The sequence below is a fragment of the Ctenopharyngodon idella genome, chromosome 7, assembly GCF_019924925.1.
Source record: "Ctenopharyngodon idella isolate HZGC_01 chromosome 7, HZGC01, whole genome shotgun sequence".
NCBI lineage: Eukaryota > Metazoa > Chordata > Actinopteri > Cypriniformes > Xenocyprididae > Ctenopharyngodon > Ctenopharyngodon idella.
In genome coordinates, this window is record NC_067226.1 from 15,819,637 (window position 1) to 15,941,532 (window position 121,896).

At 37.1% G+C, this 121,896-nt stretch overlaps 1 long non-coding RNA gene across 2 annotated transcripts; it reads right to left on the bottom strand.

Annotated features, from left to right (window-relative positions):
• Positions 1–60,972: 60,972 nt before the first annotated feature.
• On the bottom strand, positions 60,973–121,583 carry LOC127515721 (uncharacterized). Of its 2 annotated transcripts, XR_007930854.1 has the most exons (4): positions 121,485–121,583; positions 119,192–119,321; positions 104,440–104,477; positions 60,973–62,164 (listed from the first exon to the last, which is right to left on the bottom strand). It is a non-coding gene; the product is annotated as an uncharacterized LOC127515721 (long non-coding RNA). The 2 variants fall into 2 exon arrangements; XR_007930855.1 differs by lacking the exons at positions 60,973–62,164; positions 104,440–104,477 and adding an exon at positions 118,889–119,112.
• Positions 121,584–121,896: the final 313 nt, after the last annotated feature.

Here is a 121,896-nt window from a genome sequence, read left to right on the forward strand (position 1 = left end):
TTGTATCCTGACCACGATTCTGCCTGTCCCTGCTGTTCCTGTTTGCCCCTGCTTTGACCCTGCCTGTACGACCACGCTCACTTTTAATAAAGCTTGCAAATGGATCTCTGCCTGAGTCCCGCGTCGTTACAGTATTGTTCAAAAAGTTTGGGGTCTTTTTTTAAATAAATGAATACTTTTTTTTTTTTTTTCTCAAGCATGTTAATTTTATCTAAAGTACAGTATAGCATAGTGCATTTTACATTTTACACTCCTATTATTTAGTTGTTTTAAACTAAATGATTAGCCTATTATTGTACTGTATTTCTGATCAAGTAAATGCAGCCTTGGTGAGCATAAGAGATTTCTTTCAAAAACATTTAAAAAAATCCTACTGACCCCAAATGTTTGAACTTTAGTTTAACTCTATTTTTACCAGATTTTTTCAACACTATAGGGTTTTTTTTAAATATTTCGGACCAGCAACAAAGATATGATGTCATGTTCTAGGCATTCTAATTAATTAGAAACACAGTATTAAATACTTCACTTCCCCACAGCACTGCAAAGTGTGCAGCAAGTTTGTTCCTGATGCCAAAATAGGGACTACAGATATCAGAAGTCGGAGGGGATGGAATAATATTCTGACCATATAAAGTGTTCAGAACAAAAATAACAATTTAGTCTGCCTAGACTGATGCAAAACAACACTAGAGTGATCCCAATAAAATCAGCCAGAATGTCTCCATGTCTACAAGCTGAGAAAAGGGCCTTGTTGTGCTTCCCTTCCATCACAAATCAACATATGACCTTTAGAAAAGAGAAAAGATTTACATTATGCAGTCCATATCGATTCACATAAGCCTTTTTATTTATTCCCTTTAGCATATTTTATATTAATTGTTAAAAGGTCTCACTAGAACTGCCACAACTAGAGCTTATTTGCATGCAAGTGGAGTAAGAAATGAAAAGGGAGGTGAGAACATTGCTCTGCATCAAACACACCAATCTGACTGATCTCATGTACTTATGTCATCACGGCTCAGCGCAGACTACATCATGGCAGGTCCAATTAAAATCAAAAACCTCTGTGGAAATTCTCACAAGCGCAAATATTATTCTCAATGGGATCTCAATCACAGAAAAATCATCTCAGCTAATGGTAGATGACATAAAACGGAGGCAGTATGATTTTGCTCTGAATGCCAGACACAGTACTTTTTGTTTCTGCAGCACATCATTTCTGCTGAATTTTTATTCGCACATCTATTCCTTCGGTCTGAGTTTCAGTTAGTCAGCATGCAATCTCAAATGCCAATGTTTTACCTACTGTAACTGCTGCAGCATGGAAAAGATATTAACATGACATTCATATTCACAAGTAATTGCTTATTTTACACGTCTGTTTGGAGTTGTTAGAAAAATCATGTATTGCGGTCGACTGTAGTCACTTCAGACCACTGAACTAGATACTGTAAGATGTGGGTTAAGAGCTGGAGTGGGACAAATGCCTCTGAGTCTTACATGACCTCTGTCTCATCTTCAAAAGGGGAACTGAAGTCAGTGAAATTTACACATGTAAAGGAGAGACCTCAAGGGTTTATACACTTGTCTCAGTAATGGGCTAAAAAGTACATTTGGCACTCAGTCCAGATCTTATACTCTACACTCTTGCTTATAGGGATTCCATTGAAAATCACCAGGCATGGCGAAAAAATTGATTCCCTCCCAAACCACAGGCCTTTTCTTCTCCTTCAAGCTTGAATCCATCCTGAAACTCTCAGTGAGTATTGAGAGGTGTGACATTAGCATTTTCAGCATTTTCATTGGTCGACTCATTGAAAAATGGGCATCACATATTAATGATGTTGAAAGTAAAGTAATCTTTTTCAAGCAATGCACAGCATATGACATCGGATATGGCTTAAAATCTGAAACAAATTTTAGTTTGTTTTTGACAATAGGCGTACACCTGAATATTTTTAATATTTAATATCTTTATCAGTTTGTATCACAATGATGAATATGAAATCAATCAATTATATTCAAGTTAAAGAGCATTGCTACATCAGTAGGTACATTACAGCTTATATACTGTATATATATATATATATATATATATATATATATAGTATAGTATATTATATAATGATGCCAGACTGTTTGGTCCACTCAATGCTTGTTAAATCTCATGAAAACAAATTATAAAAATAGACAAATTGGCCTCTGTTGGCTCAGCATGTTCATAAAGTCATTATTTCTGAAATTCTGTGTAGTGTTACTTAAATTAACTTAGCCCTAAACAAACATTTCTTACTGGTTCAGTTCATATATTTAAATTTATGAGGTTACAAAACAAATAATAAATGAAAATGACCTACACACAAACACACACCTATGAGAAGACATTGAAACATTCCAATATATTCAAATCCTAAAATGTTTATTGTAGGGTTGTGGCCAAAGATAACAAGATAAAATGCATACTGAACATCACAACAGCTACACTGGGACAAGAATGGGCTACAAAACAATTAACACTCCTATTCTCTACATATTCACATACATATCTCTGCATTCAAGCATCAATAGTATAGAAGTGGCAATCCTGACTACAAAAGGGAAGCAACTCTCAAATGAAATTAATGGAGAAACTTATTCCATTAAATTTGCTGTGTAAATGCTACAGACCAAATTGATTAAATCATTGCATCAACTCAAAGGTTTTAAACCTTGTCAGATTTAAAAGGTAACCATCTGACTAATATATATATATATATATATATATATATATATGCATATACATATGACTACATGATGAATCAGCTTTATCAGCTTTAATACAGAACACCATAATGTTAATAATAATGCAATAAACATTAATTTGGAAATGTCAATTTACAATTTTTCACTGTAAATTATAAGATTACTACTGTTTTTTACCGTATGGAGAATTTAACCGATTAACAGGTTTTTACTGTAGCATTTTTATAGTCTTTTATTGTTAAAATTGTTCATTTTTGTGACATATGTACTCATGAAATAAGAAAAAAAAACTGATTACAAGCATCACTAGATATGCATTACAGTTTTTTTTGTGTTTTTTACAATTTTTTTTTTTTTTTACAAAAGCGTTTACCAATACTTAAAGTACTTTTCTAAACTCTTAACAAAGCAACACACCTACATCACACAATTACCAAAATAGTTAATTTTCTGCCCCAAACCATATTTTGTTAAATAAATAAAAACTCTACATTTCAAAACACCAAAAACATTTTTCTACATATACTAACTCTATCAAAACACAGCAAACCTGACTCAAAATCGAGTCGTTCTGTCAAAACACTAGCATTAATTTTCTATCAAGATGAAAATATAGTCAATCAAAGAACAATGACTGCCAAAATACTAACAGTTGATGGCATTACGAAAACTGCATTACTTGTCATGTTTCAGTTCTACCTGCAGAAAATATGAAATCCATTGTTTTTATAATTAAGTTTTTATAATTAATGCTTACATGTAAGCCATTCTACATTTTTGGTTGAGTGTTGAATGTGTGCATTCTTGACAACATACTATCTACAGTAAAAGTGAACGAGTCATTACTTTATAGAATGTCCAGTAGAAAAAAAGAAGAAGAAAGTAACAGAATTGCCCAGGGCATCTACTGGTTAAATGGGTCCACTATGCAGAACTTCAGTTGCCCCCTTAGTTGAAATCTCTTTCTGGGGGTGGTGTGGTGTTGATGGTGCCCCCATAGAGGGTGGGATGGTGTCCCCTTGGTAGTTAGTGCCCTACGCGGACCACATATTCTGTGTCTATGGAACAGTGGTACTGGAATTGCTGTAGTAAAAGCTTTACATGAATCTTTCACTGAAATGAAAACATGAAATTGCTGCCATTGATCAACAACAAATCCAACATACATGGCCTTTGGTTACTATGGAAGCTTTTTTCCCGCACAGAATAAAAAAGTATAAAAGGTAATTATGATTTTTTTATCTCAAAATTCTATATTTTTTTTTTTCTTGCAATTGTGAGTTTACATCTACATCAGAATTGTGAGATATAAACTATGAATTGTGAGATAAAAAGTCACAATTACCTTTTTTTTTTTTTTATTGAACTGAACAAATCCAATTCAAACCAAAATTTGTATGTCCATATAATGCAAAGAACTTCAACACCTGATTATGCCTCCAACTGAGATTGGAATCTGCTATTTTTTAATATTTCAATAATCTGTTAATTAAAAATGCTTATCAATTGTTTCAGTATTTTTATTTATTTTTCTGCTGCTGTTGCAGAAGTATAGGTTTTATACTATATTTAAAGATTGGAACATTAGGTCTTCATTTCTGACTTGCTGTGTTTAAGCATTTGTAAATAAAATCAAAAAGATCCATGACTTTGATATTGGGTAAGCATTATATGATATAGAATTTAAGCATTTTAGAAATCTGTTAATTGACTGCATATTGTTTGAAAACAACAAGAATTGTGTTAATGGTACGGTCACAACAGTGCTAATTGTGTTAAGAGTTTTGAAAATGTGACTACAGATTGGACAAAAATATGTTAGCAGTTGAAAAAAAACTGTAATAAGGTGTAAATGTCAATATGTCTCAGCAGACCACTTGTTATCAGATCATCCGTGATAGATGTTAACACTAGGTGTAAACAAGACCTGAGGGAGCTTTGCTGAGACCCAGCATTTACAACCAATCTTGTTGATTGCTTCTAATCAGTCGGGAAAATGGAGATGATCAGTGTGCGTTCATTTATTTGTTTGCTTGTTTATCCAATTACTTGATACAACACCTTGGTTATCCCAATGTCATTATGATGCAAATTATCCATCTGTCTATCTTTTACCTTACTGACCAACTAAACTGTATGGCTTTACCCAGACCTTTATAATGAAGTTTTGGGTTTGCTTTTGTCATCCTTGAACAATATGCTCCAAAGCTCCAAAACACTTTCCCAATTGTTTATCTTGTAGCAGCCAGAACACAGCATGCAAAGGGATTTTATTTATATTTTTTTCCCCCATTTCTCCTGTGTGGCAGCACTAGAAAGAGATCTCCTCTCTCATCCCTTCATGTCACTTGCATGTTCTTTCATCTCTCTTTCACTTTTTCCTCTGGATTACTCACATGGCCAGCTGTGTCGAATCAAAATGCTCACTGGGCATATGCCCTGAACATCATCAATGTCCCTTGCAGATTTTATATGGCACTCATTGGGCTCATCAACTGTGACATGCAAGCCATGCCAATAGACAGCCAATGAAAGAGGAAGCAGCATGCAAGGAGAGCCAGGAGTGCTTAATCCAACCCTCACTCCTTTACTTTATCACCTCTTTCAAATGCATCAGCACAGTCTATTAGCTCACATGTTAAAACCACTACACTCTACAAACAAGCTGTGAAAATTCTTGAAAAAAAAAACAAAAAAAAACATCATTGCAGTGTTTTTAAAATATAAGTACAATGTAAAAACATGTACGTACACAATAAGTGCATTGTATCAAATGCCCATTTATGTGGCATTGTATATGTACCCATTTATTTAAATATGATTTGATATGTGATTTATGTTTAAATAAATCCATGATCTTTCAGCACCATCTCTTCAACAATGTATGACCTTCTGTAGGGCTAACATTAGGGAAACCAGGGTATTAGTTAGAGGTGACTGTTTTGGGCAATGAGGCTCTCTCTCTCTCTCTCTCTCTCTCTCTCTCTCTCTCTCTATCTCTCTCTCTCTCTCAAATTCAAATTCAAATTCAAAGTGTGCTTTATTGGGCATGACAATTGTTACAAAGTATTGCCAAAGCAAAATAATCAAAATACATGTACATATACACACATAAAAAAATAAAATAAAAAAGTAAGTAGAATTAAAGCTGCAAGCAGCATTTACCGGGGTTCAAGCATTTAAGGCCTTTAATCACATAAAAAGGTATTATATTTTATTCAGCAAGCATGTAAACACTTAGATTATAGATGGAAAAGACTATTACAGCCAATAGAGGCAATTTAATAAGGAAAAATATGTTTTTAAAATGTTTTTTGACAGTTATAGCGCCACCTATTGCCTGATCACCACCACTTTTTTTGGGTGTCCTCAGAGCGTGTTCATACATATGTGTGTTAATTTTGCTGACAATATCTAATTTCGTTTTGAAGTTATAGATATTTATATATACAGCAAAAAAAATAACCCTAGAATGTCTTTGATTGGATTTTTTTGCCATTTCCTATAAAAATTTTGACATTTGGGCTTTTACATTTAGTTAATCAACTTAGGTTTCATGTTTCCTACGCTGGTTTTCGTCTTGATCGGATTAACGGTTTCGAAGATATTCGCAAAAGTTTTTTAAGCGCTAAATCACAACGTTGCACAAACCATAAGCCGAAAACTGGCAAGTCTGGTATCGTTGGACTCGGCAAGGTTTCAGGAGCCTAAGGACGTGACTCCCGTGAAAATAAGTTGACCACACCCACAGTTATATACATTTTCAGCCAAAACCATTAAAAACATATGTTTTTTAAACGTTTTTAACAGTTATAGAGCCACCTATGTTTAGGTTTTATAGGCTTTTGGGTATATTTAGCCACGCCCACTTTCTAAATGACCCTGTTGTAGCGATCCAAAGGGTAAAGTTAAACTTTTTTTTAATAATTATTGATCTAGAGAGTCCAGAGAATTGTCCTGCACTAGTTTCGTTCCGATCGGGCGAAAAACCTAGGACTAGTTCGCAAAAGTAGGTTTTTCACATATTCGCAAATAATTAATGAACGGTTTGATTGACAGCATTGGTTCTTGAGGCAAAGTTGTTCAACATGACGAGATGCATCTTGCATGGATCTGTGTGGATCTGTGAAGCACCATGTGATTAATGAGGCATAAAACGCGTTAACGTGTTGACTTAACGAGTCAAACATGCCCACTGAGTTTCGTTCCGATCGACCTCTGTTAACCTTGTCTAATAGGTGCTCAAATTTCATTGGCAAATGGCGGCCATGTTTTTTGAGATACGCCAATGTCCTTATAGACTATCATGTCCCCTTGGACCAAGACACAGCATACCAAATTTCAAGTCAATCGGACTAACGGTTGCATAGTTACAGCTGTTTTCAGGGTTTTTTTTGAAGTTATAGCGCCAGCTAGAGTCCAATCGACACAATTTTTTTATCGTGACCAAAGATTGAGCCCCTACATATGTGTACCGAGTTTGGTGCAAATATCTCATTTCGTTCTCGAGTTATAGCCATTTTAGTAAAAGTGGCTACGCCCTCATCGTACGTTTTGGCGCCCCTTAGCGACCGTGAATCAAAATTTAAACTTTTTTTTGATAACTTTTGATATTCAGACTCCAGAGAACATTTCCGCACTGGTTTGGTTCCGATCGGGCGAAAAACCTAGGACTAGTTCGCAAAAGTAGGTTTTGGACAAAATTCAAAATGGCGGAAAAATCTGCATACCGGAAATAAAATGTATACGGAGATATATGTTTTGTTCGTCCTGGGCTCAGCTTTCCAATGATATAAGACACTTGAGTCTGGGACAAACGGTTTAGGAGTTATGAGCCATTTCGCACTTTTGATCGCTGTAGCGCCACCTATTGGCCGATTGGGGTCATACTCTGTCAACCTCTCCTTGATTTCTGTCCTATCATCTGACAACGCTTCAAGTCTCCAGCACTTATGGTTTGGGTTGCACGATTCGTTTTACGGCACGAGAAAAATAATAAAAATCCTAACAATTACAATAGGGTTTCAGCACTACGTGCTTGAACCCCTAACAATCAATCAACATTTTAGAGTAAGTGAGTGTGTGTGTGTGTGTGTGTGTGTGTGTGTGTGTGTGTGTGTGTGTGTGTGTGTGTGTGAGCACATTACTGATTAGTCGAATCCCTCTTTTTGTGGCAGGTATCAATGTATCTTGCTGCTAGTAGGATACAATCTCTTTTTTCACCTAATAAATGTTGAATTTGTGTTTTATTGTTTAATTTTATGAAGTTAGGGCAAAGTATTTCAAATTTTGGATAAAATGTCTTTCTGATTTCCTCATAGTTAGGGCAGCTAGTGAGGAAGTGTTGCTCTGTCTCCGCTTCTCCCTGGTCACAGTACGGGCAGATGCGGCTCTCTCTGGGCAGCCAGTTCTGTCTGTATCTGCCTGTCTTTATAGTCAGCGTGTGATTGCTCAGTCTGTACCTCGTCATTATTCTTCTTAATTTACAGTCTTTCACTGTACTCAGATATTCTGCTGTGGTGTAGTCTCTGTTTAGGGCCAAATAATATTCAAGTTTGCTTTGTTTTTCTGTTGTTTCAGTCCAGTAGGTCAGGTAATTTTCTTTTTGTGCTTTTATAATTTGGTTGGGCCGAATTCTTTGGATGAGGGTGTCCTGAGGCTGGCTGTTGTTAGTCGTGTTAGTTTGTTTTTGCAGCCTCAGGACCATCTGAATCAGGGGGCTTTTATCAATGTTCACTTCATGATCTTTAAAATGATAAGAGTTGGGGTCACTCGTTTTTAGATGTTTCCAAAATTTGATGGCTCGTTTCTCAATGTGGATTAATAGAGGGTATTGGCCTAATTTTGCCCTGCACGCGTTGTTCGGTGTGTTCCTCTGTACTCTCAGGATACTCTTACAGAACTCGGCATGCAGGGCTTCTGCTGGGTTTTTGTCCCATTTGTCAAATTCGTGGTTTAGGAGAGGACCCCACATTTTACTGCCATATAGTGCAATCGGTTCTATGGCTGATTGAATATTTTGAGCCGGATTCTGATTGGTATTTCAATTTGGATTGATTTTTTGATGGCATAGAAGGACCTTCTTGCTTTCTCTTTCAGTTTATTCACGGCCAAATTTAGCTTTCCAGTTGCACTTATTTTCAGCCCAAGGTATGTGTAGCTTGTGGCATGATCAATTTTGGTCATACCAAAGGTGAAATTGTGTCTCTTTCCCTGACATCTGGGTCTTTTTTGAAACGTCAGTACTTTAGTTTTGTTACAGTTAATAGTCAGGGCCCAGGTCTGTCAGAACCGATGCAGGATGTCCAGGTTCTGCTGTAGACCCTCTTCTGTTGGAGACAGCAGGACCAAATCATCTGCATAAAGGAGGAACTTAATGTTGGAGTCATGTAGTGTGAGACCAGGTGCTGCTGATTGTTCTAGTTGTTTCGCCAATTCATTAATGTAAATATTGAAGAGGGTCGTTGATAGTGGGCAGCCCTGTCTTACACCCCGCGTTCTCTCTCTCTCTCTCTCTCTCTCTCCAGTCAGGGCAGCAGAAAAACAAAATTATTTTAGTACCTGATCACATTAGAGAATGCACAACATTTAGTCTTTTTAAAACCTGTTTTAACTTGGTTTTCTTATTTTGATCCAAAACAGAAAATGATACCAATAATCCTGGTTTTCTTAGCATTCACAATCTCATTTTTAACACTGAACCCAAAAATAAAAAAAAAAGACATATTTATGACATATTTTGCAACAGAATTGACCATATATGCAAAATAATGCAGGCTAAATGCATTTGTTTTGTGTACATATGATGGTATTTTTACCTGCTAAGAACTCATGAAGAGCTTATAAAATATGTAAAGGAGTCAAAACAACACCAGAAATTCCTCTGTTTTACACACAGATGAAGATCTGCTGCAAGGAGACAGCAGTTCTGAGACCTGTACCGAACTGTAATGGGCGATATAGCTCCTATGATGAGAAAAACCAGCTATGAAGGTGCTCAACAAGAAAGTGAAGCCAAGCGCTTGAGCATTCTGTCCTTTTTACGGTCGTATCTTCCACGTTCCGTTTAAATGTTTGTTTAGATCTCTTTGGTCTGTGTTCGTTTGGAAGCGGAGTAACTTTTTCAAGGTGTTTGGTGCGCACCAGGGTTTGGATGGCAGCGTTCACACTTATTTAAATGCCAGTTGTCTTAAGATAAATCAATTATGTGATCGCTGATCTGTACGTTTATATGGAATATGGATATATACGTTATTTTATTTTTATATTATTATTATTTTGTAAATTGTATTGTTTTTTTTGTTTTTTGTTGTAGTGTACTGCTGCACTTTTTATATAGCAACATTCTACCCAGGGCCTGCAAATGCAAATTAGCTTTATAGCTAACTTTGTGTTGTGCATGGTCCATGTTCAATAAACAAAACAAAACAAAACAAAACAAAACACATGTGCTATTTTTCAAGGGAGACTCCATTATGAGCTCAAGCGTGAAGAGGGTCAGTCGTACAGGCATAGCAATGGGTGCGTGATGCTTTTGATATGCTCTCGTCTCCACACAGGCTTCCCTGTTTGGAATACACATTCTCAGCACGCTAGCTCACACACCACAGCTGGACTGCTTGTTAAGTCTGCTTCGACTTTTACAGTTATGTTTTTAAACTGCTCTGGGAGCAAGTGGCAGTACGAAAAGATAGAGGCTAATTGATGAGAATGTGTACTGGCAGTCTGCAGAGCACACAACGGTACAAACAAGCAGGTATGACAGGTAATTTGACAGCTTCTGTGTTTTAACTTCCCTTAACTCTGCAGATACTCTCACAACAAACCACATGAAACAGTGTGCTGCTGTGAGACAGGTATCTCAAAGCCCTCAAAGACTTCACATATATCCTGCATTACCCAAACGTGTTTGCTCTCTCAGCATCAAAGCCTGTGACAACTGATGGGAGAAAAAAAGAGACCGTAGGTGGATGAAATGCCCCTGGAGTGTGTTAAGTCACCCAGTCTAAATGTATAACACGTACTGAGCATATTGATATTCCTCTAGCTCACTCCTGCAAACTGAAAAGACAATAAAAGGGAGGAACAATGGAGTTATGGTGGGAGAGCTCTGATATAGATGGGTCAATGATGTATGAGAGTGTTTTCAAAAGAAAACAAATCTTAAAAATCTACTATAAAACAAATGTGCCAAGTGCTTACAAATCTACTCTTTGTATTCAAGTTGGTTTCATAGAGTTTTGATAACTATATTTGAGTTTTCATAAACTTTTAATATACTTACACGTTGAATTCATACGATGTAAAAAGTTTTTTACATATATTTTTCAAGGTAAAAAGTTTTTTTTTTTTTTTTTTTTTTTTTACAAATATCATGAAATAATCGTTCATAAATATAACTATGTTTTGGGTCACACAACATAACACCTAAATTAACCATGACAAAGGTCAAATCATCAAATGTTGATCATGATAGTCTCCAGGGGTCCTCTAGGATATCATATCTGTTTCATGTTTTACTCTGCATATTTCTACTTATTGGTTGGACCATATAAATTTGATTTTGGGGGCAAAAATTTATGGGCAAAAATATTAAAATATCTAAAGGAATATTAAGTTCACTTTCAAATGAAAAGTACCCCAAGCTTTACACACCCTTAAGCCATCCTAGGTGTATATGACTTTCTTCTTTCTGATGAACACAATCTGAGAAATATTAATAAATATCCTGACGCATCCAAGCTTTATAATGGCAGTAAGCATTACCAAACAAGTATGAGCTGAAGAAAGTGTCTCCATCCACATCCATCCATCATAAACATATTCCACAAGGCTCCTGGGGTTTAATAAATGCCTTCTGAAGCGAAACAATACGTTTGTGTAAAAAAAATCCATATTTAAAAAGTTATGAAGTAAAATATCTAGCATCCGCCAAACCACCTTCCGTATTCAACCTACGAAGAAAGTGTAAAATTCTAGCAGTTCAAAAAGCTTACGCCACGTCCTATGCCTTCCCTGTTCAACTTACTGAACTGACGTGACGCCAGTTTACACTTTCTTCATAACTTAAATACGGAAGGTGTTGTCTGGCAGAAGCTAGATATTTGACTTCATAACTTGTTAAATATGGATATTTATTTTACACAAACTCATCGTTTCGCTTCAGAAGGCCTTTATTAACCACCTGGAGCCGTGTGGAGTATGTTTATGATGGATGGATGTGGAAGGAGACACTTTCTTCAGCTCATACTCGTGAACCCTGTTCACTGCCATTATAAAGCCCGGATGCGTCAGGATATTTTTTAATATTTCTCAGATTGTGTTCAACAGGAAGAAGAAAGTCATATACACCTAGGATGGCTTGAGGGTGAGTAAAGCTTGGGGTAATTTTCATTTGAAAGTGAACTAATCCTTTAACACCGAAATTAAGAATTTGCTCTTCACAGAAGAGGTGTATTCAAGTCATTGTATCCATCAAATGCATTTTGAATAAATTACTAGACAGGACAAAGCAAATTAGTGTCACGTCAGACGTCGCTCACCCAGATGCTACTTCTAGAACGGTTAAGAAAGCTAGCGGTGAATACAGTGTTCACCTTCTTTTCCTGAACAAAGCTAAGGCCAATGGTGTCTGATAGATGAGAGAATACTTACTCATGCAAATCCAAAGCGAGCGCAGCTAGCCATGCCAAGCTACACGCCCAACTCACTGCTCAGTCAGGGGTAACCAGATTCAGTGGACAGATCATGCTGCGAGAAAGGGGAGAGAGGATGAAGTGAAGGATATCGAGAGAGGGGAGGGAGAGGGAGGGAGCCAAACTCACCTGGTCCTGGCCGCTTCTCTGCCAGCTGAACAGCTCGGCCTGCTCTGTGCCATCTGAGGCTAGTGAGCTATGACGCTGGCCAGGCCATCCTGCCTCTAATGATCTGCATTGTAGGCAAAGAGTCTGGGCTCTCTCCCTATCACTCTCCCTTGTCCACTCATACACTCTCACACCAGAAGCCTAAGCTGCTATCAGCAAACCCCCACTACCTCGAAGCAATCTGCTCGGCTATTACTGTACATCACCATGGATATTTTTCTCTCCCATTCCCATCAGCAAACCGGCTGTAAATTAACACAGGGAAACAGGGCATTTCCTGTTCTGCTAGCAAGTTGTTTAATGATCTATGTGCTGCTTTTATCTATCTGATGCCATAATCAAGGCTTCGGGTTGGCGATACACATCCCTGTTTTTTCGTTTTCTTCCCATCACCAGCTAATTGGCCAAGATGTGAGAGAGGGTTTGAATGATTTGAGGTTAGTCCATGTTATTTTGTCTCTGTCTCTCTGGGCTCAGTGTTACATGGACACATTTTTGACTATCAACAAAAAATGATCCTGTATTCTTCTGGCAATAAGATGAGCACAAAATGTTGTCCCTGGGTTGACTGAGAAAATTATACAACATAAAGAGCAAGGCAACATTATGAACACAACCAGCACAAAAACCTTGTGAACTACTAGAGGAAACTAAATTACCCTGCTCCGTGCTTGCTTGAGAGCAGAATAATTTTCAATTACATCACTGTACAATAATCAAAGGAGGTAATCTGAAATTAAATGCATGCATATAAATATCTCATCATTTTCTATTATATAATTAATGCTATAAGTCAGTGCTGAGACCACATTAGATGTACAATTTGCATGGTAAACACACATGTAATAAACAGAAATATGCATTTAAATGAGATAAGCCTGGATTCTTTGAATACATGAATTGGAGTCAGGTTTTTTTTTTTTTTTTTTTTTTTTCAGTTTCCATTTTGTTTTGATGAAAATGACACAATATAAAAAAGAGAATGTACTCTTAAGCTGTGTGGAAAAACATGGACTGACTGTATAAGTAGTGGAATTGAAGGTGTTGGAATAAACATGAAAGGTTCCCGTCAATGTTCCCAGAGTTCCTTAATGATTACAGCTAATTTCGGTCATCATCAGGCATGTGTCAGAGCTCGTGCAGGCGATTGGCCTCGCTTTGTTCCTGCTGTATATTGATGACGCATAATCAAGCTACAGGTTTTTTTTTTGTTTTTTTTTTAGTCTGCATCTTTCTGTCCATGTATACATGACACAATGTGTAATTTAATATTTGAAGGTTTAAATGTACATCATGTGTCTTCTGAAGCAAGCGCACAATGCTGAGGCTAAGGCCGCATTTACATTACAGTTCAATTATTTCCTCCCATGATATGACCCAAGAACATGTAAATAGGAAAAAAGCAAATTAATTCTGATATTCTCAGATCGGTTTTTAGGCCTCATTCATATGTGGAAATAAATCCGATATGAATCAGATGCTTGCATTTGAGTCTGCCATTTAAGCAGACAGACAGATATTCCCCTGTCAATGCGAGTCGCACGTCATTGAAAAAGTGACGGTGGTGAATGACGTCAACTTAGGTGGACACCTACCGTGATCATATGACTCTTTTGTTTTTTGTCAATGTTTTGCTGAACTTTAAAAATGGTGCGAAAAACTAAAGCTTGCATTATCATTTCTTCTGTCTCCATTGCAAATTGTGCCGTTTTTACTTCCTTTTCAGTCTATAAGCATTTCCGGGTCGGTATGTCTACCTTGGGTTGTTTCGCCAAGACGTTTAGTGTTAATGCAGATATTGGATATGGGGCAACTTTAAAAGACGTGGTAAGAAAAAATGGATATAGTCAACAAATCTAAATTGCAGTGTAAATGCAGCCTAATTGTAGTCACAATTCTGCCTCTTTTTCTCTCCCAATTTCTAGTTCATATCTCACAATTCTAAGAAAAAAAAAGTCAGAATTGTGAGATAAAAAGTCACAATTACCTTTTATACGTTTTTTATTCTGTGATGAAAAAAAGCTTCCATAATAACCAAAGGCCATATATGTTGGATTTGTTGTTGATCAGTGGCAACAAATTCATGTTTTCATTTCAGTAAAAGCTTCATGTAAAGCTTTTACAACAACGATTCCAGTACCACTGTTCCATATACGTAGAATGTGCAGTCGGCATAGGGCACTAACTACCAAGGGGGCACAATCTCACCATCTATGGGGGCACCATCCACACCCCCACCCCCCAGAAAGCAATTTCAACCAAGGGGGCAACTGAAGTTCTGGGTAGCGGGCCCATTTGACCAGTGGCTGCCCTGTGCAATTCTGTTACTTTCTATTTTTTCACTTTTAGAGAGTATGTTTCCAAGAATGCACACATTCAACACTCAACTAAAAATGTAGAATGGCTTACAGCTAAAGGAAACTGAATTATAAGAAACAAACAAACCAACAATGGGTTTCATATTGTCTATATGCAGGCAAAACTGAATCATGACAAGTAATGGCGTTTTTGTAATGCCATCAACTGTTAGTATTTTGACAGTCATTGCGGTTTGATTGACTATTATGTTCATGTTGGATAGTAAACTAGTGCTAGTGTTTTGACAGAATGATTCAATTTTGAATTGGGTTTGCTGTGTTTTGATAGAGTTAGTATATGTAGAAAAAGGTTTTTAGCATTTTGAAATGTAGAGTTTGTATTTATTTAACAAAATATAGTTTTAGGCAGAAAACTATTTGTGTGATGTAGGTGTGTTGCTGTGTTAAGAGTTTAGAAAAAAGTACTTTAAGTATTGGTAAACAGCAATTGTGTAAAAAAAAAAAAAAAAAAAAAAAACCTGTAAGATCTTCAGGAGCACAACAGGTGTGTTGGATCTGAACTCTGCAGGTAGGTCTCCGGGAAGAGGGTTAGGCACCCTTGTGCTATATAAAATATAAAAACTATGAAGTAAAGTACACTGAAATGGCATTATTTGCAAGCTGCCTTGAGGTCCAATGTAGTTTCTAAAAACATGTAGTTCCTTCAATAACAGCCTCTTTGTAAAGCCTGAATTACATTGTGACAGATTCACAAAACAACCCGCTCTCAAACATGCTACACAAACTGTGAAGGTCGGACTGAAATTATTGTAGACCTTGTTAAAAGCCACTCATCTCTACCACTGCAATCTTCCAGAAGGAAAAAGCAGATGATACAGCCAAGAACAGCACAAGGTACACAATCATGATGACATGTATTCTTCTTCAGTGTACAAGAAAATCGACAATAAATCGGCCTTTAAATAAATAAATCTATCCAGAATGAGAAATTATATATTATAATTATGTATAATGCCTCACTGTGAAGAGGCAAATTTTCCATTTACATTCTTGGTAATAAATTGGGATCTCAGTCTCATAACAGCGAGCAGTAGGGGTGTGTTGGGATTTGATGAGTACAGGCCAGCATATGGTCCAGTTTGTTGTTCTGGGAGCTGTTGTGAGCCCGAGTGCTCCTGTAAGCAGCGCTATTTGTGTCACTCTCTACTAGAAGAAATGGGGCTCTTAAAATTCTTGACCCTCCTACAGATAAAACTCGACTCTTTGGGTGATCAAAAGCCTTGCCAGAGCATATCTGGACTGAAGCCAAGCCTGGCACAGCTCTTTCACCTGTATTTATTGAATGGCTGATTAACCAATATATCCTCTGTAGAGCAGCAACGGGCTGAGTGATGGGGGGAATCCACAATGGATACCATTATCACTTTACGGACAGATTAAAGCAACATCCTTAAAGAAAGCCCTATATTTTATAGCAATTAAGGCACATTAAATTTCAAATAAAGTTATAGTAAAATTATATTTTTATTGTTGTTCTTATATGCTAAAGCCACAGCAAAAGCTGTTTAGTCAAAATAACCTTTCAAATGTGAAATACTCTCCTAGGAAATATGGTTCCTATAATGATGAGTGTTTGTACTTTTAATATTTTACATTTGAAATTGTATAGATGGCAACATTTGGTTTACTAGGCAGAAACACATTAAACTACTCCCTTATTCTCTCTAATGGTGTGTTAAATTTGCTGGGGCTGCAGTCAAACAATGGAACAAAGTCATTTAAAAAGCTTATGTATCTGAATGATGAGATTTCCCTGCATTTGGACAGTAGAAAAAAAAGAAATAATAATAAATAATAGTAATATAAACAATAATCAGTGACTCCTGTCTTTTTATACATGGGCTATATCACTGTTCTGGCAAGGAAACTGAGGCAAGACAACAAAAGAAGACTTTGACTCTGATCAAACTTCAATCAACAGGCCTGACGATACCATACATCTGACTTCCCTCAGTTATTTCAAAGACACAAACAAACAAACGGATGCGACCAGATGATAATCAGTCCAAAACAAATTGTTTTATTATTCAAACTTTCCTGAGTCAGCTAAAGCTTCTACAAGATTAACTTATTAATCAATCAGAACTCATGCAAGGTTGTTTATGACATAAGAGGTTTTGCAGCCACACTGATGTTGTTCTGTACAATATCATATCAAGCTACAGCCAAAGCAGTTTTGTTATCGTTAACTGAATCTAAAACCATTAAAAAATCGTTTTCAGTAATTGAAATAATATTAGATGTAAAACTTCAACTTAAACAAACTGAAGCTGCAGTACTAAAATTACTAAAACTGTAATAAAAAAATAAAGCTAAATAGAAGCATTAAAAATGAATAAAAAATATGACAAAAATATCACATTTACATATCAAAATTAAAAGAAAAAAAAATTAAACTAATAATGCTGAAAATATAATAATACCAGCTAATTCAAAATATTAATAAATACTAAATAACACTGGTCCAAAGTACTATTTTCTGATCGGTGAGAGTTTCCATTATTATTGTTATTATAATATGGTAGTATCATCATTGTTATTATAATACGGTAGAATTAATAGAAACAAGAGTCTGGTATGACTCTCAAGACTCTGGTTCTCTGATATGTGCTTCAGTAACTCTGAATACATTATAAGCTTATATCAGCTTGGAAGCTGAAAAATGCTGGTGAATAAAAATGTATATAATATACTCGACTGGCTCAAGAACTCTCCAATTTATTAAGTATTCAAATAAGCGAAACACCAGAGGTGATGCATAATGACTTGAATACTAATCACTGAGTCTAAATCATGTGTCACATCATTAATTGCTGAATATTATAATTAATCAAACTATGCTAATTATAAAAGCAGATGTGTCATGAAAAAGAATATAACTCAAAATTTGATTACATTCAGAAAGACCCCAGAATCAATTACATTAACCACAGCCTTCAATAAGGAATTCATGTCAAAGCACTCAACTGAACTACTTATTAACAGAAAAACCATCACAAGAAACAAGAGAATGTTTCACTTTTCTAAAATTTTAAATGGGGTTACATCTGGTCAATCTTGGGCTTTGGGATACTTTGCAGAAAAAAAAGAAATATTTTGAAAAAGAAAACTTTACATCAAGAGATACACCCATCTCTTAGCTAAACCTGAGATGTTTGTTGCAGCTTAGTGTGCTGAGGGTCACACCACCCACCAATACTTCATCTCTGCTTGTTTGTTCACCTCTGATTTCCCTCTACTAAAGCTGGCTTGTGTTCATCCAGCCATCAAAGCCTCTGCCACCTTATCCAGCTGTGATGGGAGAATCAGCCACTCGACCCAAACCTCCACAGACCTCTCCAAAGAGATCAGATGACCACTATAAAACAGCTACAACAACGAAACCTTTCCACATAAGAAATCTCATATGTGGGAAAAGAGTGGGTGTCCTTTGAAGTGCAATAAAGGCACTAGTCCCAATGAAACAGAGGGTTGCCTTCTAAAAAAAAGAACCTTTTTAGTAGCTTACAAATCATGTCCCCAGTATTCAAGTTCAAAGACTAATTAATTTGGTTTTAAAGGGTTTTGTTAATTGACGACTACGGTGGTACACACATTGTTAGTGACATTTAAGATGTAGTGTTGAATGAGAGCACCTTAGCCATTACTAATTAGCACTTCACAGGAGCTAATGTCAACAGCACTTTATGGCAAGAGGTTTTATTACACGTCTTATGTTTTGCTTATAAAGGTTTGTCTTTCCTTGCCATTGCTGCTATCACAGATGATTAGTGTCCTCAAGAAATGATCTGGCTCATCATTGTTTTGCAAATACCACTTGCTGCTCTTGATTTAAATGACAGAACGATGGAATATAGTATAAGCTTCATGGGACCTCTCAAGCTGAAAATGTTCTTACTACAACATGTAATAAGCCGACATACAGTAAGATGTGGGGCTGCTTGATTATGGTAAAAATCATAATATTTTTGGTCAATACTGAAATCATGATTATTTAGCGATTATTGGTGGGCGACATGCAAGTCTTATTTCACAATATGAGTAATTTTAAATATCAGTGGAATTTCACAATTGTCGATACATCAGCAAAATTGTAATAAATGTAAGAAAAAGGTCCTCAAAATAATTACATAATACAAGTAAACAGTCAGCAATACTAATAAACTAATTAAGCTTCGGAGCGTTATGAATCAGCGTATCGAATCATGATTTGGATCATGTGTCAAACCGCCAAACTGCTGAAATCACGTGACTTTGGCGCTCTGAACCGCTGATTCGACACGCTGATTCAGAACGCTCCGAAGCTTCCTGACACAGTGTTTTGAAATCGGCCATCACTATATAAGTCGTTTTTTTTTTTTTTGGCGCACCAAAAATATTCTCGACGCTTTATAATATTAATATTGAACCACTGTACACACATGAACTGATTTAAATATGTTTTTAGTACATTAATGGATCTTGAGAGAGGAAATGTCATTGCTGGCTATGGAGGCCTCATTGAGCCATCGGATTTAATCAAAAATATTTTAATTTGTGTTCCGAAGATTAACGAAGGTCTTACGGGTGAGTAATAAATTACATTATTTTCATTTTTGGGTGAACTAACCCTTTAACTATGCTGTGAAGCAGGGGGATCTCAAGAGAAGCCAGGTTATCCTGCTATATTTTTCTGTTGATATGAAAAATCAGGTACATTTATAGCAAAATAGCAGGTGAATTGTGTATATGATGTATATTACGATGTTATGATGACCTACATGCCTTTCTCCGCTGATGTTCTAAGTTGTTCAAAGTGTTTCTATGGAAATATCCTGATATTTACATTAGAAGGCAGACTGAGATGGCGAACGGAAACATGGTTTGTGTAACATTAACAACATATTATAAGGCATTTGATAACGTAGTCTAGCAAAAGGCTAATCATATTAATTACCGTTATGTGTACGATGTTGAGAGCGCTACATAAAATGCATTACCATTCTGATACATCAACTTGTAGACGAACCTGTATAATTCACTGTTCCACTTCTTCTGAATCGGTTTTTGGTTCAAACATATATGGCTGAATTAAACCAGTATTTCCATTTGCCAGTGGATTGTTCTGAGCTTGTGTGATTGAGTGGAGACTAATTTGCATATTCATAGATCCATATATACTAAACGAAGCAAAGGTGTGGAGTAACATTCAAGATATTTTAAGGCATGACAAAAAAATTTTCACAGGAAAAAAAAACAAAAAAACATTTAAATATGTAATTTTGGTGATCAAAGATGAGTTTTAAGGGATACCATTATTGACTACAGGGTAGCCGAAATCGAAAATCAATTACGATTAATCGCACAGCCCTACTAAGATGGATAAAATATAAACTGAAAAGTGAATCACATCAAAAGTATTCACACCTTAGCACATTTTTATGTAGTACATAATCACACAGAAAAGTAGAAACTGAAAAGACGTAACCATGACACAAATGCCACCATGCCATGCAATATCAATCAACCCTCTTAGGAGAAAAGGTTCTTATAGAACTTTTAAGGGTTCTATCAGTACAAAATAAACACACTCAAAACGGGACTGAGAATGTAATAATGTAACGCGCTGGTTGTGTAATCACACACGAAGATGAAGATGAGCATAAACAGGTAATCTTTAATAATCCCAACAGGTACGATCCAACAGAGAAGCAAGCAACACAACCATATACGAAATGAGACCAGACAAAGACACATCAACTGAACTGAACTTATATACACAGACGATTAACTCAAATAACAAACAGCTGTGATGATTAGTGCAGTGTCCATGGTGACGGATTGTGGCAGGAAAACAGAACAAAGGAACACATGTGACTTATGAAAACAAACAAACTGAAAGTCCATGCGGTGTGAGTGTGTGGCAGAGCACCCCTCCCGGAAAGTGTGTCCTCGCGCTGTAGAGAGGAGGTGATGAGAACGAAGAGATGGTGAAACGGGCAGATGATGCAGGAGGCGGTTCTGGAGGTGGACGGCCGACCGGGAGGTGGCGGAACACAAGAGTCCAGGGTGGTGCAGATGGTGGTGAAAGCCAAGGTGGAGCCTTGAGCAGAGGAAGATGGTTGCTGACCCATGCCACAGCTGAGACTGCGCCCCATGGCAGCGTCACAGGAGGGAGGAGCCATGGCAATGTAGTCACTGACGCCACCATGGAGACGACCGGAGGCGACCATGACGTGGAGGAAGGAGCCCACCGCACAGCCAGAGAGCCGATGTATAGAAGGGACTCCAAAGATCTAGATGTAGCCACAGTGACGACCTTAACCAGTGGCAACGAAGACAACTTGGAACTAGACTGAACCAGCATAGACTTAGATAACTTGGAGCTGGACGGTAATAAGTCCTCATCCAGTATTAATTCCTTTGAGATTTAGCTTTGTTTATCCACCTTAGCGACAGGAGTGTGGGTGGGGCTCCAATCCATGCAGACGAACTCCACTGATCTGCTCTCAATGACGGCCGCTGACGCTGGCTCACACACCTGAATAGACTTTTTGTGGCAGGCTTGGCCTCCGGCTTGTCATGCGTGGCAGGCATGGCTGAAGGCGGGCTAGGCTCTGGATTAATAGTGGGGCTGGCAACGTCCCTGCCACGATGCAAACAGTGAGTGGGGAACGACATTGTACCAGCACTCACTCCACATATTCGCCGAATGACCCTCGAGGACCATCTCCAAGCAGGGGAGCCTTGGTACGCTTATTCAGGCTGACTTTGAAAAATACACAGAGGGAGCGATCTGTGAAATGGGTAAAGCACACAAAAGTGATTTTATATATATATATATATATATATATATATATATATAAATCACTTTTGATGTATATATACAGATTATATTACATCATATTCTATAACCATTAAATGTTCTGAGCAGTTCATGGTCAAAAAAAAAGAAAAAAAAGTAAAAACTCCTTTCAGAGACTGTGATTGTTTGACCATACCACTGCCTGGAGTTTGTTTTTTGTCTGTCCTTACCCAGCGCTCCCTTCAGATAGAGTGTATATGATATCAGTGGGGGAGAGGATAGAGGTTACATCCATGGACTGAACTACACAGTAGTGTTTGTTTTCCGAGTCAGATCTGTGTCCATCAGCGGTCAACTCCCACAGAGAGAGCTCTGGGTCCCAGGCCACCCCTTTCCCCTGCCGCCTTTGCTGTCACCTTTCTGCTTGGCTGCACCCCTTTGGTAAATATACCTCCAGAGTCATGCTCTGCCAATATTTCACACAGCCAGGTTGTACATCAGCTACCACCCTTACCACTTTTTATTTGTCTTCCCTCCCTCAATGCCAGGCCTGTGTCCTCAGTGCTGGGCTTCGGAACAAAAGAGACACTGGTGTTATTGATGTGTTGGACTCCAGGCTTCGCAGGGGGCCTTCAGTGCCTGTAAGACCGCTGTCAGTACAGAGCACTATAAGGGCTCCTCTGGGTCTCAACATCAGGTGCAGGTGACAGGAGCCATCTTTTATTCCACATGAACAGGCCATGTTCAGTCCTTACTGCTCCACACTGTACCCAACTGAGCGTTATAAACAACTTCCTCTAAAATGACTAATGAACCATAAAAGCTTATCACCTAAATGCAATAAACCTGTGTGAAATTGCTTTTCCTCTTGTTATGAGTCATGTATGTTTTGTGTAGGCTGTTCTTGAATACAAATTCTTTCACCAAATACATGCCATTTGAGATTTGATCAGTGAATGTCAATAAATATACAGCCATGTATAATAAAATAATTGAAATAAATATGTAAAATTACTTAAAAAATAGAAATAAAATAGACCACAGACTACCTACTGAGTACTCAAGAGACAGTTTGACGGAGACAGTGTGTTTCTGTGTGATTAGCATCCTGCCATACAGTCTCTCCAAATGTGCTCAGGATGATTTTAACCTTGCCTGAGGTGAAAAAAAAAAAAAACATTTTATTTTAAAAAATTGATTTTTTTTTTTCTATTTATGATGCGCCCCTGGCATCACAGCTTGCCAACCTACACTAAATCTTGCTGAGAAATAGTGTCAGCAATGATAAAACATGGTTGTGAGCAAGACAAAACTTGATGTAAGATTTTTCAGGATTATACTAGTAGTTACTGAGCAGCCAATCTTTCACAGCATTTGACTTATCAGTTCATTTTAGTTCATTATTGATCTGCTTGTGTAAAACAAGGCCCAAAGGGTAGATAGTTAAGACTTCTGGCATAACTTTGCTGAAATTCATAATCCCATCTGGTTATTAAAAAACTGTTTTGAAAGGTATTCATCCAGTTGCAACAAATCCATTTATGATATCTTAAGGTATAAAAATCTAAGAGAGTATCATTGCTAAGAGTCCATTAATATAAAGGATCTATTAACGATTGACAAACAAAATCATTAATTGGGTCTGTAAGATTTTTTGGTACAGGGAACACATATAAACTATTAACTACGACTTTTCCCTCAATAAACTCCTAATTTACTGCTTATTAATAGTTAGTAAGGTAGTTGTTAAGTTTAGGTATTGGGTAGGATTAAGAATGTAGAATAAGGTCATGCAGAATAAGGCATTTATATGTGCTTAATAAGTACTAATAAATAGCCAATATTCTAGTAATATGCATGCTAATAAGCAACTAGTTAAAAGACCCTAAAATAAAGTGTTACCGATTTTTTTCTTAAAGAAATTAATACTTAATCAGCAAGGACGCATTGAATTGAATGAAAGCCTTGGTGGCCATAATAGACTTCTTTCTAAATCATTTTTAAAAAATTTACTGACCCAAAAATGTAGTGTATGCAATTTAAGAACTTACCTTATTCCATATTTTTAAGCAACACTGTATAATATATCATATAAATTGCTTACAGAGCAAATGTTTTGCTTGCTTAATGATCAATCATTTTTAAAGCTGTTTTTGATGAGATGAGCAATTTGAAAATCATCATCGATAAGTTCACTCTCTCTTTCTGTAGACACCAGCACACATGACAGTATATCAAAGTAATACTTTCTGTGTAGCTGGCCTTGATGGGGCTTTCGTATTCATCATCAGTTTGGGATGTACATAATTCAGGAGCCAGCATGCATCTTGGGGACGATGGTGTATGCAAGAAACACAAATGGATGAATATTACAAGACTTTTGGTGCAGACAGAGGTTCCAGCTGAATAAATACAGACAGCGAATCTGGCCCTGTCCCACTTTATGCTTTCTGCCTGGCACTGCTATCAGAAGAAAGAACTTAATGCGACTGTTGTGCTGCCAAACTGGTTAGTCTAAGTGTTCAGTTAGTCCCTGTCCTCAAAAATAATGTTGTTCCAATCATGCTCTAATTTTCAGTATGTGTTTACATAGATGGAGTTTATAAAGCCCCCTATGTACCATTCTAAGAAAATGTCTCATGTCACCATACGCAGCCAACACTTTGTAAATAGCATGTTGCTTCTATTTTCATTCTGGGAAAAATATCAACATATGACTATTTGCATGTATTGTAAAGTGTTCATCAAACCTGATTAAACATGATTTTGTACAATTTTCACTTTTGTGCAAAGAGCATGTTGCCATTTACACCACCCAATTATTTATTTAAATGTGCGTTTTTGTTCATTCAAGGGAAAGAAAAATACTCATCATCATGTTGTTTCCAATTCTCTTTTCCATGCAATTACGGGGAAGCACAAATGCATCAACTTATTATACAGTCCGTGTGTCTATGACGCAGAGATTTGTGTGAGAAACAGACTAAAATTTAGGTTCTGATATCTGAATATCTGATATCTGCCAAGTTCATTAGAGAAGTAATGATATTTGTGATGTTTTGTGAATGAATGATTCTTTTGACTCAGATCATTTTAATCATTCAGTTTAACCAGTTCACAAATCAGAATGATTTGGTACTTGACAACCTGCTGATTCATTGGCAGCGTTTAACACAAAATTTTGGGATGATCATCATCACACAAAGCTGACTTCAAAAGACTTGCAACTCACAAGTCATATATACATTTGTGGTGCTTGATCTGTTTCCTTTCTGTTTTAAACCTTGAATGCTTCCTCTCCCAATCATTTTAACTGGATAGAAAAGGCAACAAAGACAGTCTTTAGATTTTCTCCTTTTGTGTTTCACGAAAGAACGTAAGTTATGAGTAAATGAAAATTTTCATTTGGGGATGAAGTGTCCCTTTAATGTTTATGCATTTATTCATGTATTGATTTATTTCAATCTCGATTATTAGCCTCCATAACATGTCAGTTTTGAAGCAGAGCTCCCATGTGATTCATACTAGCAGAATTCTTCCTCTCAGGCTGAAGTCTGCTGATAACTGAAGAAGAGGTGAATCACTGATAGAGGTCACTAACTGCTTCACAAACTGAAATAGTATCAGCCTGCAATGGCAGGCTGGATACTTTAACCACTTCAAAGAGAGCAAAGGCGTTTCTGGAGATAACGTGGCTTTTAAGAGAAAGATGCCGGAGTGTGACGGAACAACTGAGATATAAGCGACAGACAGAAAGACAGAGGTTAGTTTCATTGCCGAGAATGTAGTGCTTGTGAAACACTGCAGAAGAGACACTGAAAGGGGGACTGAGAGCGGCGTGCAGGGCATTAATAGCACAAGCATCTGGATTTAGGTGTGTGGAAACTGCATGGGTTCAGCTGGAACTCTTCCAGAGTATACCATTATACTCAGGGACTCTTCCTCCTTTGTGAAAGCACCATTTATCCTCCAGTGGTGGGGGTTCAACACCTTTGACCAGACAAGCACTTTCCAAGGGCCTCAACCTCATCCAGACCGTCTGATAACAGCCGTGAGATGTGCTCTAATGGAAGCTTGAGTCAGCACTTTCACAACTGTCCTTTCAGCCAACTAAGTGGAACATAACCTGCCGGTTTAGGATGGTTTGTTCTTAAATAGTTTGTCTCTGTGCCAGCAGAACAGTATGGATGTTTATATACAGCAGAATTGTGAGAAAAAAATAAAATCTATGATATACCTTTACCAACATTGTAGCTGCTTTGGAGCTTTTTTGATTTTTTCTCAAACAGCTGTATTGTTCACAGAAAGCCTTATCAGATGCGTAATTTCTTGGACTTTGATACAGTGTCAAAGAATGCCCTTGCACAAGGCAATTTACAGGGAATGAATTGAAATGCCAGAGTAGCCAATTATTTTGTCAGAAAACACCTCAGAATCATTGCATGGAGCTGCCAGGCTCCTGTGGAAAATTGTCAGAAAGCCCTTCCTGAGACAGAGAGGGCCATGGAGAACCAGCGTGGAGCCCAATAAATAAAACTCATTGAGCCCACTCCGCTCATTACCTTGTCATCCCAAATAAGGAGCTCTCTCAGAGAGAGGCTACTGGAAGATGTATGGCACACTAATTAGTTGTTCTCAGCTTGTAAATTATTTATTCCTAAAATACATTTCAAGTACAAACAAAATTGCACAACAAGCATTTGAAGAGCTTATCTATTATTTACGTCTCTATTCACAACATGCAGGGAGATGGTGTTCACTTTCATCACATCTATCTATCCATCCATCCATCCATCCATCCATCATATATTGGTCAGTATTGGATATTCAATTGTACATCCCCCTTCCCCTATCTTTGCCATCATATAATGCTCACTTGAGTTTAATCAAAAAAAAACAAAAAAACATTAACATTTAAAACTATTAATATAAAAACTGTCAAATATAATCATTATCAAATCTCAAAATTATGATACCCATTACTGCACTGTATTGATGAAGTTGAAGTAGCATTTAAAATGATTGATTTAAATGATTTATTTTCAATTCATTTAGACAAAGTACTATATAATTTTAATATCAGCCATTTATTGGTTATTGGCCATAACATTAAAACAAATATTGGTATCGGCCAGAATTTTAATAGCCGTGCATCCTTGTTCTCAACAGATCTCACAGGATTTTTTTTTTTTTTTCTTCTTCTTTTTTTTTTTTTTAACTCAATCAAAACTTCAGGCCAATAAATAAATATTTTTTTTGTTTGGCCCCGTCAGCTTTATAGCAAATATCTGAAAATATCTGTTTAGAAAGCAATTGCAAGATTGCAACTGATTTGTTTCCAGTTGGGGATGATCAAGAGATAAATATTGTCTTACTCAGAACAGGATGGATAATGTTTACACAGTCACTTTGTTTTCACAATGAATTTATCGGCAACTTTCAGCATCTAATAAAATATCCATGTGTCCTCATTTCCCAATTGCAGATGACTTTATGGGCACAAGACTTTTTATAGTTGGAAAACTTTTTCTTTCACCATGATTGAAGAGCGTCAGGAACCGTGAGATACAGCCATCACGTTCTTGTGCACAAAGTGCATGAGGAGACAACCTGATGGCACAGGCATCCAAATTGGCAGTGCTTTTTGTCACAAAGCGCAAAGCAATTAAATATTTAATGAAAAAGGGGCCACGTATTTCCATCCACCTGGGAATTGCTTCTATTTTCTGATATATTTGTGAGAACTGAGTGCCACTTCTCCAAATCAATGCACACTGCACATCATGTCCCTTTGCCCAACTACAGATGGGCAAACCACAGCAGCAGCCATTGAAGCCTGTGAATACACAGCATTACATGACCTTCTAAGCCTGTTTTGTCCACAGCAGAATTAACTAAGTGACATAAAATAACATCCATTATTTAACTGCATGTACTTGCTTTAATGGAACAAAGTGCGATGGCTTTTGATGTCTTCTTCGTCTTATAAAAGCAGATAGTTACTTCAATAAGTGCTACATCGAGGTACGTCAGCGGTAAAAGTGGTTCTTTCCACTGTATCAGCACATTCTGTCCATTAAAGAATCATCTTCATGAACCCATTCAGCTACCAACTTTCTTTTTTTCATTGTTTTACTTTTTAAAGCATGTTAGTTGCATTATTATGCACCTGAATAGCAAGACAAATCACAGGTCAAAAAAAAAAAAAAAAAATGATGTTCAAAATCACTACATATACATTGTGTCAGCTTGCATCACTGTTTATATTTGCCCACTGTCTATCAGACTTTGCATGTTTGAGAACGATGTCGACGTTGACATTGACAGTCCAGTATAAACAATGAAATATCTGCAGTACTCTATGCTATGATAGTAAACGCATTCTACTATGATATTACAGCGCGGTACTGACAGCCACATTTTGCAGTCAGACAATTTGAGATTTGTTTATTCCATTATTTCAAGCTAGAGAGATGATACTGTTTTCCGGAGAGTCAGTCTACGCCTCATACACACAAGTTTGATGTTGCCTGACCTGCAGCTTTCAGCGAGAGAGGGAGCAGAGCCATGATGGAGAAGTGTTTTATAGCTCACATAAAGACTGCACTCTTTTGCAATACTAAACAAGCTGGCGGAGGACATACTCATTCAAATCATCTCATTTAAACATCACTGTCACCTTGTTTCACCCTTCCCATCAGAATCATACAGTCTTAATAATACATTTGCTGTGTCTTCCAAGGAGAGGAGTTGTATTGCGATGATGGTTGTTGCTATTTAACCTTGATGGTTAACAGAGGCTGATTTTGAAGGTTAATAGTTCGTTTATGCATGAGATAATGAGCAAACTTACCCACTGAGCCTAAGCATTTCAACGGTGACTCAGCTCATTATACATACATGCTGTGTGTTTGTGTCTGTGTGTGTGTGTGAACAAGGTCAAAGGAGATTTTTGTAGAATGAGCTTGATTAAAATTTTATTTTGTTTTCCAGGTTGTGAAAAAAGGCATAAAATAAATTAAGACAAAGCATTGTGTTGAAATTAAGCTGTCAATCTTTCTTGTAAACAAAGTAAACAAAATGGAAATTCCAGTTCAAGCCATTATCTGCAATTATTCATTTTGTTAAAAGACGTTAAACTCCTTCATATTTCACTGCTTCTGATTCCCATCAATGCTTCTAAAAATGTTACGCTTTTATGTCTAATTAAACAATTGCACAAAAAAAAAAAAAAAAAATCTCAAGAAAAAAAAAATAGAAAAAGCTTTCTTTCAGGCTCCTAAAATAGATAAGAGAACATGAATTGAACAAAATATTAAAATAAAAATAGAGCAGTAAGAGTAAAAGCTGATGATATATTAGCTTCAAATATTCTCAGTCACCTGTTTAGGATAATGTTTCATAGAGCATTTAAAATGAAGATATACGTTTTCACATTAAGACATAAATTTAGCATTCCAAAAAAAAAAAAAAAAAATCTAATTAATCTCTGTCTTTGCAATAATGAAGTATGTCTAGTCTCTTACGAAATGGAATCTCATTATGTCAGTTTTAACCTCATGAAATCTGTTCATTCATCACACATTGCATTTTAATAAAGTAAAATCACAAGCGATAACTAATCTCGACACTTCCTATCAATGATTCCCAAGCCCTCAAATGAAATGCCTGCCAACACCATCAGTCAATTTAGGGTAATCTAATCTGTTTCCGTCGGCAAAAATAAAAACATTCCTGCTTCATTGTGATAATGATTAATGTATGTCCACTTAAGACAGGCACATGCTGACATCTGCACACATACATACAGTATATATGCATGTTCACATGAACAACAAACATTCAGTGAACAACTATAATGTGAAAGTATGTGCTATATTTGTTTGAATAAAAGAATATTAAGTAGAGAAGAAAATATATATTTATATAATAAATGTATAATTTATTATATAAATTATATAAAATATTTATATATTTTATATGCATTTGTATTATTTACACGCTGTAAAATTCTAATGTTTACAGAAAAATACTGTAAATGCTACAGTAAAAACCTGTTAACTTTAAGCCACCTATACAGTGAAAATTGTTTAACATAACATTATATGTTATTTTATTGTAAAATACTGTCACATTTATTGTTTTGAAAGTATTATTGTATGATTTATGGTGCAAAACAAAACAACATTTCCACAAATCCCTGTGTTACACATCACATTGTCATGGGTGGCTGTTGCAAGAAAACACACGATGAAGGAGAACACCAGGAAATAATCTTTAATCCAACAATGAAAGCAAAACATAGGAAACAACCTCTTAATACTGACAAGACAGGACAAAGAACTGATCAAAATAGGAAACACTTATACCAGAACTAAATGAGGGAACTAATGAGTTAATTAACGAACAACAGGTGAACTGAATGAAACTGACACAGACTAGAATAGGTCAAGACAGGAACAAACACAATGAAACAAAGCATACTCCTGACAGTATGCCCCCCTCTGGACAGGCGAGTCCTCGTGCAGCACAAGGTCCAACTGAGCAGGGAGTGCGGGAGCGTGGAACATGAGAGAATTAATAACAGTCCAGGGCAAACAAAACAGTCTATGGGGGAATGGATGGAGGGAAGAGCCAGGAGCAGAAGGGGCCAGATGATGACCCAGTAGCTTTGAGGCTGGAGGCAGGGACAGGGGATCCCCATGCCAAGGCGACTTGGCTGGCTCTGGTAGAGGAGGCGGGAGAGGAAGGCTGGGAGGGATCAAAAGGAGCACAGGCGACATGAGGCTGGGCAGAACCAGCGAGAAATAGAAGACTCAGGACTCTGTGGAACCAGCGGGGGTACTGGAGAGTACATACTGGGCGGGACCAGCGGGGTTAGGAGAATCTAGGAAACATCTTCCACCATCAAAAACTACCAGAGCAAGCATAAGTCCTTCATAGTGGTGGGAATGTAGGGCGGGGCTTCCATCAATGCCCTCGATTTCCAGCAGAACTCCCTCGGGGACAGGCGTTGTTGCTGACTCGTGCACCTGGTCAGACATGTCGTTAGGCTCAAGTTTCGAGGCAGGGAACAGCTCAGTTGGGCTCGCTGGCACGTTATCCGTGACAGGCTCAGGGTCCATGTCTACGGTGGAGTCTGGCTGTAGTTCCATCTGGCAGGGTGAAGGCTGACTGGGCTCTAAGTCAGGTGCAGTGAGGCTGGTGGGCTCCAATGGGCAGATGGTGAACAGCGAATCGTTGTTCACCAGCACCCGCTCCATGAACGCAGCAAAATCCTTCTTGGGACCTTCCACTGTGTGCATTAGACCGCTCGCTCAGGCTGGTGTAAAAAAAACAAAGCTAGTGGTCCAGGTAACGAATTTGGCACACTAGATCTAAAAAGTCCTGGGTGTGTTCTTCCAGTCTCCCTGATCCAGACAGACAAGCTGTACTGAGGGGAGGTCCAAAGCGATTAAAAAAAAAAAAAAAAAAAAAAATTCAAAAGAGGGGAAGGAATGCGCCACAAAAATAAACTGTTGGGTCCTGTCTTCTGTCATGGCTGGCTGTTGCAAGGAAGCGCATGACGGAGGAGAATAGCAGTAAATAATTTTTAATTCAACAATGAAAACAAAACACAGGAAACAACCTCTTAATACTGATGAGACAGGACAAAGAACTGAAGAAAACAGGCAGTACTTATACCAGAACTAAACAAGGGAACTAATGAGTTAATTAACAAACATCAGGTGAAATGAATGAAACTAACACAGACTAGAAACTAGGTAAAGACAGGAAAAACAATAAAAAAACAAAGCATATACACACATATGATTGTATTTTATATAAATACTTTTGTTTCTTCTTATTTTTCTTATCAGTAATGTGCATTAGGGTTTTTTGTGTTTATCGCATTAATTTAGTGTCATGTGTGTTACTATGATGGTGTTTTGTCTTTGCGTATATGACCCTGTCCACCATACACAAATACTGGCCATGTTTTATGGACAGGCCACTTATGATGAACTCTGATACGACTTGTAGCTTTCTGTTGTGTCAGCACTATTACTTTGGTGGTTATCAGTCCAATTTACAAACAGTTTAATTAGACTGGTATATTAACATTATACCATTCAATGAAGTTGTAAAATGTACAGGCAAACCAAAAGACCGAAAACATTGTAACAGTATCTTTTACTGTGAATTTCTGGCAACCACAGCTGATTTATTAACAGTAATTTAACAAGATATTTATTTATTTTTTTTTTTTTTTTACAATTTGCTGCTCAATGGGCAGCAGTTAACTACATTGTTTCCCATATTGGGGCAGAGGAGGATAGAAAGAGAGAGTCTGTTCATTTCTATTCCACACACTCTTCAGCAAAGCTAATCACCTCAGCGGCTAGTCCCTTCACCTCAGCTCTATCACGCACAATCAAGACTTCCAGGTGCGGACTGATAACTTTTGTGAGAAAGATGGAGTGTAGTAGCTCATTCCAATTATCACTTAATTTCTCTTCCTTTCTCCTCGTTGTCAGATTTTGACTCATGCTTCTATTAGTTGTGTGAATTATATCAGGGTTTTTTTTTACCCTACAGTGCATTCTTGTGTGTGTGTGTGTGTGTGTGTTTTGATTTTTTTTTTTTTTAAATCTACTTTAAGCAGGAATTTTCTAAGTTAAACTCCTGTTCAAAATGTATGAGCAATTCTTATTTCTTCTGCTATTTATCTCGTCTTAACTTATCCTTCTTAAATAAAAGCTAAGTATTTGCTGTGTATCTTGTAGGTTAAAAAATTATATTAATTGTCACAAAAAATAATGTTAGATATCCGGGTATCTTAATTGGCTTAGTAAATAAAGATCAGATATAAATTAACCAGTGTGGCATTTAATTACCCTATTTCACCCCCAGATGATCTAGTGGCTTTGTAATCTGTTGGATATCTGTCTGGCTGTGCAGCAAATGCCAAGGTCACTGTTGATATTGTCAGGACATAGATGATATTGAGATATGCAAATGAGAAAGCATTTGCAACAGATTAGCATCTTTATATGTATATCTTGCAAGGAAATGTTTGGAAGTGGATGGGGAAAACATAAAAACAAGCATAGGTAATGAGAGACCGTGAGACTATAAAAGCCCCTCAATTGACAATGGTTGTGATATTTGGCAGTAAATTAGGAGAAAATGGTGGGAAAAAAAAAAAAAAAAAAAAACTAAAACACATCCCTATGGCCAAACAAAGTGCACATTCTAGTTCCTGTCATTTTGTGATTGGTTAAGGGCATGGTGGGATATTGAGCTGCTTTAAATGCCTTCATTTATTTGGCTGATTTCTAGCAGTCCAGAGACATAGAGCTCCGTGACCAGCCAAAAAAACAAAACAAAACAAAAAAAATTCTCCCATGCGACAGAACAACAAATGTGCTCTGCTTTTGGGTAATTGCCTCTTTATTGATAAATGAACAAGTGTGATCATGGCAACCTCTCTAAACCATTCGCACATTAAATATTAAAACTTTTACTGAGTCCAATTCTGCAACCATGAATGCCACATCTACTCCATATTGGAAAAAAAAAAAAAAAAAAAAAAAAAATCCTGAAGTCATGTCAATGCTTCATTCTCTAATGGTGCTTTTCCCAGTGAAATCATCAGTGCTTAACTGATTCAGACTTTTCTCCAATTACATTTCTCCAAAAAATAAATAAATGTCATATTTGCATGTGCTCTTTATTGGGGGTAAAATGGAAAAAGGAAGAAAATGGAAGCTGGGTGTTATCTACATATTGAGGAGAAACACACTTTATTGGAAGGACACCACATTTGGACCTTATAATAAGTGCAGAGGACAGAAAGTATTAGAAGAAGCACAATAACTAAATGTCACAGCATTGACAATCAGTCGCCACAGGGCCTGTTTACAAAGTGCAAGCTTAAGTCACCTTCGGCTGACATGTTGCTTGCCATGTTAACTTGTGTTGACACATTTGAATGTTTATTAGTTACCTGCATCAGTGTTATGTTTCCTTCTGCGGGGGATGTTATGTAATCCATCATGATTTCTCCACATAATTGAGTGCAGGTTTAGTTTCACTGTCAGACCACATCTCAAAATGGCTTAAATTAAGGGATGCCATTTGGCTTAATGCTGTCAAGTTTTTGTCCCACTTTTCTTGTATTATTATTACCGGCGTAGCCTCCATTGGGGATTTGTGCACTACAAGTGAAAAACTTTAATTGAGGGTTATTTTATGTATTAGCTTCTATTCCCTAGAGACAACAAGGCTTTAAAAAAAAAAAAAAAAGTTGCAGAAAAAAAAAAAAAAAAAGGAGAGATTTGAAAAGAAAAGAGTGTGCAGTGACAGAATCCAGGGCTATAGATCACTCTGACACATCCTGATATGGAGCCTAGTCTACCGGCTTCATTAAATATTCAGTTACCCTTCAATTACACAAGGGCCAGCATGATTTATGTTTTTACGTTTTAATTTCAATTAAGCAACCTGTTTAGCCAATGTCCCGTTGTATGCTCGCGTAACAGGCAGGGGGAAAAACTCAATTACGCCCTACAACATGTTGATTCGCTATATCAGAAATTGGCTAATACATTTCTTGTCTAGACACATACAGCTCCTGTTCTCGCCTCGACTTCCTCCAAAATCTACTTTGTGTCCACTGGGCTTTGCGCACACACCAAACAAACGTGGAACAAAAACAATTAGATTAGCCCTGAAATCAGAGGTTTTATTTCATAAGTATAACACACCATATAGAGATAATGGATAGGAATGAGTTGCAAACCCGAAGTAGGAAGATAACACAATTTTATTCTACAGTATTTGTCTTCAGGGCATAAGTTAAAGAGCGGCAAAGACACAATATGGTCTCAGTGGAGAGTCACGCACAACAGACGGCAACAGGTATGAATGAATGGACCGTACGCACACTTTTCTTTTTTCATATGGACAGTTGTAAACATGTTTGGTGTATATTGGTCTAATGCCTGCCTCAAAACTGATGGTATACAGTAAATACACTATAGTTTAAAAGTTTGGGGTCAGTACAATTTTTTTTTTTTTTAAAGAAATTCATACTTTTATTTAGTGAGAACTCATTAAATTGATTAAAGTACTTAAAGACATTTAAAATGTTACAAAAAATTGTTCAGTTTCCACAAAAATATTCAACTGCTTTCAACAATGATAATAAGAAGAAATGTTTCTTAAACAGTAAATCAGCATATTAGAATGATTTCTGAAGGATCATGTGACACTGAAGACTGGAGAAATGGTGCTGAAAATTCAGCTTTGCCATCACAGGAATACATTGCATTTTAAAATATATTAAAATATAACTAGGTTACAAATTATAATAATATTTCACAATATTACTGTTGTTAATGTATATTTGATTAAATAAATGCAGCCTTGGTGAGCACAAGATATTTATTTAATTTATTTCATTTGAACGGTATATCAGAAGGATTGTCCATGTAGTAAGAGGATTAAAAAAAATACCTTATTTATAAAAAAAAAAAATACTTTGCACGGATAAATCATACCTTATTTACTTGTTGACCACATAGTATTCATTAAAAGCACACACACACACACACACACACACACACACACACACACACACACACACACATTTAATTGCAGCTAACCAAACACCAAAAATCAGTTCATATTTTAATACCAGGCATTCATCTGTTTCTTTTTTCATTGTTGCAAAGTAAACTGTAACCCTAGAATGTTAAATATAAGCGTGCCAAAATAAATAATCTCATAAATCATTTTTAAATCAAGTCTTATCCATGTAATATCAGCCACCCCTGGTTGTGCATGCAGCCTCATACCACCTCTAGCAAAGTGTCTTGCATTACTATTTAATAAGATTCAGCAAATCAGACAGAGTCCAACCTACCATATGTGTGTAGCATGTTTGACTGAGTGCACTTTCAAACACAAATGTTCTTGCACATAGGCTGCACAAAATGAAGTGCAGAGGGTGTTGAGTCTCGAGAAAGCTATTTTTGCGGTACAGATTGTGCAGGCAGGGTGGCAGATGATGAAATGCCATAAGCTGAGGGAAGGAAAATAGGTCATACACGTCAGGTTCTTGGCTTCATTCTCTGACGTGTCATCACCTGAGGTGCAAAATAAAGAAAAATTGCACGTAACTAGACACTTGCCTAAGGAGCTGATTGTTTTCAGGGGTGTTGGTTTGGGATGTGTTACGTATTTCGACCATCCAGCCATGGCTTAACGTTGAAGATTCCCATGATTATTGTATACAAAAGGCTGAATTTTTTATCTTCTAGGGGAGAGAGGATGGTGAGGGGTGCATTACTGTACTGTATATGTTTCTATGAGAGTCTCACTTGGGTTTCCTCCTTCTGATTCTCTAAATTTTGATTTGCCTGAGTCAAGTTATCCCAGCCTTCCCTGAGTCTGAAGAATGCTCTGTCTTTTTCTCCTTCACATAAATGCAAACACCTTACAAAACGTTACTCCGCATAGCCATAAGCAGGCATTTTAAGTCTGTTTGCAAATCTACATAATCATATGTCTTTTCTGTAAATGTTTTTTAAGGGTTGAGTAAAGGGTTGATTTTCTGATTGATCTCAATATTGATTTTTTAAATCCCAAGACCAAGCATCCTTGCACAACTTTCACTGGCAGCTTACCCCTGCTTTGTGTAGAAATGACTCATTCATTTCACTCCTGAACAAATCAGTGATTTTGAACGAATCAGTTGAATGAATGATTCAGTGACTCACTGATAAAGAGAGTCACTTGTTTCTTTCCCGAATTAATCAGTGTTTTTGAATAAAACGGTTGAATGAATGATTCAGTGACTCACTGATAAAGAGAGTCACTTGTTTCTTTCCCGAATTAATCAGTGTTTTTGAATAAAACGGTTGAATGAATGATTCAGTGACTCACTCATAAAGAGAGTCACTTGTTTCTTTCCCGAATTAATCAGTGTTTTTGAATGCAACGGTTGAACGAATGATTCATTGATTGACTCATAAAGAGAGTCACTTGTTTTGTTCTTGTATAAATCAGTGTTTTGAACAAATGAATGAATGGTGAATTTAATGACTCAATAAAGACAGTCAGTGTTTCTCAATCGTAAGGCTGCCTACCTCCCCTGCTACGTCATTAAGAGACGTTGAAGTTCGCCTCTATTTGAAGCATCCTTGGAAGGCAGCCTTAATTTTGTGTATCTCATTTGGCATATTTTGAAGAATTCATCAAGTGTATCCTTCTCGTCCTCAAGTTTAAAAAAAAAAAAAAAAAAAAGATTCTGAAGGTGAATGCATTGCTTTCTTTTATTGTATTGTAAATTAATCACATAATGCTAAACTGCCCATCATGTAAATCCCTGGGAGACTACAGAAGGTTGTCATTCATTGTATTGATATAATAATATAATTATTTCTAATATAAAGTGTGTATAGCTGATCTTAGCCTAGAGGCCTCAGAAGGACTGGACTAGGAAGGATGCACAAAGATGGGCACACATATATTGAAAAGTATTTTGTTACAAATTACAAATACTTGCTCATCAAATAAAATACAAAATACTAGTGTGAGAAATGTATTTAATTCAAATACAAGCCATATATAAATTGAAAATACATATAACATTTACAAGCAATCATTTAAAGAACTGACCTTCCACAGAGAAAACTGAACAAGGGATTGCATGATGCCTGAGGCAGCTTTGGGTGTGTGTCAGTCAGCACGAATACCACATTGAATTCATTTTTGCTGCTTATTGCGCTTCTCAATATCAAGCACGTCTAACCATTTATTTTCTCATTCATGCATTTCTTTATCACTCTTAATGTGTCAAAACATACAGAAGTTGCAATAGTCTTTTCTTCCCTATTTTGACATATATAGGAGTGAAACGGTTTCTGCAAGAGGTGAGATGTCACTGCAAGAGGGAGGAAGTTATTTGATTAAAGATTACGAGGCACAAATTAAAAAGATCTGCACGAATAAATCTTTATTTATTTATTTATTTAAAGATTTATTATTGCCGTTTTTTGCCTTTATTAGGACAGGACAGTAGGTAGACAAGAAGCGAAGATAGAGAAAGAGGGGGACGGGATCGGGAAAGGTCCACGAGCTGGGACACGAACTAGGGACGCCCGAAGCGCAACCGCGCCATCTGCCGGCGCGCTGCCATGTCGCTATGAGCGCTGTCACAGATAAATCATTTATTATAAATAGTGCAATACTGAATTTTAATTTTGATTTCATTTAACTTTAAGCAGTCCTGTGCCATGATGTTGTCATATCGCCCAGCCCGATCCACAGGGTGCCGCAAGCTATTTTGTTGACAATAAAGATTAACTGCTAAAATTAAATATTTATTGTGCACTTTAGTTAGATTCATTGAATAAAATGTGAGTTTTCACAAGTGTGCCAAAATCATTGAACTTGAGCTGCACTGACTGACAGCTTCTGTAATTACAAAAGGAGCGTGGTGCTTTCTGTGTAATTTATTCACAAGAAAAGTTATTGTTTTTCATGAGATTTTGTGAGTACTTCATACTTCACATTGACAAAATGTATTTTTAAACCTAGTTATTTCATAATGTTTCATTCTAAAGCGAAACTAAGTGAAAAACTATTACAGGAAATGGCTGATATATGCGCAAATAAATGCTACTCTGCCGCCATCTGCTGGTTATAGTGGTAATTTATGTCTTTATTTTTAAATAAGTGTTTTCTGTCAAATGTTGGATTTCCTACATTTTGAATCGTTCGGTTTTACAAATGAGGACAATCTCAGATGGATGAACAAATAATGTTTGTGGTCATCACATTAAAAATAACATTTGAAGTCCTGGAAAAAAATTTGTGTGCATGTCTAATTACAGACACGGCATTTCTTAAACAGTCCCAATAGCTTCGTCTTTATTGCAGTCAATAAAACCGGTTTATGGGCAAATTAGGTAAATGTGATAACTGCATTAAAATATGAATACAACATTAAAAAGTCAACCACTGATGGTTTTGTGTCAATGTACAGCGAGTACAGAATGATCAGCTAACAGTTAACCGGAAATGCCCAAGCTGGCTTAACGACAACCAGGAAGTAGCCGTGCATATAGTCAATTGAGAAGCTCTCAGCCAGTTTTGTTCGTAAATGAATCAGCGTTTTTGATTGAATCGACTGAATGATTCACTCATAAAGACACTCACTTGCCGCCACTTACTCATGTAACCAGCAGAGAGAATTTTGCAGAGAGTTTGATTTGGTTTCAGGTGGGTTTCATTCATGTTTTAGTTCAGTTCCCTTTGTTTTCATCTGTTTCTATGGATATTCATTGTTTGATTATTGTTTGTACCTGTAATTCATTTCATTAATTAGTTTGGTTCTGAGTATTATGCCCTGTGTTTGTTCTGTTCATTGTCCATTCTCATCACATTTAAGTGCGGTTGTACTGTTTGTGTCTCGATTCCTTAGTTCTTTGTTAAATAAGCTATCACTGATGCGATTAGATCCTTTCTCTCAGGTCATTTCAACCCACTGTGACAAATATACAGTATTAATAATTTTATAGTAATTTTACACATTGCTATGATATAACACATACGAACAGTTTTACACAAGAGATGCATTTTAAATTTATTTTAAACTAGTTTTTGATTAAGTTGATAAATATATGAATGTGAATCAAGAACTTGTGAATTGGAATCAAGAAATGTGTATCAATATCCAGCCCTACATAACAGCCTCAAAAATAAAGGGCTCTTAACAAACCACTCCCCAAACTCCTATTTTACCTCAGTCCAACTTCAATTTACTTTCTCATTCATTCTCCTCCAAACTCCAAATAAGAAAGTGGGTGAGTTCAGGCGACCGCCCTTAGGGTTTTTTTTTGTTTGTTTTTTTTTTTTGTGCCAAGTACCCTTTCTCCCTCTCTGCATTTGCAGCCTTGCCTGGAATTCCATTTACCAGCTATATATTAAACTTATAAGCTCCACCACATTGAGGGAGGTTCTTCACAGGCCCATGTTGGCCACTCACATCAAACTGTGTCACCAATTATTAGGCCTAAGCAGAGGGGCCCAAACACAACAATTCAATTGAGAATTTACAAAGGGACCTGTCAGTGCCAGAGGATGGGAGGATGTCGAAGAGAAATGCACAGACTAATTGGGACATGTCTCCCATATGGATCCCTCTCCAGTGAACAGTTGGGCTGGCAACTCAGGTACCATGTGCTGTTTGAGATACACTGAAGCGTTGTCAGTTCAAACACACAAGATAACCAGGAGTTCCCTTGCTGAATAGTGTCACACATGAGGTGAACGTGTATAATTTAGATTTAGAAGTTCCTCTAACGAGAATCTGGTTGTGATTTTATGCTGGCCAGTAGAGGAGGTTTTGGGATTATAGTATGACTTGAAAAGCATTATAAATTGTATTAGCCTGGCTCATGAATATTAATTAGGAGCATTTATTAATATTAATTATGTAGATAGTGTTTGCCCTAGTCAACCTATTTTTAACATAAGAGCAGGCCATTTGTATTTTGAATGTGAGAGGATTCCTGGTGTCATCAGCTTCCAGTTATCTTTAGCAGTACAAAACAGTTATGCTGCATGATGTTGCAAACTGGAATTTTGTATCATATTATTTTAATGTATTGATCAGAAGAGCCGATCAGATGATGCAAAACTCTCGAGGCAATTTTTCTATGCAACGCAGCTAAAATTGCTGTACTACATTCACCGGTCTGGCAGTTCTACCAGGTGTCTGAAAAGGACAATACATCTTTACGGAGACATTGCAACGGCAGCAACCCTACAGCAATGACAGCAGGAAGCTGGAGCTGTGCGATTTTAGTGCATTTCTTTAGTGCATTAAAATAAATAAATAAATTGCTCACTGCTCTTTAGCAGATTTAGTTTATGTTTAATTTATACATATAGACTATTCAGTGTTAAGAATAGCTAAATAACCCAGGTGGATATATTTAAAGCCTTCTATTTATCATGTAGTATTATTTATTTCAGTAGTTGGTATTGGCCAATACTGCTTCCAGTGATCGTAATCGGTGATCAGCCCCAAAAATCCTGATCGGAGCACCCTTACGATTTACCTATAGCGGTTAATAAATCAAAACTCTAACACATTCACAGAAAATAGCAAACTTCCACATTGCAAAATAAGGTGAATAGTATTAAATGAATTGTAAAAGGCATGTGGGCACTAGCCATTAGGGAGCTGTTTTGCATCACATTTTTAAGCCATTGTGTAATTTTTAGCTTGACACAGTGGCTTAAAAACATGGTGGTCACATTATTATTTTTTAACTGCGAGAAACAATGTCTTAATGTTGTTTTATGTGGACAGCAAAACATTTTTTTCTAGTTCCATAGCCAAGCAAAACTAAAATATAATGATTATCTCAGAAATAGCGGGGCGGACTGCTAACCCTCTGCTTTATACCCGCTTGAGGAAAAACAGGTAGTCTTGGTACTGCATTTTGAAGCAACAATTTGAGAAATGGGTCAGTGGAATTTGGATTCGGGGTTCAGCCTGTTCCCTCTGGCTATGTTTGGGTCAGTCAGTGCAAATCAGACAAGGCTTGACACATAACAAGGCTCTGTACATTTGTCACACTTCAAACTATTTAAACTCATTTACAGTAGTGGATTCTGTTGCAAAGCAACAGTGTAGATATAGATTGTGCACAAGTTTGATGTTAATCTTTTCATCACAGTACGTCTCACCAGGACTCAAAGGTTAAGAGCTACAATAACTGTAAGATTTTAATTTAATATCATATCATTTGTGTCAGATGCAGTCTTGCACAACATATGCCCATTTGTACAGGAACCACATAACAAGTCTGTTTTCCAAAATTAGGCATCATTATTGTAATAATTTGAATTCATAATAACCCTACTGCCATATTTTAGTCAAATATCACATATAAGCCAGGAAGAAGGAAGAAGTATCTTTTCAAATGTCAAAAAAAGACATTATTACACTTAAGCCATTCTCACTTAGCACTTCCAGTTTCAATGTCTCAATGTTGACTGTTTCTCAAATTTGAGAATGAGAGAAAATGAGTAAAGAAGGTCATGATGATTACACAGACAAAAAAGGTCAAAATGATGCATGGATTAAGTAATTTCACAGAGAAAGGTTCAGAGTGAAATTGTCTATTTCATTTGTGATATACACTACCAGTCAAAAGTTTGGAAATTACTATTTTTAATGTTTTTGAACAAAGACTCTTATGCTAATTAAGGCTGCATTTATTTAATAATAAATACAGAAAAAATAATAATATTGTGAAATATTATTACAATTTAAAATTATGCTTTTCTATTTTTTTTTTTTTTTGAAATAGTGAAAGGTGAGATAACATAACAGGAAGCCAATAGGCAGAACAAAAACAAAAACAAAAACAAGAAGAGAAAAGATAACAGAGCAAACATACAGAGATACATAAAGAAATAAAGATACACACATACCTATACATAAATATAAATGTCATATATCATGTACTAAAATGCAAAGGTTATTCCACAGCTTTCAGTATATATAGGAAAGATAGGTGTATATCTATAACAAAAAAATATATATGTAATATATATGTAATATTATATATATATATATATATATATATATATATATATATATATATATATATATATATATACATATACATACATATATATATATATATATATATATATATATATATATATATATATATATATACACATACCTACATACATATGCATACATGAACGTACATACCTACATACATATGCATATGTACATATACACGCATACATACACACACACATACATAAATGCCAATATACATGGATACGGTATATACATTTTCTTTATAACATCTATTGTTATTAACACATTACATTCAGTCAATTTAATTATTGAAATTAAATTACATATATCAATATAAGGATATGTAGTAATATGCAAATTCCTATTAATATCGAATGGTGTTGACAAGTTATTTCCATTAGATTCAATAAGACAGTACAGAGAGAAGAAAAAAGGAAAATAAAAAGGGGACAAAAAAAAAAAGTTTTCTATTTTAATATACTTTAAAATATAATTTATTTCTGTGATGCAAAGCTGAATTTTCAGCATCATTACTCCAGTCTTCAGTGTCACATGATCCTTCAGCAATCATTTTAATATGCTGATTTGATACTCAGTTATTATAAATGTTGAAAACAGTTGTGTTGCTTAATAATTTTTTGGAACCTGTGATACTTTTTTCAGGATTCATTGATGAATAAAAGGTTAAAAAGAACAGCATTTATTCAAAGTATAAATCTTTTCTAACAATATAAATATTTACTATCACTTTTCATCAATTTAACACATCCATGCTGAATAAAAGTATTAATTTCCTTCAAAAAAAAAAAAAAAAAAAAAAAAGAAAGAAAAAAAAATACTGACCCCCAAACTTTTGAATGGTAGTGTATATTGTTACAAAAGATTTCTATTTTAAATAAATGCTGATATTTTTTAAACTTTTTATTTATCAAAGAATCCTGAAAAAGTATCACAGGTTATAAAATAATATTAAGCAGCACAACTGTTTCCAACATAAACAGTATATATATTTCTGAAGGATCATGTGACACTGAAGACTGGAGTAATGATGCTGACAATTCAGCTTTGCAACACAGAAATAAATTATATTTTAAAGTATATTAAAATAGAAAACCATTATTTTAAATTGTAATAATTCACAATATTATTGTTTTTTCTGTATTTATTATGAAATAAATGTAGCCTTAATGAGCATAAGAGACTTCGTTCAAAAACATTAAAAATAGTAATGTTTCCAAACTTTTGACTGGTAGTGTATTTCAGTTCCCGTTCTGTCTATCCCATTGACGTGGTGTCAATCTGACACTAAATGGGGTTGTCCTTGAGAGCCCCAAACACCTCTGAGAGTAACAGAAAAGGACAATGAAATCGGCGTGTTGAATTTGCATGCCAAGCCACGCCCACTGACATACGGTATGTAAGCGCTGGCAGTGCAATACACACTTCAGCTATGTTCTTCGGAGCCGAAGCAGTGTGTCTCGACTGGAAACAGAAGAGAAGCATTTCAAATCACCTTGTTGCTGCTGGAAACACGGCACGTTCTGCGGTCCTTTCATTGTGCACAGATAAGTGCACGAGTGTCCCCCTGGGTGCTTCAGCAGCTTGCTGAAAGAGAAATTTCAGTGTTTGGGCCACGCTCACGCTTAAGCAGCGCTCGTGGGTGGCTCATGCTCTCATTGCGAACGCAGCTCTTGTATCTCTTCAAGCAACCAAGAGTCTCCTCAGCTGCTTCCTGTCCTGGTCCTTCTACCTCCGGGTATGAGGCCTCGGCAACGAGCACTGAGGTCGACTTGGGGGCTTCAATGGCAGTGCTTTCGCCGGGTGAATCCTCGCGAAACTCCCATTCTCTAGCATGCTCAGTTTCTCCGGTTGAGTTCCTGGATGAGTTTGACACTGTTTCTCTCGACGTTGCATCACATGACGTTGCGTTGCAGGGTGTATGCGGCATCTCATTCGGGGCTCTCAGAGACAATAAGTTGTCGCTTGTAACATCGGAGGGCGGGCTTATGCCTTCTGACACGTTCACTGCTACAGGTACCATGGACATTGTCCCACTAGTGCCACTCGTATGGAGTCTGGGCATGTGGATGACTCTTTCCAACCCGTCCAGCTTGGCTACGCGATTCAGTTCGCCAGGCATCCACCCAATCGGGTCCTTTTTACTTCTGTGCAAGGCGAGGACACCACTGTTCTGTGGAAGGAAATCGCGAACCTTCTAGCAAAAAGAATGCAATAGAGCCTGTCCCCCCGGGCCGAAAGAAAGGGTTCTACAGCCCCTAATACATTGTGCCCAAGAAAAGTGGTGGGTTGAGACCAATTTTAGACCTGCGAGAATTGAACCGGGCCCTGCACAAGCTCCCGTTCAAAATGCTCACGGTCAGACACATGCTCACGTGTCAGACATCTAGATTGGTTTGTGGCGATAGACCTGAAGGACGCTTACTTTTATGTTTCCATCTTTCCTCAGCACAGACCGTTTCTTCAGTTTGCCTTCGAGCATATCAGTACAAGGTCCTCCCTTTCGAGCTGTCCCTGTCTCCCCGCATCTTTACGAAGATCGTGGAGGCTGCCCTTACCCCGTTAAAGAAAGTGGGCATTCACATACTTAATTACCTCGACGACTGGCTAATTTTAGCTCAGTTGCGGGAATTGGTTTGTGAACACAGGGACCTGGTCCTTCAGCACCTAGCTTGATTGGGACTTTGGGTCAACTGGGAAAAGAGCAAGCTCTCCCCTGTGCAGAGTATCTATTTTCTCTGTGTGGAGTTAGACTCTGTGGCCATGACAGCAAACCTTTTTCGTGGCTGCAATAGCAGCGAACCACAACAGGTCTTTGAGGAAGCATAACCAAATACTTAGGTTCCTGAGAGGCACTCAGAGGTTGAATCCTCCGAGACCTACCAGCCTACCTACCCCTCTTGTGATCTTTCTCTGGTCTTACAGGCCCTGCAGAAAGATCAGTTTGAAATCTTGCAATCGGTAGAGCTTGGTGCCCTCTCTATGAAGACGGCCCTCCTGATTGCGCTCACATCTCTCAAGAGGGCGGGGGACCTACAAGCCCTCTCAGTTAGTGAATCATGCCTGGAATTCGGGTTCCCACTACTCCCTTCAGGGACCAAGTGGTGAACTTGCAAGCAATCCTCCTGATGAGGGAAACCCGGCCTTGTCCCTGTTGTGTCCAGTGCGTGCCATGCACATTTACCTGGACTGTACACAGGGTTTCAAACAATCTGAACAGCTCTTTGTCTGCTTTGAAAGTCAGCAGAAGGGGAAGGCTGTCTCCAAACAGAGAATGTCCCACTGGATTGTGGATGCCATTCAGGCTCAAAACATACCGTGCCCACTCGGGGTATTGCTTTGGCAAATGGTGCTTAAATAGCAGACATTGGGCTACACCCAACACCTTCACAAGGTTTTATAATCTCCGAATGGAACCAGTTTTATTCCGAGTTTTCGGTGACATCAGGTAAGTCTCAGACGAACTGGCTAGGTGTAGTGCTTGCACTAGCGCCTTTCCCCTCTCCGAGGCTCTTTTTCAGTCTATTTGTGTTTCCCAGGAATGGTGAACCCTAGGCCACCCTTCTCCATCTTTTAAGCACTCTTATGGTAGTTGAGTTCAGCGGAGGAACTCACTACCAGACCCATTACTCGTGGTCTGCCCCTTTTCAAGTGAGCCATTGTAATCTGGCTAGTGTCCTGTATGTAGTGGTTCCCTAATGGTGGCCCCATATGTTGTATTCTTCCACTGTTCAGTTTCCCTGTCAGTGAACCCAGTGTCTTCCCCTGTACGGAGCTAGCGCTGTCACCGGTCACTATGGCAGGTAGACTTTTTCCCTAGGTAGTACTCCCTGTTGGTGAGTTCTTAGGATGCATGTAAACCTCCCCTTTGGGTAGAATGTGTTCTCTGGTAATACACTAACAACCAGGTGTATGCAGCTGTACATTTTCCTAAATTACTTCAAATCAGAAGAGGCCCTACAGCTGCAGTGACCTCTTGAGGTGAGTAGGTCCCTTGGATGGGAGACCTGAGGTCATCTACCCTGGGTGTTGGAAGGTTACGAGTGAGCATTGCTGCACTTGTCATTAGCACGCAGAGGCTTGCCCACATTTGCACCGCCTTATCTCGTGACACAACACAGCAGTTGTGGCGACACTAAGGGACCCTTTAGTGTTGGTTCAACACTACGTCGAACGTGACTGACAGAAAGGGAATGTCTTGGTTATGTATGGTACCCATTGTTCCCTGATGGTGGGAAGACATGGTGTCCCTCTTGCCACAACTTTGTGCTGACCGCTGAAACAGCCGAGTCACTACCTTGGCTCCTCAGCACAAACCTGAAGTGTGTATTGCACTGCCAGCACTTGTATACCCATATGGCCAGGAGCGTGGCTTAGCATGCAAATTTAATGCACCAATTTTAGTGGCCTTTTCTGATACTTTCAGAGTTGATTGGGGCTCTCAAGGACGACCTCCTTTAGGGACAACACCATGTCTCCATTCCTTCCATCAGGGAACGAGGGTTACGATACGTAAAGAGACGTTTTCTGTGGCAACAGAGAACATTTTGTTTGATTTTGCTGACTTGAAAAATCACTTTTTCCCCCCTTTGGCAACAATCCTCTGCTAATATTCAATTGCTATTAGTTATTGAGGTGCCTCATCCCCATATCTGTTCACCTCAGACATTTTATAGGAAAAAGCAAAATGCCTTTGCTTTTTCTGGCTACAGATAAGCTTTCTAACTGCCTTATATGTCTTTCATAATATTGAGTCAGAAATAGCAGTTTTTGTAGTTAAAGCCATACTGGGAGAAAAGCAAATTTAATGTCACCACATGCCATGGTTCCATAGTGTGATACATGAAACACCTGCAATTTGTTTGTACAGACCAGAGTGGCAAGGACACAGTCAGATTTCAACCACACTGAATGTGCTGTCAATAAGAACTTGTACCTAATGATATACTGTGTAACCAGCTTTACAACATGCCCTCAAAGCAGTCAAGAGGTTAATGTTGGTTAGAGGCTAAAATAAATCAGCAAATCATTTTTACCTAGAGAACAAAGCAAGATGGTAAAAACAACCAGTCACGGTCTTCAAAATACTTATTTATTTATTTATTTTCAGTGCTGTTCTTTTTCATACAATGAATGTGGACACTAAGGTTATGGGTGAATAACTATTGCACCCCACATGTGTAGTTGTTGAAGAATGTAATGTTTATCAATACAATGACATTTATACTTATTATGAATCATCAAATTAGGTTTTTGGGGATTTGGGGAATGCAACCTTCAATTTTCTTTCTGTCAATATTGGCTATTATGTTTTGAGACCACAGAATATGCAAAGTATACAATGCAAGGTATCTTACAATGAACACTTTAACTAGAATGGACTATTATGATTTAAACTAACATGAGACTGTTACATAAAAGTCTCTAAACTAAGTAATTACTTGGCATCTTTACTTGCGTAAGTGAATTTCACTACAACAAAAATGGTTGAAATGACATAATTATGACTGCAGAAGCAGGATCTTATTAACTACAGTACCTGTTTTTGATGCTGTAGGCAAAATGCAAGCCTGGCAATTGAATATTAAAAAATAAACTCAGCATAAATCAAGCCAGACCTGAACTGGGGTTACATTTTAAATAAAACTGAGTAAAATGAATGAACTTATCAATCAGACACACATAGCATACATGGATGACAAAAATAATTGCGTTTAAGAGCACCTGTCTTGGCAGGTCATCAACCATTTGCGCTTTAGATATGAAAGAAAAACCAAAGAACCAAATCTCCTGGCTACCTACCTGTCCCCTTGTAGTGTTGAGAAAAGCTTTTCAGATTTAATGAATAAAACAAGTGGCTTTTTGTGTCTCGTTAAATGATTCACACAACCGATTTGCTCAAAAATACTGATTTAGTCAGGAACACTATATTGTGTTGCCTAGAGATGTGAAACAGCTGATAATGTTTTTTCTTAGTTTCAGAGCAAAAAAAAGTCACTTAATGATTTGTTCAAAAACGATGATTCATTCCAGGACGCTACTATTGCTGCATTTACATTGACCCTAATAATCCGATTTTAATTGGACTAGTAGCACAGTCAGAAAAAAAAGTCACATGTAACCATGTGGTTTAAACCTTTTCTAATCTGTTTGATATGACATGTAAACACTTAATCTGATTGAAAACCAAAACTGGAATGTTCTGCTTATGTGCAATGGCATAGAAATGGTGTAATGACCTATGAGGCACGGAACGAGCTGTTGTTTTTGTTGAATATAGTGTCGTAAATGACAGTAGTGTCAATCTAAAATTCTTCTTCCATTTATCTTTTGTGAAGTGGTGCAGGACAACATTGTCACAATAGTATTTGCTTTAGACTGATCCACAGATGCCTTGTTTTTGGGCACAGGAAGGGACGTTTTTACTGCTTGATAAATATAAGCAGCACGGCACAAAGCTTTATGTGCTTGTTGTCTTCTCATTAGGATCTGAAATATATATATATAAAATTGCAACAAAAGGTGTCTTTGTGTTGCTCGGAGAAGCACAATGGTTAATGCTGCAAGCTGTGGCTTCCTTTGGAACCATTTTTGTTGTCTGAAGAAAAAATTAACAAATTAACTGTTAATAAAAATTAACAAATTAACTGATAATATTGTATCTAAAATGCAAGTTAATGTACCTATATATAGAACTCTTGTATAAAAGTAACATCAGACTTGCAATTGTGCTGTTTTTCTATATACGGTCAAATCTTACTGTAATCATGACATTTAAAAGGAACATTTAGCTACTACACAGCTTGCTCTGTAGAAATCTAACCTGAAATATGCTCTTTAAGGTCAGTTGTAGTGACATTTCTGCCACTGTGCTGTTTTGTGATTATTTGCTGCATTATACATTTTGTATTATTTATGGCCCATAAATTCAGACCAATTCTAAGATCTATATAGTGCAGTAACCTTGCAACCCACTGAGGACGGGCAGCATGAGGCTGTTTTAATGCTGCTCCAGCCAAATCCCTACCATCATCTGCTGATGCAGGTTGCCTAATGCAGTTTGAGTGTTGAGCTTGTAGGGGTCAGCATTCAGAGCCGATACATGCTCAGGTCAGGCTTTAGACCTCAGATGACATCTATGATAAACTTCCTCTAGTCCTCAGTGACAAGGGCAAAGTGGACACTGTGAAATCCTCAAGCTTTTGTGTGGCTTTATAGGGCATTCGGTTATTTGAAGTGCAGGTGTAACTGTGTACAAACGTTGTATCTGTCGATTATATCCTAACAATATATAACAGATTTTACATACCGTATTCGTAGTTTATACATGCATTTGCATGTTGACCATATGTATATTCAAAATTGATTTTTTTTTTGTTTTTTTAATCCGTTTGTGTCTTGCAGATAATCTGTTCTGGCCAGCATGTCAATGAAGGGAAAAGTTTTAATTTAATTTATTAAAACACCCACTCTGACAGCCAGATAAACATATCAATACTCTCACCCAGTGGATTCTTTTGGTGAAACACACTTCAAAAAGTCTTTTAAAAATTGCATTTATGATCAACTTATTTCTTCAACTTACTGTATATATGTATATACACCACAGAGAGAAATTACAGTAAGTTGAAGAAATAAGTTGATCATAAATGCAATTTTAAAAGACTTTTTGAAGTGTGTTTCACCCAGAGAATCCCTTGGGTGAGATGTTCATCTTTGTCAAATATTTGTAAAATATTTAAAATTTAAAATATTGTGTTTGAAAACCATTTACTTGACTCAAATGAGTTGCCACAAGCTGTAATTATGCTGCACACTAAGCAGCATCAACATATTAAATTAATTACTGTTAACCTTGCCTTAGAATCAGTGAAGTTCTACTTTAATTTGCTCATTTTCAATCATATTATAGTTTATACACAGAGGCATGGCAAAAATGAATTGTCCTTGCTTGTATTTTGGTCCATTTCATTTTGATAATTAAAACACAGCAGTATAACATTTCAGTGCTTAAATGTTTGTTATACATTTGTTCATCAAAAATGTGTTGCATATGTGCACTGCAGTTACTAAGCCACCATTAAAACAAACACAATGGCACAAGTTATACCAGACAAAATGCTAGAAGAATAAATGAGATATTTTAAAAGAAATATTCATGAGAAAAAAAAAAATAAATAAAAAATCTTTGAAAACACATTACATTGCACACCAGGTGTTTTGTGTTTTTCTCACAACTGAATATATCTGCGGTTGAGAAGGAAACATTTGGCCCAGCCCGGGGCATGTGGTGAGACATTAACAACACCTCAAAGTGACCTCTCCTCTTAACGCCGACTTCAGTTTGGAGGGCAGCACAGTTTGAGGCCAGCACACTAATAGAATCAGATCCGAAGTATGAAAAATTATTTCACCCACCTACATAGCTCAAAACAAAACAAGGTTAAACTGAAAAGTAAAGTTGAACTATAAAGTTCTCTTGACTGCAGAGACAGATGACAGCAATGATCTGTCTATGAAATAGCCAAAAATTTATAGGAAGATAAGAATGGGCTACCATAATATCAAAACAGATGCAATAACAGCTTGCAACACATTTACTATGACTCATTTACAATGTATTTAGAACTAAGAAAAGTAACAATTCATTAATAAGCAGTCACACCAGTAAAGGTGCCAACACATATTTATTCAATGCAAAAAAGTGATACTCTATAACTCTTTGCTGAAACCCATAGCAAGCTGAAAGAAAGAAAATTCTTCTGTCAGACAAGTTCTCTCTCTCTCTCTCTCTCTCTCTCTCTCTCTCTCATTTGTCTGTATTGTTACTGGATTTCCACCATCATAAAGAATTCCTAATATATAATCAACTGTTTAATGTTAATTTGGTAGAAAAAAAAAAAAATCTGATTTTAACGGCTTATTAGCCTGTACAGATGCAAACAAATTTACACTTGTATTGTAATTCTGCACAGAATATATTACGGAAGACTTTGTAATTGCTCAGCACAGTGTAATGCTTGCTTTTATGTAATGCTGTCAATTTACACTAGAATGCTAACAAGCCTCGTGCAGGCATAGTTAGTGTGCAATAAAGCGCAGTTAGGTCTCCTTATTGCATAGCCTTGAAAGACTCAATCCTGTATGTAGGAAAGTATATGAAAATCTTGGTGGCCTGCTGGGTTACAGAGATGAATAAGGCTTGTAATGTTTAACTGCATTAGTAACAGACAGTAAACCTGCAGGAAGAGTGATGCAACAGCATGAGGTGTGAAAGCTGAAAGCACTATGACTCTCCACCACTATTTGGGGAGCATTTATTTCCAGACACTCCACCAGCACTCTCTAATCAATCACCTCTTTCCACCTAACAGCTTAACCACCAGTGCCTTCTTTGTCTTCTCACTCTTGAAACCACTGTAAAGTACTCGCTGTACAGCGCTGTAAAATGTGAATGCTTTTTTTCCCCCACAGTAAATGAAGAAACTATTTCTTGCCCTTAAGACAGACCCTACAAACAGATGCTGTTTAAGTGTAAGTATAAGAGAGTAAAAAGTAGGAGGTAAAAACCTGAACATGACGACAACAGAACATACTGTATAGAGAACAATACTGAACAGTTGTTTATCAAAGGTTTGGTTTAGCTAAGTCCTGTTTGAAAGTTTTGACACTTTAACAGACAGACATGCTGTATACAACTGCCTTTTATGGATCAGGATTGAAGAAAATTAAATTTCCCAGAAATTAATTCTGGGAAATGAATTGTTATTCTAACATGATGTTGAATTTTAGCACCTGAACTTTGGAACAGTCTTCCTAGCATTGTTCGGGAAGCAGACACACTCTGTCAGTTTAAATCTAGACTAAAAGCACTTCTCTTTAACCTGGCATACACATAACACATTATCTACCTCTATAATTCAAATCATGTAAATTGTTAGGCTGCATAAATTAGGTCAGCCGGAACCGGGAACACTTCCCATAACACCTGATGTACTCGCTACATCATAAGAATAATGGCGTCTATGCTAATATTAGTCTCTCTCTGTCTATCCCGAGGTTTGCCGTAGCCTGCCAGATCCAGGCCGTACCCAGTTGAGATGAAGGACCTGCGCCTAGACACAAGCGCTGAAGTGTCAACTAAACTTTCCCCTGTAAAGGCCTCCTTCCATTTCCTTTCCCTATGTATAGATAAAACGTTATCAAAAATTATTCCAGTTCGCATAGATCCGCGGACACGACAAATTTTTCTGTATTATGTGGACCAGACAAGTAATTTGGCAATATCACTATGTAAAAAAGACCAAGCGTCCGCATTAAAAGTCTTTGGTTTTCATTAGGAAAGGTGTCATTTAAGCTAATTAACAATTTAAGTTAATAATTAACAATTTTTACAACGGAAGTGATTCAATCAAAAAACTACTTTAGCTCAATAATAACTTTTTCTTAGAGCTACTGTAAAGCCAAAACAATCTCTGTCAATTAATTTTCCTATTATCACTGTGAAGCTGCTTTGAAACAATCTGTATCGTGAAAAACGCTATATAAATGAAGATGACTCGACTTGACTTGAATTTCTTTGAATTACAATTCAGTAATTTCCTCTTCCTATCATTGAAATCCAACCAGTTCAAATTCCAATTCAAAGATCACTTTCTTGTGTGGTGTGGACAATTCACTTCAAATTCACATTCATGAATTGAAAGAGAATCACCTGATGATGATGGATTTGCAGTCTGTAGACTCTTAAATATTCAAATACAAAGTTATACAATGTCATTATGTCATTAGATGGCGCAGGCTGATAGGTCCTTAAAATAATCTGCTTGCAATCACATCACTCCCTATAGGGCACAGCTGATTGGCTCCTGCTGTATCAGTAGCCAATGAGCTCACTGCTCGACCTTTAAATATTAAATACTTAGTCAGCATTTGCTGTAGCAGCTGCGACACACTTTAAGAAACCTACTATCCACCTTCCCCAGCTCCACCTGTATAGATCTGCTACAGGTAATTCATGTGTGCTATACTGTACAGCAGCAGAATGTCTTACTGCTCACAGTAGCGTGTCTTGTATGTATCGGCAGGAGCAAGTTCTGTACTTACTCTGCAACAGTACCAGCAATAACAGCAGCAGCATAGCCAGATCTATTCTGCCAAGACCAAACATACCAACACTGTCATATCCATTACCATGCCAAACACTCCATGAATTGTCATGACCAGTGCTGGGCACGTTACTTTAAAAAAGTAATTAGTTATAGTTAATAGTTACTTCTCTACACTACAAATAGTAACTGTGTTAGTAACGGAGTTACATCATTATAAAAGTAACTAATTACCAGGGAAAGTAACTATTGCGTTACTATAAAAAAATAATAAAAATAAATAAATAAATAAAAATATGTCAAATAACTTGGATGCCTCCAATATTAAATATGTCTAAAAATAAATGATGCTTGATCCAACTCGTGAATCGTGATTCACTCTTGCTCACGACATGAAATTTCTCTGTACTGTACTACGTGTTGTTAGCCATTAAAGAAAACATAGTTTCATATTTATGTTTAAATAAGCCCATGTTATGTTTTAAATTCATCTATTTGATTATGAAAAGTGAACAGCATGAGTAAGATAGAATACATCATGTTGCGCAATATATATCGGGAGACATGGAGTGGGTCAGACATGATTTTGACCACCTCATTAAGTTTTGTTTTGTAGAAAGCCTTTCTTTAAAGTGAATTTCGTTTTGTAAAAATTGTATCTTAAAGGTGACCTATTATGCCCCTTTTGACAAGACGTAATATAAGTCTCTGGTGTCCCCAGAATGTGTCTGTGAAGTTTCAGCACAAAATACCCCACAGATCATTTATTATAGCTTGTCAAATTTGCCTCGATTTGGGTGTGAGCAAAATCAAGCCGTTTTTGTGGATATATATGAAATTGGATCAGTTGGTATCGATCTTTGAGAATAAATTTCTGTGCAAATCCTGTGTTTTACTGAAGATCGTGTGAAGCATTCTAGAGTTAATGACACATACTGCTATATGAATTTATCTAGCCACATTCCCTTCATAAATAAAAATACACCACTGCGTCCTTAGTGGCTCAGATGCCAGGGAGTTTATGGAGACTCATATTTTTGCTATTATAGCCGTTAACAGATCAGTGATAATGTTTACATAGCTGAGACATATCACAAGCTCAGGGACGGTTATTCTTGAGTGCTGCTGTCCTGCAGAGTTTTGCTCTGACACAACTCACCTTCCTTCACGTAGCTTTAGTAATCCTGAAGACATTCAAGTGTGTTTGATCAGGGTTGTAGCTAAACTGCGGGACAGCTGCTGCTGCTGAACTCCAGGACCAGTGTTACTCGTCGCTTGCGAAAACAATGGCGGCACCGTGGGTGGAAACACACAGATTTAGGGGGCGGTAATATTATAATAAGATCCCCTTCCTACGTCATAAGGGGAGCGAAATCAGAACGGCTCAATTTGTCTCATGCTTGCAGAGAAAGGCTTACCAAAACAAAGTTACTGGGTTGTCCTTTTTCACATTTTCTGTGCTGGTAGATGCACCAGAGACCCAATTATAGCATTTAAACATGGGGAAAGTCAGATTTTCATGATACAACCCCTTTGATTTTAATCAATGTTTTATCAACCAATTGCCTGGATTTAATAAATAAGAAGCAAATATAGCAGACAATATAATTATGACATGGAGGCGCCGGCGCGATCACTTGCATGTGAACTGGAGCTCATCTTATCCATGGGTTTCAAAGACGTCACTTCCACTATGCCCGCCGCCATTTTTGTGTCTGACATGGCAACTAACACACCAGTGCTTTATTGCACTGATGATCATCTTTAGCTTCCAGCGAGCGCTCAAACAGCAACACAAAACATTAATAACTATGATTGTGGCTGTCATATTAATAACATTATAATTGTATACACTATTGTAATAAAATGTTGTCAATTCTCTGGGCTTAGTTGCTGTGTTTCGGCGTGTTGTTACAGGAAGAAAGCATCCACAGCAGGAGCTACATTCACGTTACTTAGTTCAAGTTCATGTGTGCATGATTTTGTGCAAATTTAAGTTGTAATATTATGTTTGTCTATTATATTATGTAATATATTATCTTGTATAAATATATCTGAATTATCCTATATAGAATGTGTTCTGTTGAGTTAACCTTCTAGCAAAGCGCTTCAGTTTATGGGTGTTCATCTCTTCAGCTCCAGCGCGAGCAGCTCAAAACAGCAATAATGTTATCTAAATGAGACTATTTGGGAGAAATATCGATATTTGGGAAAAAAACATCAGTTATTGTTTATGATCCTTATTTTATTACCTCCAACTGTATTTTGTCCCTTAAAAACATTTCTACAGTAGTGCCCACGAGAATAAGGTGGATATCTTGTACACAGTCCATCGCCATACACCGGAGAAAGTGTTACCAAAAAATGTATTACCTAACAAAAATATAAATAAAATAACATAAAATACCTAAATGCAAACAAGTCATTTGACAACATTACTTAAACTATAAAGAAATAAAATGCATGTGCCATGGTGGAATAAATAATTGGAAATAAGGAAATGATTTTAGTCAAACCATATGTTGATGAAAATAATACGAGAACAATACAAATGCTAGTTATTAAAAATAATGCATTAATGTTTTTGAAAAAAAAATATGAAACATTTTGATTATTACAGTAATAGTAAACATCTTTCATGACTATTTGAAATATCATCATTGCTGTTAGAGCTGCATACGCACGCTGAAGCTGAAGAGAATGAATACCCATAAACTGAAGCTAGAAGGTTAATTAACACAACCTATATAACATAATTATACAAAATAAAAATAATATTACAACTATTTGCACAAAATCACGCACAGATGAACTTGAACTACGTAGTCAGAATAATGTAGCTGTTGTGGATACGTTCTTCCCGTAACAACACTCTGAAACACAGCAACTAAGCCCAAAGAATTCACGTTTTATTACAATAGTGTGTGCAATTATAATTTTATGAATAAGACAGCCCCAGTCCCAGTAGTTATTAATGTTGTGCATTGCTGTTTGGCTGCCAGTGGTGTGGTCCCTTGTGATTGAAACCAACAATTCCGCCGATCTAACTCCTTTGGGATCGAATAAAATTGTAGTTGGGGGTTTCTCTGACGACTGTTAACAGCTAATAGCACCACATATCCCAGGCATATTGTAACCTTGTTGTGAACCTTCTGGGAGTGTTTCGTTGACCTTCCTCTGGTAGTTGTGGCTGCTGTGACCATAGACTGAAACAGGTCGCGGAGCTCTGACCGGACACAAAAATGGCAGCGATAAAACACAGTGACGTCACATGAAACCCATGGATAGACTAAATGAACTGAAACTCAGCAGCTGCTTGCCTCACAGACATGAGAAAAATATCTATAGAAAGCTTGAAATGTCTACTTTTAATAGAAATAATTCAAAACAGTATGCAGAGATGATGAGAGTCAGCAATGTCAACGTCAACTTTGCAGCCGACACTGATTCAGAAAACATTACTTTATTAATAAACAATTAAAATGTCTCCTTGCTGTTTTTGTCACATTTATAATCATTACTTTTGCCGGTTCTTTATGGCAAGCTTTATGCGTGCTTGAGTGCTATATAGCCTATATTAAACGCTCATTATTATGGTTTATTCTCTCCAGTATTTAAGAAATTAAATTAATATAAATGTGATTAGTCAACTAATGGCTTAAATGAACAACTACTAGTCGACTAGAAAAAAATTATTTCACATATTTTCGCAACATGTCAGGGTATTCTGGTTTGAGATCGTGCTCCACTCGCATGCTCTGACACAGACACACACACACAGAGCCTGCATCGTACATTATCATCAGTTTAAAATTATATTGTATGACTAACCTGTACTATTTCTTTTCAACAAAACTTTGTAGGTATATAATCTCTAGTCAAACACCAATCATCATCAGTTAGTCTGTGTCTCGCCCCAACATACACACCAGTGATAAAACTTTGCAGGTCCTGTGGCTGAGAGAGAGACTACTCGGATGAAAACCTCTTCAGTGCTCAATTATAGTAACACGCCATTTATTTATTTTTTTGTCAGTAACGGTAACAGCGTTGTAATTTCTTTGATTACTTGTTACTGAAAAAAGTAACGCCGTTAGTAACGCTGTTTATTTATAACGCCGTTATTCCCATCACTGGTCATGACAGATTATCTGTCATGATGTTCATGAATTCTGTCATAATATAATTTACTGTTTGTAAGCCAATTTTAAAAAATTGCAGAGTATGCAAGAGCTCTAGTGAGGTATAGATGGATTTTCCTGCACAGATTCTTGTGTCTTTGTTGGTCTTTACTCCATTTAGTTATGATGCAGCCATTTTAAGTATTATTTACATATCCAAGATTCTATAAATTGCTTTTTTTTGTCAGCAGTAATCCTGTGATAAATTACTCATTGCATGTTTCCTTTTTGTCCTACATGTACACCCCAAGTTCATGAATACATGTAAAATCGATGATGTCAGCATCAGACAAGACAGCAGATAATTTGTTACCAATTCAGAACTGATATAAACCAAAAAAACCCAAGATAAAGTATTGTGCTGCCCTCTACAAGGGTAAAAACTGCAAATAAACTCTAATTATTCCCATCATCAAACCACAGACTATGCTCAATTGAAATATAGATTTTTAACTTAACTTTAAGAGGCCCAGACTCATCCTTTCAACTTCAAGAAAAAATGGATACTGTAAAGGCAATGTACAATCTCTGAATACGTTTATACACAGCATGATTATATAATCCTAAAACAAACAAGATTACGATCATAGGATAGTGTGCAAAAATTGCAGGTTTTACATGTGTTCAATGGCTTAACTCACCTGATCAATAAAAACTCTGTTGGAAAGTCTTAGATGCACCTAAAGGACTATGCACATCCCTGCATTTAAACCCTCCAGTATGAAGTCAAAAGTGTGTGTGTGTGTGTGTGTGTGTGTGTGTGTGTGTGTGTGTGTGTGTGTGTGTGTGTGTGTGCGTGCGTTTTATTTCAGTGGCTTCCATGTGTTTTGGGTTGAGATGAGGCACTGGGAATGCAGCTGATCTTGCAGTTTCAGTAAGTCTATCTGGATGGATAAGAGTGGCCTTCAGACCCTTGATGAAAGCCATCCCATCATCCTGACATTCACTCTCAAATCACCAACTATTCTGCTGACTCCACTGAAGTGGTGACGGGGCACACCAGGGGGTCATCAGGGCACCTTTCCCTCCCTTCAGAAGGAAAATAATAAACTGCCATAGATATGTTAGATATGTTTTATTTTATTTTATTTTTGATTACTTACTATTTACATTATTTAATCAACATTTAATTAGTATTTACATTAGTAAATTGCATATTGTGGCCAAACTAAAATCAAGGGGTGAATTGAACAAAGAGATTGTGTGATACAGGTAGAAATACATCGTATTTTTACCACTTATCTCTACAGATAATTTGAGATGACAGTCAACTTTTCAGATTAATACCACCTGCTGAATGTTAAGCACAGATGTCTTGTTAATTTACCAGCATCTCATCTCTTCTCCCTTGGCAATTATATTTTATTTCCGGCTGTGAAATCCTAAATCCTGCTATACTTGAGTTACTGGAGTGTTTGATCAACTGGCAAAAATCCAGCTGTAAGATCAACAGTGATACTTCAACATTGTTACCTACAGACTAGAATGTGTTATAAATGTGATAATCCCTCAAAAACACATGCTTCCCTTTTCACAAAAACCCTCTAGCAACAGATTACTAGACATTTCCTATTATCAAGATTTGCTCTGTTTATAGTGTGAAAGACATCGTAGCCCAGCTGATTGGAAACACTCACAGACAGCCATCTGTAAAATTTGTGCTATAAAACTTCATAAGCATAAATCATAGTGCCTCACTCAATGGTTTTATGTATATTGAATTGTCTTTGTCTAAATCGATCACCGTATGAGGATCTGCTCAGCACAACAACTCGCATTATAGCCGCAGCTGTTTATACAATGGCTTCAATTTATCAGTGCTGTTTACCCTAGAATGCAATTTGCAGCCGTTTAGTCAAATGAAGACACATGAGTGATGTAGCAAGTGAAAAACATTTTAGGTGGACCGCTAAAGTTAAAGTTCAAGGGCTTTATTTTGACTACATCTACTCTCTTATCTAATTGTAAATCTTGATTTTTGGTGTGAAATATCTTTTAAGCTTACATTATGAATATGCTATGCTAATATAATCTGTGAGGTTTTGCGTACACTTGGCATACACTTCTCATTGTCAACAAAATAACCTTTTGCAGGGATGTGAGCTATTATTTATATTTGGATAAAACCATTTTTAGATGTAACTCTATTTCATTTATGTAGTTTCCATACAGAAATTAATTATATATGGCTTTTATATGTAATACAATCACATTATATGTTTAATACACATTTTATGCAAAGAAGAGTTAAAAAAAAAAAAAAGAAAAAGAAAAAGAAAGTTCTGCTTGATTTATAAATTATAAAAACATCATTGTGCTTGCTGGGTAAGTCTAACAATTGTTTTTTTTTTTTTTTTTTTTTTTTTTTATGAAAAAAATATTTGATAACGTAGTACAACATGGTTGATTACATATAAAAATGCCAATTGCTGTAATTAGCTTTTTAAACAAAAAAAAATTAGAACATTTTTGAAACATACTATTCAAATGCCTAGTTTGGAAAATTCCTGCACTAGTAGAAGTATTATGGAAGCTTGTTTCCACCAAAAAAAAAAAATAAATAATAATAATAATAATAATAATAATAATAATAAGAAGAAGAAGAAGAAGAAGAAAAGTAATAAACTCACGATATAAATTCGCAATTGCGAGGGAAAACATCAGAATTGCGCAAAAAAAAAAAAAAAGTAAAAATTGTCGCAATTCTGATTTTTTTTTTCTCACAATTGCGAGTTTACATCTTGCAATTCTGACTATTTTCTCACAATTGTATGATATAAAGTCACAATTGCGAGTTATAAAGTCAGTATTGCGAGATATAAACTCGTCATTGTGAGAAATAAAGTCAGAATTACAAGATATAAACTCGCAATTCTGACTTTTTTTTCCCCCTCACAATCGCAATTTTTAATTGCGAATTGCGAGATATAAAGTACAATTCTGATGCAAAAAAAGATTGACATTTTTCTCAGAATTTTGTGACTTTATAACTTGCAACTGCAACTTTATATCACGCAATTCTGACTTTATAACTTGCAGTTGGCAGTTTATATCTCGGAATTCTGACTTTATAACTCGCAATTGCGACTTTATATCATGCAATTCTGAGAAAAAAGTCAGAATTGCGAGAAAAAAAAGTTGTAATTATGAGATAAAAAGTCGCAAATACCTTTTTTTATTTTTTTATTCCGTTGCAGAAACAAGATTCCATAAAGTATAGATATGCATAATGAGAAAGTTCTCATCTCTCTTCAATAAATTTCAATGTCACAATGTTTGTGTGACAGTTATTTTAGGTTTATTTTAGTGCTGTCAATAGATTACATTTTTTAATCACGATAAATAACACACTTTTGTGCTCAGAATTCAGTGTATAGCATGTATACTTGTATACATTTTAGACAAGTCAAGTTGCGATACCGAACAGGACCACATGGAGATACCAAAAAATAAACCCTAAAACAAATCGCCTTGACTTCACTGCTTACACCTGCTGCTACAGTACATGGATCCATTCAGAATTACTAAAAACAGAAACGTAGATGACAAATCAAAACATTATCCTGAAAGTGTGAATGTACTGAAATGTGTCTGTGCATAAATACATCGTGCGATCAGTGCATCGAGAGTGCATATACACTATTTGTTTTGCGCATCAATATAACGGACTCACGCGTACTCACTGTATGACTCCTGTACATAAAAAAAAAAAAAAAACTCCTGTACATCACCGCAGTTGTCTTTACCTTGATTGCAATCCTCATCAAGATGTAAATTAAGCTAATGATGCAATTTCACGTGCTTCAGTAATTTATTTGAGTTTAATTATTTAAAAGCATTAAGGATTTTGAATTAATCGTAGGGTTGGGCGATGTCTAACAAATTAGCATCTGACGATTTCTACAGTGAAACATTGCAATGGACGATGACATCATCTGGGGAGGGGGGTATTTTATTTCAATTTGTTGCTGAGGAAAAGTTTTTTGTCAAATGTTTATATTTCATTTTAGCTTTTTTTAGTTAATGATAAGAATTTCAATAGTTTTCAATAGTTAACAATAACTACACTAATGTGTGAACTGCTGTATGCACTTCTCACAGTCTGTTTTGCATGTATTTATGCACATGCATATACTTCTCACAGTCAAACGAGACCCCTGGTGACCATGTACATGTACGGGACGTGACATTAAAATAACTATGCAAGGCTGGCCTGTGCTCGGGCGTATAGACAGTTATGTGAAGTGGGAAGCATAGTAAGTGCTTCACAGTCCATCTGGGCCCAATCATGATTGTGAGCAGAGCTTGTCGCTAGGGAGATCTGAAGCAGCCCTCTCAAGCTGCCTCCCAATTACCTGATCCAATTTGCATTCAGTGCATGAGAGCAGCAATGTGTAAGACTGTGATAGCCCGACAGCCTTAGGTCTCTCTCTATCCTCTCCTCTTTGTAGAGTGCTGGTGTTAGCTCTAGAGAAAAAAAGAAAAAAGCCTTGAACAAACAACTTGACCACTGTGGCATGCTGAAGACATAATGATTCATCATATTCAGCACTCAGAGACTCTTTAACCCTGAATACTAAGAGAATGATGCGTGGTGCACACAATCTATCGCATGTGTATAATATAACCTTTGTCGCAAAGAACGATGAGAAACAGCTTCCAAAAGCCATTTTATGTCTGCAGGTGCAGAATTTAGAGGAAGCTTTTTCCAGCCCTTCAAAATGAATCATAGTGAAATAAATAAATATTATAATAAATGCGCACAATTAAAATTTCCTCCATTAAGCTTTTAGCCAACTGCTGTCACCCATGCCCCATGCGGGTGACCGGAGAATTTGACAGCGGTCTGCCTCTCTTCCACCCTTAATACATCACTCACTCTGTGGCCGAGTGGACTATATGCTGGCAGGAATCGGCAAAGATTCAGCACTCGTGTGGATTAATTAATTACACCAGAAATGTTAACAAGGTCATTGCTCTGCTCTTCCTGGAAATGTTAATGAGGTCAGGGCTCATCATTTGAATACTTTGGTCAGTTGAGTCTTTTAATTTCTAATATGTAACATTTAACCATCACAAGAACACACACACAAAAAAAAAAAGAATACACACTGTTACATGGAGAGGAGCTAGATGGAGAAAAGAGCACAGGGTGGGAGGGTTGTGGGAAACAGATTTTGGCTGGAAAACTAGCCCATCTTGGCTGGAAAACTAGCTGTGGTTCAGTTAACCTAATATGCACATATACTGTTCACTTAACCTAATATGCACATATACTGAACATTTCATCTCGGTATTGTTTGCAACTGATTCTCTTTAAATAAGAATGTTCTGTGTTTATGTACTTAGACCACATTTAGTTTAGAAAACTCGATACCTTCACGTCTTTTGGAACTATTTATTTGAATAATTATAAAAACTATTTGCCCATTTTTTTCTGAAATGTAAATTTCTCAATAACAACTTTTTTGTTTGTATTGAACTTTTGCCTAACAGCAGTATCACACTTGCCTAATGTGCAGTTTGCACTGAATTAGGATTGTGTGTTACGCAAAACTAATGCCTTTTAAATTCCAAATCAATATATGAAGTTGAATTAAGCGACACAAATCTCCAACCAAACTGAAGAAAGAGAAAATTAAACTGAAATAACTATTACTATATAAGCAAACACATTGTTAATAGTGGCTTGACAGCTTTCTTTCTTTCTTTTTTGACAGTTTAAAAAAAAAAAAAAAAAAGTGTAAGCAGACAGACAGAATGATAGAACGATAAAACAACAGATAGAATGATAGAGAGATACAGATAGAGTGATAGAATGATATATAGATAGATAGAATGATAGAACGATAGAGCAATAGATAGGTAGATAGAATAGATAGAATGACAGAACGACAGAACGATAGAGAGATATACAGTAGATAGAGTGATAGATAGAAAAACAGAATGCTATAACGCTAGGTAGATAGATAGATAGAATGACAGATAGACAGACAGACAGATAGATAGATAGATAGAACAATAGATAGAATGATAGATAGAACAACAGACAGACAGACAGACAGACAGATAGATAGATAGATAGATAGAACAATAGATAGAATGATAGATAGAACAACAGACAGACAGATAGACAGACAGATAAAACGATATGTTACGATAGATAGACAGACCGACCGACCCACAAGTGAAGCACAGACAAAGAGCTTTTGTACTTGAAAAATTTAAAAAAAAAAAAAAAAAGGAAGGAAGAAAAAGGAAAAAGAATAGAGAGACGTGGTGCTCCAGGTCAATGAAAAGTTACTGGGGCTGTTTTGGGGGCCGTGTCAGCAGTAAAGAGTGTGTGCCTTTTGGAGCACACAAGGGAGCAGTACATATGAGCACATGCCGTGGACAGAGAGAAAGACAAAGGGAGAGAGACAGAGGGAGCTTCGTATTTGTGGGGGAGCAGGCCAAGCTCTCTGGCTGGAGGTTGGGAAAAGCAAGCTCTTAGAAAACATCTGGCCTCTGCATGTGTGGCAGATACGGCAGCCCCTCTCCGCGCAACCCACGGCCTCCGCTTAGCAGCCAGAAAAGCCCACAGAGAGCGTTAATTCTTCCCACACTGATATGGCTGCTGGGATGCCTTAAGAAGACACAGTACAAGGAGTGTGGAGGAGGAGCGTGTGTTTGAGGGAATCGTTTGATTTAAGAGGGTTTTTCGAGGACAGTGTTGTTGCATATAAGTGTGGCGTGAGACTCTGAAAACTGTTCCATCTGTCTGCGCTTTCCATTTGAAAAAGCTGTTTTCTCAAGCTCTCCTGACAGCATAGCAGGTCAGAGATGGTTGATGGGTGTGAAAGAATGAGATGTCGGTGTTGTGCTGCTTCTAATAAGTATGTGTGTGTGTATTGCATGCTTAATGTGTAGCTGAGGGACCGATTCCCCTTCCGCCCCCCTGCTGTGGCGAGCAGAGCGTTTGAACGTCAGTATCCGCCTGATGTGAGCTTAACTGAGCGAAAGAAAAACAGCAATGGTATCTGCGCTTTTGTTTGGTCTAGCGTAAGGTCAGCTGCCAGACGGTCTTCTCACTGTGACAAGGTCACACGTTTAAACACAACAAGGGGATATGCAGGGCTGAGAATAATGTGAAAATAGACAAAAAAAGTCCATCAACCGTATACAAAACTGCAATGTTAACACAATCATTATATATATATATATATATATATATAAAAGGTAAGTCATTGTGTACTACGAGTGTAGAATAAATGGGATATGCCCTCACCCTGAATAAAAAATAAAATGCATTCCTCATACCTTTTCATCAGGGAAAATGTTTGCATTGTGTATTTCATCAGTTAAATGTGTATAAATACAGAAATTTAAATTTTCTGAAAATTCTGTCACCATTCACTCACCTTTGTGTCACTGCTTTCATTTGTTGCGTTGCATAGCTCGCATTTTAAAGCGCTAGAATTTTTGGTAGAAATTACTAAATTCCAGAGCAAACATAACCATTTAAAAGCTTAGGGGTCGGTAAGATTTCTTAAAATATTTTTGAAAGAAGCGAACCAAGGCTGCATTCATTTGATCAAAAATACATCAAAAACTAAATTTGTGAAATATTATCACAATTTGAAATAACTTTAAAATAACAATTTTAATATATTTCACAATAATGACTTTTCAGCAGCCATTACCCCAGTCTTCAGCGACACATGATCTTTTAAAGTAACATTTCTTATTATTATCAATGTTTAAGACAGTTGTGCTGCGTAATATTTTTATGGAAACTGTGATAATTTTTATTTTATATTATTTTTATTTTATTTTATTTTGATTAGGATTAATAGAATGCTCAAAAGAACAGCATTTATTTGAAATAGAAATCCTTTGCAACATTATAAATGCCATCACCATCACTTCTGATCAATTTTTAAAAAAAAAATAAATGAATAAAAAAAAAAAAAAAAAAAAAACTTTTGAATGGAACTGTATATTTTACAAGCACATGGGTACAACAAGGATTGGTTGTGATGTTTCCTAAGAGACGTTTAGTCCTAACTCAACTTTTGACCAAAAAAAAACATTTGAGATGGCGTAAATGGCAATATAAATATGCTGCAAAACTATTTAAATGATTGAGCTGTTCAGCTACCTCTTCAACACAATTAGTTGCAGAGATCAATGGAATGGATTGATGTTAGTTGGATGCTTGAAGCAACTTTTGGCAGATGGATCATATACTGTGGCTCCAGTGACTGTTCACTCTTAACCCCATGAGGGTGTTCAATTCTCAACCTCCCTAACAAGGTGAAAAACAGTCAAATTCTTTTTCAGAGTTGGGACCAATTGTTTTGTCCTCTGGTGCAGAGGGGCCCTCCACTAGCCCTGATGCCCTTGACCTGTCCTGCATCAACTCCTCTTGACAGTAGTGCCTTGAATCTTGAAATGTGCCCCTCTGCCCAGGAACCACTGGAGAGACATCCTGAAGATTATTGCTCTTTCTTGGTAACATGAAGGTCAACTGAATTCCCCTGTCATTTCTATTCCCTAAATCAATCCTGGACAGGCGCCTTAGAATATGGTGCTCCCTTTTCAGTGACTCACTCCTCTTCCACTCCTAGACCTGGTTGTAGTGCTGTTTATTTAGTAGCCAAAACAAAAAACAGAAAGAAAGAAAGAAAGAAAGAAAGAAAGAAAGAAAGAAAGAAAGAAAGAAAGAAAGAAAGAAAGAAAGAAAGAAAGAAAGAAAGAAAGAAAGAAAGAAAGAAAGAAAGAAAGAAAGAAAGAAAGAAAGAAAGAAAGAAAGAAAGAAAGAAAGAAAGAAAGAAAGAAAGAAAGAAAGAAAGAAAGAAAGAAAGAAAGAAAGAAAGAAAGAAAGAAAGAAAGAAAGAAAGAAGAAAGAAAGAAAGAAAGAAAGAAAGAAAGAAAGAAAGAAAGAAAGAAAGAAAGAAAGAAAGAAAGAAAGAAAGAAAGAAAGAAAGAAAGAAAGAAAGAAAGAAAGAAAGAAAGAAAGAAAGAAAGAAAGAAAGAAAGAAAGAAAGAAAGAAAGAAAGAAAGAAAGAAAGAAAGAAAGAAAGAAAGAAAGAAAGAAAGAAAGAAAGAAAGAAAGAAAGAAAGAAAGAAAGAAAGAAAGAAAGAAAGAAAGAAAGAAAGAAAGAAAGAAGAAAGAAAGAAAGAAAGAAAGAAAGAAAGAAAGAAAGAAAGAAAGAAAGAAAGAAAGAAAGAAAGAAAGAAAGAAAGAAAGAAAGAAAGAAAGAAAGAAAGAAAGAAAGAAAATTAGTCAAAGGAAAACAAAGTGAGATTTAAATCTGAAACAACTGAGATGTGGAAAAAGACAGAAAATAATTAACTGAATATTTTATTCAGTGTTAACAATTAATGAATTATAGTGTATTCATCAACAACACCTTTTATGTTAATGTTATTCAGGAGTAAAATAAAATAAATATAATCATCAGAGAAGGATCAAATGAGGATCATGCCATGGTTTTATTATTATTATTTTTATAGAATGCTGCTCGCTCTTTGTTATAGGTAGCTATGCCATTTCTTTGATACACTGACAGCTTTTCAATAGCATGGCATCAGATGTGGCCATGAAATCACAGTGGTAACAAATGGATTCTCGGCTGGCTGCAGACCACCACAGATTGTTTGTTGGGAAGAAAGACCCACTGTACAGTTCACATAAATATTTAAGTCTATTAATCACTATTTAAGTGAGTACTGAGAAAAGCAAATATGTTTTGAAATAAGAAAGCATATGGGATGATGGGAACATATGGGAATAAAGAATCATCGAGAAGTTAAGAGGAAATAGGACTTGTAGAGAACATTTGAGTCACTGATCCTATTTTAATACATGAGTCAGATCTTTGTTTTGGTCCATTTCTTTCAACAAGAATATGTAAAACAAATCTAAAATTGCTGAGCATTTCAGATCCAGCTAATCTTTCATGTTCGCTCTGCATAACAAGCAGGAAATCATAGATTTGTAGACAATAGAGGTTGAAATTGAAGTCTTTTTTTTTTTCTTCTTCTTCTTTCTTTTTTTAACTTATGGTCAGAGAAAGGAGGCACTTAACCTTCAGAGAATGTTGAATAGATGGTAAAATATAGCTATTATAAGGGGCAGTTTTATTTTTTCCTTCTTTTATATTCATTTTTATTTTGCTATTTTCTTGAAATTACAATAAGTAGACAACAAAATGATTCTAACTAAATTTACAAGATGAAAAACAAAATATTAATTATAAAAAGTATAAATATTAAGGAAATAGATAAAATTATTTAAATTTAGTTATGTTAACATACATAATCTTAAGAATGCTAAACACACACACACACACACACACACACACACACACAACAAAGATGTACAACATTAAATTGACATCATATTCTTGAGTTTTTATTTGTTTTTATTTAGAATTATCAGAGGTACATATCAGCTTATGTGGGAGGGCCGTTGAATATTGTTTGGGACAAAGCAGAGCCTTAAGTCAAAAAGGTTGAGAACCCCTTCTTTAGAGGGAGTAATACGGTAATGGGGAACATAAACATTGTTTTCAGTCAATAATATGTGTTAATAGTTAAAGGTTTTTTTATACAGTGATCTGAATATAGGTCAAAAGATTATGTTTCATATTGTCTTGTAATTTTAATTGTTGGATACATTGGAGAAGGTCAAGAAGAGGTGAGAAATAATCACCACAGATGTATAAGGTGCTTTATTTTGATAGTAGATAGTTCTAACAACAAAACCATGGTATTTGTGCCGCTAATTATTCAAAATTACTAATTTTAATAAGATAATGTTTTTTTAAAAGGCCTCCAAAATATTGTTGGCAGTGTAAAACAATCATTTCACATGAGCAAGTAGCCTAATAGTAACTAACTTGCCAAGTAATGGTACTGGCAGTAATCAACACAGAGAAGAGAAGAGCAGCCCTTTTCAAATGAGAATGAATAAATCCTTTTATGGGGGAACAAAATGCCACCAAATTAATTAAACATGGACAGGTCAGAACGTACTGCAATCTGTCCCTTGTCTCCCCATCCTGTTGGAGAGACATTTGGAAGTCTTCGAGCATGAAATTAAACATTGAGGACACCCCTTATTGAATATCTTCTATTCTCTAGGAAAGTCAAGAAGACTAAAGCACGGAAAAGCCAAAAGAATTAACCGTCACAGTCAGCTCCTCACTTTGGAAATGACCACATTGGTTACACTGATTAAAAACAGATTCGGGTTTTATCAGAAATGCAAAAAAGTCTTGTTTTGGACTGTTGCTGAACGTTACACATTACAATATGTGCTTTGCATTTAGAGGTTTCCTGTCTTGCCAAATTATGTGCACTCAGTTCTTTTATTCTCTGTTCTTGGAGCATGTTTTACAACTGATAATTAAACTTTGAAAGCTGCCTCGCAAAGTCTCACACAGAAATGTCACCGTCTCCATCTGCTGGCTCTTCTACAATGAGGAGTTTACAAATGCGAGAGGAAAAGGGCTTTGGCAAGAGTTTTAGGGCTTTATTTTTGTTTAAAATATAAACAGCAGTTTAAATATGTAGGGTAATTGGACTCCGAAGCCCTGAGACATATAATTTAAAGGGGAAAGAAAATATTTTCCATATGTCTTTGGTTAGGGTGATTTTCCTCTCTCTCATTTCCAGCCGCAGTGTTTGGGCTGTTATTAATGTGTTAACTTAAACCACTGGAATTCGCAGTCATATATCATCCACTTCCTGATTGGAGGCTGACCAGACTGAACCTCCAGTTGCCCGACTGTTGACACGAAGGAACGGAGAGTTTGCAAGCATTCACAGAGAATGCAGTTCTCTTTCAAATGGGACCTCGGGGTCCAATATCTTTTGTGTTTGGTTTTCAGGATTTTGGCCCGCCGCTCGAGTTTTCCTGAGAACACGCATAGTCTGACTGAGAACTGTGAATTATGATGCGCCTCATATTGTTTGATTATTTGACTTTGCTCATTGATCACCGCCTCTCATCTTCCTTCAACTTTTTTTTGACAGCTGTTGTCTTTAGTCCACATTTGAAATATTTACACACTCCCTCAGCCATTTAACCAGCCTGGTCTCCTCCATCCATCAGAGTTTGCATTCGTCTATCTCCCACCCACTGATCTGAGGGCACAGAGTGTGGGTAAGTATGACAGATATATCACACTCACTTTATAAAACACACCTGGATGCTCTCCAGCATTGCGATTAGTGAGGAGGAGGCGGCCGTTCTTTTGGAGATCAAGGTCATGTCAGAGTGCGCCATGGGGGGAACTCATCAAAATGCACATCATCACAATCATCTTACTTAACCTTGATTAAAAATTCTGAAAAAGTCAATGTGCAGCTCTCTAGAGGAAGGTGATGCTTTCCTTCCTTTCAAGGACTTATACGACAAAACAAGCGATCTTCCATGATCCTTCTTGGTAGAAAAACTACCAAGAAAACAAATAATCACAGCCACAGGATATGAACAGAATAAATGAAACTAGCATTTCTAAAAACTTGAAAGTCTGTCTCTGTGTTTGCATACAAAGCATATGGTTGTACTGCACTTGAATTGAATTATTACTGGCAAATACACTCCCCGGCCAAAATAAAAAAAGCCACTGTTTGGATTTTAATAGGCAAATACTTAAGAGTCTATGGATGGATCATTATTACAGTGATTATTATTTTTCTAGCATGTTATATGTTTGGCAATGGTTCTTTTAACCCTAAAAGATGGAGTGTGTAGCTTTTCATTTCTTAAACAACCACGTATTAAGATGTATCATGGCCACATTCTAGGATGGCAATGTCAAGATTCATCAGGCTCAAATTCTGAAAGAATTGTCAGGAGGGAGCATGAAGAATCATTTTCATACATAAATTGGCAATGACCTTAACCTCAGTGTAAATACAAGATCTTGACCAAAAAATGATGCACCTCTCGATGGAAATAAATGTTGTGATGTTATTTCCATCAAGATCATGTATTGACAATGCAAGAGGTGAGCACTCTGTAAAGTCTACTCCAGCACATCCCAAAAACTTTCAATGAAATTAAGATCTGGACTCAAAGGTGCCAATTCATGTGTGAAAATGATTCTCCATGCTCTCTGAACCATTCTTTCACAATTTTAACCCTGGTGAATCTTGACATTGCCATCCTGGAATATGGCCATGATGTGTCTTCCTACAGTTTTTTTTTTTTTTTGGCCGGGCAGTGTATTTAATCATTAAGATGTACAGTATCTTCCACATTTTCCCATGGGAGTGCAATGACTATATTTCCTAGGTTCACACTGCACATAGTATTATAGCTTTACACTGCTGACTGTTAACAAAGAGACCTTTCTTGACAAAATAACCCATCTGAATCATCTTTTAAGTACATTATCAATGATAAATGTACCCTTTCCTTTTACATACCAGCTGTGCTACACTCCCTGACTCTGAATTCTGGAAAAGAAGAGTATGAGTCTTAATAAGCTTGGGTTAAAATGGATTTGAAATGCCAGAATTCAAGGTGTACGGACTGTAAATGAGAACGTGAGGGTGATGTGTATGCATGTGCATACTGTACACGACTATTAATTTTGCCAGAGATCATGGCTTGTGTCTAAATAAAACATGCTGGGTCCAGGTGCCGTTCAGCAGAATTTAACCTCCAAAATGAGAATGACGAAACTGAGGTCGAGGGTAACTTTCCTTTTTCCTGCCCTGCATTTTAAACGCAATGGAAAAGCAATCAGGCCCCACAAACTCTTTCAGGTCTATTGCACAGAAAGAGAGTGGCCTAATGTTTGGGAGGCATTTAGAGATAGAACAGTGATTATTACACAAAGAGAAGGCAAGATACTTTAATCAGCTGAACAAATCATTGCAGTACAGCTAATTAAAATCTAATGTTCATCAGGAGCACTGGGAAGATCAGCTTGATTATGGATAGAGGGCACCATTAAAGCCGAGCAGACAAGTTCTATTATACTGTTAGACAGCAGAAAAACACATTACTGTGGCTTTTTAACAAATGATGAAAGACAAGTGCTATTGTATCTCGAACTGTGTGCAAAGACTGTGATTTTCCCTTAGTGGAAAGATTTTAGCAGAGTTAGACCATATGGAATTGCCCTAAAGTTTGTTTGAAAAACAGCTGCAATGACTTGGAAAAAATGACTGGTGGATGTTAAAGCTAATGACATAATCCCACATCCACATTCAGCTATAGAACCATTGTCAGAGCAAATTAAACAAATAAAACATGGGGTCTGCATATGAATTTCTGTACAAAATAAAACTTTAATTGGAAATGTGGTATTAAAATGAATGAGGACTTAGGTCAAAAATCCTAAATATGATTATTTTGATGTTTTTTTGATGTTATTTCATAATTCATAACGACTTTCATTAAATACTATTAATCTATATTAATAAAAAATAGTAGGTGTGTCAAAACGTTTGATTGGAAGTGTACTGACATCAATGTGATAAGTTGATTTAGCATAGTAAGCATGCATCAGAATGAAAACACAAATAAGAGAAGAGAGCGCCAAATAAGAGATGAAATTCACTCAAAGTCTGATTCAGAGAGATGTTCTTCACAGCTGAATACACCCGCTAAAGAAAAACTCCTACTGACAATGCAACCACAAGCAGACCGCCACGCAAGGACAGAAATGCTGTAAACAAGTAGTGTCTGTCAGTCCGTTTCTGACAGAGAAACAGAATGGAGAAAAGAGACAGATTAATCAAATGGTTTTTAAAAAACTAGTGAAGCAATACACCATCCATTAAGTATCTGATGAGTATTTTGACAAACATTAAATATATTCAAAATTACATTGCACCCTGCCACGAAGGAACAATAATATATTAATAGAAGGTATATAAATTATATTATGTTTGCATACAAGACGAGTTCGTTCTTGTGTGAATTTAAACAGGAACACTTTCTGGATCAGATGTAAAGGTCTCAATTAACGCTGAGCAATGGAGCCGCACCCTGTAATGGGTTTGAATTATATATGTCCTTACTGCCATTTTTAAATGAGATTTGTCCACCACTCTCTTCAGACCCTTAATCTCTCTCTCTCTCTCCAGTCAGTGCACTAAATCAGTTTGCCGGCTTACATTCGAAGGAGAAGAATGAATCTGTTTTAACTAGCATTATTGTATGTCTGAGGGAGACATTGTGTCACATTTATGCCAGAGGCTTCCAGGTAGCCACTTCTTTTCTCCCACACATTGAACGGTGCCCTGACCGAGGCACAATGTTAAATAAAAAAAATAATGGGGAGAGACAGAATAGGATTATGCAACTAGAGCTTTGAAAAGTGAAAGCATATTTTATCCTGTTCTTGGTGAATTTGGAAAACTTGATCAGATTTGTTGATGCCTAAGGAGATCTCAAAGGAAATGGTACTACGCGCTTTGCTTGTTTGTTTGTATGGGCAAAATGATGTAGTTGGAGGGAACGATTCCATAAAACACAAAGGCAAATGATGTAACATAGTCCTATTACTGTAATGAGGATATTCCTTAAATATATTAGAGGGCAAAACGCAGTGAACTGAATATTGAGTATTTTATGGAACAAATATAAATGCTTAATATTCCTTTTTTCATATTCCAATATGTTGCAGTGGCACCACAATATAGCAATTTACATAAATCAGACTTGTAAAGATTGGCTGTGGTGAAACAGACCTGCTTAACTTTGGCTCATGGGTTATTCAAATTGCAAAACAGTCTCTGATTCATGCTGAATTCACAGTCAGGTTGAACTTCATGCTTGTTTCTTTTTGGCAGATGAGGAATTTCATTAGTTTACTGCAACTCCTTAAAAAGCTGGAGAATGCTGTTATTTACCTTGCGTGCTCAGGTTAAAGGATGTGATTATTCACACATTTCCACCGTTAAACCGTATGTCCATGACTCATGCAAAATGAGTTTGTGGATATAACCATATTACATGGTTTTCAGGAACACTTGATTCTGATTGGTCAGTTGAATCATTCCCAAATAATGACTGTTGCCCAATGCAGTACTGTATAACTGACCATTTTAGGGAAAACATATATTGTTTTCACCATGGGCTGAATGGTTCCAGTTACATTTCCACTTGAGCACGGTTCAGTACATAACAATTACACAACATTTCCAGCCTGGATTTCTCTGCACTGTTAGCTAACCATGCTGGTGGAACGCCTGTAGTGACCTGATGATTTTCTAGTATCTTACAGTATTTTTTCTACATGCTTTTCCCCAGCAAGGTACATTACGCTAGCTAACTTATTAAAACGCATACGGTATATCAATATTACTCATATTACAATATTATGTCAATATCGTTGTTGCTAGTCTGAATACTTTTACCTTTCTATATTTGATGTGATCATCCACAATGGCGCACCTTATTCAGTGTTTACTACAGTCCTGTTTAATACATTCCTGATTTTGCAGCACCACAGTGGAGAATAAAAACAACAACAACAAATGTGCCTGTAAAACTAGTTTCCACAGTCAGTACGTCTGTAAGTAAGCTAATAAAATAATTTCAACTTAAAAGTTCACCCTAAATTGAAAATCCTGTCATCATTTACTCACCCTCATTTCATTGCATGACTTTCTTTGAAGATTTTTTGAAGAATGTAACCATTTTTTGATTACCAATGACCAGTTTTTGGTCCAAAAAAAAAAAAAAAAAAAATTCCACAGAAGACAAAGTCATACAGTTTTAAAAGACATAAGGGTGAGTAAATGATGACAGAATTTTCAATTTCAAATCAATATTTCACACTGAAAAAAAGTGAAGGCCAAGTATAATCTATAGTCAGAATTTGTCCTCTGTATTCCAAGTTAGTGCACATACATTAGGAGTAGTGAGTCGTGGGGGTTAGGTGTCTTGCTGAATTCATTTCCTCCCGGTATTCAGAATTGAACCCGCAACCTTCGGGCTAGCAGTCTGAATCTTTAATAGTGCTGGGCGATATACCGGTTTCAATTTTGAGACCAATATGTATTTTTAAAAAAACGCCATACCGGTGTGTAGCTGGAACAGCTGCTGCATCTATTCAATGGCCATGAAGCGCTATGAGGAGTATATAGAGAGCGGACTTCTATTAACTGCATACCCTTCTTACACTAATGGAAACAACTTTATAACACACCAATAAATAACTCCCAAAACTAACTCTCTTTAATACTGCAAATACCATGTAGAGCTATATGATTTCCGCGATGCAGAAAACACGGATGAAATCACGGAATCCAGTCACAAATAGAACTTACTGTATAAAGCGGAATGTCACAAAAAGTAGGGCTGTACAATGAATCAGATATCGATACAGACTAGTGTCTGTGAATATTAAAGCTAAAAATGACTGCTATTGAAATCAGAAGTCTGTTTGAATGAGCGGCGCATTTTCATCTACTACTACACATACTGAAGCACGCGTGACGCTCGCAATGAATTCAGTATCTGCTGTCTCACTCACTATACATGAACAACTTCATGTGCAGAGCTGCTCTTAGAGTCACTCTATGAACATTTCACTGTTTAATTTGAGAAAACTATTGACATTTGTCGTATCATATACACAGGAAGTCAAACGTCTTCATGACCCTGTCAAAATAAAAGTTCGTTATAACTTGAAATAACAGAAACTACTATTGTACAATCGAGTGTACTTCAATTAATAGAGATAATAATAATAATAATAATAATAATAATAATAATAATAATAATAATAATAATAATAACACTGTAAGGTCTTCATTGAAATTACAAAATTGCACAGTAAAAAATTAGCCTACTTATTAATATTATTAATTTATATTTATATATATATATATATATATATATATATATATATATATATATATATATATATATATATATATATATATACATACACACACACACACACACACACACACACACAGATGATATACAGATTTTTGGTCAAACCGCCCAGCACAACTCTCTAACCATTAGGCCATGGCTGCCCTGTGTTGGTGTATTTATTTATTTGTTAAGCACCCATGTAATTAGCAGGATAATGTACAGTCAGCCAGTCATTAACACAAAATAAACCTAGGCGGGGTCTTATATCACCCCAAAGGGGTTTATTTTGCAATGACCTGCTGACTGTACATTATCCCTTACGTAGAATCCCCCCATTTTTTCTCTATTCTAGGGCCAAAATATATTTCCTGTGCCTTCTAAAATTGCTCAGCTGGTTCAACCAAAATAAAGAAAGGCAATTCTCTCCAAGAATAACAGCACAACTGCTCAGAATCAGGTGGGTGGTGCACCGTCTGGTTTTAAAGAGTTTGGTTTCAGAGAGTCTGGCACACAGGAGCCTTTCATTTTGTTCCCATTAATCCTCCCTGTGGGCACTTCTGGCTTTCTGGAAGAAACACTCATTTTAAAACGTCACCCGTTTCACTCCCACAGTGATTCCTCTGGTCTCGCCATTTTGTACTCGTTCTCAAAAATCTCATGTCACCGTGGTTGTATCCAATGCTTAACTATCAGTATCCTTAAGAACAGTCAGCTATTTTTTTTTAAGTATTCCTAAAGTGTAGGAAACATTCACGCTGACAGCAGTGTCTGTAGGGTTATTTTTAAGGGCACAAACAGTCATATGAAAGGCCTGCTCAAGCACTGACAGGTCCACCTAATGTGATGTTACATCATTGCTATATGGCAGGTAAAGATACACTTACATCTGTGGTATACGAGAGGAAGAGCTTCCACATTGTGCAGCTGTCTATCAGTGGGCTTGAATACAAAGGTTGGAGTGAGAGAAACATGGCCTGGTTCCTTGGTTATTGAAATGCATGTTTTGAGCTGTCAGATACAGCAAACTAATATTTACAGTTTTCACCTCAACTCATTTTGACAGCTGAGAGCACCAAGCACTACAAACAATCCTCAGACAACAAATTCCTTTGACGGCCCTCCCATTGCAGACCAAAGTAAAAGCGTGTGCCAGCAAATGCCATCTACTTTTGCAGTATAACTGGGACTGTGAAGAATTCTCCATTGGACCATTTTTTTTTTTTGGCAGAGGACTTTGAAAAAGACCCAGCAGCCCATCTTGAGAAAAATCAAGCCTTATCAGTCTGCCATCCCCATACTTTTTTTCTGCGTGTCAATGAAAGGTCAACCACTCTTTCCAATTTCATTGCTGTCACTTTATGCTGTCATCACTGGATTCTTCAGCATGTGCGCTGACCTCTCTAGTGGTGAAATGGGTTCAAAAGGCACTGAGGTTAGTGAGTGGAGGCTGATATTACTCCTCTACACACTTCTCCTGTCTCTTTCTTTTACTCTCATACATCATACACAGCCACCTCCTTCCTACATGTCATGTCACTCAGCTGACCAATCTTACCGAAACCACCAAATGCATTTACTGTTTCAAGTCAAGTCACATTTATTTCTATAGCATGCATAAAAACAACAAATGTTGACTGTAGGGAAAACCACACCTGGTTCAAAATCTGTGTTTTCTTATGTCTCTAACACTGTACCGTCCTAAACTTTTCCTATTTTTCTATTAGTGTCTGATTTCTATTATTGTTACAACTCAGTTATGGTGGAGTAGGCTGTAACAACAGCACTTTTGTAATTGACACAAATTTAGACATTTCTGCTAATTCAGATCAGATGACACCATTTTCACACCTGCCATTTCACATTCATTAACACAAATGTGAATTTAAAAACAGACTTTATTACCTTATCTTTTCAATCCTGTAAATCTTTTTTTTTTTAGTTTCACACAGAGAAGTACAGCATGTGCTGTCACCTCAGGAGGATGATTTCACTCATGTATATAATTACTAATTTCTTACAACTCATTCCGTTACAATACTCTCCTGTTTTTGCTAAGATGAGATCAATCAAAATAAAAAAAAAGAGATTTATAGCATGCAAACAACATTGTGTGCACACATACGCATGGAAAAAAAGGAAAACCTTGCTGAATTTCACAGCCTCACTTTCATATCTGTCATGGTGCTGCTCTGAATAAGGTCTATTCTAGTGCCAAGACGAAAAAGGAAAAGAAAAAAAGAAAAAAACTCAAGATGATGCTTTTGTATCAGTTTTTCACAAAATGAAAAGATTTAAAATCAATTCTTTTAGCCTACTCCACTGAAGTGCATAGCTCTTTAAAACATACCTGCACTCATCCATGGCACAACAAAGCTTACAGTAAGTGGTCTGGCTATCATCAGCATAAACACAGCAGTTATCATATGATGACCTTATTAACTTCATAAAAGGCAATAGCAAGCATTGAGATTTGGAATGCTGCACTGCATTGTAAATCAAGGACAACATCAAGATTTGACATTCGATATACATATTTACATGCAGAGAATGTAAAGCTGAATTTTCATTTTAATGTATTATTGACTGCATAACAACATGGATGTTGTGTTTCAGAAAAAAAAAATATATAGTACCTTTATTTTTGAAAAAAATAGTTTGGTAACACTTTATTTTAGGGTATTTTTACTAGTTGCTTATTAGCATGCATATTATAGAATATTGGCTATTTATTAGTACTTATTAAGCACATATTAATGCCTTATACTGCATGACCATATTCTATGGATGTAAAATAATGCCATATGTTTTTGAAACCAAAAGCATCTTGAATTGCAGTACTTGAAAAAAATATGCATTGTATTAACTGTGCTTACATTTTAATTCATTGTATTTTTAGGGCTTGCATTTTTATGGGCTGAAGTTTGGTGGTCTTTTTGGTGGTCTTTTATATCACTGTATTTAATCTATAAAGATAAAGTTAAGCGTTCCATATGTCCCGACGACAGGGGAATCCTAGAGTATGATGTATATAGGTTGTATTTTTAAACAGAATGAATATTTTGGAAGTGAAATCTGAGAGGTGAATATGGATCATTGAATTTTTAACAATGAAAATATGTGTGAACTGTATTGAAATATTCACAGCTTAAATAAATAACTATGTTGAATTTCAGGCCATAAAAATGCAAGCCCTAAAAATACAATGAATTAAAATGTAAGCCAGTTAATGCAATGCATATTTTTTTCAAGTAGTGCAATTCAAGATGCTTTTTGTTTCAAAAACATATGGCATTATTTTACTTCCATAATATTCTACATTCTTAAACCTACCCAATACCTTAACTTAACAACTACCTTACTAACTATTAATAAGCAGTAAATTAGGAGTTAATTGAGAGAAAAGTCGTAGTTAATTATATGTGTTCCCTATTCTGAAGTGTTACCAATAGTTTTAGATGATTTCAGCAATGCTTTTGTTATTTACAGCTTAGCCTGTGTTTTATGTTAGCCTCACATTTGTTTAGTTTTAAAAAAACGTTGGCTTCAGTGTTTGTAGTAATTATAGTTACATCAATTTCTCAATCAACAAAACAAAAGCTTAGGTGTACATATAAAATAAACAAGATCTCTGTGGAAACAAACTCGGATTTGTATTCACACAAGAATTACAGTGTACTGTATCACATCTGCCACTTGCGATTTGTGTGCACGGAAAACAAGACAGACACTGACTTGTCATGACATTGGCAAAGTTTTATCTGCCACTTGCGATTCGTGTGCACAGAAAACAAGACAGACACTGACTTGTCATGACATTGGCAAAGTTTTAGATGGGTTTAATTTTAGCATTTCAAAAACCAAAAACCAGTCGCATCAGAATCACAACTTTTAAATGGCAAGAGGAATCAAATCACAAAATGCCATGTGACTAATCGCTCTAGAGCTTCTGAAGATATAATATCTGTTTCTCCTTTTATATGTTACTTGAAAAAAAAAAAAAAAAAAAAAAAAAAAAAGTATTCTGAATACAAGAATAATTCTGAATGGCTGTCAATGAAGCTTTGGGGTAAAGATGATGCTATAAAGGCTGTGTTCCAGTTCGTTTTTTTCAATGCCCTTCCCTCGCTAACTTCCCTCAGTCTTGTTGACTCGGATGTACATCATTGCTTACATTGCACGAGTGGCACTACTGGCGGAACCTTTGCAATGGGCTGAATTGGAACGTCCTAAGCCCTTGATCACTTGGAATCCACTATGGAGTTGATTTATTATCTTTTTTTTTTTTTTTTTTTTTTTCCTTAAGAAATTGTTTAATGCAGCATTCTATATGCATATAGGTGTGTTTGGGTTGTTTTAAATATTAAAAAAAAAATAATAATAATAATATATCATAGAGTTGTTTGTGGTGGGGTAAATTAAACGTGATATGCGGTGACGTCACAATCGTGTTGCATTGTGGTATATGGAGCTGCCTGAAGTGTACATATGAAGTAGACTCGCTCACTCGGTCAAAATCAAAGGAGCGAGGGTCTGTCCACATAAACTTGCCTCGTCCACTTCACGAAGTGGAACGCACTTCAAAATGGCGGCAGGGATTTCCCCGAGGGGAAGTGCTTAGGGAAGTTTGCGAGTGACTGTCTAAAAGTGGAGTGGAACGCAGCCTATGACATCTACCAGGAGGGTACTAATGAGGCCAAACCTTGACCCCTTGGGCACACTCAGTATATGGCATCTCACGTCACATCGCCATCTGCAGGTAGGATGTCTTCTCCCACACAGACACAAGTGGGTCAAATTATTTTGCCACGTGATGAACGCTCTACGTTGCTTAGGGAAGTTTGCGAGTGACTGTCTAAAAGTGGAGTGGAAAGAAGCCTATGACATTACTTATTTTTGTTCGTTTTTTCAAACACTGTTTAATTTTAGTTATTTTGTTTCAGTTTACAAAAATGGTTTCAAATCAATAGTTCTTAAGCCACTTTTAATATACGATAACCTTGAAAAGGAGCATAAATGAAGAAAACAAAGTCTGTCTAGTAAACAGATGCACAGATAACCAGCTTCATAAAGCACATCATCATGTCCTCAGGATCAAAGTGTATTTTTTCTCTTCTTGTACATTCAGTTAGAGTTTGCAGAGTGACCTGAATACTGAATACAGGTGCTTCTCAGTACTGCATGATACACCATACTACCTGACCCCTCTGCTATCCAGACAGGTCTTTGCGGATCATTGACGAAATTACTCCAGACGTGAACTTTCTCTAAAGACTCTGCAAGTGAAAGATGAGCTTTAGGAGTCAAACGGACACAGAGTCACACACCGACTAAGAGAAGTATGTGTTTTCGTGACCATTCAGTTCGGAAAGAGCACAGCCACTTCTAAAAATGGGAATCGATGACTGCACACTGTTACACTCTCCTTTGCACAGCTCTGCTTGTGCTCTTTTGAAAAGGTCTCAAAGTCTTTTTGGCTCACACGCACACATATTGCGAGCACATTCGACTAACAAGCTAAAACTGTCCCTTTTTTTTGTCATGTGAGAAAGCCGTTTTATAATGCTCACTCACGCCAGATGCATGCCAGACACAAAAACGGTTCCTTTAGACACGCACAATCTCAAGGCTCCATGACAACAGCAGCGAAGGCCAAACACAATAGAGCTCACGTACAGACTGAAAACCCTCATGTCGTCTCTGTGCTTAGGAACTACAGTATAATAATCAGAGAAGGTAATTGCAATCTCTTGTAGTAACCTTCACACCCAGGGGTCCCCTCCTCCAGTAAAATTAAGGTCCGTATATAACAAAAATGGTAACTATAACAATATTAGCATCTACACCAGAGGTGTCCAAACCTGCTCCTGGAGAGCCACTGTTCTGCAGAATTAAGCTCCAACTTGCCTCAACACACCTGCATTTTTTATAGTACGCCTAGTAAGACTTTGATTAGCTGGTTTATGTGTGTTTAATTGGGGTTGAAGCTAAACTCTGCAGAACAGTGGTCCTCCAGGAGCAGGATTGGACAATCCAGGTCTACACTAACAGATGATAACATTCTTTCTACTATATGCAATGTTTACATGTCGCCTGCTGCTTTATATGCTCAAGCTCTTTAAAGCCAAGTGGAATCTGAATGGCTCTCAATGTTTTTTTATCGTTCATCATCTGGAAAAAAATCATTTAGAAAGTGATGATAATAATGTCGTTATCATTGTAGTTGTGGTGTGGACTTCCCTATTGTCATAGAATTAGAATGATTATTAAAATTTTATAGTTATAGTTATCGTCCTTGGTGTGAACGTCCCATTACTGTAGGCAGAGAGGCAGGAGCAGCTTTACACCGCAGCCAAAGCCAAGCAGATGTCTTCTCCCGAAAATGAATGCCCTCACTATAACATCCAAAGCCAATAACCTTTAAGTCAATGTGCTGAAATGGCTCATTGATGTATGAGGTTCTGCTAAAACCAACACGTGCTGCTCTGTCCAGATGTGTGCAGGCAGGCCTTCTGTCTTTTATTTGGCTCACATTTAAACCTCTTTCATTCTATCATCGTTACGCTCCTCATTTTTTTTTTCACCTCATGCACATCTATAATTCAAAACAACCCTGTTTGACTGTTGTTTGCCCATTGTTTCAGGGTCAATCTCTTTAACCGTCTCATCTCCTTTCACGCATGTTAAAAACGAATAAAAATGTCAGTACAGAGAGATATGAGGCATTGGCTTCAATTGCTAACACATTTCTTTTTTGGATTTCGCCACGCTAGCTACAACCAGGAGGCATCTGGACGCGTGCGCATCTATCTGCAGATTTCCGACAGAATCCGGTAGAACAGACCCTCTGTTTTGAATTTTTGGAGGAATCTACCCCTCTATTAAGTCAAAGCAGAGGAAGCAATCATTTATTGTAAAAGGAAATTTTCAACACAACATCTGCCTCGTCTTTTATGAGGATCAGGAGAACATACAGCAACCCCCATCTTCGCATGTGCTGGTGAGGAATCAGTGAGACAATTTCAATGTGCAATGCCATCTATTTTGCTCTCCTAATGAAGTCTCATTTATTTCAATAAGGCACACATTGGCTGAGGCTGATAGCTTTCTCAGTTTACATTTAGACAGGAATGCTGTGGGAATCCTGATTGGAGTGTGACCTTATACAGATTCATTTTCAAGACAGATATAAATTTAGAGAGGAAGGAAAACAAAGTGTGTTCTCCCACCATCTCCCCTCACAAGCTAAATGTGATATACTTGTGTCCTGTTGATCTTGGCCTGACCATTCTTACTTTTCAGGGGGAGCTATGAAAATATTCCCACATTCTGAATATTTCAAGTTGAGGGTCACAAGAATACTTTCCAAAACTAAATGGAAAAGATAACGATTATGATGTTTTGGTATGTGTTCACTAAATGTGTGTGTGCGTGTGCATTTTTGAGACATATCAGGACACAAATTTGTATAAAGACATGGGTATGACATAGGTATTACAAGGAGAGGGTGACTTATGAGGACATTACCCCATGTCCCCATTTTTCAAAAGGCTTATAGATCATACAGAATGAGTTTTTTTTTGAGAAAGTAAAAATGTGCACAGTTTCCTGTGATGGGTAGGTTTAGGGGTAGGGGTAGTGTAGGGCGATAGAAAATATGGTTTGTACAGTATAAAAACCATTACGCCTATGGAATGTCCCCACAATTCACAAAAACAAACGTGTGTGTGTGTGTGTGTGTGTGTGTGTGTGTGTGTGTGTGTGTGTGTGTGTGTGTGTGTGTGTGTGTGTGTGTGTGCGCGCACCTCCTCTCCCTATCCAGACTCCCTGAAGGTTTTTTTTTTTTTTTTTCCTGAAGTCATCTATCACCAGTGTCTTTGTTTCATATCTTTGCCTTTTATACTTAACAGCTTTATTTACAACTCACTAATATGTATCTAATGGATGGTTATTAGTAACACCGCTAATGTAGCTGTTCAGTCACATGGTGAATGCAGTTAAGGCTATGACTGCTGTTATTGCCAAATAATAGGATGCAAAATTAGACATTTTAGACATTTGCTCCGTGTGATGATCTAATTTCCAATCTAAATGCAAGTGCTGGCTTGTAGGATGCTTTCCCACTACAGCTTTTGGTATGGACCCAAGTCCATTTGTCATGTTGCTTTGTCTTCTGCAAAGCAAGGTTAAAATCTGGGGTGTTAATTCAAAGCTTTATGCATACAAAAAGAGAACCTGCCCACAAGCACATGGGGCTGCATGGAGCTCTCAGTCCCACTGACTCTTTATGTCTGTGTGATGTTATAGGTAGGAGTGCTGAAAGATGGCCGACAGCATGCCACAGCTGTGCTAGTACTCATCACCTCTACTCTGTCATTAAACAAGGTCAGATCCAACATACGAGCACACGGTTCTAATCAATAGTCTCTGCACGCTGCCCCCTGCACCTTTGCCTTGCCTTGCCCCTCAGCTAAAAATAAACAGGTCTGTCCGTGCTAACAGCTACACTAATGAGACCTGGATGTGGGGTTTCAGCTTGCTAAAATTGTTATTGACTGGTAATCACATTAATCCTTGGGTAGATCTTGCTTGATGTTCAACACTTTGATTTGTGATAACTTCCATCAACACATTGCTTTCCAGTACTTGGTAACATGTTAATACTAGATGATAGTCTCTGAAGGGAAAAAAAGAAAAAAAAAAAAAAACTTAAGTTGCTCTTAAAGTAAATTTATCTGGTTTTTAGATATATTTTTTATTGCAAAACAAAGTACAGTGCGGATTTTCCATATATATTAAAATGCCTTACTGTAAGAAATAGTTTTATGATTCTTAATATAATCCAAAATAAAATATAACCACATCTGGTAGTGGGGCAGTGGGGCATTTATGCTCTGAAGTGAGTCTGAGTCTGAAGTGGATTTTCTGGGGGGATGCAAGAGCTACAAATATAATTCAGTTATTTCTGTTGCTAAAAGCATACTTAAGTCAGCATTAAATGAAAATCCACCCAATTTTCTAAATGCATCATAATGATCTTACTGTGAATAATGCATATATGCATGTTTATTTAATTGTTTATCCACATAAACCCCGTCCCTTTCTTACAATCTGACTTCAAGCTCACATTCAGATCAGCCTCCATCCATTGAACAACTGATGGATTGGACCACGTTAGATTTGTTTTCTTTTTCGCCTAGATATACATCAAAATATGGAAGAAAATATCTGTTGCTACATGCTACTTCTGTTACATTTCAACTGTATGTGGATTTTTTGTGCATTGTATGTGGATTTTTTCATTTAGGCAGAACATATATTAGCCTATTTGTAGATTGCTATACAATGCTAAAGGCTACACCTGCTTAGCATATAAACATTCTTTATTCTAGTAAAAAAAAAAAAAAAAAAGTATTTAGACCACATAAAGAACACTGACAAACCACAATGCCATAACTGTCATTTACTAGAGGGCTGTCGCGATAACCGCAATATCGTAATACCACGCTATTGACGAGCCAACAGCAGAGGAATGCAAGAACCGCAGCAACCGTGATATTATTTATTTAAATAAGTTAGTAATGATAACATAATGTGTACCATGGTGATTTGTACAGAGGCTCCGTAGATTTGCACTTAACATGGTAACACTTTACAATAAGGCTCATTAGTTAACATTAGTTAAGTACATTAGTTAACATGAACTAATAATGAACTACACTTATACAGCATTTATTAATCTTTGTTAATGTTAATGTCAACATTTACTAATACATTATTAAAATCTTGTTAACATTAGTTAATGCACTGTGAACTAAAATGAACAACTGTATTTTCATTAACGTTAACGAAGATTAGTAAATACAGTAATGTATTGCTCATGGCTAGTTCATGTTAGTTAATACAATATTGAATGTTTAACTAATGAACCTTACTGTAAAGTGTTAACTAACAAAATTAGTAATAAAATTAAGAAATGCAAAATACATAGAAATTTCAGATACATAGTGGACTTCGCTAAGAATGAATTGCGCTCACTGGAAAGAAAAAATATATGCAAATATGCAAATCAGGTAATGGTGCAAACAAACAAACAAAAAATAAAAATAATAATAATATTTATAATAATAAACTTTATTTTATATAACACCTTCAAAATAGGCTTCTTAAAGTGCTTTACAATAAAACTTATGAAAATGCATAAACCAGCACACAACAAAATGTACATTAAAAAAAATGTCATTGTACAATTTACCCTAAATCAAATAAAGCCAACCTAAAAAAAAAAAAAAAAAAAAAAAAAAGATAAAATAGTAATATTTATAAAATAATTATTTTTAAATAAATAAATAAATAATAATAATGAACTGGAAGCACATTCTACAATTTTGGGGCATAAGTTGAAAAAGCCCCATCACCCCTAACACTCGAGTGTTGATTGTGGTGTGCAATTTTCCATCTTGCAGGCCTTTTCATAAGTGCTAGGTTGTGAAGGTTACAGACTCACTCCTGCACTGTGATCCACGCAACTGAATTGGCTCTTTAAAAGCACTAAGCTATATATAAGTCTGGATTTGTGCCTGCTTATAATGCTCTTCTCCCTCATCTGATCAACATTTGATGCATTACTGCTGCCATGATCACTAGAAAATATACACAAACATCTCTCTTAAACAAAATTGTTTACCATTCACGGAAGTTAATTTAATCTGTTAATTACGGCAAGCAAATGGCAGAATTTCTTGACTATGGCTCAGTTTAGAATCTATAATAAGAACACACTTAATTTACTTGAAAAAAAGACATGTTTGCACTAAAAGTATTAGAAAATTAATATTTCAAAGAATAATGGAGTCTTCAAAATATCTTCTTTTGTGTTCCATATAAGAAACAATGTCATACAGATTTGTAATGACATGGGGGTAAGTAAATGATGACAGAATTTCCATTTTTGGTCGAACTATCCTTACAATTTACAAAGATAAATCAAGCAGATCAAGTAGATTGCAGTGATTAGTCAATAAGAAAGGTTTTAGCACTGAAATAAAAAGAGGCACAAATGTAGCAATTGTGAATTTGCCCCATATGTTTCTGCTTTTCTCCAGATCCATGTTCACATTATAGCTCCTGTGTTTGACAACCAGCATCATTTCAACCGGAGAGCAATAATGCAGCCTTTACTCAGTGCATCATAACTGAGGCACTTGTGGGTATATCACAGCGAAAATCAATTGCTCTTAACCAAGATGCTTGACGCCAATAGTCATATTCAAACTTTACTTCTCTGACAGTTCCTCACTTTGCTCACTCATACCCTATGAAAACAATGTGCATCCTCTTAAAATGAGAATTTCACAGAGATGAAGCTTCAAACAATCCAACATTAAAAAGCATTTCTCCAGAGAAACACCTGCAGCCAATGATGTTTTTGTTTTACTGCACTTCAAATGGAATTGCACTGAGAAGATGCAAAGCGTGGTGCACCGCGGGCCTTTGAGTAAGACAGTGTGAGGTAAGGATGACGTTATATAGTGACTTCAAACTGACTTTCAAACCAGTTTCAACCATTTTGAAGTATTTTTCTGTTGAAGAACAAGGAACAATGCACCTGCGGATTTGTCAAGGAAACAAATTGTACTTTGCTGAAATCATTGGAGGAGACAGCCATGTGACATTTTTGTGCCAGTGAACTACGTGCACACACTATACAGCACATATGTACAGTGTGTATACGCTAACAAAACAAGAATGCTCTCGTGTGTGTCAGAAAAACGGCAATGGTCACCATTCCCTGGTAAACAAACACAGTTTATGAACATTTGCAGAATCAATCAGTGGTTGTTTACTCACAGAATTCACCCTGGATCCAGTGTGTGCACAGCATTGCTGAGTAAATAAAACACCATCTCCATTACAACAAGATTAATGTTGCTCAAAATGAAGGTTAATGGTTTGGTTGTGACAGTCTCAGTCATGGGAAGCATGTGACTGGGATGCCCTCAAATGGGAGAGAGGGGATCTGACACAGAAAGCCAGCTGGTGAGTCAACGCCCAACTGCATTGTACTCACGTACTTGTTAGTCCCAACGCATCCTCGGCACGTCTCCGGCTCTCACAGCCCCAGAGAGGAAGATCATCATACACAGCACAAGGACTGATGAGCTGCGGCACATGGTTGGACCTGTCACAAAGCCAAGAGATGAAACACTTCTCTATGTATGCAGCGCTAAACGGATAGGAGCAAGTCATTTACTCGGTTCGTGCCTTCGTCCAATCGACACATACTTTCACACGCAGCTCACGGTGCTACTGAGCAGAGATATGGTGGAAATGCAAAAGGAGATGGGAAACAATCTTCTTTTATGAAACACATACACAGTACCAGATTTATGACACCCAAATAGATGAAGATCAATATTTTTTGAGTCTCAAATTCAAGTCTCAATCCAGTTTGGGTCTTTTGCATAATTCAGTTCAGCGCTCCTGCACTCTTAGAAAGGCAATCCACTTCTGTGGACTGTGCAATGCATATTCAAATGAGGCCTAGTACTTATGATCCATAATGCATGGCCAAGTTTCAGTCTCAATTACGGAGCACTCAAACATCCAATCTTCAGAAGTACTGGTGGAGATGAGAAATGAAAACATACTGTTGAGAAACAACTCATGGACTAATAAGAGTGGACAGCAGTCAAAAGCCTATGAACAGTCTTGTTTAAATGCTAGAAGAGTTAAATCAGCATAGAAGTCCACCATCAGGTCAAGTGTCCACCACAGAGAAAATAGAGCACAATAACTGCATTTTAATTACATTCATATGCCACCCACATACACGGACGGGATTCTTGTGTGGCACAAGGGTTGCAAGACTGGTTAAAACAATATTTGGGTTAGAGTGGTTAGATTTTAAAAGTGGAGAGGCCTTGTGAAATATCTTGAAAAGGTTGAACTGCTTTCCCATAAGCCTCCAGTCCTGATTGAAGACATTTGTAGCACCGGGCATGAAGAGGACAAGGGAACAAGTATGTGAGCCTTAGAGATCCAACATCACATTTCAATTTGACCTCTGGCCCTATAAAATTACTCCTTAGGCTATCGCTCCCTGTGACTCAATCTGACCTCATAATCAGCCATGTCACTAAAGGTGATGGATTGAACTTTAACCTTGCCTTAATATGAGGCGCTTGTGATTGAGCTGACCATTAAAGAATTAAGAGTAACATTATGGAGGAACATAAGAGATGACTTGACCCCTTGTAAGTGTCACATCAACAAAACAATAGAAACCATATGCAAAAGCTCTGTTCCAAAACCTAGTGAGCTGCCTTCAGAAGGAGGAACTAATGGCATCATAGGTGCGGACTCCTAATACACCACACTGTGGTGAAATTTGAAGGCAGATTTAAATGTATACTTTGCAGAAAAAGTATCATACATGTTGTCTCCTAATATGTGATCAAATTTAAAGTCAGCTTCACATGTGTACTTTGTGGAGGCGGCAATCCTATAACGCAGTGGTCTTCACTATTTTTTTTTTTTTTTTTTTTCACGAGAGCCACACCGATAGGAAAAGTCAATAAGAGAGCCACTTTTACCGCAAAGTATCAAAAGTTACATCCAGTACATGAAAAAATACTATAGTAATTTATATAGTAAACACTATAGTGTTTTTGAACCATACTATAGTAAATTGTAGTATACTGTATATATTATAGTATTTACAACACTTTGTTAATGAATGTTAATATCAGCATACTGTAGTATTAACTAGTGAACTGATAAACTGTAATAAATACTGTAGTGTACTTTAATTTTTACTACAGTAAACTGTAGTGTATTGTAGTATAATACACCCTATAGTTGTAGAAAACTTAGTACAGTATTGTGTAAAGTAATTGTTTATATTACTATAGTTGTTATGTTACCACAGCAACTATAGAATTACCACAACAAATTAATTCAAGTACTTTACTATAGTATAGTTAAAAAACACTAAAATATTTACTATAAATTACTATAGTATTTTTTCATGTTCATAAATAGCATATCTGCTTATCAATCTGTCATCCCTGAACATACAATATGCAATGCAATAAATACAAAAGGCGGGAAAAATTCATTCTTTATCATTTACCAGTCAAATTTGTAATTGAGACAAGATGATTTCCCTTAATAACAAAAAAGCAGGATTACCTTAATGCTGGGATGAGCGGAAGCATTCATTTCCTTGACTTTCTTCATGTTTTATTTGTAGCTTGTTGTTTGCAATCCTATTTTCTCTGTTTCCTCTTTATAGTGTTTATGGTTGAGATTACTATTATTATTTTTTTTTTTTTGATTTTCTAGACTATTTAAGTCATAAAAAAGCAGGATATGATAAAATGTAAGGCATGGATTCGGCAGGCATGTATTCACGATACTAAGCGGGCAGCCGAGTTGTGTCCCAAATGACGCACTATACACTATGCACTTATACACAATGTACTTATGCACTATGTACTCATCCATGTAGTGAGTGAATTGTATAAGGTTATTTTGTCATTTAACAACGAAGTCTGAAATTTCCATAAATCTGTGGTGAAAAAATGGAACTGCAGCGTGCTCTCATAGAGAGCCATTGGGGCAGATTTCTGGCTGCCCCGCTCATTTTCACGTTAGGTCATATGATATCACCGTATTAGTTGCCATGCGAGCCACAAATTAAAGCTTGTCGAGCCGCAGGAGGCTCGCGAGTCACGCAGTGAGTAACACTGCTATAATGCATAGCGATAGACTCAGAAAAAAAATCCAAGATAGCGGACAAGGCGAGAAAATGTATCAATTGTGAATAAACTTTTGAATAATAATAAATTATAAACTTGATGAAAGCCTGTTGAAGGCTACGAGGCAGATCACTAGGTTTTGGAACAGAGCTCAAGAGTCTAATTTCCACTTAACATTTTCAATTTTATACAACTTGGTAAAATTATGTAATTTCAGCATTCAGTAAAGGTTAACACAGTAAGAAACTTCATATTTGTTCATATGCGAAAATATTACCTGAGTTAATATGAAGAACGTAAGTGGCGGCTGAAAAAGCCCTCTGCTTCATCAGCCACAACACAATAACAAGCCTCAGCTTGCCTAATTTCCCACAGACATCGGTTGCATGCAGCTGCTGGAGAGCCTGGATCTTTAAACATCTCGTCCTTTGAGAAAACAACAGCAGACACCTTTCTTATAATCACTGCTTGCAACATTTCATTTCGCACCACGAAAGCAACACAGTGGCGCACTTATTTAGAACTGTAGGATACTATTCCCTAAATTCCTACAGCCATATTTTCTGTCACAACTCACAGCAGACACTGCTTGAGTGGCTATTTTTAGTGGACACCTCATAGGCCGTATTTGGCTTTTAATTGGTTCCTTTCCTCTCACCGCTGAGCTGAAGTCACAGAGCAATTACAAGCTGTGTGAGTTGCAGGTACAAGTGATCCCCAACTGTTTTGCAAATTTTATTCTATCCACTCAAGCTTTGAAACACAAGAGAATGTGTACTTTAAATACAACAGAAGCCTCCAAAGACGACGTTCCTCTCAGAACGAGCATGGCGCTACCAACAACGCATACACCCGCTAGTGAAACGTGCGCACAGATGTCTGATACATCTCTGGGCTCACCCTTCAGGCTGTCAGTCTAGCGTCTCTCTGCTGTATTTGTATCTGTATATCTGTAGACCTCCGTGTAGCTATAATTTACCTCACATCTCGTTCTGTATTTGTGTTCAGCATTACCAGGGGAAGGCCTTTGGAGACTGACACAAAGTAATTGATACCCTTACAATGGTTCCCACAATAGCTGCATTTGATTGACTTCTCTCTCTCTTCCTTTTCCCTTTCTTTTCCTTTCATTCTTCCCCGTGTCTCACATGATTGTGAGTATCAGAGATTTGTTCTTTGCAGGCAGCGCTGCAAGCTTTGGCCGTGACTCCATAAAGCTATCACCCAATGCAATCCATCCAAAGACAAATTGCTTGGGCTGACAAACACTCAGGTAGAGAGCAGGTTTCTCAGCAGCTGCTGAAATTATACAGAGCTGAGTTAGGATAGAAGATCAAAGCCATTTCATTTTATTTGACGAGACAGGAGAGGAGAGGATTTCGGGGCCTGCCGTGGCGACGGCAGCGGTGAAAATGAGCTACTGTCTGTCTGCTCTGAACGTGCTCAAATAACACGTATGTTTAACTCTAAAATAAGAATGCATCATCGCCTTTAAATTTGATTTTGCACGGTTTATTTTTGAGGCTTTCTTTATTGAGCGCATTTCGACACAGTATGTTTTTGACCCTGCTAGTATTAAACCTTTTATCGCTGCACATTTATTACGTTCCAGGTCTTTAAATGCCAGTGTTCTGTAGCAGATAGGAAAAGAGCATTGTGACCTCTGCTGAAGCTAATCGGGATCATCATCGGCCCATTTGTCAGGATAAGCACATTGTGGAGGGTGAATTCCTGCTCTTTTTTTTTTTTTTTGGAAAGGGGAGGGCATCTTCACAGAGTGTTTCTTATCCCTGGAGAGTTTGAGGGCAAAAACTTCTCACCAGTCTTACTCTTACTGCTTCCAGAACTGCTGATAGCTAAGCAGCATCCTCTTCTACAGGGAGGCCTGGAGCGATGCTTAGAGTGAAGGAAGAAAGAGGAAAATAAACTGCCGTTGCTAGGAAATGGCCAAAGGCAAATAGGTAAATCATTAGCACGTCCTACTTCTCCCTCTAGTGTTTCCCATTCTTACTGACCCTCTTTCTCTTCTCTTCGGGATGTGGAACACGGTTGGGAGGAGGCTCTTCAGAGGAGGCCGGAAATTTGACGACTGCTGGGCGGCTCAGACAAGACAGGATGCTCAATGTCCAGCATATGCTCAGAGATTTGGTTAATAAATAATTCAATTAACCGAGACCCATCTGTTCCTGATGCACTAGCGGAGATGCAAAGATACGGAGCCCAACCATCAGCACACAGCTGTGTCTCTGGATCCTGAACTATTCCCTCTTTTCCCATTTTTTACTCTCTCTAAATGTGCCATCTTAACAGCGGCGATGAAATCTAGTCAAGGGGACAGAGGGGCACAGTAATATGTGACAACCGGAAATAAAACGTTTCATGAATTATTCATTCATAACCTTTAGATGACCACATTAGATCCCTCTCTTAACACCCCTCTGTGTTGCCGCCGCTCTTCTTTGTATGTCTGAGGTTAATTTGCACATTAATGAATTAAAGCTAATGAACACAGCACAACGGGAGTCATTTCATATTGTCCTCTTGAAAATTTGTACTCTGCCTTTTCTTTCCTTTATTCATAGATCAGGCTTTGACATCGCTAGAGGCACTAGGTGATTATAAGAGGGCATGTCGTTTTTGAACAACTCTAGTCCAGAATGCATCTAAGAAAATAATGAACCACGTGATGACACTCGTAACTAGGCTTGTTATGGTGAAAAAATCATTTTATTAAACAACTCTTTGGATTATTTAATTATAACTGTCAAATGCAATATTGAGAAGTCAAAAATTGTTGTATAATATTTTATATTAATAACATTTAACCATTGCCCATGGCAAAATACGCACAGTGCCATGGCGTTCAGTATCACGCACTGTTTTCATATCAACCCAAGTAGCTAATTGGCGCCATCCTACGACTGAAAATGGTTACCATGACTACCTACTGTAATACAAATCAGTAGCGGCTCCTGGCCATAAATTTAGGTGGGGCAGATTCTGGGTCTTAGCGCTAGTTTATGATAACCATTTTGTAAGCTTTATATTCTAATCGCTAAATACATAAGACACACTTTTGGCAGAATTCTAATGTCCTTGCGTTATTCAGCCTGAGGGTGGCGCCCTAATGATGATTGACAGACTTTAGTACACATGACATAGAATGCCATCTTAAAATTGCCTTAATGTAGTATTTATTACCTCCAAATATTGTTTTAGAATAATGCAAGTTATGTAGGAATTCCAGTGAGGAAAAAAAGCCATGTCTATCCTCAGAACAAACATAAAACAAACACAACAGAACTACTGTATATAAAAGCTAGTCACATGAGCATGTTTAAATTAAAGGGTTACTGACCTGATGCAGACACATATCTGAAACGGACTGATAATGTCTTGGTCTGGAGCGAGGTTTACGTAAGGTGTGTTAACCTAACGTGAAAATAAGAGGGGCAGCCAGAAATCTGCCCTAGCGGCTCTCTATGCGAGCGCGCTGCAGTTCCATTTTTCACCACAGATTTACATCGGGAAATTTGTGAGGCGCTGTAGAGCTAGAGAGGGCTCCGAGACCAGCTGCCCCACTTAGTATCATGAATACATGCCTGCTGAATCCACACTGTAATATATCCTGCTCACTTTACGACTTAAAATAGTCTAGAAAATCTGAAAAATATTTGTTGCAGAATCCTGAACTTATTTATAATTTATTATTTATTCAGTGTATATAGAGGTCTATGTTTGGATAAATATTTTTGTGGGGCTCTGCCCCACCTGTCCATACAGACGAGCCATGCTGATGCAAATAGAAGAGAGGATTCATTTTAATATATGAGAATAAAATCTTTGACAGCAATACAATAAAAACATTAGTTGGTAACTAGTGCAGAAAAAAAAAAAACAAGCCAGTAACTTGCAAAATAAACCCCTTCAGGGTGATACAAGATCATTGCCATCTCGACTGAAGACGAGCCTTGTTTTGACAGACTTTCTCTGAAATGTGTCTTGATGCATGGCTGTAGCAATACTAGATTGACTGCATGTCACTTTTGCCTCCTTTGCTGGGCACCGGTGTCATAGCTCAATGTCATTTCAGTGCCTTTTTATCATAATATCATATGAATAGATCTGGCTGCTCTTGAAGTGAAAGGCTAGAAATTGGTGTCACGTCATGTTGTGTGGATTGGTTGCAATTGGCTGACTTGATTCATCCTTTGCAGCGAAAACAACCCTTGTCTAAAATGGTTCTTTTAGTTTGATGTAAAATTTGGGAAGAGCTCAGATTCTTTGTGATGTCTTTATACAAATGGGGCACTTGTTTGGCTAAAAAAAAAAAAAAAACCTCAGTTGTCATTGATTTGTACACTCGGCTCTATATTTCTGCTCTACACTTGAGTTGGGCACTCAAACACATGTCATTTCTTATATGAGAGGCTCAGCACTGTGTATGTGGAAATTTACCAGTTGTGATTGTCACTCAGGTTTACAATATATGGCTCCAAACTATAAGCACACAAGTAAGGGTGACAGGGAAAACAACTCACTGCATTATAATTTAAAAAGAACAAACTTCAGCAAGGTCAATGTCAACATTTTCCACTATATACTCCTGCTTGTTAGAATAGAGTCGGCATTTACACTAACATCCCTTAAGAGGTTTTGTCAATGTTAAGTCAGAAGGAACAGAGGTGGGACCATTGAAACTCCCATATGTTTACATTCATTACACAATGCTCCACTTCTTTCTGCCTAGAGTTTCAGTGGTGGTTCTCTCGCCCAATCAGACCTTTACCCTGTTTGGCTCAACTGACTGTTGCCACCCCTTCCTTAGCAGCGCTACAGCATCATAGTGTGAAATGAGCTCTTTGTTGGGTGACCTTGCAAGAAAACAAAGGTAGAATGAAACGCATAACCCTAAACAATGGCGAATGACTTCAGAAACCCAGCCCCTTAGCTGTTGACTATAGTGCTATGTGAAAACATTATGGTTGACTTTGACTGATTTCTGCTCAAGCTCCAAACCTGAAAGGAAACAGATCTAAAGGCCTGTTCACACACAAGACAAGGACAGATCACATTTTCTTGTTCAAACCAACAACTATTTGTCATTCTGTAACATTTCTCATGTTGGTTATAAAAATGGCTGCAAAACAACAACAACAACAACAACAACAACAACAAATGGCCATAAAGCTACCAAAGTCTGCCAGAGAGCATGAATATTTACAGTACAGTAATTTTAAAACATTGGTTTTCAATCATGGTCATGGGGACCCAGCACTGCACATTTTGTCTCCTTTCTTTATCACACTTGATTCAGATCATTAGCTGAACTGAGTGTGTGCGATACAAGAAACATACAAAATGTGCAGTGCTTTGTGTTCCTATAGGACCACAATTGAAAACCACTTGTTTAAACTTTAACCAGGATATACTGCAAACTGCAACTTAACATAACACTTAACATACATATATATATATATATATATATATATATATATATATACATACACAGTTTGTTTCTTGCTTTTTCTTTTAATGACTAAACATCTCTCTTTACAGTGCCAACTCATTGCCTCCCCACACTCCCTACTTCTCTCAGTCACTCTTTCTGCAGTATTGATTTAAACAAAGGTGACTTGCCACTGAGGCTGCAATGCCACCCGAGAAAATGAGAAAAAAGCAGTTCCCATTTCCAACAGAGATGGGAAGACCACAGTCCAATTGCCATCCGTTTGTACACAGAAATCGAGCCGCCTTTCTTTCTCCTGAGAAATTTGGGTGTTTAGCTTGAGGGTATTTTACATTCCAATCTTCCCCCTGATAAACTAGCAGATTGCATTTCACTTTAATTAGCTTTGAATTAGCATGCTAAGTGTACCACAACAATAATCTGATGCTTGTATTGAACAATATAATACACAAAACAAGAATTGTTCAGGGCTATTTTTTTTTTTTTTTGGTACAGGTGTGCTCTTGCAGTAATCAAGCAATCTGGTGCATCTCTCAGAATGCCTCATAACATGTAATGGATTCATTATGATTGACATTTAATTAATGCAAGAAAGACTAATTACATTTTTATTGTGTTTAAGGCTCGTTCAATGCATACTCTTAGCAGAGTCATTGAGATGAAAGTCAGGTGTGCTTTAATCAGGAACTCTCTTTAATCGGCCGCCTGTCTCAGCTTTCAGAACTCGTATGAACCAACCAAGGATAGTAGTAAAGAAACGGTTGGCATTTTCAAGAATGCTATCAGGCAGGTGAAAAGTTAAAACGTCATGACTGCCGGTGACGATACAGACCGTGTCCTCTTATTCCACACATCATTAGAGGCTTCCAGCCATTTTTGCAGTCGACATTAATGGCAGCCAAGAACAAGAACAGCTGCATTTTAAACATTCACACTTCTGCTTCTATGATTCCTTTCTCTTGCCCCATCGACCTGGCACGCTGATTGTCTGGAGATGAAGAGCCTTGTGCACAGCAAGACTTGAAGAAAATAACAAAGTCGGGGTGATTTGAAAGTCTAATTCTGCTGCGTGTACTCAATGGGCACACTAGTGAGTGAATGGAACTGACTTCCCCAATATGATACCACACTTATCATTTCTACAAAGGCTGGGGAAAAGATATTCCTATATCCTTTTCTTACCTTTTCACTCTTTTTATCCAACACCACAAATACTTTTTCTCACTTTTTTTTTATTCTTTTTGAGTGACAGTCTTTTCATCACAACTTTCACTGCAGCTAAAGACTATTTGAACTTATTCTCATCTGAGATCTTTTCCCTTGCATGTCACATTAGAAAAACAGCTGCAATGAGATGAGACAAATCAATGAACATGTAACATGTACAACACTGAAGGCAACAGAAACCAGCTGGGCAACTACGGCCATGGGATTGCTATTTCAGTCTCAGCACTCAACAAAGTGATTGCTCACATCCATTTCCTCCAAAAGCAAACAAAATAAATGGGATGGCTGACTGGCTGGCTGTTCGGTCGGATAGATGGACTGAGGATGGAACGATGGACAGATGGATGGAAGATGTGGCCAGACTGTTGATATGTACTGTATTAACCACACAGGAAGGCTGTGGAAATCGTTGTTGGCAGGCCTGTAAATAGGTGTTTTCCTGCTTGACAAAAGTGTGGGAAAGAAAACACACCTCTATCAGAGCAGATAAGCCGCCTGGCAGGGTACGAGTGCTTGTGCGAGGGGCAATCTTTAAGCTATTGAAAGACAACTTAATTGTGATATCTGGAAGAGGGGCTACTGTCTTTCAAATGCATGATGAGTCCAGTGACAAGTCTTGGGTGGTGGAATGTAGCCATTTTGAGATCATTAGCATTGTCTGATAAGCACTGCTTGTTAAGCATTAAAATATCCTGTATAAAAACATAAAATAACACTTAATTTCAACCTTTACAGGGGCGGATCTAGAAAATTAGGGTGGCAAAGGGATGGCATGAAGTCTATGAGGGGTGGCAACACCAAAGCAAGTGACCACCAACCCATGCGTAGTTTTTTGGAGATTCATGGCCTGACATACACAATTGTTTTCACAAATATTGCATTACCACAAAATAATCATCTATACTATTTCAAATGAAAAATAAATAACAAGATTTCAATATCCATAATGGCACCAAGTCAGGACACTATATGAAAAACATCAACAGATTCTAAATGAGTCTGAGCTTATTTTAGGGCTGTGACGGTAGGCATGACAACCGCACCACTGCGGTGGTGAAGTTGCCACCGCGGTCGTGGAGTGTCACCGGCGGTATTGTGACATATATATATATATATATATACATATACATATATATGTATATATACTACTGAGGTGTGTCATTACTGAGGCTGATGTTGCTGTAACTGTAATTCCCACCCCTGTCCAGTTGGTGGTGAGTGCACTACAGTGTGTCTGCAGAGCGCGAGTTCAGTCTCCAGAATAAAATGAAAACGATACACACAGGCGAGCACCCAGTTTAAGACCATTTTATAATAATAAAGTTATAATACTTATACTTACTTACATAATTAAGTTTCTAATCCAGTTTGTTTTGTTTTAAACAGTTCGTTTTGTTATTTTTCTTGCTGACTATAAGTTTATGGTCAACAACTGGCTTTTCTGAGGTATAATGTTACGTGACATTGTTTGCAACACTGATTGAACTGACGTGATACAGATTTCGGTAAGCTACTGTACCTTGCAACATATTTTTTGATTTTCATTCATGTTTATTTCGTTCTGTACAGTAGTAAAGTCGAAAGGATGATCGCATTCACTCACGATCCTCGACAAGTGTTCAAGTGTTCACGCAGTCTTTGATCAACTTTCTTTTCATAATATAAATATGCATAGCCTATGCCTATTTGCTTATCCTGTAAGTTCGTGAATAAAAATTAAAATGTGGACGAAATCAGAAGCTATTAAATGTCTTATCATTAAAATATAAAAAAAAAATTTTTTTTTACGATCCCGTCCATCAGTTTTATTAATATTTCATAGGCTACTTCGATGGTATAAATCACGTTTTAGTGCAAGTTAAAGAGCAACAAAAACTTCTGAATTTGAATAGTTTTGCAAACAATTTTTGAGTTTCTGTTAACAGAGGTGGGAATGTCTGTGTGTGTTCACCCAGAACACCCTATCAACCACATACTCTAGCAACACCCCAGCAAATGCATAACAAGAGCCTAGCAACCACCCAGAATCTCCTAGTAACCACCTAGCAACACTTTAGCAAACACCAAGAACATCTATCTATTCTGGCCTAACTGACCGAAGTTTTTTAAACAAGACTTTAAGTTGGCTTTATGACAAGCCAGTATAAATTTGTCTTTCAAACTTTTCAATCTAGTTGCTTTTCTTGATTGCTAAAGCACAATTCATGAAACAATTCAACATTTGCTCACAACTATAATCACGGTCTCAAAACTGAACACCAACTTGCACAAACCTCAAACTTCCAGGACAAAATAAAATATTCTAGTCAAAAACTTATTCTCTTCTGACAAAATCAAACTTTGGCCGCAGATGACACACAAAACTTAACAAATACACAGACTACTGCACTGCCAAGTGAACACTAGAGACATCAATTCATATAACACTGTAACAAAAAGCAGTAATTTTCAGATTCACAAACATGGAAAAACAATTTGTAAGTGAACTTGGCTGCGCTGTGTGTTTTTCTCACAAAGAACCAGTTCATAAGAGTCATTTGTTAATGAAGCTGACTACACTGGGCACGCTGCGTGCGCGTGCAACCATCATGCACAGTTTATTGAAAGATGTGTTTTCTTGACATTATTTTGCGTTACGCTGTCTTTTTTATGTCATCACATTGAAGCGCCGCTGCTGAAAAGCAGTACTTGAAACACGGCTTACATTTACATTTTATTCTGTGATAATTCTGGGATGGCAGATGGGGTGGCAAAGCTTTTTCTTAGGGTGGCAGTTGCCACCCCGGTAAATCTGCCCCTGAACCTTTACTCTCCTTATACAGTCTGATGAAAAGCATGCTCAGTCAGAACTAGAAACATTTTCCTCTCCCTCACAATGACATCTCTCCTCTGATGACGAGTACACTGGCACAAGAGCGGGACAATAATAACCCCTCTCAACAAGCTGTCACTCGCATGACATTGCAGCAATTAAAAACAGTGTTCCAACAATCAAATAAATTCCCAGTGGACAAAATCAAGTCCTGCCCTACTTGGATATATTTCACAATATGAAAAAGAAAAGATGATCTCAACTTCTGCAATGAATTTCCACTATTATTTATATGAAATCGTGTTGGAATTTGCACTCTGTGAACAGTAAGGCCCGCCTTCTTTGATTTGATTTGGCCATTTCAATCATTTCAAGCGCTGTTAGACCGCTGAAGCAGATGAGCCTAAAAATGTTACATTTAAAACTAACAACATCCTAACAACAAATAAAGCGGTCCATAATGCAGTGCAGCAGAGCAGCATCAAGAATATTACAAATATTGAGGAGGACAATTTGGCCATTTCTAATTACTGGGGGAGACTTGTCCCCCTTAATGTCTATGGTGGTTATGGCCCTTGTATACAGAGGAAGTTGCCTGCAAAAGCACTTTATGTACACTTATAGAAAGCACTCTTCATACATGCATACATTCTGAACACCCACACGAAAACACACATCTTTTGCAGCCTACACGATGATTAGATTGGATAAATCCATCCACCCACTGTAACCGACAGAAAGCAGATAAGTATAGACACATACACACACATACACTCTCTGTCTCTCTCTCCCTCCCTTTCTCTCTCTCTCTCTCTCTCAGGTAAAGCTTTCTTCACTCCAGGTTGTTTCTTTCCTCTCATTGCAGCAAGTCTCTGCAGGGAAGCAAGTGTGTGGGAGTGCTTTCAACAAGCTCTCCACGCTTTCTCTGTGAAACGAGCGCAACCTGCCCTTCTTCTCCTCACTCGCTCTGTTCAACCTCGCACTCTTTTGGTGCAGTCTGTTGTCTCTGCCACACCTACATTCCCATTCATCAAACCCAGGGCAGGATATCTAAGCTTGACATCTGGCCCTGTCTGACATGTCTCAAGTGACAGGATGGGCAGAATCCTGAGAGAGTGAACCTCACTGCAACCTCTACCCTACCACCACTCAAAGCACCAGCAGATAAGCTGTTGTCACTGCAGGCAGGCTGCCGACGAGCAGAGACTGAGCAGTGCTGGAAGCCAGAAACAGTGAGCTCACCATAGCTGGTGCAATTATCTCTTATTGAACTCTTACATCAAAGAGATTCTGTGGCCCCGTGGTGACTGTCTCACCCGCTTGTTCTGTAAAATTACATGCATTTCCACTCTAAAGGGACACTTTTCACCCAGATGTGGGTTCAACACTTGACATACTGCATGTCGTGGAAATTCCCTCTACAAGCTTTATATGTGAGTGCATCTGTGTGTGCGCATTTTATGGATCATATAAGCACTCCTGGGCAAAAAGGGGCCAAGCCCAAAATGGCTAAACACTAAGCTTTTAATTTTCTAAACAACAAATGATTGCTCTGGAAATTAGCAAATTTAAGTAAAATGCACTACTTAAAAAGCCATTGCTGTCTCAGAAAAGGCATCAAAGAGAGAATTTTGGCAGAATATGGGTAGTTGAGAGTGGTTCAGCAGAGTTTTGTGGAGTGATGAATCACAATAAAACGAGAGTTGCATGGTGATGCTCCAGAGCAGTGTCTTTGAAAATCTGCTGAGAAATATAATAATAAATGCATCTCTACCACAGTGAAGCATGGAGGAAGAGATGTCATTGTGTGGGGAGCCTTTTTAGCTGCTAGTATTGGTGAGCTACTTCACTGTGAAAAGTCATTTTGAGAACAGGATAATATTTCAGAATGACTTGCTTCCCACAATTGAAAAGTTGTTAACTAAAGGGGAATAATCAGATGTTATTTTTCAACAAGACAATGCTCCTGCCCAAATTGCAAAGACAACCAAGAAGTTGCTTGAGAACAAGTCCATCAGGCTTCATGTTTTGGCTGTGGTCAGAGTCTAGATTTGAACCCTATAGTGAATTTTTGGTCTCACATTAAACCCAAATGAACTGGGAGATATTTTTCTACTACTCATGAACTGTTTGAAGCCATGAACATTGAGTGAAACAACACTGACTCTTCTTCTTCTAAAGGTTTAGATTTGAAGTTTACCCACAAGGCTTAAACATATATATATATACACACTACAATTCAAAAGTTTGGGTTCAGTAAGATTTACAAAATGTATAAATTCATTCAGCAAGGATGCATTAATTTAAACAAAGTAAAGACAATCATGTTAGAAAAGATGTCAAATAAATGCTGTTCTTTTGAACTTTCTATTCATCAACAAAATATCTTAAAAAGAGAATGATCACGGTTTCCACAAAATTATTCCAACTGTTTTCAACATTGATAATAATAATAATAATTATAATAATAATAAATTGTTTTAGCACCAAATCAGCATATTAGAATGATTTCTGAAGGATCATGTGACAATGAAGATTGGAGTAATGATGCTGAAAATTTAGTTTTGACATCACAAAAATAAATTACAAAAATATATTAAAGTAGAAAATAGTTAATTTAAATAATATTTCACAATAATATTTCACAATAATATTGTTTTCACTGTATTTTATTTATTTATTTTTTTATTTTTTTAATAATGCAGCATTGGTGACCATAGAAGACATAGTTCAAAAACATTTTTTAAAAATCCTACCGACCCCAAACTTTTGAACAATAGTGTGTGTTGGGTCCTTGTAAACCCTACATTGTGGGGACCAAAATATCCCCAAAAATAGTAATACCAGTAATTGTGAGGACCAGTTTGAGTTTTAGACCATTAGAGTGAGGACCTTTTGGCTGATCCTCACTTTCTGAGATGCCTTTAAAGGCCTGTTTTTCAGTGTCAAGACTTGGTTTTAGAGATAAGGTTATAATTAGGTTGAAGGTATGTTTAGGGTAAGGGTTAGAGTTAGGCACTTAGTTGTGATGGTTAAGATCAGGGTAAGGAGCTAGAGATTGAGAGATGTACAAACGTGTGTCTGGCCAGTAGTTCTGATTTTTACTTAAACTTCCAACAATTTAATTACCAAAAGAAATATAGAGTATCTGATCACAGGCTAGAGTCACAACATTGGGGGCTTTCATGTGCACACAGCTGAATGTCACCCAGGGGACGGAGGGACGGGTGATTGGGAGGAGCTGAATGATGAGAGTGGCTTTGCCCTGTACACGGCATGGATGCCTGACCTTTTAGGTGGCAGTCAGGTGCATCACCTGACCAAGGAGAATACAAAGACAGGAAACCAGATCACGGCATTAGCACATAGGTGACTCAGATGTCTTTAGGTGCACTGCAGGACACTGACAGTAAATAAATACATTTGAAATAAAATGAATAACACGAAAATAAAGTGTGTAAATTCAAAATATGCCATTCAGTCTTAACTTTGCCTTTAAGAGATGATTGTACTGATTTATATTTGTCCTCCTCGGGCCTGTAGAGATGACAGATTATTTGTGATTATTTTCCTATTAGGCCTCTGCTCTACTCTGCCACTTCTCGAGAGATAATCAGTCAACAGCGGCAGTGCATGTCAATACAACTGTAAGTTGATGGACTACAGACAAATATAAATCAATCTGCTGAAGAGTATTTTGGACCTACAGACAGAGTCATTTCTAAAAAATATATCAGTGTAGAGTCAGGTTGACAAGCTTTATGGAGTTGGGTGGAAATGTTTTTACAACTGCGTGACTACATGTATTAACAATTTATACAGTATCTCAGGCAAAATTAACCAGGATTGGACAAAATTCATAATTTAAGATCATGAATCTGACCTGAAACAGGCCAGATCCCATAGGAAGTTGTAGTGGAATTTGAATTTGAATTTGAATAACTGGAAGTGGGATTCAGGAATTCAGGTAATGGCATTTTGTAAAATGAACATGAAGTGTTCTCCACCTGGTTCATAAATCTGTCTGTCTGTCATGCCTGTCATGCAAAGTCATTCAAGTCATTTTTAAAAAAGGTTGTCAAGTCAACATTCAAAGTTTGTATTGTTAAAAAAAAAAAAAAAAAAAAAAAAATCTCAAATTTAATTCAAATTCTTCAAAAGCATTCCCAATTGGAATCTGAATGGTGCACAATCCTGACGGTAACATTAGTGATGGTAACCAAAGGCATTCAAATAGAGAATAAATGTAAGTGACAGTCATTTATGTTTATTTTCTATTCAGAATATTACTGAGACCTTTTACCGTTCAAACTGTTAAAAAAAAAGAGCACATGGGCTAATGTGCCTAAATGCATCAGTGTTCTTTGATTTTTATAGCTATAATTAAATCTTCTCTATGCCATTTCCTATTTTAATAAGCCTAAAATTATGGGTCTAAAATTATCTAAATAAATGTGCTTTATTCAATCATTCATTCAAATGATTGTGTAGATCTATTCTGAGAAATTGCAGATTTGAGGAAAAATTAATAATTAGGAAAACAGGCCTCACAAAACAGCACTCTTTCAGCAGGTAGACTGACTTTCACAGCTTGATGACTTAAAAAAAAAAAACGAATAAACTGGAACATACCAACAGGACAGAGATTCACAGCAGCGCAGACCAGCATCCTAGAAGAAGTAAAAGAAAAAAAAAAAAAAGTAAATAACACTAAAAGTAACATTATATTTTGGGGTCAGTAAGACCCCAAACTTTTTGGAAAGAAAATTAATACTTTTATTCAGCAAGGATGCATTTAATTGACAGTAAAGCCATTCATAATGTTACAAAAGATATCTATTTCAGATAAATGCTGTTCTTTTGAACTTTCTATTCATGAAAAGAATCCTGAAAAAAATGAACACAACTGTTTTCTACATTGATAATAATAATAAATATTATTATACAGGATATTAGATGGGTCATGTGACACTGAAGAATGTAATGATGTTGGAGTAATGAAGTTTAAAAATTTAGCTTTGCCAACACAAGAATAAATTACATTTTAAAATATATTCAAATAGAAAACAGATATTTTCAGTTGTAATAATATTTCACAATATTACAGTTTTTACTGTATTTTGGATCAAATAAATGCAGCCTTGGTGAGCAGAAGAGACTTCTTTAAAAAAAAACATTAAAAAAATCTTACTGATCCCAAAACTTTTGAACGGCAGTGTATATATTTAATAGCAGTTACTACAGGAGCTACATGAACATTCTTCAAATATTCTCTTTTGGTGTTCCATGGAAAAAAAAGAAAAGTGTACAAATTTGGAACAACATGAGGGTCAGTAAATATGAACAGATCCTCAGAATTTTTAGACAACTAATGTATTCTTTTAAGTTGATTTTATAGTACATTCAACTTTTTTTCTTCAAAAGACCAAGAAAAATACACTTTTTAATGATAAGACAAAGCCCATAGCCCATAGATGTGTTGCTAAGCAAAACTAAGGCCAACTTTAGACTGCACGCCATTATCACAAACTCTGTTGAACCAATACAAGAGCAGACAAGCCCAACCAAACATGTTAGAAACAAGTTACGCATGTGACAGGTTTCATGCTATTGGTAATCAAAGCAAGTCAAGCATGTTCCGCCGCCTGCCATCACTCCTGCCATTAGCGCTTTGAAGATGCCATGTTGGCCTACTAATGGCAGACTGACTGTATTAGAGTGCCTGTGTGTTTGTACAGCTATGATTGTGTGTACTGAAATGACAGTTGAGGCATCTTAATGTATTCCTACTCTGTTATACCCTCAATGCTCATCAAAATACTATGGCCATGTACACTAGGACTGTTCTAAACAAGTAGAGATCCACAACCCCCACTAAGCAAAGCAAATACTCTTTTGTGATCTCTATTAGTGGTGGGAGGTCTGTCCAGCACAGCTGTGTCACACATTTGGCTTTATGTACTAATTTTTCCATGTGTATGTGAAACAGCTATTTAGAGAATAAAGACAAAGCGTCAAGCAGGCTCTGAGTCATCCAATACGATTAAATATTGATCCTATCTGGAGAGGGACTATATTTTCTTTTAAAGAAGAAATGACTAACAAAAAAAGCATTTGTGTCAGTTCTTTCTTCAAAAAATCTCTCTTCCAAAAAAACAAAACAAAAAAAAACCTCACTGTACATTCTCCATTATAACATTGTTTTTGAATCTTGACCTGTAAATGTGGGGGACAGACAGTTGGAAGGACAAGAACTATGGAGAGGAAATAAAGGGTTAGATTTGAAATATGCCCTTGTCTGTTGGTACTTCAGCTCACTTCAGCTCACAAAAGCATAATGTGATTCTTCTTGAGACAGGATGTGTCTTTACCTAAGGTATCATAAAAAGAAACTAACTGTTCCCACAAAGTTCACCTGACAAGTGCATGACTACTCTGATAAGAACAGAAAAGACTCAACAGTGCCATCTCATCTCATTTAAAGGTATAGTTCATCCTCATGTTGATCTTCAAGGATTAGTTCACTTCTGAATTAAAATTTCCTGATAATTTACTCACCCCCATGTCATCCAAGATGTTCATATCTTTCTTTCTTCAGTCGAAAAGAAATTAAGGTTTTTGATGAAAACATTCCAGGGATATTCTCCTTATAGTGGACTTCAAGGGACTCCACTGTTGAAGGTCAAAATTACAGTTTCAGTGCAGCTTCAAAGGGCTTTAAACGATACCAGACGAGGAATAAGGGTCTTATCTAGCGAAACGATTGGTCATTTTCTAAAAAATTCAAATGTATATGCTTTATAAACACAAATGAACATCTCGCGAGTGCTTCCGTCTTCCGTATTCTTCAAAAAGGTTATGCTGTATGTCCTATGCCTTTTCTATTCTACTTACGGAAAAAACGGAACTAGCGCCGCGTTTGTTGTCAATGTGGTGGAACAAGTCCCACCTTCAAAAATAAGAGCCAATCGCCGATTGGTAAAGTCATCGCATCACTGCAGCGGCCGTTAGAAGCTCCGGTTCCTATAGAAACAGTCAGACGCGAGCCTCCAAAATGAAACACAAGAGACGCGCATTTAGGACTGTGCATGCGCAGCAGCGTCCATCCTGAAAAACAGTTTTTTGTCATGATTCGAGCATTTAAAAACAAAATTTATGAGACCGTTGTTGTCAGATTTCATTGGTGATTGCAAATATGAAATTTAACGCACACACACAAAATTTATTGAACACAGTACTTCAACTGTACTTGATATGCAAGAACAGATCTCACTGGTCGTTATAAAAGCTTGAACATGCTTATATGGCGAGAGAACAAACCTTATTAGTTCTTGCATGTCAATCAAGCACAACTGAGCTTCCGTTTACCACATTTGACATGATCTATTTATGTGTGTTGATCAATGTTCTGAATAAAAGCCTAAATGATATCTGTTAATCATATAAAATGATCTTGTCTCATTCTTGATTCATATAGGTTACTTTTACAATCTCTTTATTAATTTTTCAAAGCATAACATTTTTTGGTTGCGTGGACTTTCAATGGAGGAACAGAAATCTCCCGAGTTTCATTAAAAATTTCTTCATTTTTGTTTCAAAGATGAACAAAACCGACGTTGGTGCTGAGAGGATGGCATAACGGTAACTTGGGGACAGTCAGGACGTGTTTGCCCTTGGACTAAATGACATCTGCCTGCTGACTGCTACTGTCTGTCACTGCTGACTGAGTCCTCGTGAAATGTGGGTCTGGGTATAGTATGCGAGAGAGAGAGTATGTGGGGAGAAATGCAGGTTGCTCCCCAGCTGTGCAAGAAAATCCCTATTTCTGTGTGTGTGTGTGTGTGTGCATGTGCATGTTGATCTTCATTTGAGCGTGTGTGAGGTTATTCCTCACAAGCGGTATAACATATTCACAGACTCTAGATAAACAACTAATGAAATCCCTCTCTGCCTCCTAATCTAAATACCAGAGAGCACCTTGGGCACTTCAGCAGACTCCTGGCAGGAAACCAACCTGCTGCTCAGAGCTTTCCCATTACCCTCCTCATCTTCCTCTGCCTTGGCCTACACATCAAACAACTTATACCACCAGCACGGGCAATGCAGAGATCCTCGAAATGTACTCCGAAACAACAGTGTTTTATGGGTGCCGGGCTACACACGGTGACAAATGTAAAATAAGCACCTGAAAGACTAATGGCCCGGTCTTCTGCCGAGGCCATAAAAGAGCTGTAATTTTTGCCTGAGTGACAGGTAACATGGCTCTAAATCATTCGTTCTCCTTCTCTCTCACTCCAGTTGTCTCGTTTCTCCACCCCTGCAGTCTCAAGCCGAGCCCGAACCTGGTCCCGCTCTCGCAGCATTGGAATTACTATTGGCAAATCGAGCCAGGCAGGATTAATTGTAATTCAAGGTCTATTACTGCAGCACTTGCTTGCTTTTGCTGGATTGCCGGTTGGGCACAGAAAGAATGACTGTTCTGAGAACTGCCCCGCTCTGAGATTGTTGATTAGCCTTTTGATGGAATTGGTAAAGCAGTGGAGCTTGACTCACGGTGGCCCCTCACAAAAGGAAAAAAAGAAAAGATTTTAGAAGAGTATAGAGAGAAGATGCAGATAGAAAAAAAGAAACGAAAATAAGAATGAAGTAAATCTATGTGTGGGGGGCAAGAAGATTATCAGATTCCATCAAATGTGGAGATGTGCTGCCCCCCTGAGGAAAGATGAAAATCAAAGGAATCTAAGAGAGGGAGACACTCAGACAGAAGGAAGAGCAAAAGAGAGAGAGTAAATATCAGTGTTGTTATTAGGTTTTGCATGCCGGCACTGATTTCCAGCTGTCTCGCAGCCGGGGCTCTTGTGACTCTCTCAGCACTCGTAAATGTCACACCTCGTACATGCCAGTGTGATTCAACATAGCCTATATTTACCTCCCAGAATGGCAGCGTACACCACCACAGATCACCACTGCAAAGGCTGCTGAATCTTATGAGAAAGGATTTGGACGTTAAGCCTAGTTTTGAAAGAGGAGGACACCATCCCACATCTCCACCTGCCAAACATTGAAATGCAGATCTTAAGATCACAGAGTACAGGAAGTGTCTGTACGGGAAGGAAACCAGGCTAGCTGTTAGTCAAGGCTTTTATGCTGAATATAGGAGAACATTAGAGAGAGAGAAAACACAAGCAAGGTTAGTACATCAAGGACCAAAGAGCTGGTTCAAAGTATTCTTGTATTAAGATATAAGAAACCCCTCTGGAATTTTTTTCTGCATCTGTACCATAGGCTATATTATGTACAACAAATAACAAACAAGTATTTCTATGTACGGTATGTTTGGTTTGTTTATTTTGTATGTACACATCTCATTTCTTGAATGAGAATCTTCATAAAAATGATATTTCGCTGCAGACACATTTTTACTATTATATTATATTATTCTTTACATGTCCTAATTAAGTGGCTTTTGGTCATGTCTATTCAAAAGATTGCATTAACTGGAAACTGCCTATCAGTTATTGAATTTTTAAAACTATCAATCTTTATGAAAGGAAAAAAAGAGCATAATACAATTAGCATCTTCACCTGGTACATAGGCCTTTGTGGCTGCTGTTTCTAACTGTAAGTTTTAATTGTAAAAATAATAAGTAAATTACTATACGAATAAACATATCATAAAAAGTATATTTAAAAATTCTATAATAAAAAGTATATACTGTATACACTATATTTAAAGTTTTAGAAATATTTAAATTATACCTATATAATTAAGTTTATGATGTTAAATTATATTTTATTATATGATAAAAATATTAATATTATGCATATGTGACACTGGACCACAAAACCAGTCATAAGGGTCTATTTTTGGAAATTGAGATTTATACATCATCTGAAAGCTGAATAAATAAGCTTTCCATAGATGTATGGTTTGTTAGGATAGGACATGTTTGGCCGAGATAAAACTATTTGAATATCTGGAATCTGAGGGTGCAAAAAAAAAAAAAATCAAAATATCGAGAAAATCGTCTTTAAAGTTGTCCAAATGAAGTCCTTAGCAATGCATATCCACTCACAAAAATATATTTTTGATATATTTACAGTAGGAAATTTACAAAATATCTTCATGGAACATGATCTTTATTTAATATTCTAATGATTTTTGGCATAAAAGAAAAATCGATAATTTTGACCCATACAATGTATTGCTGGCTATTGCTACAAATACACCCGTGCGACTGGTTTTGTGGTCCAGGGTCACATATTAGAATGATATGGCATATCTCTATATAATAATCACAGAAATTTAAAACAAACATGACGGATAAAAATAGACAATTACGGAAGATTTACAACTCAGTTCATTAGATTGTTGCGATTAGTTGAAATGCAACCTCTGGTCTACACATAAAAAAAAAAAAATAAATAAAAAAACCATGAGCATACCATCTCACTAAACCTGCTCTAACATCCTGGTGTCATTTGAAAAGAGAACTGTGGCCGGTTGATTGGCTGTCTTTGACAAGTATTGGAGCAGATCTCTAGGGAGAAGCTTTTAATCATCTGGCTGACACATAAAGGCTGATGGTATCTGAACACATCTGCACAGGTGATCCAGTGCATCCACTCCACACACCATCATATATGTTGTGTATATACAACCTTGAAGCCTTGTGTCTCTCCAGGGAACACAGCCATAACACTCGTTACACTTGGCTGCACTGGCTATGATTATTTATTTATCTCTCACTGCATTTATTCCCTGTGCAGCATTCTGCCTATCTGCTCCACTCTCTTCTTTCAAGTTTTGGCTTTCTCCTGTCCTTCATCATCTCATTGTGGCTTTTTGGTGGAAGCAGAGGGCGCTGTGGTTGAGGGAGCTCAGTGTGGAGCCGATTCGGCCGACTAGGTAAACAAGTCAGACCTTTATCAGAGAGAAGACTCAGAAAAGGGGCCTGCTGAGTGAGTTGGGCCCTAGACTGAGGGCCCTCCCTCTCAGGGAGAGCTTGAGCACAGCAGGGGACGGTCTTTCAACTGGAACTTTGATAAGTACCGAAGGGACACTTTCACAAGGAGGGTCCCACAGTTTCCTCTGGGGGGGTTGCAGCGTTGTGTCTGCGACAGATATATCCCATCGTATCAACAACTCATCTATCAAGATGGGGAGACAGCAGGAGGATTCATTAGTGACTGACTAAACAAAGAGCCATGTGTTTTGTTGCAAAATTAGCATCCTAGCATAGCAACACACAGCACATTATATCAAATGGTTGAACAGTCTCGTTGCTATGCCAATCTCATCTCATTTGTTCAATTGCTCAGTTTTACTCTGCTTTTAGTTAGAGCAGTGTTTTTTTTCTGCAAGGACAACATCATCTCTAATTGAAAAATCAAGCCTTTTTGGGCATAGACATAGTTGATTATGAATCATGACCAAAAATTCTGGCTGATGAGGAAATTGGAATGATACATAGTAGAAAGTTCTCTTTTTTTAAAATAATCTTTTCATTGATCTTTCTTTCACAAAGCAGATAATGTATTTCATCCCTTTGCATCATCCAATTGAAGTCACCATTTTTTCTCCCTCTAGCCTCACAAGTAATTTAATTTTAAATTATTCCCACTTTGAATCGTAATCGATCTATGAATGAATGGCAATTAAAAACCACAGAGCCTTTTTTAGTAAGCCTCGCTCATGTTGTATTATTGATAACCGAGTAAATTTAGACAAATTAGTGAGGTGACTGAGATTTAGACTGCTGTGTTGAGGAGGAAACTGTGTGTTTGTTTTTCCCTTTCAGGCCCCCTGTCTGTGATGTTGGGGAACAGAATCTGTTATCGTAAACCCTGGAGGAACAGACTTCAGAGCGATCAACATGAGGCCCGGCTCCTCTCTACCTCTTTGGACTCTGAAACCTCTGATTCTTAGTCTAGCAAAATCAATAGCTAATGATGTGCAATTAAAAGGAATAGTTCACCCAAAAATGAAAATCTTGTCATCATTTACTCACCCTCATGTCTTTCCAAACCGATATGTATTTCTTGTGTCTGTGGAACACAAAAGGTGAATTTTTAAGAATGTCTTGGCCACTCTTTCCATTTGAAGGTGGACAGGGGCTGTTAATCTTAAAGCACCATACATTAGAATTATTAAAAAATGGTCCATATTCTTTTTTTCAAGTCTTACGAAGCCATAAGATGTGACAAACTAAAAAAAAAAATAAAAAAAATAAAATGTATATTACTCATTGAAAAACTTCACCTCCAACATAACCCTCAAATCAAATGTGTTGGCATTAGATGCAATGCATTATCTGATGTTGCATACATGAGAACCAATGGGGTTTGTCATCAATGTGCCATTTTTTTAGTTTATTTCAGAGTGTCAAATACAATTTACCACTGAATAATAATTTAAATGTTGGTCTATTCCCCACACAAAGCTTTATATGGCTTTAAAACAAATATAGTACACAAGTCATACAAAATACTTTTATTGTGCTTTATTTTGTAGTTTGAGCTTTTACATTAAATTTAATCATTTACAGCATTTGAAAAGAAAAAAATCTTTAATATGTAAGAAAAACTAAATAAATTGGAATCCACTCAAATCAAATTACTGAATCAAGACATCTGTATCGATAGCCAGCCCTACAAGACATTCTCATCTCTCTAACTCTCTGTGTGTATGCATGTATGTATTTTTTATATGATGTTAAATATTTTAACAAAATAAAGAGGGATCATACAAAATCTTGCATGTTTTGTTTTGGTTTTTTTTACTTTAACTTTTAACTTTTTTTTTTGCTTAACTTTTTAGAAATTAACTTTAGAGAGGAAGCGGCATTCTGTGAGCGTTTTTCATATGTTTTTTCCACAGAGAGCAGTGTCACAGAGAGCAGTGTCACAGACAGCGCGGCGTTACAGATTTGAGTTTATTTGTGCTTGAATGGTTTAATAGCACTTCAATGAATGATAGCATGATCATATAGTGGATGACAGAAAAAAAAGATGCTGCATTTATTGCATTAAATATTTTCAACGTGTTAAAAATTAAATAATTGCAAAATCATAATTGCAATTGTATATAATGTATATATATATACACACACACACACACACACACACACACATACATTTGTGTTCCATAGAAGAAAAATTATGATGGTAAATAATGACAATTTTAATTTTTTCAGGTGAACTTTCCCTTCAAGAACCCAGAAAATAGATTTAGAGCAGGTCATTTCTCATATGGTAAGTGAACAGTGTCCAAGGTTAAAATATGGCGCTTTAAATTTCCAAGAGCTTGTTCTAGGCTCATCTCTTTGAATGCTGCGTGACACTGTGAGGTCCAGGCCCATTGTAGAGAGCTTAGCTTAATTGTATTTTAATCCAGGTTCTCCACAACAGGTCATAGTTTCTCTCACTTCACTTCTCCTGGCATAGTCAAATCATTAACCCTCATTAAAATTAAGAGCTGAGAAGGTGGAAAGGCTAACTGTTTTGTTCCAGAGCTTGTACAAAAACTGGCTGCTGATCTTTTGCAATCACACAAAAAGGGTACTATCAGTAAGACAAAACAAGTTGATGAATGTTACGTCACCCTTGTGCAATTAACTATATACCAAATAGGTATACCAAATTTTTATAAACTCTTTATAATCTGCCTATCTATCACCTAAGAGCCACCTTTATCAGTTGGGGTAATCAAGGTTAACTTGGCACCAGTCAGTGCTTGTCATATCCTGTGATAATAAAATTAAGTAAATTATTAAACTTACTTAAACTTGCTTGCATAAAATTTCTGCGAATAATTTGCTGATGCAGGTACAAAAAGATTTTTTTTTCTTGCCCCCCCCAACTCCCAACTCGAGAGTCAAATGTCGCCCATGAATGGGTAGAGCCAGAATCAAGGCTTCGTCGGGACAGCATTCTTGCACGGAGAAGCGCAATTACACAACATTTAAGATGAAGAGGTGCTCTTTGGTTTTCAACTAATGTGCTCACTCACAGAATCAGACACTATAGCTTTTGGGTTGGGTTGGATTGCTTTCACAACTCAAGCGAACTGCTCCAGAGTTCGTTTGAAACCATACCGAGACCACCTCTTCAAGGAGGTCTCGGTACGCTCGTTTGGTCCGCTTTTGGTGTGCACCCGAGTGCGATTGCTGCATTCACACCTGCCCAAACGAACCGCACCAAAGGGGATTCAATTGAACTAAATGAGGCAGGTATAAACTCGCGTTGACTGACAGATCCAAAGCGCTCGAACAAAGACGCCTCAGACAGCACGAGATCCCGATATACACATAACAGAATTACAGTACTTCAAAACATTGAAGTAAAATATTGAAAAAAAAGTTGAATATATTATATATATATATATATATATATAGATCAAGTCAAGTCACCTTTATTTATATAGTGCTTTTAACAATGCAGATTGTGTCAAAGCAGCTTTACAGTGATAACTGGTATAATTTTGGCTCTTAAAGAACATGTTATTATCCATCTTAAGTAAATTCAGTATTGATTCATTCTGTTGTAAGAATCAATAGTTATTAATTTAGTTAATTTATCTATATCAGCACTGGAGTAAACAGTGATATCATCCAGCTCAGTTCAGTTCGCATACAATGTTGTCAATGCAGGCAGATCAAAACACTGTTGAATATCAAATGTCATGTGTCCCCAACTAAGCAAGTCAAAGTGAAAAAAAAAAAAAAAAAGTATATTATATATATATATATACACATATATACAGTGGGTACAGAAAGTATTCAGACCCCCTTAAATTTTTCACTCTTTGTTATATTGCAGCCATTTGCTAAAATCATTTAAGTTCATTTTTTTTCCTCATTATTGTACACACAGCACCCCATATTGACAGAAAAACACAGAATTGTTGACATTTTTGCAGATTTATTAAAAAAGAAAAACTGAAATATCACATGGTCCTAAGTATTCAGACCCTTTGCTCAGTATTTAGTAGAAGCACCCTTTTGATCTAATACAGCCATGAGTCTTTTTGGGAAAGATGCAACAAGTTTTTCACACCTGGATTTGGGGATCCTCTGCCATTCCTCCTTGCAGATCCTCTCCAGTTCTGTCAGGTTGGATGGTAAACGTTGGTGGACAGCCATTTTTAGATTTCTCCAGAGATGCTCAATTGGGTTTAAGTCAGGGCTCTGGCTGGGCCATTCAAGAACAGTCACGGAGTTGTTGTGAAGCCACTCCTTCGTTATTTTAGCTGTGTGCTTAGGGTCATTGTCTTGTTGGAAGGTAAACCTTCGGCCCAGTCTGAGGTCCTGAGCACTCTGGAGAAGGTTTTCGTCCAGGATATCCCTGTACTTGGCCGCATTCTTCTTTTCCTCGATTGCAACCAGTCGTCCTGTCCCTGCAGCTGAAAAACACCCCACAGCATGATGCTGCCACCACCATGCTTCACTGTTGGGACTGTATTGGACAGGTGATGAGCAGTGCCTGGTTTTCTCCACACATACCGCTTAGAATTAAGGCCAAAAAGTTCTATCTTGGTCTCATCAGACCAGAGAATCTTATTTCTCACCATCTTAGCAAACTCCATGCGTGCTTTCATGTGTCTTGCACTGAGGAGAGGCTTCTGTGGGGCCACTCTGCCATAAAGCCCCGACTGGTGGAGGGCTGCAGTGATGGTTGACTTTCTACAAGTTTCTCCCATCTCCCGACTGCATCTCTGGAGCTCAGCCACAGTGATCTTTGGGTTCTTCTTTACCTCTCTCACCAAGGCTCTTCTCCCCCGATAGCTCAGTTTGGCCGGACAGCCAGCTCTAGGAAGGGTTCTGGTCGTCCCAAATGTCTCCCATTTAAGGATTATGGAGGCCACTGTGCTCTTAGGAACCTTAAGTGCAGCAGAAATTTTTTTATAACCTTGGCCAGATCTGTGCCTTGCCACAATTCTGTCTCTGAGCTCTTCAGGCAGTTCCTTTGACCTCATGATTCTCATTTGCTCTGACATGCACTGTGAGCTGTAAGGTCTTATATAGACAGGTGTGTGGCTTTCCTAATCAAGTCCAATCAGTATAATCAAACACAGCTGGACTCAAATGAAGGTGTAGAACCATCTCAAGGATGATCAGAAGAAATGGACAGCACCTGAGTTAAATATATGAGTATCACAGCAAAGGGTCTGAATACTTAGGACCATGTGATATTTCAGTTTTTCTTTTTTAATAAATCTGCAAAAATGTCAACAATTCTGTGTTTTTCTGTCAACATGGGGTGCTGTGTGTACATTGAGGAAAAAAAATGAACTTAAATGATTTTAGCAAATGGCTGCAATATAACAAAGAGTGAAAAATTTAAGGGGGTCTGAATACTTTCCGTACCCACTGTATATTTATATATATATTTTTTTTTTTTTTTCTTTCCCATACATATATATGGTTTTGACGAGGTGTGTGCCAAATTAGGTGTTCTTAACAGGGATTTTAAGGTATGGTTGCTAGGTGATTTTGTTTCGGAACCTTCAGAAAATTTGATTTTTCTCAAAATTGACTTTGCTGACTCTATCAACTTCAAACAGGCATAGCTCAGTCATTTTTTGTAGGATTCCCAGAAATCATACATCATTTTGAAGGTTTTTTAATAGAGACTGAAATACAATAAAAATAACAATAACTCATTTTTGCTCATTGCGACTCATTTTGCCAGCACAGGTCACAAATAAAGACGCTAAGCTGTGACTTACAGTCTGACTTCCACAGAAAGTGTTTAGTTAATTTTTCCAATATCTATTTGACTCCAGATTCCCGTCTTCTTATACAAGTTGCTACGCTATCAAGGATAGCTGTATCTGCATGAAAGGCCTCACTATAGATTTCATCTTGTGGCGTAATGTCTCTGGAGCTTGGTGTTAGACCGAGGGCCACTTCCATTAAACAGGCATTGTCCACAGCCCAATGCCATTTCATTTGTCAGTTTCACTGGGTAAGTGCCTGTGATATATCATCTCCCACTGCCTTGCTGATAACGAGAATGGAAACTAAGCACTTTCGCTGCGCCCTTTCCCAGAAGCCTTGGCATGGAAGCGGGATATGAAGCACATGCAAACAGATGCACTCACTGGAGAAGGAGCCATCTTCATAGATGTCTGAGTAACTTAGCAATAAATATAAAGCACATGGCTAGATACAGTTAAGTATTGATCAGATTTACCAGAAAACCTATTTTGAAGCTCAAGAAATCATGGTTAGCTTGACAACTTTATCGAGATTTCTTTGCCCACTGCTCTGGCAATTAAAACTAAGGCTTGTTAAGTGAGTTTGGTTTTGGCCTGATACATCTCAAAGTACCACTTACAACATCTTACCCTCAACTCAAAAGGTCTTTTCATTTCATCTGTTATTTTTATCAAGCTTCATAAAATCCAATCATGATCACAGAAATGATGATCGCAAAGAATAAATCAACAAGCAATAGTCACTGACCGCTATTTTTCTTTGATACTATTAGGTCCCTGCATGAAGCCGGGCTCCAGGGATCCCGCTATGTTTTTCTCTGTTGCGAGAAAATGGCTAAAGAGCATGTCTTCGTTCTTTTTAGTGAGATTGACAAGTCCAGACTGGATTTATTGATTTTCTCACCTCTATTTCTTATTTCAATCTAAATGGAGAACATTCCGTTGGAGCAGAGTATTTTTCTAAGACCTTTACGTCACCCCTTCTCTGCCATTTCATATCCATACTGCCCTCTCAGGGCACTAAAATGTCTGAAAGTAGGCACAGCCACCCAAGCAGAAGGTAAATACTGCAGATTTTAAATGGAGCACACAAATCTTGGTTTTTATATCATGAGAACTTTTCTTTCTGGAATCATCCGTTCGATTTTATAAGCATCCGCAGCAAAACATTGTAAAGGTGAAGCCTGCCACCTTCAGTAAGCCGCATGCTGTTGATGAGAGCTCATGCTGACACACGCACCTCCTGCAAACAGGCAGTGGCGACCAATTTTCTGAAAGATCTCTATTTATAGCCCTCTGAAGAGCTGCAACATGCTACAAAGGAAACTTAAAAGTGCTTAATTGTGCACATTATGCCTCTAAAATGAATCCCAGTGAAAGCGCCCTTGTGTGCTACACTCTAACAAACCTACATTTTCCTCTTTACTCTTTTGGCCAATGTTCTGCTTGCACTAATTTGGGCCTTGGTGACATATGGTAAACATTTGCCGCCGATTTGTTCCCGCTTGCTTTCTGTGCATTTAGTTGAGTTTAATGCACCTTGTGCCTGAATGAGAAAGCTCAAATGTACTCTTAGTGTAGGGAGAGGCCTTTCATTAGTGCTATTAGAAAGTGGCAGGAATTTAAATTGGTTGCGATAAATTAACAGCCCCACTGGGAGCTCAGGCCTGAGCCAGCTAATATGCAATTATATTAGGCAGCTTTGCATCTCCATCTCTGCTTATCTGGAATGGTGCATGCTGGGAAAGGGGCCCTCCCACCCAGCTCGGGGATGGGAGGCCTGCTGGATTAAACATTCAAATGGTTAATTGGTAACAGCTTGTATCTGCAGCACTTACTACGAAACATCAACATTGCCTGTTTTAAAAGCGCACGGATATTATCCTGAACAGACGATACGTTCGGAGTGTTCTCTTCACTTTAACGACTTCAGGAACAAAGTAACTTAACTTCTTCAGGACATAGTGGACATAGCATGTTAAAAAGAATACATCAGCGAGAGCAGCTGAATCATGCTGTTTTCTCATCTAACACCTGTTGTCTTCAGATATGCATTATTAAAAAACCCTACGGAGAAGACGTAAGCAACCATGTAGAACACAGAAGCGAGTCCATTGTTTGGATTCCCAAATGTTTCGAGTTAAACGTTTGTTCGCATTCTAAGGTGTGTTTAGCCATTGCACATGTCTTTTATTTTATCTTGACGCTGCTTAAACATGCGCCTGTAAGCCGTGGGATGCCTATTAGCAAATTTGCCCATTATTGTGTTCCAGAAACTACAGCTGTTATCTTTAATGGAAACATGTAAAAACAGGCTTTGCTGTTTTGATTCAAATTAAATTAAAATTGACGTGTCATGCTGTGTTGTCTACCAACTACAAATGATCCAAGTAATCAAGGAAGACGTGACAAATTCTGAGAAAAACCTTGACAGGATTCAACATGACGTTCTGAGATGGACATATTTACGTGCTTTATGTCTGTCATGTGGATGTCATCTTCGCAAAAGCCATTTTTCACTCAAAGGTGTGGTGAATGCAATCCATTTCACTTTGAAGTTCAATATTGTGTACATGCTGATAGACCTGATAAAACAGACCTGCATCAGGAATCATCAAATAGTCTCCAGCCTCTCTAGAATGGAACGTTACGTCTTATGCTTACCAGAGATTATCACCATCTCTTCAACGCAAAAGACAGCATATGTTTTCTTCTTCTGGCCCCATTTGTAGATTTACTACAAAGTGCATCCCAGTCAGCTGCACACGAATGGTTTCACCAGGCTCATGTATTCCTGAGATAAGAAAACACAGCATGCTAAAGACAATCAAACAACCTTGTCCTTTGGACAATGCACAGTGTGGTTAGTGACCATGATTAACCTCTTTCCCATGGTGCTTGTGTCATGGGGATTTAAAGAGATAATTCATTGTTCTGGAGAAATATCAGCTGGATTCAGATATTCAGTCTGATTGAACGGTAGGCCGCAGAATAAAGTAAAGCCTCTTATTGTAGCATCATGCTATGAGCATCCAACTGATAGCCTCTTGTGCCAAATTAAAGTCCCTGTGCTGGTCTGCCAGATAGCTTCCACATTTGTTCTTCGAAATTACTATAACTTGCTTTGGGAGTTACAGTGGAAATCACGTTTGTGCATTTACAAATATATTAAAGGATTAGTTCACCCAAAAATTAAATTTCTGTCATTAATGACTCATCCTCATGTCGTTCCACACGCATAAGACCTTTGTTCATCTTCGGAATGCAAATTAAGATATTTTTGATGAAATCTGAGAGTTTTTTTTTTTCTCTATGGAAAGCAACAAAATTACCACATTCAAGGTCAAGAAAAGTAGTAAAAACATCATTAAAATAGTCAACATGACTACAATGGTTTAACCTGAAATGTTATGAAGCGATGAGAATACTTTTTGTGTGCAAAAACAAAAAAAAACAACTTTATTCAACAAATTCATCTCTCCCGTCATTCTCCAACGCTATTTATGGTGCAGCGCTTCCAGTTCTACATCAGAACGCCGACTCAGTATTGAGTTACCAAAACCACACATGAAAATCCGCAACACACGGTAGACATGCATTTGTGCAGTGGAGAGCAGCTCTCTCACACTGTATGACGTGACATACAACTAGTTGTCCAGTCTGGTTTCGTACACACAGCAGGTTTTTCGAGAATGCGGTTGTGAGTCCTGAAAATTTACAGGTGTGAGTTTGGTTATAAAATGTGGTTGTCTTTCATGTAAATAACTGAACTATGTGTGAACGTAATCGTATTAAGGACTCAAAATACAGGACTGACAACCATTTTCTGTTGCTGTGTGAACAAGGCCTTTGAATAAAAAGTAAATATATGTACATAATGATAATAATAAAATATAATAAATAATAAATAAACATTTATATAGATGAATCATTCACATTAAGATGCTTAACATCTATTTAGAAAACAGATAAAGTGAATTTTCATTTCATGCCAACTTTAATGGTTAAACTATTTGGACATGACTAGCTTCACTTAAGAAGGTCAGTTAAATTTCACATTTTGTGATTAATAATATCCCAAATCGTGTTTTACAAATTATAGAAAATTACCTAACATGATTAGGTATCCATCTAATCCACTAATATTATTTTTTTCACAACGCTTCTCTTTTATTTTGAATTCCATACAGTAAATTTTTCTCACTGTCTGGTGCAATTTACACATTTTACCAACAATAGTAGCTTCAGGTCTTCAAAACAATTAATTAAATTCTTCATTACACCCTGAACTTGTATCAAAAGTAGGCCTACCAGGCCTATCTAACTCGCGATGAGGAGCAGACAAGGAGGTTGCTTTTAACAGGGAAATCATTTAAAGTGTTTTATGTCCTTAACATTTACAATATGCTTTTTGTAACATAATATTGTTTTATAATGATATGTATATGCAATGCGCTCCTAAACCTTTCTCAATTAGCCTTTTTCACAAGAATCGGAAATCACGTGACGCGGGGTAAAGTTAGTTCCGCTATGGTTCTGCGGCTATTAGATTAATATGCTCTTTTCTCAAATATCGCTTCATACCTTTTCTATTTTGTCTGTTTTCCAAGTTGCTGTTGTATAATCTAAAAAGAAATTATTTTCTACTTGTTTGTAGCTTATAAGCCACTCAGACCGTTGCTCGAATTTACCGGCGGGTGGTTTTATTTCACCAGCTGTCATACAGACAGTATAGTCAGTAGTCATCAAACAACTAACGTTAAATAAACAACCGATTTATGTTAACAGCATGTGTTTGAAGATAAAAGGGACTGCGCAACTTCATTAGCATTTTGGCTGTTAGATCGCGCTATTTCAGAATCAAACATCGATATCTAAAACATCTTAATAACGACCAGCTTTTATTTAAACTAACACAACATTATTAGTTGTTTTCAATATAAAATTTATAACTTACGATCGTATCTACTCCAAGGATTAGACAGCAAACGACGTGCATCCAAAACGCAAATCACAGAAAACGAGACTCTTCTTCTACTGTTTTACGTGCTTCCTGTTGCGTTCTATTGAGCAGTGTAATAATATTTTTCACCACAAGGTGTCACACACGAACTACTTATACAAATCAAAATACAGCTTCCAAAGCGAAACTAAAACTGCACAGAACAATTTATATAATTGATTCATAAAAAAAACTAAACGCCCAATATATGTTTCAATGCGGGATATAAAGTCGTGAGAGGTATAATATTGTTGTGAGTTTAATACGTTTTATATAGCATGTAATATCATGGCATTACATCCCGCATTCAAGCACTGTATGTTATAACTAATCCTGACCGATTAAAATTATTAAACTAAGACATAAT